Source organism: Tachyglossus aculeatus, assembly GCF_015852505.1.
Source record: "Tachyglossus aculeatus isolate mTacAcu1 chromosome 12 unlocalized genomic scaffold, mTacAcu1.pri SUPER_6_unloc_1, whole genome shotgun sequence".
Taxonomy (NCBI): domain Eukaryota; kingdom Metazoa; phylum Chordata; class Mammalia; order Monotremata; family Tachyglossidae; genus Tachyglossus; species Tachyglossus aculeatus.
Window position 1 is genome coordinate 20,352,697 of NW_024044828.1, and position 141,836 is coordinate 20,494,532.

The 141,836-nt window shown below is 50.5% G+C and overlaps 6 protein-coding genes and 1 non-coding gene across 8 annotated transcripts; 4 read left to right on the forward strand and 3 right to left on the reverse strand.

Moving 5' to 3' along the window:
• Nucleotides 1–4,175: 4,175 nt before the first annotated feature.
• Nucleotides 4,176–18,445, forward strand: RMDN3 (regulator of microtubule dynamics 3; the record flags this gene model as incomplete). The annotated part of the gene is given in 14 exon segments (XM_038741086.1): nt 4,176–4,235; nt 8,257–8,452; nt 9,476–9,522; nt 9,524–9,666; nt 9,769–9,909; nt 11,875–12,109; nt 12,387–12,489; nt 12,899–12,959; nt 14,358–14,433; nt 15,220–15,297; nt 16,318–16,416; nt 17,080–17,133; nt 17,749–17,829; nt 18,048–18,445. Coding segments are annotated over 14 exon segments (1,428 nt in total), but the record flags the coding sequence as incomplete, so codon positions are not given.
• A 354-nt stretch (nt 18,446–18,799) lies between these two features.
• On the reverse strand, nt 18,800–34,244 carry RAD51 (RAD51 recombinase). Its single transcript, XM_038741390.1, has 10 exons — nt 34,210–34,244; nt 29,635–29,756; nt 27,782–27,919; nt 24,304–24,421; nt 22,525–22,616; nt 20,825–20,919; nt 19,615–19,728; nt 19,390–19,519; nt 19,146–19,267; nt 18,800–19,017 (listed from the first exon to the last, which is right to left on the reverse strand). The coding sequence occupies exons 2-10, from the start codon at nt 29,719–29,721 to the stop codon at nt 18,894–18,896; spliced, it is 1,020 nt and encodes a 339-aa protein (XP_038597318.1). The 5' UTR covers nt 29,722–29,756; nt 34,210–34,244; the 3' UTR covers nt 18,800–18,893.
• Nucleotides 34,245–37,505: 3,261 nt separating this feature from the next.
• Nucleotides 37,506–83,950, reverse strand: KNL1 (kinetochore scaffold 1). Its single transcript, XM_038741158.1, has 26 exons — nt 83,894–83,950; nt 74,384–74,436; nt 73,753–73,786; nt 70,693–70,752; nt 70,040–70,101; nt 68,473–68,525; nt 68,050–68,089; nt 67,006–67,043; nt 63,442–63,494; nt 56,231–62,443; nt 51,997–52,132; nt 51,771–51,838; nt 51,363–51,461; nt 50,456–50,571; nt 48,650–48,740; nt 47,363–47,479; nt 45,948–46,035; nt 44,901–44,993; nt 44,168–44,207; nt 43,608–43,709; nt 42,719–42,819; nt 41,095–41,163; nt 40,364–40,473; nt 40,054–40,172; nt 39,611–39,733; nt 37,506–38,941 (listed from the first exon to the last, which is right to left on the reverse strand). Exons 2-26 carry the CDS (start codon nt 74,416–74,418, stop codon nt 38,803–38,805), a joined length of 8,199 nt encoding a protein of 2,732 aa, XP_038597086.1. The 5' UTR covers nt 74,419–74,436; nt 83,894–83,950; the 3' UTR covers nt 37,506–38,802.
• A 5,686-nt stretch (nt 83,951–89,636) lies between these two features.
• TRNAS-GCU lies at nt 89,637–89,718 on the forward strand. The gene has a single exon. It is a non-coding gene; the product is annotated as a tRNA-Ser (tRNA).
• A 6,904-nt stretch (nt 89,719–96,622) lies between these two features.
• On the reverse strand, nt 96,623–106,394 carry RPUSD2 (RNA pseudouridine synthase domain containing 2). The gene is made up of 3 exons (XM_038741087.1): nt 106,035–106,394; nt 100,037–100,333; nt 96,623–97,565 (listed from the first exon to the last, which is right to left on the reverse strand). The coding sequence occupies exons 1-3, from the start codon at nt 106,392–106,394 to the stop codon at nt 96,813–96,815; spliced, it is 1,410 nt and encodes a 469-aa protein (XP_038597015.1). The 3' UTR covers nt 96,623–96,812.
• A 4,672-nt stretch (nt 106,395–111,066) lies between these two features.
• CCDC32 (coiled-coil domain containing 32) lies at nt 111,067–117,407 on the forward strand. Of its 2 annotated transcripts, none has more exons than XM_038741366.1 (4): nt 111,067–111,092; nt 113,999–114,254; nt 114,945–115,101; nt 116,876–117,407. In XM_038741366.1, the coding sequence occupies exons 2-4, from the start codon at nt 114,011–114,013 to the stop codon at nt 117,012–117,014; spliced, it is 540 nt and encodes a 179-aa protein (XP_038597294.1). In that variant the 5' UTR covers nt 111,067–111,092; nt 113,999–114,010; the 3' UTR covers nt 117,015–117,407. The 2 variants fall into 2 exon arrangements, with proteins under 2 accessions (XP_038597294.1, XP_038597293.1); XM_038741365.1 differs by lacking the exon at nt 111,067–111,092 and adding an exon at nt 111,274–111,284.
• A 7,809-nt stretch (nt 117,408–125,216) lies between these two features.
• Nucleotides 125,217–140,963, forward strand: EIF4A3 (eukaryotic translation initiation factor 4A3). Its single transcript, XM_038741460.1, is given in 13 exon segments — nt 125,217–125,289; nt 125,292–125,480; nt 132,784–132,856; nt 134,682–134,748; nt 135,819–135,881; nt 137,043–137,175; nt 137,350–137,430; nt 138,561–138,702; nt 139,038–139,176; nt 139,543–139,658; nt 139,792–139,899; nt 140,216–140,343; nt 140,773–140,963. Coding segments are annotated over 13 exon segments (1,329 nt in total). The 3' UTR covers nt 140,790–140,963.
• The last annotated feature ends 873 nt before the right edge of the window (nt 140,964–141,836 follow it).

The window sequence follows — 141,836 nt, forward strand, 5'->3', positions numbered from 1 at the left end:
ACGTTGGCCCACGGGGGGCTCCCAGTCTTCATCCCCATTTTCCAGATTAGGTCACTGAGGCCCAGAGAAGTGAAGTGACTGGCCCAAAGTCACACGGCTGACAGTTGGCGGAGCCGGGATTTGAACAAAGCACAGTGCAAGGCACCGTTCTAATATATATATAGAATAGACATATATCTAGAATATATATCTATAGAATATATATAGAATATATAATATTCTATAAATATTTCTATGTATAAAATAGTAATTTTATACATAGAAATAACGTACAGTGCTCTGCACACAGTAAGCGCTCAATAAATACGATTGAATGAATGAATGAAAAGCGCTGGGGAGGATCCAATTAATCCCTCCCTCAGCCCACAGCCCCTAAGTACATATGGGTCATTTACTTTCATTCATTCATTTATTCAACCGTTTTTATTGAGCACTTACTGTGTGCAGAGCACTGTACATTATTTCTATGTATAAAATTTCTATTTTATAAATAGAAATATTTACAGAATATTATATATTCTATAGATATTCTATAGAATATTATATATGAAGTACATACAAATAAATATTTCTATAAAAATAGAAATATTATTTCTTCTAGACTGTGAGCCCACTGTTGGGTAGGGACCGTCTCTATATGTTGCCAACTTACATATTCTATAGATATATATTCTCTCCCCCTTTTAGACTGTGAGCCCACTGTTGGGTAGGGACTGTCTCTATATGTTGCCAAGTTGGACTTCCCAAGCGCTTAGTACAGTGCTCTGCACACAGTAAGCGCTCAATAAATACGATTGATTGATTGATTTGCACATAGTAGGCGCCTAAGAAATGCCATCATCATTATTATTATTATTATTAACGTTGCTTTGCGCATAGTAAGTGCTTAATAAATGCTATCATTATTACTATTATTACTATTAACAGTGCTTCGCACACAGTAAGCGCTTAATAAATGCCATTAGTATTATTATTCACAGCTTAGAACAGTGCTTTGCATACAGTAAGCGCTTAAGAAATGTCATTATTATTATTATTATTATTATTAAAAGTGCTTCGCACATGGTAATCACTTAACAAATGCCATCGTTATTATTCAGCGCTTAGAACAGTGCTGTGCACATAGTAAGCGCTTAATAAATGCCACCATTATTATTATTATTATAAACAATGCTTTGCACATAGTAAGTGCTTAATAAATGCCATCATTACTACTACTATTATTATCAACATATCTTGTACATATTTACTCTTGTACATATTTACTATTCTATTTATTATTTTATTTTGTTACTATGTGTTTTGTTGTCTGTCTCCCCCTTCTAGACTGTGAGCCCGTTGTTGGGGAGGGACCGTCTCTATATGTTGCCGACTTGGACTTCCCAAGCGCTTAGTACAGTGCTCTGCACACAGTAAGCGCTCAATAAATACGATGGAATGAATGAATGAATTACCGGTGCTTCGCACTGCTGCGTGTTAACAAATGCCATCGTTATTATTATTTTATTATTATTATTCAGTGCTTAGAACTGTGCTTTGCACATAGTAAGCACTTACCAAATGCCATCATCATTATTATTATTATTATTATTATTCAGCACTTAGAAAAGTGCTTTGCACATAGTAAGCCCTTACCAAATGCCATCATTATAATTATTATTCAGCACTTAGAACAGTGCTTTGCACATGGTAAACCCTCACCAAATGCCATTATTATTATTATTATATTATTTAGCGCTTAGAACAGTGCTTTGCACATAGTAAACCCTTACCAAATGTCCTCATTATTATTATTATTATTATTCAGTGCTTAGAACAGTGCTTTGCACATAGTAAACCCTTACCAAATGACATTATTATTATTATTATTATTCAGCACTTAGAACAGTGCTTTGCATGCTTTGCACATAGTAAGCCCTTACCAAATGCCATTATTATTTTTATTATTATTACTCAGCGCTTAGAACAGTGCTTTGCACATAGTAAGCCCTTACCAAATACCATTATTATTATTATTATTATTCAGCGCTTAGAACAGGGCTTTGCACATAGTAAGCCCTTACCAAATGACATCATTACCATTATTATTATTATTATTCAGCGCTTAGAACAGTGCTTTGCACATAGCAAGCACTTACCAAATGCCATTATTATTATTATTATATTATTATTCAGCGCTTAGAACAGTGCTTTGCACATAGTAAGCCCTTACCAAATGACATCATTACCACTATTATTATTCAGCGCTTAGAACAGTGCTTTGCACATACATAGCAAGCACTTACCAAATGCCATTATTATTATTATTATTATTATTCAGCGCTTAGAACAGTGCTTTGCACATAGCAATCGCTTGCCAAATGCCATCATTATTATTATTATTATTATTATTATTATCATTCGGCCCTTAGAACACTGCTTTGCACATAGTAAGCCCTTACCAAATGCCATCATTATTATTATTGTTATTATTGTTATTATTCAGCGCTTAGAACAGTGCTTTGCACATAGTAAGCCCTTACCAAATGCCATTATTATTATTATTCAGCGCTTAGAACAGTGCTTTGCATATAGTAAGCCCTTACCAAATGCCATTATTATTATTATTATTATTATTATTCAGCGCTTAGAACAGTGCTTTGCACATAGCAAGCCCTTACCAAATGCCATCATTATTATTAATGTTATTATTCAGCGCCTAGAACAGTGCTTTGCACATAGTAAGCCCTTACCAAATGACATCATTGCCATGCCCTTACCAAATCATCATCAATCATCATCAATCGTATTTACTGAGCGCTTACTATGTGCAGAGCACTGTACTAAGCGCTTGGGAAGTACAAACTGGCAACACATAGAGACAGTCCCTACCCAACAGTGGGCTCACAGTCTAAAAGGGGGAGACAGGGAACAAAACCAAACATACTAACAAAATAAAATAAATAGAATAGCTATGTACAAGTAATATAAATCATGATCATCATCATCAATCGTATTTATTGAGCGCTTACTATGTGCAGAGCACTGGACTAAGCGCTTGGGAAGTCCAAGTTGGCAACATCTAGAGACAGTCCCTACCCAACAGTGGGCTCACAGTCTAAAAGGGGGAGACAGAGAACAAAACCAAACATACTAACAAAATAAAATAAATAGAATAGCTATGTACAAGTAAAATAAATAAGAGTAATAAATCTGTACAAACATATATCCATATACACAGGTGCTGTGGGGAAGGGAAGGAGGTAAGATGTGGGGGATGGAGAGGGGAAAGAGGGGGAGAGGAAGGAAGGGGCTCAGTCAGTCTGTCAAATGACATCATTGCCATTATTAGTATTATTATTCAGCGCTTAGGACAGTGCTTTGCACATAGCAATCGCTTACCAAATGCCATCATCATTATTATTATTATTATTTTTATAAGGGAAAACCGAAAACACCTGCTTTGGGCCCGTCCTGCTCCTCCCCCTCAGCCCGGCCCCCTGACCCTGTGACCTCTGTGAAGGGGCGGGGCCTATTAGTGACGCCACCCTGGCCCCGCCCACTGACCGTGTGGCCTATGGGAGGGGAGGGCGCTCTGTATGACGTCGCCGTGTACCCGCCCACTGACCATGTGACCTCTGGGGGGCGTTCTGTGTGACGTCACTCTGGCCCCGCCCACTGACCATGCGCCCAAGTGGCGGGGCGGGGCCTATTAGTGACACCACCCTGGCCCCGCCCCCTGTCCGTGTGGCCTATGGGAGGGGAGGGCGCTCTGTATAACGTCACCGCGTACCCGCCCACTGACCATGTGACCTCTGGGAGGGTGCTCTGTGTGACGCCACTATGTCCCCGCCCACTGACCGTGCGATCAAGTGGAGGGGCGGGGCCTACTAGTGACACCACCCTGGCCCCGCCCACTGACCGTGTGACCTATGGGAGGGGAGGGCGCTCTGTATGACGTCGCCGTGTACCCGCCCACTGACCATGTGACCTCTGGGAGGGTGTTCTGCGTGACGTCACTATGTCCCCGCCCATTGATCATGCGACCAAGTGGGGGGGCGGGGCCTCTTCAGTGACGTCCCGCCCATTGCCCACGTGACCTCCATGAGAGGGGCGTGACCTCTATGTGACGTCACCCCGGGGCCGTGCCGGGATTGGCCGGTGACGTTTCCCGCCCCCCACGCGCGCGCCCGCCCCCTTGTCCCTGCCCCGAGGGCTGCCGGGAGGCGGAGGGCCTGCGCCTCGGCCTGCAGCAGGTGGGGACCGTCCCCGCTCATTCATTCATTCCTGCATTCATTCATTCATCCAGTCCTATTTATTGAGCGCCTTCTGGGTGCAGAGCACTGTACTGAGCGCTTGGGAAGGACAAGTTGGCAACAGGTAGAGACGGTCCCTCCCCACCGGGTCCCCCGAGGGCCCTTCGCCCGCCAAACCTCCCTCTGCCCGGACCCACGGAGAAGCGGAGAGAGCCCGGCCTGGGGACGGCACAGGTCGTGGGTTCAAATCCTAATCATAATAATGATGATGACGGCATTTGTTAAGCGCTTACTATATGCTAAGCACTGTTCTAAGCGCTGGGGAGGTTACGAGGTGATCAGGTTGTCGCAGTCTTCATCCCCATAATAATAATAATAATGGTATTTGTTAAACACTTGCTATGTGCCAAGCACTGTTCTAAGCGCTGGGGAGATAACGAGGTGATCAGGTTGTCGCAGTCTTCATCCCCATAATAATAATAATAATGATGGCATTTGTTAAACACTTGCTATGTGCCAAGCACTGTTCTAAGCGCTGGGGAGGTTTCGAGGTGATCAGGTTGTCGCAGTCTTCATCCCCATAATAATAATAATAATGGCATTTGTTAAACACTTGCTATGTGCCAAGCACTGTTCTAAGCGCTGGGGAGGTTTCGAGGAGATCAGGTTGTCTTCATCCCCATAATAATAATAATAATGGCATTTGCTAAACACTTGCTATGTGCCAAGCACTGTTCTAAGCGCTGGGGAGGTTTCGAGGAGATCAGGTTGTCTTCATCCCCATAATAATAATAATAATGGCATTTGCTAAACACTTGCTATGTGCCAAGCACTGTTCTAAGCGCTGGGGAGGTTTCGAGGAGATCAGGTTGTCTTCATCCCCATAATAATAATAATAATGGCATTTGCTAAACACTTGCTATGTGCCAAGCACTGTTCTAAGCGCTGGGGAGGTTTCGAGGAGATCAGGTTGTCTTCATCCCCATAATAATAATAATAATGGCATTTGCTAAACACTTGCTATGTGCCAAGCACTGTTCTAAGCGCTGGGGAGGTTTCGAGGAGATCAGGTTGTCTTCATCCCCATAATAATAATAATAATGGCATTTGCTAAACACTTGCTATGTGCCAAGCACTGTTCTAAGCGCTGGGGAGGTTACGAGGTGATCAGGTTGTCTTCATCCCCATAATAATAATAATAATGGCATTTGTTAAACACTTACTATGTGCCAAGCACTGTTCTAAGCGCTGGGGAGGTTTCGAGGAGATCAGGTTGTCTTCATCCCCATAATAATAATAATAATGGCATTTGCTAAACACTTGCTATGTGCCAAGCACTGTTCTAAGCGCTGGGGAGGTTACGAGGTGATCAGGTTGTCTTCATCCCCATAATAATAATAATAATGGCATTTGCTAAACACTTGCTATGTGCCAAGCACTGTTCTAAGCGCTGGGGAGGTTTCGAGGTGATCAGGTTGTCTTCGTCCCCATAATAATAATAATAATGGCATTTGTTAAACACTTGCTATGTGCCAAGCACTGTTCTAAGCGCTGGGGAGGTTACGAGGTGATCGGGTTGTCCCCCGGGGGGCTCACAGTCTTCGTCCCCATAATAATAATAATGGCATTTGTTGAGCGCTTACTATGTGCCAAGCACTGTTCCAAACGCTGGGGAGGTTACGAGGTGATCGGGTTGCCCCACGGGGGATCACAGTCTTCATCCTCATAATAATAATAATAGTGGCATTTATTAATAATAATAACGATGGCATTTGTTAAGCACTTTGTGCAGAGCACTGTTCTAAGTGCTGGGGGGCGGCTACAAGGTGATCAGGTTGTCCGGGGGGCGCTCACAGTCTTCATCCCCATTTTACAGATGAGGGAACTGAGGCCCAGAGAAGTGAAGTGACTTGCCCAAGGTCACACAGCAGACATGTGGTGGAGCCGGGATTCGAACCCATGACCTCTGACTCCAAAGCCCGGGCTCTTTCCATTGTGGCAAGCACTGTTCTAAGCGCGGGGGAGGTTACAAGGTGATCAGGTTGTCCCACGGGGGGGGTGCTCCCTGTCTTCATCCCCATAATAATAAAAATGGCATTTGTTAAACACTTACTATGTGCAAAGCACTGTTCTAAGCGCCGGGGAGGTTACGAGGTGATCGGGTTGTCCCCCGAGGGGTTCCCAGTCTTCATCCCCATTTGACAGATGAGGGAACTGAGGCCCAGAGAAGTGAAGTGACTTGCCCAGAGTCACCCAGCTGACAGTTGGTGGAGCCGGGATTTGAACTCGTGACCTCGGACTCCAAAGCCCGGGCTCTCTCCACTGAGCCACGCTGCTTCTCCGACACTCGTCAGCCGTGTGACTTTGGGCAAGTCACTTCTCTGGGCCTCAGCGACCTCGTCTGTAAAATGGGGGTGAAGACTGAGCCCCACGTGGGACAACCTGATCACCTATCTCCCCAGCGCTTAGGACAGGGCTTGGCACTTAGTAAGCGCTTAACAAATACCATTATTATTATTATTATTGTTATGGGGCGAGCAAGGGAAGAGATTCACGGCTCTGCTTGGAGCCCCGGGGCTTGGGCACGGGATGGGGAAAGGGTGTTGGCGCGGGTGACGTCGTCCCTGGGCAGCTGGGTCAGGGAGCAGGCCTCATTAAATTCAGTCGTACTTATTGAGCGCTTACTGTGTGCAGAGCACTGGACTAAGCGCTTGGCAAGTACAAGTTGGCAACAGGTACAAGTTGGCAACTTGGAAGGGTTGGGGTGGGGAACTGGGCGAAGGGAAGTGAAGTACCCCCCGGGGTGGCAACTACAGCTGGAATAATAATATAATAATAAATAATCGTTAAGCGCTTATTCCGTGCCAAGCGCTGTTCTGAACGCTGAATCAGTGCGGTCTACTAGGTAGAGCACGGGCTTGGGACCTCAGAAGGACCTGGGTTCTAATTTCGTCTCCGCCACGCATGTGCTGTGCGACCTTGAGCAAGTCACTTCACTGCTCTGCTTATTAAGCGCTGCTTCTCGAGAAGCAGCGTGGCTCAGTGGAAAGAGTACGGGCTTTGGAGTCAGAGGTCATGGGTTCAAATCCCACCAACTGTCAGCTGTGTGACTTTGGGCAAGTCACTTCACTTCTCTGGGCCTCAGTTACCTCATCTGTAAAATGGGGATGAAGACTGTCCCCTGTGGGACAACCTGATCACCTTGTATCCTCCCCAGTGCTCAGAACAGTGCTTTGCACACAGTAAGTGCTTAATAAATGCCATTATTATTATTATTATTCTCTTTGCCTCAGTTCCCTTATCTGTAAAATGGGGATGAAGACTGTGAGCCCCATGTGGGACACTCTGATTACCTTGTATCTTCCCCAGTGCTTAGAACGGTGCTTGGCACATAGTAAGCGCTTAACAAATACCATCATCATTATTTTTATTCTGTGTGCCTCAGTTCCCTCGGCTGTAAAATGGGCATTAAGGGCTTGAGTCTCGTGTGGGACAGGGACCGTGTCCGGCTTGGAAAACATTATCTTAGAGAAGCAGCGTGGCTCAGTGGAAAGAGCCCGGGCTTTGGAGTCAGAGGTCATGAGTTCAAATCCCAGCTCCGCCACTTGTCAGCTGGGTGACTGTTGGCAAGTCGCTTCACTTCTCTGGGCCTCAGTTCCCTCATCTGTAAAATGGGGTTGAAGACTGTGAGCCCCCCGTGGGACAACCTGCTCAACTTGTAACCTCCCCAGCGCTTAGAACAGTGCACATAGTAAGCGCTTAATAAATGCCATCATTATTATTATTATTATCTACCCCAGCGCTTAGTACGGTGGCTGACACCTAGTCAGTGCTTAAAGAATACCATAGACTGTGAGCCCGCTGTTGGGTAGGGACTGTCTGTATATGTTGCCAATTTGTACTTCCCAAGCGCTTAGTACAGTGCTCTGCGCATAGTGAGCGCTCAATAAATACGATTGATGATGATAAGAGAAACGGAGGCAAACCTCTGGCTCACCCATCCGCCCTCCTGTCTCCCCAGCACGTCCCCAAGTCCAGGATGGGGGTCCTGGTCGGTGCCCGCGGAGTGGTCGGGCTACTGCTTGGCACCGCCACGGGCCTGGGACTCCTCTGTGCCCTCTACATCCACCGGAGGCGACGGCCCCGGGCCCTCGTCGGGAGCCAGGGCTTGCCCAACTCCCTGGGCTACACCCGGACCTCAGAATCCCACCTGCACGGTACTGGCCGCCGGGTGCGGGGGGAAAGCGCATCCTCGGTTGAGGGGGAAGGAGGAGGGCGGTGCAGGGGGTCTGCCCGGCTCGCTCGGATGGAGAGAAATCTCCCACCGAGAGGTTATAGTGGGGAATCAATCAATCAATCGTATTTATTGAGCGCTTACTATGTGCAGAGCACTGTACTAAGCGCTTGGGAAGTACAAATTGGCATCACATAGAGACAGTCCCTACCCAACAGTGGGCTCACAGTCTAAAAGGGGGAGACAGAGAACAGAACCAAACATACCAACAAAATAAAATAAGTAGGATAGAAATGTACAAGCAAAATAAATAAATAAATAGAGTAATAAATATGTACAACCATATATACATATATACAGGTGCTGTGGGGAAGGGAAGGAGGTAAGACGGGGGGATGGAGAGGGGGACGAGGGGGAGAGGAAAGAAGGGGCTCAGTCTGGGAAGGCCTCCTGGAGGAGGTGAGCTCTCAGCAGGGCCTTGAAGGGAGGAAGAGAGCGAGCTTGGCGGATGGGCAGAGGGATTGGGGGCATTCCAGGCCCGGGGGAGGACGTGGGCCGGGGGCCGATGGCGGGACAGGCGAGAGCGAGGTACAGTGAGGAGATTAGTGGTGGAGGAGCGGAGGGTGCGGGCTGGGCAGTAGAAGGAGAGAAGGGCCCGGTTCTGGTGCCCTTCCTGCCCCGAACCGGGCAGGGCGAGGTGCCCACCGGGCCGGACGTGAGCCCCATCTCCCGATGGGGCGTCTGGCCGGCAGTGCCAGCCCAGAGTCGCGGCCCGCGAAAGCCTTTAGCGGTCCGAAGGGACCCACCGGTCCGGCCCCAGTGCCCTCCTCGCTGAGTCTCAGAGCCCGGGTAGGGGCCGGGCGGGTCTGGGCATCCCCACGTGCCAGCGTCCGGGGTGGCGGTCTCTCCAGAGGAGCGGTGGGCCCTTCGGCTCACGGCGGGGAGGCCCGGGGCCCGGGAGGTCGCCCAGGGGAGAGGCCGAACCGGGCCTCCCTTTGCCACGCAGCGGCGGCGGCGCGGCCCCCGGGGGAGGCGGGCGACGCGGTGGCGCTGGCCCGGCCCCCCCGGGGCGAGGCCGGACCTGCTGCTGGACCACCTGGACCTGGTGGTGAGCGGCCTGAGCGAGCTGCGGCGGGAGGTGGAGGAGCTGCGCGGCAGCCTGCCGAGCCTGGCCCAGGAGATCGTGGGCCAAGTCAGGTGGGTCTGCCCCGCTCCCCGAGGGGAGCCCGGGCCGAGGGGGGCCGGGGAGGGGCCCACGCTCCCTCTGAACACTCGGCCTCCTCCTCCTCTTCCTCCTAGGTCCCACCTGGAAGGCCAGAGAGGCACTCGACGGCGGCGCTTCCTCTACCACCGCGAGCGGAGCGACTCCACGGGCTCCAGCTCCATCTACTTCACTGCCAGCTCCGGCGGGGCCCTGACCGACGGCGAGAGCGAGGGCGGGTGAGCGCTTCCCCTCAATCAATCAATCAATCAATCAATCGTATTTATTGAGCGCTTACTATGTGCAGAGCGCTGTACTAAGCGCTTGGGAAGTACAAATTGGCATCACATAGAGACAGTCCCTACCCAACAGTGGGCTCACAGTCTAAAAGGGGGAGACAGAGAACAGAACCAAACATACCAACAAAATAAAATAAGTAGGATAGAAATGTACAAGTTAAATAAATAAATAGAGTAATAAATATGTACAACCATATATACATATATACAGGTGCTGTGGGGAAGGGAAGGAGGTAAGATGGGGGGATGGAGAGGGGGACGAGGGGGAGAGGAAGGAAGGGGCTGAGTGTGGGAAGGCCTCCTGGAGGAGGTGAGCTCTCAGTAGGGCCTTGAAGGGAGGAAGAGAGCTAGTTTGGTGGATGGGCAGAGGGATTGAGGGCATTCCGGGCCGGGGGAGGACGTGGGCCGGGGGTCGATGGCGGGACAGGCGAGAGCGAGGTACAGTGAGGAGATTAGCGGTGGAGGAGCGGAGGGTGCGGGCTGGGCTGGAGAAGGACAGAAGGGAGGTGAGGTAGGAGGGGGCGAGGGGATGGATGGACAGCCTTGAAGCCCAGGGTGAGGAGTTTCTGCCTGATGCGCAGATTGATCGGTAGCCGTTGGAGGTTTTTGAGGAGGGGAGTAATATGTCCAGAGCGTTTCTGGACAAAGATAATCCGGGCAGCAGCATGAAGTATGGATTGAAGTGGAGAGAGACACGAGGATGGGAGATCAGAGAGAAGGCTGGTGCAGCAGTCCAGACGGGATAGGATGAGAGCTTGAATGAGCAGGGGAGCGGTTTGGATGGAGTCCTCAGTTCTGGCGGGCAGTTGGGGTGAGCCTGCTCCAGAAAGGGCAGGGAACGGGGGCGGTGCCCACTGGGGGGGCCATCCAGTGCCATCCGAGAGGAGGGTGGCATCGTCTAGGGGCCACGGTACCAGCCAGGGCCATCCTCCCTGCCCACGTTGTAGTAGTAGTAATAGTATTTATTAAGCGCGTACTGGGTTCAGAGCCCCGTACTACGTGCCGGGAGAGGATGCACAGTTGAGAATTAGACCCAGTTCCTCGCAAGTCTAACGATAGTATTTCGTAGTATTTGTTAAGCACTTACTGTGTGTTAAACACTGTTCTAAGTGTTGGGATATCAATCAATCCTATTTATTGAGCGCTTACTGTGTGCACAGCACTGTACTAAGCGCTTGGGAAGTACAAGTTGGCAACATAGAGATAGATGCAAGGTAGATGCAAGTCAGTTACACTGGGCACATTCGCAGTAGAGAAGCAGCGTGGCTCAGTGGAGAGAGCCCGGGGTTTGGAGTCAGAGGTCATGGGTTCAAATCCCAGCTCTGCCCATTGTCAGCTGTGTGACTTTGGGCAATCATGTCACTTCTCTGGGCCTCAGTTACCTCATCTGGAAAATGGGGATGAAGACTGTGACCCCCCCCGTAGGACAACCTGATCACCTTGTAACCTCCCCGGCGCTTAGAACAGTGCTTTGCACATAGCGCTTAATAAATGCCATCATTATTATTATTATCCCTGTCCTGCTTGAGGCTCCCAGTCTAAGCTGGAGAGAGAACAGGAGAACTGAGGCATAGAGCAGTTAAGTGCCTTGCTCGGGGTCCCACAGCAAGCAGCTGGCAGAGGCAGGATTAGAACCCAGGCCCGGGCTCCATCCACTAGGCCTGTCGGGAATGGGGGGCACGTCTGACCGGGGATACCGGCCTGGGGAGGGAAGGAGGGCATTTCCGTCCGTGATTATTGCCCCGGTTGAATAACGGAGGGGTGTTCTGTTCAGGGTTACTCACTGGAGGGGCGGCCTCTCATCGAGATCCCTGCGGGGGCAAGGAGCCGGGCCGGAGGGGTGGGGGGTCTGGACCCGGCCCTCCCCGGCGCTCTGACCCGAACGCCCCGGCGCCTCCCACGCAGCTACACCACGGCCAACGCGGAGTCCGATTACGAGGGCGGCCAGACGGACGGAGACAGCGAGGACGGCGGCGAGGCGGCGGGCGAGGCCGGCGGCGAGGAGGCCGGGGACCAGCTGGAGCCGGCGGCGGGGGGCGAGGAGCTGGGCCCGCTCCTGCAGCGGGCGGATGACCTGCACCGGGGCGGCGAGCAGGACAAGAGGGACGCCTTCCAGCTGCTGCTCAACAACAAGCCCGTGGTAACTAATTCCATCCTACTTATTGAGCGTGCGCAGAGCAGTGTGTTAAGCGCTTGCGAAAGGACAGTACAACAATAAACAGACACATTCCGTGTCCGTATAACGAGGTGACGGCTCCACTCCGGGCCTTCTCGTCTCCCTCCCTTTGTCTTCTCCTTCCCCGGATGCCAACCTCGTTTTTGAGAGGCTCCCAAAGGGGCAGGAGGAGGGAGGGAGGACGGGGAAAGGCTAAAGGCGCGGTCCCGGCAACCCAGCCCCGTGTCCGTCCGATCCACAGTACGGCGACCGGCAGGACTTTCTGTGGCGCCTCGCCCGGGCCTACAGCGACATGTATGAGCTGACTGAAGAGGCGGATGAGAAGAAATCGTACGCGGTGGGCGGTGAGTCCCGGTGGGCAGGGGCCTGGTGAGGGTCAGGGGAGGAGGGGATGGGTGGATGAGTGGTATTTGGGGTAAGGAGCGGTCCCCGTCTTGGGCTTTCTGGTGCCCGGACATCGTGCTGGGGCAGCCTGCGTAGACAGCGGGAGGGTAGATGGGGATTGGGGGGAAAGGGGTGGGGTGGAAGGCCACACTGATCAAAAATAAAGACGCAGGAGCCTTTGGTCTCGGCCTGGCAGAGAGACTCGTGACTGGGGGAGGTTTGGCCGGCCGCTTGGCTCGCCAACGTGGTTGCCCAGCTTCTGGGGACTGGTGGGGAGGGGGTGGCCAGGACTGGCCGGAAGGCCCCCGTTACTGGTGTCTCTGGGGCCTCCTCCGGGGCATGGGCCGACTCCCAACTTTGACCTCGCAGGGAAGGAAGAGGCCGAGGCCGCCCTGCAGCTGGGGGACGAGAGCCCCGAGTGTCACCAGTGGTACGTGGCGGCCCGCCCGCCCACCCCCAGCGGGGCCGGGGTTGGAGTGAGGGTCCGCGGGGCGGAGGGTAGAATGACCTCCCTCCCTGTGCCGTGGCAGGAACGTCCAGGCCTCCGGGGCCGGTGAGGGTTGGGGGTGGGTAAGGGGCTTCACGGTCACCTCGGCCCCCTCTGGGTCTCCGGGTTGGGCTGTGGATGGCTGCTCCGAGGCCTCTTATTTTCCCCGCTTGCTCCTCTCTGCTCTGAATTGGATCCGCCCGATCCCGTCCCGCGGGACGGGGGGAGCGGAGATGGGGTCCCAGCCCGCGGGGAGCTCTAGGTGTTCAGGGGGTGCCGAGGAGTGAAACCCGAGAGTTGGGGTGGGCAGGGAGCCTAGCCGCACCCCTTTTATTCCTTATCGCTTTTATTACAGTACAGTAATTTTATTTAGTACAGTGCTCTGCACATAGTAAGCGCTCAATAAATACGATTGATGATTAATAATAATAATAATGAAGGCATTTATTAAGCGCTTACTATGCGCAAAGCACCGTTCTAAGCGCTGGGGAGGTTCCAAGGTGATCAGGTTGTCCCACGGGGGGGCTCACAGTTTGAATTCCCATTTTACGGATGAGGGAACTGAGGCCCAGAGAAGTGCAGTGACTTGCCCCAACTGGCAGAGCTGGGATTTGAACCCATGACCGCCCGGGCTCTTTCCACTGAGCCCTTCCTTTGTGCCCGGTACGGTCCTAAGCGCTGAGGCAGATACTTCGACCCCAGGCCCACGTCCTCCCCCGGGCCTGGAATTCCCTCCCTCTGCCCCTCCGCCAAGCTAGCTCTCTTCCTCCCTTCAAGGCCCTGCTGAGAGCTCACCTCCTCCAGGAGGCCTTCCCAGACTGAGCCCTTTCCTTCCTCTCCCCCTCGTCCCCCTCCCCATCCCCCTTTTCTTACCTCCTTCCCTTCCCCATAGCACCTGTATATATGTATATATGTTTGTACATATTTATTACTCTATTTATTTTACTTGTACATATCTATTCTATTTATTTTATTTTGTTAATATGTTTGGTTTTGTTCTCTGTCTCCCCCTTTTAGACTGTGAGCCCACTGTTGGGTAGGGACTGTCTCTATGTGTTGCCAATTTGTACTTCCCAAGCGCTTAGTCCAGTGCTCTGCACATAGTAAGCGCTCAATAAATACGATTGATTGATTGATTGATACAAGCTACTTAGGTTGGACGCAATCCCGGTCCCACATGGGGCACACAGAGTCTTAATCCCCGTTTTACAGACCAGGCCACCGAGGCAGAGATGTCCCACGGCGGATAAGTGGCGGAGCCAAGATTAGGAACGAGGTTCCTGCGGGCTCTCGGGCCTGGTCTGCGTCCACGGGCCCACGCTGCTTCTCTCGCCCTGGCAGGTACGCGGTTCTGGGCAGCCAGGTGGGTGAGCACGAGGGCATCCAGAAGCGCATCCAGAGCGGCTTTGTGTTCAAGGTGAGCGCGCCCGCCCACCATCCCCTTCCCCCCGGATCACCTGGGGGTGGGACTCCCTCCGCAAGAGGCCTTCCCTGACGGCGCCCTCCCTTTCCTCTTCTCCCGCTCCCTTCTGCGTCCCCCTGACTGGCCCCTGTATGACTTTGGCAATCAATCAATCGTATTTATTTTTATTTATTTATTTATTTATTTATTTATTTATAAAATCGGATTTTTCGACCGTGAGCCCACTGTTGGGTAGGGACTGTCTCTATATGTTGCCAGTTTGTACTTCCCAAGCGCTCAGTCCAGTGCTCTGCACACAGTAAGCGCTCAATAAATGCGATGGATGATGATGATGCTTTATTGAGCGCTCACTGTGTGCAGAGCACTGGACGGAGCGCTTGGGAAGTCCAAGCTGGCAACATGTAGAGGCAGTCCCTACCCAGCAGTGGGCTCACAGTCTAGTGGCAAGTGGGCAAGTCACTTCACTTCTCTGGGCCTCAGTGACCTCATCTGTAAAATGGGAATTAAAACCGTGAGCCCCCCCCCCCGTGGGACAACCTGATCACCTTGTAACCTCCCCAGCGCTTAGAACAGTGCTTTATTCCCCCTCCCAGCCCCACAGCACTTCCGTCCATATTGTTAATTTATTGAGTTCTGTTAATGTCTGCCTCCCCCTCTAGCCTGTAAGCTCGCTGGGGGCGGGGATCGGGTCCATTTATTGCTACATCATGCCCTCCCAAGTGCTCAGCACAGTGCTCCGCACACGGTAAGTGCTCAATAAATAGGTTTGGCTAACCGCAGGAACACGTGGACCGAGCCATCTCCCTGCAGCCGGACAACCCCAGGACCCACTTCCTCCTGGGCCGATGGTGTTACCAGGTGAGCGATCCCCCCGGGGCCAGGGCTGGGCGGGATGCTGTCGGCTGTCTTCCCCCGGAGCCCCATCCCACTCACGGCACCTTGATTTCCTCTCATCCCGCCGCCGACCCCTCAATCAATCAATTGTATTTATTGAGCGCTTACTGTGTGCTCCTCACCCACACCCGCATCCCACCTCGGGCCTGGAGCTTCTTCCCGGAGAAGAGAGGCAAAGAGCCCGGGCTTTGGAGTCAGAGATCGTGGGTTCGAATCCTGCCCCCGCCACTTGGCAGCTGTGTGACTTTGGGCAAGTCACTTCACTGGGCCTCATCTGGAAAATGGGGTTGAAGATGGCGAGCCCCCCGTGGGACAACCTGATCACCGTGTAACCTCCCCAGCGCTTAGAACAGTGCTTTGCACATAATAATGATGGTGGCATTTATTAAGCGCTTACTATGTGCAAAGCCCTGTTCTAAGCGCTGGGGAGGTTACAAGGCGATCAGGTTGTCCCACGGGGGGCTCACAGTCCTAATCCCCATTTTACAGATGAGGGAACTGATGCATAGAGAACTTAAGTGACTTGTCCAAAGTCACACAGCTGACAATTGGCGGAGCCGGGATTTGAACCCATGACCTCTGACTCCAAAGCCTGAGCCACGCTAAGCGCTTAATAAATGCCATCATTATTATTATTCCCCCTTCTTCTGTTTCCAACAGATGTTCACTCTCCCCACCTTCAGAGCTTTACTAAAAGCACACCTCCGAGAGGCCTTCCCCGTTTGAGCCCTTACTTCTCCTGTTCCCTCTCCCTTCTGCCGTCATCCCGACACTTGGATTTGCCCTTTATCCACCCCACCCTCACAACACTTAACCTTTCCACCTGTGATTTATCCGTATTCATTTCCCCCCTGTAGACGGTCAGCTCCTGGGGAGCGGGGAACGTACCCCCCAACCCCCGTTGCATTGCAGTCCCGCAGCCGCTTAGGACGGTGCTCTGCACACCGTAAGCGCTCAGTCAATCCCACTGATTGTGTGTGGCAGGTGGCCCACCTGACCTGGCTGGAAAGGAAGACCGTGTCAGCCCTGTACGACAGCCCCCCGAGCGCCTCCGTCCACGATGCCCTGCGGAGCTTCCTGAAGGTGCCGGACCGCGGGGAACAACTGGGAGACGAGGGGAGGGGGTGGGGGCCGGCCGGCCTCTCCGCTCCTCCCCAAGCGAGGCCTGGCGTGGAGGGTCCCCCGGGCCCCCTGGCACTGACAGCTGCGGTGGTGAGGCCAGAGGAGTCCCCAGCCCCCTTTCCCAGTGGCTCCGGGGACAATTCCCGGAAATCTCCCGTTGCCAGGTAGCCCAGGCAGGCAGCATGGATGCAACACGCCCGCCCCCGTCAGCAGATATTTGCGTCCCTCAGCTCCACAGCACTTGTGTACCGATCCATAATTTTTTTTATACTAATCATCATCAATCGTATTGAGTGCTTACTGTGTGCAGAGCACTGTACTAAGCGCTTGGGAAGTACAGGTTGGCAACGTATAGGGACAGTCCCTACCCAACAGTGGGCTCACAGTCTAAAATCTACAATCCCTGTAGATTGTAATCTCACCATAGGCAGGGAAACTGTCTGTTACATAGTACTCTCCCAAGCGCTTGGTATGGTGCTGTGCACACAGTTAGGGCACGATAAATGATCGGTTGATGGCCTCTTCCCAAGCCTACTTTGCCGTATGCCCCCTTTGCCCCCAGGGGATGGAGGTGGAGGCGGCTTGTCCCAAGCCCGGCTCATCCTGTTCCCTCTCCCTCTCCAGGTGGAAGAGTTGAAGCCGGGCTTTTCCAAAGCGGGACGGGTGTACATCTCCAAGGTAAAACAGCTCTACGCCTCTCCAGCCCCGAGGTGGGGGCCCACCGTCCTTCCCCCGGGAGGTCATCATCCTCATCAGTCGTATTTATTGAGCGCTTACTGTGTGCAGAGCACTGGACTAAGCGCTTGGGAAGTCCAAGTGGGCAACATCTAGAGACAGTCCCTACCCAACAGTGGGCTCACAGTCTAAAAGGGGGAGACAAAACCAAACATACTAACAAAATAAAATAGAATAGATATGGACAAGTAAAATAGAGTAACAAATATGTACAGAGTGACTTCGGGCAAGTCACTTAACTTCTCTAGGCCTCAGTTACCTCATCTGTAAAATGGGGATTAAGACCGTGAGCCCCTTGGGACAACCTGATCACCTTGTAACCTCCTCAGTGCTTAGAACAGTGCTTTGCACATAGTAAGCGCTTAATAAATGCCGTTATTTATTTTATTATTACTTATTAGTCACTGTCCGGTTCACAGCTGAACGGCGGCTGTGTGGCCCTGAAAGAGACGGCGGCCAGGCCGAGAATCAAGGGCTGAACTGGGGCGGGGGGTCGGTTTTCGAGTTGGCTCGGTGGGCTGTGACCACATCCCTGCTGCCCCTCTCACTCCTCCCCAGTGCTACAAGGAGCTGGGGAATAACACAATGGCCACTCAGTGGCTGAAACAGGCCCTGGAGCTGCCGGACGTCACCAAAGAGGTAGCCTGCCTTGTCGCGCCTTACCTGCTTCCGCGACGCGAGCCCCGCGCGCGGTCTGAATCCTCCTCAGAGAGCACGTTCCCACTGGGCCTCTCCCCTTGGGGCCTGGGGCCGCCGCTGTGGCCCCCGCCCCGGGGGACTGCAGCCCGCAGAGGGAGGGAGGGAGGGACGGGGGTGGGATGGGGGTCCCTTCCCACGCGGTCCCTTTCCCTCGGCAGGACTCGGCTTGCCACGAGGACCTGGAGGACCTGCAGGCCACGCTCATCTATTAAGCACATTCCCGGCAGGAACGAGGCGGCGGGCAGAGAGCCCGGGAACGACCCGCCGCCCCCATCCCCTTCCAGGCCGCCGGCCCGGCCAAGCCAGCTGATCCTCCCTGCCCCGGGGGGAGGTGAGTGGGGGCCGCGCTGCAGGGGAGGAGGAGGAGGAAGGACTTCCCCCATCTTGGGGTCTGAACCAACAACCGGTCCTTGCTCCTTTACCCCTTTCACCGGCGTGTCCCAGACAGTGTGAAGGCCCCTCTGGCTCCCGGGGGGAAGGGGGTGACCGGCGTGGAGGAGGCTGCCGTCCTCAGCCCCGGGGCGGAAACCTGGAATAAAGTAAGGTGAAGGACCAAGCAGCAGCGTGGCACTGTGTGTTTGTGTGTGTGTGTATATAAGCCCCTCCACGCAGGGCAGAGCACCATATGCCCGCCCCACCCATCGCCCGAAGCAGAGGCGGAGAGCCCTCCCTTGAGCCTCAGAACGGAGGCTGTTTATTTCTCGGCTCGCTGATGGCTACAGAATGCAGGCGGGGGGCCACAGGGCCGTGGGCGTGCGGGGGCGGACCCCAGCCCGCTCAACGCCCACCAGGAAGGAGCATCCGCCGCCCACCCCCGTCGCAAAGCGCAGCGGCACTCACGGACCTGAGCGCGTTGGGGAGGCTGGCCTCGGCCAGGTGGGGGTTCGAGTCGGGGCGCCGTGAGCCCGGTCCCCGGCCCTCAGTTGGGGGGAAAGGCCGGGCGGCCCCCTGGGAGCCGGCCTCAACCCCGGGCGGCAAAGTCCAGCCAGGCCCGGGGGCCGGCTTCAGTCTTTGGCGTCGCCCACACCGTCGGCGTTGATGGCGAACATGGCTTCCGCCTCGGGCAAGCAGGGCGAGTCGTAGATCTTGCAGATCCTGGTCTCTCCGCGCCCCTTCCTCAGGTACAGCCTGGCCGGGGACAGAGGTCGCCCGGCGGCCTCAGTTGCAGCCAAACCAAGGGGTCGCGGTGGCCGGAGCGTGGCCCCTCCACCCCCCCACCCCCGGGCCCTTCCCCGCCCGAGTCCCCAGCCCCTCACCTGGTCGTCGAGGCGTGAGCGATGATGTTTCCTCCAATGGGCTTTTTGGGATCGGCGGCAAACATGGCAGCCCCGTCCACCTGGGCCACCACCTGGTTGGTGATGACCACCGCCACGCCGAACTGGCAGGGAGAGGAACGCGGTCAAGGAAGTGTCCCTCGGGGCACCAGCTAGGGGCTTGGCGGCTCAGGACCGCCGGGGACGGGGGAGGCGAGGGTCCGTACCGCAGCACAGCGGTGCCCACCTCGTCTGCGAGCCGCAGCAGCATCCGCAGGAAGCGGGCCAGGTGCATCTGGCGGGCGGAGAGCTCCCCGCGGCCCGAGTAGTCGGTTCTGTAAAGGGCGGTGGCACTGTCCACGATGAGCAGGGCGTACCTAAGGGGCCAGCGCGCAGAGGCTGTGGGCATCACAGGGGAGCCCAGGCCTGGCACCCCCCGCCCCGGTCCCTGGACAGTGCTCCCCGCGGGTACCTGGACTCCACCATCATGGCAGAGGCCTGGTAGAGAAGCTGGGTCTGGTGGTCGGTGTTGAACCCTCGCGCGTACGCCACGTTGTCTAGGACGTCGCTGCCCGACAGGCCGTACCTGGGCGGAGGAAGAGGAAGACCTGGAGGCTGGGCCGCAGCTGCCTCCCGCTCTTTCTGGGGTCTGCTGCTTGTAACGCCCCTTCAGAGAGGCGGAGCCCGGGGTCCTCCCTGCCTCGTGCCCACTGGGGTGGCACCGTGGGGCGCCCGGGGAGCAAAAAGCCGCTCCTCAGGCCCTCCCTGGGAGCCAGAGTCTGAGGGAAGGGCGGCACTCAGAGGGCTTCCAGATGGACAAAAGTAGAGCCCGGCAGGAGGGAAGGGGGCAAGTGAATCAATCGGAGGGCAGCGTCTCTCTGACACGCCAGGGTCGTATCGAGATTCTCTTGTCCTGCACCTTCGAAGATGCCGTTTGGGAGAAACACACGACCACCAGTTTCGAGCCAGGCTTGGACTGGGATGGGGTGGTTGTAAACATTCCCCTCTCCTCCCTTCATTCTCCATCCCATCCCCCCCGCCTTACCTCCTTCCCTTCCCCACAGCACCTGTAGATATGTTTGTACGTATTTATTACTCTATTTATTTTACTTGTACCTATCTATTCTATTTTATTTTGTTACTATGTTTGGTTTTGTCCTCTGTCTCCCCCTTCTAGACTGTGAGCCCACTGTTGGGTAGGGACCGTCTCTATATGTTGCCAACTTGGACTTCCCAAGCACTTAGTCCAGTGCTCTGCACACAGTAAGCGCTCAATAAATACAATTGATTGACTGAATCACCGTCTTCACAACTGGAGATGGGCAACACCCGGGCCTGCTGCCCACCACCCAGGCCAACTGGCTCCCAGCTGCAGGCGGGGTGGCTGGAGGGGCACTCAGGCCCATCCCACGGGCGGGTGCGTGTTGACTGTTATTTTATTTTGTTAGTATGTTTGGTTTTGTTCTCTGTCTCCCCCTTTTAGACTGTGAGCCCGCTGTTGGGTAGGGACCGTCTCTATATGTTGCCAATTTGTACTTCCCAAGCACTTAGTACAGTGCTCTGCACATAGTAAGCGCTCAATAAATATGATTGATTGATTGATTGGAATGACAGGACAGGGCCAGTAGACACCCCTGGGGGAGGGAGGGAGGGAGGAAGGTACAGGCGCCCTGAGAACTCACCTCTCGGCCACCGCCAGCAGCCGCTCGGGCCGGAAGGTGCCCTCGGTGTCGATGTACATGGCCTTCCCCTCACCGCCGCCCCGGTCGATAGGGAGCTGCAGAGAGAGCGACAGAGCGTGTGGCGGACGGTGAGCGCGGGCCACGGCTGCCCCAACTTCCAGGGCTTCGGTGGCTGAGGGGCCAAAGGGACACAGCCGGACAGACCGTCTTCGCTCCCCAGCCCCGTCCACTAACACCCACCTACGACCACAATAATAATAATAATGATGGTATTTGTTAAGCGCTTACTATTTGCAAAGCATGCCCTGCAGGATAGAGCCCGGGCCTGGGAATCAGGAGGACCTGGGTTCTAATCCCGGCTCTGCCACTTGTCCGCTGGGGACCGTGGGCAAGTCGCTTCACTTCTCTGGGCCTCAGTTACCTCATCTGAGCCCACTGTTGGGTAGGGACTGTCTCTATATGTTGCCAACTTGTACTTCCCAAGTGCTTAGTACAGTGCTCTGCACACAGTAAGCGCTCAATAAATATGATTAATTGATTGGTTGTAAAATGGGGGTTGAGGCTGTGAGACAGGGACTGTGTCCAACCCGATTTGCTTGTATCCACCTCAGTGCTTAGTATAGTAAGCGCGTAACGAACACAATGATTATTATTAAAGCTCCCTCCCCCTTCCAGGCTCTGACGGGGCAGCCTGCTCCCTTAGGCAGTGACCAAGACCCCAGAACAACCCGTTTGCGAGCCCCCCAGTCCACCCGATCACCAGCCCCCCGAGTGGGAACTTCTCAGTCCCTCACATCCCAAGACCTTCCCGGGAATCCGAGGCCCTAGTGACCCCATTCATTCATTCATTCAATCATATTTATTGAGCGCTTACTGTGTGCAGAGCACTGTACTAAGCGCTTGGGAAGTCCTAGTTGGCAACATATAGAGACGGTCCCTACCCAACAGTGGGCTCACAGTCTAGAAGGGGGAGACAGAGAACAAAACAAAACGTATTAACAGAATAAATAGAATATGTACAAACGAGAGTAATAAATGTGTGCAAACATATATGCAGGTGCTGTGGTGAGGGGAAAGAGGTTAGAGAAGCAGCGTGGCTCAGTGGCAAACAGCATGGGCTTTGGAGTCAGAGGTCATGGGTTCAAATCCCAGCTCGGCCCATTGTCAGCTGGGTGACTTTGGGCAAGTCACTTCACTTCTCTGGGCCTCAGCGACCTCATCTGTAAAATGGGGATGAAGACTGTGAGGTCCCCGTGGGACAACCTGATCACCCTGTAACCTCCCCAGCGCTTAGAACAGTGCTTTGCACATAGTAAGCGCTTACTAAATGCCATCGTTATTATTATTATTATTAAGGCGGGGGGGATGAGGAGGGGATGCCATCCTGGCGAACCTCTCCCCATCCTTCGCCATGGGCTCCTCAGGGTCCCCTGGGCCCTCCAGCCCCAGTCGCCACACGCACCCCTTCGCGCTTGGAGAAGGACGCGTGGCGGGGTTGGGCCGGTCATAGGAACTTCTGGAATTATTAGGGCATCCTCGGCCCCCTCCCCGGCTTTCTCGAGGCCTTGGGGGAGAGGCGGCGGCCCCGGGGACGGGGAGGAGGCTGGGCTGAGCTGCAGATCTGGCTGGGCAGACCCATCTCAGCGCCTCGCCGTCCCCTTCCCAGCCCAGCTTCCGGGAGCAAGGCGACGGTGACTCACCTGGCAGGTCACGGCCAAGGTGTGGCAGATCTGGGTCTTTCCGGTCCGGAACTCCCCGAACATTTCCGTGATGGAGCCCGTCTCGATGCCCCCTGGGAAGGCGACAGGGAAAAACCGGGAGCCCCCTGAGGCCTGGAATTCGGTCTCCCAGACTGAGCCCCTTCCTTCCTCTCCCCCTCGTCCCATCTTACCTCCTTCCCTTCCCCACAGCACCTGTATATACGTTTGTACAGATTTATTACTCTATTTATTTTACTTGTACATATCTATTCTATTTATTTTATTTTGTTAGTATGTTTGGTTTTGTTCTCTGTCTCCCCCTTTTAGACTGTGAGCCCACTGCTGGGTAGGGACTGTCTCTATATGTTGCCAATTTGTACTTCCCAAGCGCTTAGTACAGTGCTCTGCACATAGTAAGCGCTCAATAAATACGATTGATGATGATGATGATGTTGTGTTGTGCTTTCCGAAGCGTTTAGTACAGTGTTTTGAACACAGTAAGCGCTCAATAAGTAGCGCTTATTGAGACTGTGGGCTTTTAGACTGTGAGCCCACTGTTGGGTAGGGACCGTCTCTATATGTTGCCAACTTGTACTTCCCAAGCGCTTAGTACAGTGCTCTGCACACAGTAAGCGCTCAATAAATACGACTGATGATGATGATGATGATGATGAAGTACCACCGATTGACTGATACTATCCCAGTCACCTAAGCGATTAGTAGAGAAGCAGCGTGGCTCAGTGGAAGGAGCCCGGGCTTTGGAGTCAGAGGTCAGGGGTTCAAATCCCGGCTCCGACAACTGTCAGCTGTGTGACTTTGGGCAAGTCACTTCACTTCTCTGGGCCTCATCTGTAAAATGGGGATTAAAACTGTGAGCCCCACGTGGGACAACCTGATCACCTTGTAACCTCCCCAGCGCTTAAAACAGTGCTTTGCACACAGCAAGGGTTTAATAAATGCCATCATTATTATTATTATTACAGTGTCAGCGCTTCAGCTAGTCTGTTCCAGGGTTGACTAAACACTTTGTGCCAAAATCAATTTATTTACAGTATTTATATTAATGTCTGTCTCCCCCTCTAGACTGCAAGCTCACTGTGGGCAGGAATGTGTCCGTTTATTGTTCTATTATGCTCTCCCAAGCGCTTGGCACAGTGCTCTGCACACAGTAGGCGCTCAATAAATCCGACTGACTGAACGAATGAAATGTACCATGCTCAGTGCTAGGGAAGCCGCAGCATAGTGGGATTGGACCCGGTCCCTGACCCTCAGGGGACAATGCAGCCTGACGATGGAGGGAGGGCAAGTGGGTTGGCCGCGTCTTACGGATGGGCCCGGGAGGGAGCCGTCAGGCCTGGGAATCAATCAATCAATCAATCGTATTTATTGAGCGCTTACTGTGTGCAGAGCACTGAACTAAGCGCTTGGGAAGTCCAAGTTGGCAACACATAGAGACAGTCCCTACCCAACAGTGGGCTCACGGTCTAAAAGGGGGATACAGAGAACAAGACCAAACATACTAACAAAATAAAATAAATAGATCTGTACAGGTAAAATAGAGTAATAAATATGTACAAACATATATACATCTATACAGGTGCTGTGGGGAAGGGAAGGAGGTAAGATGGGGGGATGGAGAGGGAGACGAGGGGGAGAGGAAGGAAGGGGCTCAGTCTGGGAAGGCCTCCTGGAGGAGGTGAGCTCTCAGTAGGGCCTTGAAGGGCAGGACTCCGGCTCTTGCTCGCGGCCCCTGCCGAGCGAGGGCAGGGGGGTGGCTACCTTGAAGCAGCTTGTCCAGCTCTTTGGAGCCCGTGGTGATCTGGATGATCTCCGACCGCCGCTGGTGGAATTCGGTGGCGGTGGTGAAGCCCATCGGGACGAGCTTAGCCGCCTCTGTCTAGGGAGAGACAGACAGAGCTACGGGCGGGGGCCCAAACTGCCACGGGGGACTGCCGGGGAGGGGCGACGGCTCCCAAGAAGTCGAGCTGAACCTCCCCGTCCCCGATCTATCCCAGGAGACATCCGTCAGGCCCACGGCCGGAATGCCGGCCCATCTCTCCAGGCCTCTGGGAGATGAAGGAGTCACCCAATCAATCAATCAATCAATCAATCGTATTTATTGAGCGCTTACTATGTGCAGAGCACTGTACTAAGCGCTTGGGAAGTACAAATTGGCAACACATAGAGACAGTCCCTACCCAACAGTGGGCTCACAGTCTAAAAGGGGGAGACAGAGAACAGAATCAAACATACCAACAAAGTGAAATAAATAGGATAGAAATGTACAAGTAAAATAAATAAATAGAGTAATAAATATGTACAACCATATATACATATATACAGGTGCTGTGGGGAAGGGAAGGAGGTAAGATGGGGGGATGGAGAGGGGGACGATGGGGAGAGGAAGGAAGGGGCTCAGTCTGGGAAGGCCTCCTGGAGGAGGTGAGCTCTCAGCAGGGCCTTGAAGGGAGGAAGAGAGCTAGCTTGGCGGAGGGGCAGAGGGACTGGGGGCATTCCAGGCCCCGGGGGATGACGTGGGCCGGGGGTCGACGGCGGGACAGGCGAGAACGAGGTACAGTGAGGAGATTAGCGGTAGAGGAGCATCCCAAGAAGCATCGCTCTGTTTTGAGGCGGAAGCCCTTCCCAATTGCTCTTTCCCGGCGGCCGTTCAGGTTTCCCAGCAGGATTCAGGCACACAAACCGAACGTCTGTTCGCCAAGGAACAAAATAAGGCCCGTTCTCTGACCCCACCGCCCCCAGGGAATATTGCGCTTTTCTTGACCGCCCCCCGGCCCCTTGATCTGGGCTCCCTTGGGCATCCGGACAAGCTGGGGGAGTTTCCGACTGCCTCGGTCTACTGGACCCGAGGGGTCCAAGAGAAGCAGCAAGGCCTAGTGGAAGGAGCATGGGCCTCGAGGTCAGAGGACCTGGGTTCTAATACTGTCTTGGCCCCTTTTTTTTTCTTTTTTCTAGACTGTGAGCCCACTGTTGGGTAGGAACTGTCTCTATATGTTGCCAACTTGTACGTCCCAAGCACTTAGTACAGTGCACTGCACACAGTAAGCGCTCAATAAATGATTGATTGATTATTTGTTAAGCGCTTACTGTGTGCCAAGCATTGTACTAAGCGCCAGGGTAGATGCCAAGCTCATCAGCTTAGACAAAGCCCGCGTCCCACTTGGGGCTCACAGTCTTCATCCCCGTTTTACAGATAAGGTAACTGAGGCCCAGAGAAGCGAAGTGACTTGCCCAAGGTCATACAGCAGATAAGCGGCGGAGCTGGAATTAGAACCCGGGTCCTTCCGTCTCCCAGGCCCAGGCTCTACCCGCTAGTACAGGGGGCTACCCCAGTGCTGCGCAAAATACGCGCTAATCCTACAACACTTCACTGAGTGAAGTGCGTGGCTCGGAGGAAAGAGCCCGGGCTTTGGAGTCAGAGGTCATGGGTTTAAATCCCGGCTCCGCCAACGGTCAGCTGTGTGACTTTGGGCAAGTCACTTCACTTCTCTGGGCCTGTTACCTCATCTGTAAAATGGGGATACATATTTATTACTCTATTTATTTATTTATTTATTTATTTTACTTGTACATTTCTATCCTATTTATTTTATTTTGTTGGTATGTTTGGTTCTGTTCTCTGTCTCCCCCTTTTAGACCGTGAGCCCACTGTTGGGTAGGGACTGTCTCTATGTGTTGCCAATTTGTACTTCCCAAGCGCTTAGTACAGTGCTCTGCACATAGTAAGCGCTCAATAAATACGATTGATTGATTGATTGATTGATTAAAACTGTGAGCCCCCCTTGGGGCAACCTGATTGCCTTGTTACCTCCCCAGCGCTTAGAACAGTGCTTTGCACATAGTAAGCGCTTAACAAATTTCATCATTATTATTTTCCTGTATATATGTTTGTACATATTTATTACTCTATTTATTTATTTATTTTACTTGTACATATCTATTCTATTTATTTTATTTTGTTAGTACGTTTGGTTTTGTTCTCTGTTTCCCCCTTTTAGACTGTGAGCCCACTGTTGGGTAGGGACTGTCTCTGTATGTTGCCAACTTGGACTTCCCAAGCGCTTAGTACAGTGCTCTGCACACAGTAAGCGCTCAATAAATACGATTGATGATGATGATGATGAGTATTATCTAGACAGTGAGTTCCTTGTGCCGGGAGAGACGAGATATCCTCGGTGCTAACGAAACAGACCAGCGGGGACGGGCCGTGGCGTCTTTTTCCCTAGAATTAAGACATTTCGGCAAACCAGGGTGGCACTTGACAGACTGAATAAAACGGGCATCGCAGGGAGTCACCCGCTTTTCCAAGGAGGCTCTAGATGGTAAGCTCGCTGTGGGCAGGGAACGTGTCCACCAACTCTGTTGGAGCATCCCCTCCCAAGCGTTTAGTGCACCGTTAGCGCTCAATAATCATCATTGCAGCCAGTGAGGAGTCAATTAATACCACTGATAATAATAATAATAATAATGGCATTTATTAAGCACTTACTACGTGCAAAGCACTGTTTTAAGCGCTGGGAGTGGGGGGATACAAGGTGATCAGGTTGTCCCGCATGGGGTTCACACTTATCACCCCCATTTTACAGATGAGGTAACTGAGGCTCCGAGAAGTTAAGAGACTTGCCCAAGGTCACACAGCAGACACGTGGTGAAGCCGGGATTCAAACCCATGACCTCTGACTCCAAAGCCCGGGCTCTTTCCACTGAGCCACGTTGCTTCTCTAAAGCACTGATGACGGCGATTCATTCATTCAATGATATTTACGGAGCGCTGTGTGCAAAGCACTGAACCGAGGGCTTGGGAGAGTATAGAGAAGCAGCGTGGCCCAGTGGAAAGAGCCCGGGCTTTGGAGTCGGAGGTCATGGGTTCGAATCCCGGCTCCACCAATTGTCAGCTGGGTGACTTTGGGCAAGTCACTTCTCTGGGCCTCAGTTACCTCATCTGTAAAACGGGGATGAAGACTGTGAGCCCCACGTGGGACAACCTGATCACCTTGTATCCCCCCCGGCGCTTAGAACAGTGCCTTGCACATAGTAAGCGCTTCATAAATGCCATTATTATTACTACATCGTAACAGCAAACAGACACATTTCCTGCCCTCAATGATATTACAGTCTGGAGGGGCAGACAATCTGATGTCGGTAGGGATGGAAAGGGCCGGACCAATCATCCCGTTTCAAACGGGCCGATCGGGCCGGCGGCACGCAAACAAAACCGCGAGCCAAGTCCGGCGCTTACCAGGATCTTATCGGCTTTGGCTTCACTGATGCCTTTGATGTTGATCAGCTCTTTCTTAGGGGCGTAGGCCACGGCCTCCACCGTGTGAAACCCGGCTTCCTCCAGCTTCTTCACGTCGTTGGCGCTGATGCCGCATTGCTACGGAGCCAGGGAAACCCTTCTCAGGGCCCGGGGCCGGGGTGCCACCCGCCCACACTCACGGGAAGAGCCCCCAGGCTGGGGGAGAGAGAGGGCATCAAGCCAAGGTGGGGGGAGTGGGAGCTACTCCCAGGAGAAGGGTGGAGGGCACCCCCTGAGTCAAATAATAATAATAATTATGATGGTATTTATTAAGCAGCATGGCTCAGTGGAAAGAGCGCTGGCTTTGGAGTCAGAGTCACGGGTTCAAATCCCGACTCCGCCAATTGTCAGCTGTGTGACTTTGGGCTAGTCAACTTCTCTGGCCCTCACTTCCCTCATCTGGAAAATGGGGATTAAGACTGTGAGCCCCCCTTGGGACAACCGGATCGCTTTGCACATAGTGCAAGAACAGTGCTTTGCACATAGTAAGCTCTTAATAAATGCCATCATCGTCATTATTATTACATATCTATCCTATTTATTTACATATCTATCCTATTTATTTTATTTTGTATGTTTGGTGTTGTTCTCTGTCTCCCCCTTTTAGACTGTGAGCCCACTGTTGGGTAGGGACTGTCTCTAGATGTTGCCAATTTGTACTTCCCAAGCGCTTAGTACAGTGCTCTGCACATAGTAAGCGCTCAATAAATACGATTGATGATGATGATGATGATGATGATGATTACATATCTATCCTATTTATTTACATATCTATCCTATTTATTTTATTTTGTTAGTATGTTTGGTGTTGTTCTCTGTCTCCCCCTTTTAGACTGTGAGCCCACTGTTGGGTAGGGACTGTCTCTATATGTTGCCAATTTGTACTTCCCAAGCGCTTAGTACAGTGCTCTGCACATAGTAAGCGCTCAATAAATACGATTGATGATGATGATGATGATGATTATTATTGTTAAGCGATTACTATGTACCTGGAACTGTTGTCGGCGTGGGGTAGATAACAAGCTAATCAGGGACCGGGGACTGTGTCCGACGTGGGGCTCACAGTCTTAATCCCCATTTTACAGATGAGGGAACTGAGGCCCAGTGAAGTGAAGTGACTTCCCCAAGGTCACACAGCAGACAAGTGGCAGCCGGGATTAGAACCCAGGTCCTTCTAACTCCCAGGCCGGGGCTCTAGCCACGAGGCCACGCTGCTTCCTGGGGTGATACACAGCAGCTAAGCTCATTGTGGACGGGACACGTATCTGTTATATTGTTGTACTGTCCTCTCCCAAGTACTTAGTACAGTGCTCTGCACACAGTAAGCGCTTGAGAAAGATAATAATAATAATAATGACGGCATTTATTAAGCGCTTACGGACCGACTGCCTTCATGAATAGGAGGCTGGCCAGAGCCCTAGTCTCCCGAGGGGAATCGAGTTCCATGCGTCTCCTGTTTCAGAAAAACCCTATAAACAAGTGACAAGCCGGGCCTCTTCAACAGTGCTTTGCACATAGTAAGCGCTTTACAAATGCCATTCATTATTATTATTACCGTGTGGATCACAGAACGGTTAACTTGAAGCTAGCGAGGTGGCGGGTCAGCCAGGGGCTGATCTCTGAGCCAGAGCTGTCGTCAGGGATCGTCCCCTTCGGGGACGGAGAGACGGCCTTCAAATTAACATTTGATGTCGTCCATCCCGGGGAGGGCAGCGATTTCCAGGGGCCCCGCGGGGTGGGACGTGAGGTAGAGGCCCTTGGAGTTGAGGGGGGCGGGGAGGGGGTTCGCCTACCTCCAGCCGGGTTATGGGCTGCGGGCCAAAGTTTTCCTCCGCCACTGAGGTGTCCGCGCTGGCCTCCATCTGCACCTGCATGGCCATCCTCCCCGCCCCGGTGCCACCTCCTTGACGAAAATCTGAGGAGAAATTAGACTTTTAGACTGTGAGCCCACTGTTGGGTAGGGACTGTCTCTATGTGAAGCCAATTTGTACTTCCCAAGCGCTTAGTACAGTGCTCTGCACATAGTAAGCGCTCAATAAATACGATTGATTGATTGATTGATTGAGAAATGGAGACAGAGCCGGCCTTGCTTATCTGGTGGGCGCTGGTTTTTGATTTAAACTTCCTGGCGTGGCCCTTTCCCCGGCTGGTCACCCCCACACCTGGTAGCCCCCCCATAGAGACGTCTCGGGGTCCCCCCTAAACCCCAGTCTGGTCAGGGCTGGGTGAGGGGAGGCCAGAGCGTCCGCGAGAGAAGCAAAACCGGTCTGTCCGTCAATTGTATTTATTAAGTGCTTATTGCGGGCAGAGCCCTGTACTGAGCGCTTGGGAGAGTAAAATATAACAGGGTTGGTAGACACAATCAGCTAACAGTCTAGAGCAGGAGGCATCATCATCAATCGTATTTATTGAGCGCTTACTATGTGCAGAGCACTGTACTAAGCGCTTGGGAAGTCCAAGTTGGCAACATCTAGAGACGGTCCCTACCCAACAGTGGGCTCACAATCTAAAAGGGGGAGACAGAGAACAAAACCAAACATACTAACAAAATAAAATAAATAGAATAGATATGTACAAATAAATTAGAGTAAAAAAAATATGTACAGTCATTAATATAAATGATCATCATCATCAATCGTATTTATTGAGCGCTTACTATGTGCAGAGCACTGTACTAAGCGCTTAATGGATACACACGTACCTAAGTGCCGTGGGGCTGAAAGAAGGGTGAATAAAGGGTGAATAAATATTTGGGTAAATACACAAATACAAGTGTAAGGGTGACACAGAAGGAAGTGGGAGAAGAGGAAATGTCGTCTTTTCCTTCTTCCTCCGATCTTTAAAGTATTTTGGGTCCACCACCCCTACTCGATTGCAATCTCCTTACAGCACGGATTGTCTATAATGTAATAATTGCGGTAAGTCAAGCGCTGTACCAAGCGTGGGGACAGGTACAAGAAAATCAGGTCAGACACAATTCCTGTCCCATGAGGGGCTCACGGCCTAAGGGGAAGAGAGAAACGGTATTGAATCACTGAAACCCCATACTGCAGATGAGGAAACAGAGGCACGGAGCAGTTAAGTGATCTTGCCCAAAGCCATATCCGTAATTTATTAATTGCTGTCTCGCCCACTTGACTGTAAGCTCATTGTGGGCAGGGAATGTGTCTGTTCATGGTTATAGTGTATTCCACGGTGTTTAGCAGAGTGTTCTGCACACTGTAAGTGCTCAATAAATATGACAGAATGACGGAGCCGAGATTGGAACCCAGCCCCTCTTTCAAACCCGGGCTCTTCCCACACCTTCCCTCAATTTTCCCAAGCACTTAGTACACTGCACACATTAGAGGTGCAGTGAACTGGACTGTCAGATTGACACCCCCCACCTGCCTGCTGTGTGAGCTTGGGCATGTCACTTCACTTCTCTGTGCCTCAATTCCTTCATCGGCAAAATGGGAATTCAATACCCGTTCTCCTTAGAACGTGCACCCGACGTGGGACCTGATAATCTTGTTCGCACCACAGTACAAAAGGACATTTTGCAAATAAATGGCAAGCACTTAATACCACAATTATTAGCATTATTATCATTTAGATAAGCTATACTGGGCTTAATGAAGATATAACTTGAATGACACAGACAAACCAAAGTGGCATCCTTACAGCTTTTTCCAAGCTCGTAGACTATGAATATTATGTAGATTATGAATATTATGTAGAATATGAATATCACGAATAGTCACTCCAACAGTGGCGGTGTGGCTTAGGGGAAAGTGCATCGCGGGTTGGGAGTCGGAGGATTCGAGTGCTAATGCACCTTGTCTGCTGCCTGACTTTGGGTAAGTCACTTCGCTTCTCTGTGTCTCAGTTTCCCCATCTGTAAAATGGGGATCGACATTTACTCTTCCTCTCTCATCTTCAAAATCATCCTCATCATCATCAATCGTATTTATTGAGCGCTTACTATGTGCAGAGCACTGTACTAAGCGCTTGGGAAGTACAAATTGGCAACACATAGAGACAGTCCCTACCCAACAGCGGGCTCACAGTCTAAAAGGGGGAGACAGAGAACAAAACCAAACATACCAACAAAATAAAATAAATAGGATAGATATGTACAAGTAAAATAAATAAATCTTACTGAAACTACATCTCCAAGAGACTTTCCAGACTAAGCCCCCATTTCCCCTATTCCCGCTCTCTACTGCTTCATCTTTATATTGAATTTGTACCCTTTATTCACAGCACTGCTGTACATATCCACAGTTTATTAAAATGCCTGTCTCCCCTCTAGATGATAAACTCTTGTACTTCCCAAGCGCTTAGTACAGTGCTCTGCACACAGTAAGCGCTCAAAAAATACGCTCAAAAAATACGATTGAATGAATGAATGAATGAATGAACGTCTAACAACTGTTATAGCGTCCTCTCCCAAGCGCTTAGGATAGTGCTCTGCACATGGTAAGCGCTCAATAAATACAACCGATTGATTGACCCGGGGTGGAGTAGACACCTCCACAGTAGTCACTTTAGGATGCCAACTCGGGCATCTTCTAGCAGGCAGTTACTTTCCAAAGGGGGTGGTTCCATGCAGGAATCTACACTCAGAAAGCATTCAATAAATACCTAGAAGCAGCAAGAAATAATAATAATAATGGCATTTATTAAGCGCTTACTATGTGCAGAGCACTGTTCTAAGCGCTGGGCAGGTTACAAGGTGATCAGGTTGTCCCACGGGGGGGCTCGCGGTCTTAATCCCCATTTTACAGAAATAGTGCACAGAACCCGGGCCCGGGATTCAGAAGGTCGTGGGTTCTAATCCCGGCTCCGCCACTTGTCTGCTGGGTGACGTTGGGCAAGTCACTTCACTTCTCTGGGCCTCGGTTACCTCAAAATGGAGATTAAGACGTCACTTCACTTCTCTGGTTCCCTCATCTGTAAAATGGGGATTAAGACTGTGGGCCCCGTGGGGGACAGGGACTATGTCCAATCTGATTTGTTTGTACCCACCCCAGCGTTTAGGGACCGGCACACAGTAAGCACTTTAATTCATTTATTTATTCATTCAATAGTATTTATTGAGCGCTTACTGTCTTAATACTTAATAAGTTTAACGCTGGAGAAGCAGCGTGGCTCAGTGGAAAGAGCACGAGCTTGGGAGTCGGAGGTCATGGGTTCTAATCCCCGCTCCGCCACTTGCCAGCTGTGTGACTTTGGGCAAGTCACTTAACTTCTCTGTGCCTCGGTTACCTCATCCGTGAAACGGGGATTAAAACTGTGAGCCCCCCGTGGGACAACCTGATTCATTCATTCATTCGATCGTATTTATTGAGCGCTTACTGTGTGCAGAGCACTGGACTAAGCGCTTGGGAAGTCCAAGTTGGCAACATATGGAGACGGTCCCTACCCAACAGCGGGCTCACAGTCTAGAAGGGGGAGACAGAGAACAAAACCACACACTGACAAAATAAAATAAACAGAATAGATATGTATAATCAATCAATCAATCGTACTTATTGAGCGCTTACTGTGTGCAGAGCACTGTACTAAGCGCTTGGGAAGTCCAAGTTGGCAACATATAGAGACGGTCCCTACCCAACAGTGGGCTCACAGTCTAAAAGGCGGAGACAGAGAACAAAACCACACACCGACAAAATAAAATAAATAGAATAGATATGTATAATCAATCAGTCAATCAATCGTACTTATTGAGCGCTTACTGTGTGCAGAGCACTGGACTAAGCGCTTGGGAAGGACAAGTTGGCAACATCTAGAGACGGTCCCTACCCAACAGTGGGCTCACAGTCTAGAAGGGGGAGACAGAGAACAAAACAAAACATATTAACAGAATAAAATAAATAGAATAAATATGTACAAGTGAAATAAATAAATAAATGGAGTAATAAATACGTACAAACATATATACACAGATACAGGTGCTGTGGGGAAGGGAAGGAGGTAAGATGGGGGGGATGGAGAGCGGGACGAGGGGGAGAGGAAGGAAGGGGCTCAGTCTGGGAAGGCCTCTTGGAGGAGGGGGCGGCCGCCTCGACGCCCCTCTGGGGACCAGTTAGGGTTGGTTGGGCCGGTGACCGTTGGCTCAGTGGAAAGAGCTCGGGCTTTGGAGCCCGAGGTCGTGGGTTCAAATCCCGGCCCTTCCAGCTGTCAGCTGTGTGACTTTGCTTAAGTCACTTGACTTCTCTGGGCCTCAGTGACCTCATATGGAAAATGAGGATAAAGACTGTGAGCCCCCTGTGGGACAACCTTGTAACCTCCCCAGCGCTCAGAACAGTGCTTTGCACCCAGTAAGCGCTTAATAAATGCCATTATTATCATTATTATTATTATCATCAGGCCCTGTCACTCACCTGATCGCTCGACGCCTGCCCTCGGCTCCGCCCGCGCACGCGCACTCCCGGCGCCCCGCCGCCGCTCCCCCCTTCGGAAATCCCGCCAAACGGCGCACGCCGGCGTCGGGGCACGTGATTGGCCCAGGCGGGCTGGAATCCCCGCCCACGAGACGGAGAGGTGGTTTGCGCCTGCGCGGGGGGCGAGAGCGGACTACAACTCCCGGCACGCACCGCGGCCCCCTCACGGAGAGGTGGTTTGCGCGTGCGCGGGGGCGAGAGGGGACTACAACTCCCGGCGCGCACCGCGGCCCTTTACGGAGTGGTTGTTTGCGCGTGCGCGGGGGCGAGATGGGACTACAACTCCCGGCGCGCACCGCGGCCCCACCCGGCCGGCCCCGCCCACCGGCTCCTGAGGGGCCGGTACAGCCGCCCCTCTGGGCCTCAGTTGCCTCATCTGTAAAATGGAGCTTAAATCAATCAATCATATTTATTGAGCGCTTACTATGTGCAGAGCACTGTACTAAGCGCTTGGGAAGTACAAATTGGCAACATATAGAGACAGTCCCTGTGAGCCCCACATGGGACAACCCGATTGTGGCTCAGTGGAAGGAGCCCGAGCTTGGGAGTCAGAGGTCGTGGGTTCTAATTCTGTCACTTGTCAGCTGGGTGACTTTGGGCAAGTCACTTCACTTCTCCAGGCCTCAGTTACCTCATCTGGAAAATGGGGATTACTACTAATAATAATAATATCTATTCATTCATTCAGTCGTATTTATTGAGCACATACTGTGTGCAAAGCACTGTACTAAGCACTTGGGAAGTACAAGTCGGCAACAATGGGCTCAGTCTAGAAGGGGGAGACAGAGAACAAAACATGTGGACAGGTGTCAAGTCAGGGAGAGCGCAGGGTTTGGGAGGGAAGATAAGGAGCTCAGTCTAGAAGTGCTTACTATGTGCAAAGCACTGTTCTAAGCGCTGGGGGGATACAAGGTGATCAGGTTGTCCCACGGGGGGCTTGCAGTCTTCATCCCCATTTTCCAGATGAGGGAACTGAGGCACAGAGAAGTGAAATGACTTGCCCAAAGTCACCCAGCTGACCCAGCTCCCCCTCTCCCCCTCATCCCCTTCTCCATCCCCGCATCTTACCTCCTTCCCTTCCCCACAGCACCTGTATATATGTTTGTACATATTTATTACTCTATTTATCTTGTACATATCTATTCTATTTATTTTATTTTGTTAGTGTGTTTGGTTTTGTTCTCTGTCTCCCCCTTCTAGACTGTGAGCCTGCTGTTGGGTAGGAACTGTCTCTATGTGTTGCCGACTTGGACTTCCCAAGCGCTTAGTACAGTGCTCTGCACACAGTAAGCGCTCAATAAATACGATTGATTGATTGACAAGTGGCGGAGCTGGGATTAGAACCCACGACCTCTGACTCCCAAGCCCGGGCTCTTTCCACTGAGCCACACTAGAATGTGAACCCCATGGGGGACAACCTGATTACCATGTATCTACCCCAGTGCTTAGAACAGTGCTTGGCACATAGTAAGCGCTTAACAAATGCCACCATTATTATTATTATTATTATTATTATTATTATTATTATTGTATCGACACGCTGAGGAGCGTGTTGCCAATTTGTACTTCCCAAGCGCTTAGAACAGCGCTCTGCACACAGTAAGCGCTCAATAAATTGAATGAATGAATGAATGAAATTCAGCTATTTCATCCTGACCCCTCTACACTGTAAGCTCTTTGAGGACAGGGAATGTGTCTACCAACTCCATTATAGTGTAGTCTCCCAAGCGTTTAGTACAATGCTCTGGACACGGTAAGTGCTCAATAAATGAAAGAAAGAAAGAAAGAAAGAAAGAAAGAAAGAAAGAAAGAAAGAAAGAAAGAAAGAAAGAAAGAAAGAAAGAAAGAAAGAAAGAAAAGAAAAGAGAGAAAGAAAGAGAGAGAAAGAGAGAAAGAAAGAAAGAAAGAAAGAAACAAAGGAAGAAAGAAAGAAAGAGAAAGAAAGAAAAAGAAAGAAAGAAAGAAAGAAAGAAAGAAAGAAAGAAAGAAAGAAAGAAAGAAAAAGAAAGAAATTCAGCTATTTCATCCTGACCCATCTACACTGTAAGCTCTTTGAGGACAGGGAACGTGTCTACCAACTCCATTGTAGTCTCCCAAATGTTTAGTACAATGGTCTGGACACAGTAAGCGCTCAATAAATGCGACTGATCGACGGATCGATTGCCCCCGGAACCCAACCTGGGCCATTAGGAGTCTCTTTTTGCAGTCCTTGGGCCAACGTCTCTTTGGACAAGAGATGGCTGAAACTCCAGAACGGAAAGCAAGCCCTTTGAGGACAGGGAACGTGTCTGCCAACTCCATTGTAGTGTAGTCTCCCAAGCGTTTAGTACAATGCTCTGGACACAGTAAGCGCTGAATGAATGAATGAATGAATGAATGAATGAAATTCAGCTATTTCATCCTGACCCGTCTACACTGTAAGCTCTTTGAGGACAGGGAATGTGTCTACCAACTCCATTGTAGTCTCCCAAGCGTTTAGTACAATGCCCTGGACACGGTAAGCGCTCAATAAATTGAATGAATGAATGAAATTCAGCTATTTCATCCTGACCCCTCTACACTGTAAGTTCTTTGAGGACAGGGAACGTGTCTACCAACTCCATTGTACTGTAGTCTCCCAAGCGTTTAGTACAATGCTCTGGGCACAGTAAGCGCTCAATAAATACGACTGATCGATGGATCGATTGCCCCCGGAACCCAACCTGGGCCATTAGGAGTCTCTTTTTGTAGTCCTTGGGCCAACGTCTCTTTCGACAAGAGACGGCTGAAACTCCAGAGCGGAAAGCCTTTCTAAAAGGACGTGTAGCTTTCACCGAGAACAGGAAGGAGTAGGCTGGACGCCGCTCTGGGGGTTCTAGCAGGTCGTGGGTTAAGACATCTCACCCTCAGGACTCCTCTACCGCATTCACCAGGGCTTTGCCTTTCCCTGCATTTCTTGACACCTGTTACTAGTCTATTTATTTTATTTTGTGAATATATTTTGTTTTGTTGCCTGTCTCCCCCTTCCAGACTGTGTGAACCTGTTGCTGGGTAGGGGCCGACTCTATACGTTGCCGATTTGTACTTCCCAAGCGCTTAGTCCAGCGCTCTGCACACAGTAAGCGCTCAATAAATACGACTGAATGAATGAACGGCAGGATCTCGCGAAGACCTGGGACGGTTTTTTTAGCTCGAGGGAATTTTACTCCCCGGCACGTTCCCAAAAAGGCACTGGGGGAGTGAGGGACGCCAGCTGCTAATAGTAAAAACGAACTTTATTAAATACGCTTTCCGTTCTCTCAGAGCACCGGAAGCCTGGCGGATAATTAACAGAAACGGCAAACTATACAAACATACAGAACTCGGGGGACGAGAGGGCCGACGGGCCACGTTCCCTGGCTGTTTGCCCCCAGGACCCGGGTTCAGGATTCCGGTACCACAGGCGGGAGGTTTGCTCTCTCTCCAGGGAGGGCGAGGATCCTGAGGTCGCCCTGCCACGGAGGGCTCCCTGAGACTTGGTGCCAGGGCCCGCGGAGGGGGTCCCCGGGGTTCGCGACGGCAACGGGACGCCCGTGCTGAAGAAGGAACTCGGGAGCTCGGCTTGATCGCTCGAAAATCGTTCCATCTTCGCGGATGCTCGGGAGGCGCCGAGAGCGGGGGCGTCAGGGTCACCCGCCCTCCCCTAGGCCAGCCTTAGAGAGACAACACACTCTGCCTGCGGAGGAGCCTGAATCGGATGCCGATGCTACCGGTGGGCCGCATTCCAGGGTGGAAAGTGGGAAAAGCCAACCGGGGGGCAGGGAAGTGCTGTTGGATGTGTTTGTGCGGGAGTGGAGGGTGGGGGGGGTGGTCAGAGTTCCCGCCCCTCGGGAAGCACTGGGGTTCGTTGAACCGGTCCCGGGACGGGAGATGGAGGTAGACTCACGGGAGGGTGGGGTGGGGGGCACACAAGGTGCCGGAAGGGACTCTGACATCTCCCCCGGGCCCAATTTTCCGTAGGAGGAAAAGGCGCCCGCCGCCGGCTGGCCACAGGCCACCTGCTCCGGCGCTTCGCCGCCTCCGAGGACGGATTTCAACTCGGCCCCACACTTGTGCGAGAAAGGGGGCTAGGCCTCCCAGGGGGTGCACGCTTAATCCCTGGGGGCCCGGACACGGCCAAAGGACTGTACGTCCGAAGGCGCGGTCGGTTCGGCGGCCCCGTGTTCGCTGGCCTGACCTGCCGGGCAGGGTTCCCGGGGCAGCTCGGGGAGACGTCCCTCAGCCGAAACGGGGCTGGTCAAGAAACAGGAACTAGAATAACAGACGATGCGCAAAACACCTGGCACCGGGGGGCCAACGGGGTTCCCCCCACTTCGCCGGTGGACTCGCCCTCCCCTCCCAATCCCCAAGAGCCGCTCTGGTTTGGAGCCGGGTTCTCCCAGCTGTCCAAGTTGTCGCCACGGAACAGAGCGGTGCCCCGCTGACCTGGCACCGCTAGCCGTGGCTCCAGCGGGCTAAAGTGGCCCGGACCGCCGGCGGAAAGCTGCTCTCGAGGAGGAAGGAGATCCGGGGACGTCACTGCGGTGCCTCTCCGGGACCTGGCGAGCCCCTGGGGGGTCCTTGGAGTAGATCCCGGTGGATGAGCTGGACGGCGGTCTTCAGGTAGTTGGAGCCCAGGGGCACTCTGGACAGGACGGCGGCCACGTCCTCTTGGCTGGGAAGGGCAAGGGGGACGGTGAGTTCCCCGGGGCCTACACTGCCACTGCAGACCGGGAATGTTTTCCTGGCTGGTCTCAAAGAGGCTCGTCTCTCGAGGACAAAGGAGCCCCGTGACAACTCAACGGAGCCACACTGACGGGCAGGTGATGGAAACGAAAGGCGGCCCGACACTCAGGGGAAAGCGTGCAACCTAGAGCCCAGGACCACTTCCTGACCGCTACTGAACTGCCTGGCTGTCCCGTCTCTCGCCACCTCAGAGAACCTCCTCCATTGGGGACGGGGTGGGAGGGTCTGTCTGAGCCCCCCACTTTCACGGTCCCCTGGCTGGGCCAGTGTCAGATCCCCCCCCCCCCCGCAAAACTCCAGGGGGCCAGAGGGAAGGGAGCCAAATAATAATAATAATAATGATGGTATTTGTTAAGTGCTTACTACGTGCAAAGCACTGCTCTAAGCGCTGGAGGGATACAAGGTGATCAGGTTGTCCCATGTGGGGCTCACAATCTTAATCTCCATTTGACAGATGAAGTAACTGAGGCACAGAGAAGTTAAGAGACTTGCCCAAGACCATTGGTGGAGCTGGGATTTGACTAAGCCCGGGCTCTTTCCGCCGAGCCACGCGGCTTCTCTGGCCAGGGCTCCCTCGGTTGCCCCTAACTTCACTCACCTGATCTTCCCAATGCGGTTCTGGAAGGTGAAGGGCAGCGGGGCCATGGGGTAGTTAGCCGACAGAGACATCGTCAGCTCAAACTTTGCAAAGGACGCGGTGCTGGAGAATAAGAGCTTCACCCTGTAGGGAAGGGAGCGGGAGCAGGAGTGAGGGAGGGTGAGCTAGGGGACGGGGAACCAGCCACTCCGGATAACTCCCAGGACCGGTGGACGCCCAGCTGTGACTCAATGGGGGAGCGGAGTGAGGATTTTTGTGGGGCTGAGTGGGCTGCCGGTTGCGACTGGGGAGAAGGACGGGTTATGATGATGATGATGATGATGATGAGGTGGAAAATGAACGGGTGAAGGAGAAGCAGGTGAAGAAGGAGCAGATGGAGGAGGAGGAGCAGGTGAATCAGAGGGAGGAGGAAGCTGGAAGCAGGCTCCCCGCATGTCACTCACTCATTTCCGTTCACGGCTATCTTGATGAGGTTGTACTTCGGGCCCCATCTACTCAGAAACTCAACCTCGTCTCCCAGGAGACGGCAGCGGCTCACTACCAGCGAGAAGTCGTGCAGCATCTGAAGGAGGACGAGAAAGGAGAAGGATGAATTCGTTTTTCCTCTCTCTCTCTCTCTGCAGAAAGAGGCTCCCAACCACCCGGCCGGTTCCTTCCACGGGACCCGGCTTCGGCAGCCCCGGGGCCGCATCCGAATCTGGCTCTGCTCGTCCGGAGGGGCTCCCGTTCCTCGTTCCAACGGGCGGAACTTACCTTGGGTATCTGGAGTTGGGTTGGGTAAGCCTCTTTCCAGGATCCCTGCTCTTCTATGAACTGGAAAATGAGCCTGTGAACAAGCAGGGTGGACGGAGGCACTCTGTCCACTGCAAAAACCAAAGGGAAGGAATCAATCAACCCATCGTTTTTATTGAGAGTACGACACAACAGAGTGGGTAGATTCGTACCCTGCCCGCAACAAGCTTACAGTCTAGAGGGAAGGATCATCGGCCAGAATTTCTCCAGATGCTTGCTTTCCACACTTGTGTGGAAAGAGCTTGGGGCCGGGAGTCAGAAGACTAGGGTTGTGATCCCGGCTCCGCCACTTACCGGCTGGATAACCTTAGGCAGGTCACTTAAATTCTCTCTACCTCAGTTTCCCCATCTGCATAACGGGGATTCGATATCTGTTCTCCCTCCAATCAGACAGTGAGATGGGGACTGTGTCCAACTTGATTCCCTTGAATCTACCCCAGTGCTTAATACAGTGTTTGGCACATAGTAAGCACTTCACAAATGCCAATATTATAATCATCGTGCTTGGAGAGCAAAACGCTCCACGGAGGAGAGAGCTTTTACGCTTTCTCTACGTTTTATGGTCCTTCTCTCTTGTGTCCACCCCACTCCCATATGTCCATCTTCAGGCCAGAAAGCCTACGATTTTCCAGGTAAAACTAAACCCCACCCGGATCGAAGCTTCAAGACTATTCCCGGGATAACTGCCTTACCGTCTAATTGAGATTCAAAGTTCACGTCAATGACTGACCTACAAGGCTTGTCATTAAAGACAGAATCACCTAGGAGAGGCCAGAAGGGAAAAAAAAAAGTTATTTTTTTACGGCAGCTTAGGCATGGGGTTAAACCATCTACCAGTCAACCTTCCACCTCGTTGCCCAAGTGAAGACGCAACTGTCTTACTCCTGGGCTTCACAGCATCTAACGAGCCCCGTCTTTCCTCCAAATCCCAAATCTCAAACCGGATTTGGACGGGGAGAAGGAATCTGACACTAATGTTTTGCTCCCCGGTTAAAGTGATGCCTCTCACGGGCTAAGTTCATTCACTCATTCAATCGTATTTATCGAGCGCTTACTGTGTGCACAGCACTGTACTAAGCACTTGGGAAGTACAAGTTGGCAACATATAGAGAAGTTGCAAGTACTTTTATGCCTGCCTTTCCTGTTTAGAGTGTAACATCCTTGTGAACAGGGAATACTTCACTTGTTTATTTTATACTTCCCAAGCACCAAGATCGGTGCACTGTACCAATAAATACTACCTCAAGTCTGTAAGCGCTTAGTACAGTGCTCTGCACACAGTAAGCGCTCAATAAATACGATTGATTGAATGAATGAATGTAACCTCCTTGTGGGTTGAGAACATGTCTACCACCTCTGTTATACTGAACTCTCCCAAGCACTGGATACAGGGCTCTCCACACAGTAAGTGCTCAGTAAATAATAGTAAGCGCTTAAAGTGCTTGGCACATAGTAAGCGCTTAACAAATACCACAATTATTATGTAGCAAAGTTGCCGGTCTAAGGAGCGCTGCCTACAAAGCTCCGCTCTAAGCAAGTTTTATTAAGCAATAGAGTAGGACGTGTCTTGCCCAAAGACCCGTTCCCAGTATGGGCGAGGAGCCCCTTAAAATTAGGGTTATCCCCCCTGAGAGGCAGTGTGGTAAAGTGGGAAGAGCCCGGGGCCTGGGAGCAAGAGGGAGTGGGCTCCAGTCCCAGCTCCGCCGCTTTGCCAGTTGTGTGACCCTGGGCAAATCGCTACACTTCTCCGTGGCTCATTTTCCTCATCTGTAAAATGGGGATTCAATGCCTAGTCATCATCAATTGTATTTATTGAGCGCTTACTGTGTGCAGAGCACTGTACTAAGCGCTAGCCTCCCTTCTACTTGGACTGTGAGCCCAATGTGGGGCAGGTCTTTTATCTGAACTGAATATCTTGCGTCTACCTTGGTGTTTAGTAATGATGTTATTTGTTCAGCGCTTACTCCGTTCATTCACATTTATTAAGCGCTTACTGTGGGCACAGCACCGTACTAAGCGCTTGGGAAAGTACAATACAATAGTGACAATCCCTGCCCATAACAGTGTCTACCCCAGCGCTTAGAACAGTGCTTTGCGCATAGTAAGCGCTCAAATACCATCATTATCATTATTATTATCTAGAGTGCTGAGCGTATAAGTGCTTAGTGAAACCACAATTGTTCTTTGGCATCTTCCTGGCTGCCCTCTCTCTCCTAATGACGGATTTGAGACCAAAGACCTGAGTGGTGCATCCGTTGTGTCTGTTTGCCAAGGCCCCGGGGCAGCCCTGACCTCAGGGGAGGGTCCCCTCCTCACCCATGGGCTCCCCAAAGGTGAAGGTGAGGTCCAGTGAGTCATAAAGGAAGGTGAACGTGGCCTGCTGACTGTTCCATTCCTTGATCTCCCACTCTGAGAAGCTAAAGAGACAGAGACAGAGTATGAGAATCCCCCTCAAAACCCCCAGGTTTTGGAATTCAATTTCCAACAGGTAGACCAGATCAGAAGCAAATGGGATGAGAGGGCCCAGGCTTAGTACAGTGCTCGGCACGCAGTAAGTCCTCCGTAAATACGATCGATCGATTAGATCACGATTGATCTCCCCCCACACAGTGCTCTCTCCAGTTCAGATCCAAGGATCGGGACTGTCACGGCTGGAATCTGGACAGAGAATCCCGGGGCGGGGGGCGGCGGGGCAAATCCTACACCACCGGGCCCCTGAGCCGGGGTGATGCCAAGTCCAAACGGTGACTTAGAAGGCTGTGGCTCGGCCCAGCTGCAGCGGGCCAAAGCGGCGCATGCTACACCAGGGCCGTGGAGAAGGCAAGGGTGACGGGCGATGAGGGCAAGCGGACTACCTTGTGCCCGAGAAAGTCACCGAGGAAGTGAAAGTGGCCGCCACCACTCCACCGTCCACACAGAGGTACCGGTCCTTCCGGCTGGAGGTTCTCAAGACCCGCTCCCTACGCCACCTCCAGCTGGGAGTGCCATCTCCTCTCCCGCGGGGGACACCCACGGAAGAACGGGGGCTCAAACGCGGCTCGCTAAGGTTCCCCCCCAAGTCCCCGCCCGCTCGCCCTCAAGACGATTCTCCCGTTGGGGCTCTGCAGGCTGTGCTGCCATTCCCCTCCCCTGAGGCACGGAATCAGGAGCTGACGGTCTTCGTCCTCCCGATGGTTGGAGGGGGGGGGGAACCCAGATTTCTCACGTGAGTTTGTTGATCCATTTTTCCGCTCTTCTTGTTTCTTCTTGCCAATGGCTCATCGTAGAAAGAGCCTGCTGTTTCTCCCTCTTCAGGTCTGCTACGCTCCTACAGACCAAAGCTCAGAGTCAGAGGCTTTACGGTAGGTCGGCCGGGCCTCTCGGCACAAACTCCCAAATCCGCCCGGGCGGGTGGGACTGAGAGGAGAAGAATCACAGACTGCCAAGTCCTCTCCCTTCAAGCTTTCTCTGGGGGAACCTCTCTCTCCCCGTTCCACAAACCTAGGGGACTTCATGCCTGCTGCTTGACGTTGGGCGGGTCACCTCACTTCTCTGGGCCTCAGTTCCCTCGACTGGAAAACGGGGGTTCGCTACCGGTTCTCCCGCCTCCTTAGACTGTGAACGTCCTGTGGGACGGGGACTGACTCCGACCTCATCTTGGATTCTTGCGGGAATCTTGGGCCAAGCCAGACTGTTGGCCAGCCCCGGCTGGAGTGGACTCCATCTCCTAGTCTCCCCAAGGCCTGGCCCCTTGGGACAAGACCCTTCCCCCTCTGCCAGCCCTACCTTAGCAGTTCCTCCTCCTGGGTCTGCAGGCTCTCCAGTTCTAAAAAGGAGAAAAATGGCAACTTAGCGCTTTAGAGAGGGAAAGAGGTGAAGAGCCGAACCTGGCTTCCAGCCACTCAATGAACAGAGTCCGATTTTCACCGTCAGGTTGGGTGCTGTTTGGACCCCGGGGGACACCCCAGCTGTGGAGGTGTGGATTTGCCCAGAACAGGCCCTTCCCCCAGCCCTCATCTCCCAAGCTCTCCCTTTCCTCACTCCACCGAACCTCCCCTCAGGCCCAACTCTCTAACTTAGCGGCGTGGGACTGAAAGTCAGAGGACCCGGTTTCTAGTCCCGGCTCTGCTGATGGCCCGCTGCGTGGCCCCGGACAAGCTCACTTACTGTCTCTGGGCCTCAGTTTCCTCACCTATAAAACAGGGATAAGACATCTGGTCCCCCTACCTCTTAGACTGTGTGGGACTGGGATGATGTTCGATCTTATTCATTCATTCAGTTGTATTTATTGAGCGCTTACTGTGTGCAGAGCACTGTACTAAGCCCTTGGGAAGCACAAGTTGGCAACATATAGAGACGGTCCCTACCCTACAACAAGCTCACAGCCTAGATCTTATCATCTTGTACCTACCCCAAACACTTGTAGCTACTTTGCTAAGGTACAGTGTTCGGCACATACGGTAAGCACTTAATAATAGTAACCAGTTATTATTATTATTATCAGCAGGCAGCCCGGTACCTTGTTTCACAGCTCTCATTCCGCATTTCCATTCCACGTCGCAGTCCGAATCAGGGCTGGCATCCTCCTCACACTGCTCCAGGATCTCCGTTTCTAACGGAGAACACCAGGCATTACGGAGAGTCCGTGCACGTCCCACGCGGGTCCCCGAGGGCCCGGGACCTTGGCAGTCAGGGGCGTGTCTACCACAGCTCCGGCATCAGGGGAGGAGAGAACGTGGAAAGCTTCCCTTCCTCCCTCCTTCATGTGGCCACGAGACAGCGGTTTGTGGATCCCGGGACTGTGGCTGAAAGACCCCGGGGTCATCGGCCTGGGGGGCTCACTCGCTCCTAGAAACACGGCCTGGGTTCACGGAGATGCCCTCAGGGCCCTGCTAGTGTGGCACCCCAACTGCAATCATCATCATCATCATCATCATCAATCGTATTTATTGAGCGCTTACTGTGTGCAAGCGCTTGGGAAGTACAAGTTGGCAACATCTAGAGACAGTCCCTACCCAACAGTGGGCACACAGTCTAAAAGGGGGAGACAGAGAACAAAACCAAACATACTAACAAAATAAAACAAATAGAATAGATATGTACAAGTAAAATAAATAGAGTAATAAATATGTACAAACATATATACATATATACAGGTGCTGTGGGGAAGGGAAGGAGGTAAGATGTGGGGGGGATGGAGAGGGGGACGAGGGGGAGAGGAAGGAAGGGGCTCAGTCTGGGAAGGCCTCCCGGAGGAGGTGAGCTCTCAGTAGGGCCTTGAAGGGAGGAAGAGAGCTAGCTTGGCGGATGGGCAGAGGGAGGGCATTCCAGGCCCAGGGGATGACGTGGGCCGGGGGTCGATGGCGGGACAGGTGAGAACGAGGTACGGTGAGGAGATTAAACTGCAATGGCCCCAATTCCTTAGAAGCTGGGAGATGGCTGGGAGACCCCCGCCCTCCCTATAAGCCCCACTAAAGTATGATTCCTGGAGTGAGTTTCTGAGACCCCCTCAGACAAATGGGAATCCTGGGAGGGATCCACCCCAGCCTCCCCCTAAAAACGTCACCTATCTGCAGCACCGCCAGGCTGGAATCCACTTCCTCCAGCACGCCATCCGTCCTCTCCACCATATTCTGGAGCTTCTCCCATTGGACCTAGGCATGCAGTGAGGGAAGGAGAAACTCAGCGAGGAAGTGAAAGGGGCAGCCCACCTCAGGCGGGAAGCCCCTCTCTGAACATTCGCAGAAAGGAACCGGCTCGCCCGGGATCCCGACGTGACCAGCGGGCTCTGAACCGGGGCACTCTCCGGAGTCCCAAGGCCTGACCTTGGGACTCTCCCCCGCCCTAGTGCGTGCGTCACCTCCTCCTTCGGAGCGAGAACCGGGGAGTCACCCGGGGGCGAGAATGCCGGCCAAGGCCCGGGGGCCAGGTTGGCGGCCGCATTCTGGCCCTCTCCCCCATGACTTGGGGATTCCAATCCTCGTTCCCGGGTCCTCCCCGAGACCGTCCCTTCTGCGGCCTGAGCACGAGGGCGAGAATTTGGCAAAAACGTCTAGATTCGGACTTGTCCGGGGCCCCTCCAGCTTTCTGAACCAGAACCGGAGGTGGGGAGACGTGGGAGCTGACACACGTGAGGTTGGCTTTTAGCACGTCCTCTACTCTGGAAAGTTGTTGACGACTGACTGTGTCTAACAATTCCGCTGTACTGTACTCTCCCAAGGGTTTAGTATGGTGCTTGGCGTGCAGTAAGCATCATCAACATCATCCTCAATCATATTTATTGAGCGCTTACTGTGTGCAGAGCACTGGACTAAGCGCTTGGGAAGTACAAATTGGCAACGTATAGAGACAGTCCCTACCCAACAGTGGGCTCACAGTCTAAAAGGGGGAGACAGAGAACAAAACCAAACATACTAACAAAATAAATAGAATAGATATGTACAAGTAAAATAAATATAGTAATAAATATGTACAAACATACATACATATATACAGGTGCTGTGGGGAAGGGAAGGAGGTAAGATGGGGGGATGGAGAGGGGGACGAGGGGGAGAGGAAGGAAGGGGCTCAGTCTTATTATTATTATATTGCTACTCCCTCCCCTTCCCCATGCGCCCAGCTCTGAAACTTGGATAGGGGAATGTGTATTCTTCCCAAGCATTTAGTACAGATCATCATTACTATTATTGTTATTATTCAATCAATCAATCAATCAATCGTATTTATTGAGCGCTTACTATGTGCAGAGCACTGTACTAAGCACTCCATAAGTACCACTCACTGACTGACGCCTGGTTGCCCCTGTACGGTCCCCTCAGGACGAGACCCCGGGCCCTCCTGCTGCTGCTCGGACGCATCCCGACAGACCTGGCACGGACTGGTTAGCGGACGGCTGGGCCCCGCCGGACCCTATTTCCAGCTTCCAGAACCCCGCGAGTCGCTCCCGGCTGACCCCGACCTTCCTCCCCGCCTCAGTGTTACCTGACAGGACTGCACCAGTTTACTGTACAGAGCCACTTTCCGTTGATGGGCCAAGAGTTTGCTCTTCTTGGTGAAACGCGACTTCATCTTGTTCAGGTCTTCTCCGAAGGTCTTCAGCTGCGGGAGACAGAACCAGAGACGGTTGCGGCCCCAAAGCCGGCCAGGGACCAAGGGAGACTCCCTGTGTGACCTTCGTTGTCTTCCCAATTTCCTAGCCCCCTCTCCCCCTTTCTGGGAACGTATTTCTGTCCGCATCCGAGCGAAAGATCAGCCGGGACTCCTCGCTTCCAGCTCCAAGTTGGGTGTAAATTTAGGACAAACACCCCATCTGATGGTCTACGATTCCTGCCACTCGGCCTTTTCTGAGGCTGACCGAGTGCTGCTGCTTTGCATTCATTCATTCGATCGGATTTACTGAGCGCTACTGTGTGCAAAGCACTGTGCTAAGCACTTGGGAGAGTACAATATAACAACTGACAAATTCCCTTCCCACAGGGTGCTCACAGTCTAGAGGGGGAGAGAGACCTTAATGTAAACAAATAAATGACAGATATGGACATACGTGCCATGGGGATGGAGGGGGGTGAATGAAAGAATCAATCAATCAATCAATCAATCGTATTTATTGAGCGCTTACTATGTGCAGAGCACTGTACTAAGCGCTTGGGAAGTACAAGTTGGCATCACATAGAGACAGTCCCTACCCAACAGTGGGCTCACAGTCTAAAAAGCAAGGCAGGGTGACATAAAAGGGAGTGGGAGAAGAGGGCTTAGTCGGGGGGGGGCTTTACTTGTACATTTCTATCCTACTTATTTTATTTTGTTGGTATGTTTGGTTCTGTTCTCTGTCTCCCCCTTTTAGACTGTGAGCCCACTGTTGGGCAGGGACTGTCTCTATGTGATGCCAATTTGTACTTCCCAAGCGCTTAGTACAGTGCTCTGCACATAGTAAGCGCTCAATAAATACGATTGATTGATTGATTGATTGATTGAAATGTGCCTTCTCCGACCAGGCGTAAGGAAAAAGTCTCCCCCCGACAACCATCGCAGAAATGTCTCCCATGAGTTCTGGAGGATAAGGGAGATCTTCATTAAGGAGAGCTTCTTTAGAAGACACGCGGCGGAGTCGGAACTCGGGGTCTCGAGGTCGGCAGGGTCCTCTCAAGGGAGGAGCCCCACTTCATTCGGGGAAAAGGAGCCGCCAATCCCCTCCGCTCTGTGGGTCCTGCAAACCCCCGTGGCCCCGGGGACCCCGAGAACTACCGGGGACCAAAGGCTCGGAGCTACCTCTTCGTCGGAGCAGCCTCGCATCACTTCCCACAGGCTCCTGTTTACGTCCACCAGGAGTTTATCTTGACCTTTGGCGCAGAGCTTCAACCTGAAACCCAGAGGAGGCGGGGGGGGGCCTTAGCTTATTTCAAGGGGAAATAACGTCTGCCTCGGTCTCAGACGGCCGAGCTTTGAGAACCACCACCCCCTACCAACTGAGGGGCCCCGTTTAGAGAAGCAGCACAGTGTAGTGGACAGAGCAAGGGCCTGGGAGTTAGAAGGTCATGGGTTCTAATCCCGGCTCCGCCAACCTGTCTGCTTTGTGACCCTGGGCAAGTCACTTCACTTCTCTGGGCCTCATTCATTCATTCATTCAATCATATTTATTGAGTGCTTACTGTGTGCAGAGCACTGTACTAAGCGCTTGGGAAGTCCAAGTACCTCAGTTACCTCATCTGCAAAATGGGGGACTGAGACTGTGAGCCCCACATGAGACAGGGCCTGTGTCCAACCCGATTTATTTATATCCACCTCAGCGCTTAGTACAGTACCTGGAACATAATAATAATAATGGCATTTTTTAAGTGCTTACTATATGCAAAGCACTGTTCTAAGCGCTGGGGAGGTTACAAGGTGATCAGGTTGGCCCACGGGGGGCTCACAGTCTTAATCCCCATTTTACAGATGAGGGAACTGAGGCACAGAGACGTAAAAAGTGACTTGCCCAAAGTGACGCAGCCGACAATTGGCGGAGCCGGGATTAGAACCCATGACCTCTGACTCCAAAGCCCGGGCTCCTTCCACTGAGCCACGCTGCTTAAGCGCTTAATACCACATTATTATTATTGTTATTATTACTAATCAATCATATTTATTGAGCGCTTTCATGGGAAGAGCACTGCACTAAGCACTTGGGAGAGTACAATATGATGATGATGATGGCATTTATTAAGCGCTTACTATGTGCAAAGCACTGTTCTAAGCGCTAGGGAGGTTACAAGGTGATCAGGTTGTCCCACAGGGGGCTCACAATCAATCCCCATTTTACAGATGAGGTAACTGAGGCGCAGAGAAGCTAAGCGACTTGCCCAAGGTCACACAGCTGACAACTGGCTCGGTGGAAAGAGCCCGGGCTTTGGAGTCAGACGCCGTGGGTTCGAATCCCGCCTCTGCCACAAGTCTGCTGTGTGACCTTGGGCAAGCCGCTTAACTTCTCTGAGCCTCAGTTACCTCACCTGTAAAAATGGGGATCAAGACTGTGAGCCCTACGTGGGACAACTTGATCCCACTGTATCCCCCCCAGCGCTTAGAACAGTGCTTTGCACACAGTAAGCGCTTAACAAATGCCATCATTATTATTATTATTATTGGCGGAGCCGGGATTTGAACCCATGAACACTGACTCCAAAGCCCGTGATCTTTCTACTGAGCCACGCTGCTTCTCTAGTATATACAATATAAACAGAGACATTCTGGTTAACTGTGTCAATCCCTGCAGACGACCCTTGGTCTGTTCTATAATCGTCCGGGGTTTTAGGGGAGCACCCACTCTAGTTTACCTCCTCAGTCCCGGAGTGCGCGACCACAATCAGGAAAGCACCCAGCCCTGGAGGAGCACTAGCGTGGCATAGTTTTACACCTATAACGGTAAGTTTCTGCCCTTTGTGAGGTAGCTATGCCAAGAAGACGTCTGCCTGACAAATACCATCGTCATCATTATTACTGCTTGTTTGGGCATTCGGCTTCAGGCCTGAACTCGGTGTCGGGGAGATGGACTGCAGAACCGCACCCACCCCCCGTCCCCAACAAGTCTAGCGGCCTTACTCCTCGATTGTCTGGCGGAGAGCCTGGCAGTCCTCTTCGTAAATCTGGATCTTGGGGCGGTAGACATACTGGCTCATAAACAGGTCTTCTGGAGAGGATGGGGCACTCAAGGCACACTGGAAGAGGAGAAGACCCGTTGAGGAACTCAATCCAGAGACCCGCAGGAGGACTCGCTTTAGGTCGGATCCACGATCCCGAGCTCAGGCCTGGCTTCGGATTTTCGATCTGAACCATCATCGCTTTATACTGAGCGCTTCCAAACGCTTGGCAGAGCGCAACAAAAGCAGGGCACTTGGAGAGATGGCCTACTGGGTTTTGCCAGCAGGCTGGCAGGCTTTAAAAGAAATCTGGAAGGGGGGATTACTGTCAGAGTCCCTATGGGGTGGTGGCTCTATTTTGGTGTGAGGTTCCTGGGGATGGCTCTGTGCCCGGCCAGGGTGAGTGGGGGCAACTTCATGCCGCCTCCCCTAGTGAATCACCGGCTGGAGCTGACTTGCGGCCTGAAGTTCTGAGTGACGCATCAAGACGGGGGAGAGGGTGGGGTGCGGAGAGGGGTTCATGACAGTCCCCCACACGTGGCAGCCACCTTCTCCCCAGGTGGGCACTGTGGGCCTCAGGGGCCCATTCCGCCCACAGACGACAGCCACATTCTCGGCTTTAACTGAAAGCAAAATCCGCCTACCCTGGCCCACCCGGAACTAAAGGCCACAAGAAAGAGCGAGGAGGATTTACTCAGGTCAAATATCCAAGACTTGCCAGCCTCGGGAAATAGACGCGAGCTTTTTAGCAGAGACTGCTCCTCCTCTGACTCCCCCGGCCATGGCCGGGGTGGGACTGGCTTCGGAGGGAATCGAAGGGCAGCGTTCGAAGGGTTACCATCGAAGGGTTACCAGGAGGGGCCGCTTACATTGCCTGGCAGCTTGCTCTGCCGGGGTTTCTGGATCAGGATGTGGACTTGGAGAAGGGTGAAGAACTCGCCCACGGTGATCCGGCCGTCCTTGAGTTTCTGGGGGAAGGGACAAGGGAGGGGAAGAAAGTTGGCACCCCTCTCCCAAGGCGACCCGCTTGAGCCCTCGCCGCTCTTGACCCGAGCTCTTCCTCCCGCGCGGGAGCGACTGCCTTCTGCGGCAGGGCACTGGCCCGCGCCAGGGAGCTGATGGAGCCCGACCGAGTCGGCAACCAAACCCAGGCTGGCCGCCGGCCAGTGCCGTGGCCGGGCAGCAGCTCGAGGCGAGTTTAGAGGGAGGACGGTGAAAACAGAAACGCCTCGGCTTGGCACTGAGAAGGCCCAACTTCCGGACCGCTCAGACCTTACCTCCTTCAGGTTTTCTTCGCACATACTGTCCCTGGGGAACTGAGACTCCATGTAACTGCTTCGCTGCACTAGAATCACACAGAGAGAAGGCTGCTTAGGACCCGGGGTTACTCTTTCTGGGCCTTTTTTTTTTTCCAAGAAGACTGGGACATGCCTTGGCTCCCTCCCCACGCTTCCCCGCCCGAGTCTTCCCGCCCCCAACGGGCCCAGGCCCCCCGCCTCTTACTGCTGAAATCCATGGATGACCCCTCCGCCTTGGTGGAGTCCAGGGAGCTGCTGCAGCTAGCGGGAGTCCTGCTCAAACTCTTCGCGAGGAGGCTGGGAGGACTCTTACCCTTGTGGTCTTCGGCCTGGTGGGACGGCTGAAAGGGTCAATCGGGGAAGCCGTCGGGAAAGAGAATTGACGCAGTGGGCTTGGGGTGGATCAATCAATCAATCAATGCTATTTCTTGAGCACCTACTGTGTGCAGAGCATCGTACTAAGTGCTTGGAGAATCCAGTACAGGTAAAATGGCCCAATCCCAGCCTTCAAGGAGTTTACAATCTAAAGACAGGATCCCTTGCAATGTTATGGTATTTATTAATCACTTATTCTGTACTAAGCATTGGGATAGACAGAAGGCAATGAGGTCGGACACAGTGCCTGTCCCACATGGGACTCAAGAGGGAAGGAGAGCACACCACTAATGTTCACAGCCTTACATTTCCCAAATCTGTAATTTTTTTAAATGTCTGTTTCCCGTCTCTAGACTGTAAGCTCGTTAAGGGCAGGGGACGTGTCCGCTAATCCTGTCATACTGTACCCTCCCGAGTGCTTAGTACCATGCTGTACACATTGTACGTGCTCAATAAATACCCACTGAGCGACTGACAGACTGTCAGCTTCTTGTGGACAGGGAACATGACTACCAACTCTGTTGTACTGTAGTCTCCCAAGAGCAGTAAACGCTTAATAAATACCACTGATTGATAGCCTTACACTGTGCCATTTCCCTCGTCTGTAATTGATTTTAGTGTCTGCCTTAATGTCCTCTAGACTGTTGACTTGTGGGCAGAGAGACTGTGAGCCCGTTGTTGGGTAGGGACCGTCTCTATACGTTGCCAACTTGTACTTCCCAAGCGCTTAGTACAGTGCTCTGCACACAGTAAGCGCTCGATGAATACGATTGAATGAATGTTTACCAAACTCTATTGTACTGTACCTTCCCAAGCGCTCTGTACAGCGTTCTGCACACAGTTAGCAGCGTGACTTAGTGGAAACAGCACGGGCCTGGGAATCAGAGGACATGGGTTCTAATCCCAGCTCCGCCACCTGTCTGCTGTGTGACCTTGGGCAAGTCACTTAACTTCTCTGGGCCTCACTTAACCCGTCTGTAAAATGGGGATGAAGACTGTGAGCCCCATGCGGGACAGCCTGATTACCTTGTATCTACCTCTGCGCTTAGAACAGTGCTTGTAAGTGCTTAACAAACATCGTCGCTATTAGTAAGCCCACCTTTTAGACTGTGAGCCCACTGCTGGGTAGGGACTGTCTCTATATGTTGCCAACTTGTACTTCCCAAGCGCTTAGTACAGTGCTCTGCACACAGTAAGCGCTCAATAAATACGATTGATGATGATGATAGGAAGGGACCCCCATTTTACAGAGGGGGAAACGGGGCCGCAGAAAGATTAAATGTCTTCCTCAAGGACACACCACAGGCCAGTGGCAGAGGTGGGGCTGGAACCTTGATCTCCCAGAATCCCCATCCCGTTCATTCAATCATTTAATCGTATTTATTGAGCGCTTACTGCATGCAGAGCACTGGACTAAGCGCTTGGGAAGTACATGTCGGCAACATCTAGAGACGGTCCCTACCCAACAACGGGCTCACAGTCTAGAAGGGGGAGACAGACAACAAAACAAAACATGTGGATGGGTGTCAAGGCATCAGAATAAATACAGATGAAGCTAGATGCACATCATTAACAAAATAAATAGAACAGTAAATATGTACAAGTGAAATGGAGTAATAAATCTGTACAAACATATATACAGGTGCTGTGGGGAGGGGAAGGAGGTAGGATGGGGGGGATGGAGAGGAGGAGAGGAACAGTCTCCCCCTTTTAGACTGGGAGCCCACTGTTGGGTAGGGACTGTCTCTATATGTTGCCAATCTGTACTTTCCAAGCGCTTAGTGCTCTGCACACAGTACGCGCTCAATAAATACGATTGATCATCACCATCATCATCATCATCAATCGTATTTATTGAGCGCTTACTATGTGCAGAGCACTGTACTAAGCGCTTGGGAAGGACAAATTGGCAACATATAGAGACAGTCCCTACCCAACAGTGGGCTCACAGTCTAAAAGGGGGAGACGGAGAACAAAACCAAACGTACTAACAAAATAAAATAAATAGAATAGATATGTACAAATAAAATAAATAAATAAATAGAGTAAAAAATATGTACAAACATATATACATATATATACACATATATAAACACATATATAGAGAAGCAGCGTGGCTCAATGGAAAAGAGCCCGGGCTTTGGAGTCAGAGGTCATGGGTTCAAATCCCGGCTCTGCCAATTGTCAGCTGTGTGACTTTGGGCAAGTCACTCAACTTCTCTGGGCCTCAGTTACCTCATCTGTAAAATGGGGATTAAGACTGTGAGCCCCCCGTGGGACAACCTGATCACCTTGTAACCTCCCCAGCACTTAGAACAGTGCTTTGCACATAGTAAGCGCTTAATAAATGCCATCATTATTATTATTATTATTATTATATATACAGGTGCTGTGGGGAAGGGAAGGGGATAAGATGGGGGGGATGGAGAGGGGGACGATTGATGATGATGATGAAAAAGGGGGCTCTTCCCCCTAGGTTTCACTGCCTCTCTACCATCTGGGCTTCCTCTGAGAGGCCTCTGAAGGGCAGGCGGGAGGCGGCGGTCGCAATCTTGCGGTTGACACTGGGTTCAAGGTTCATCTCACAGAGAGCGAAGGGAGAGGCTTTCCCGCCTTGCACTCTGTTTAGACACCCAACACCTCCTCTCTGTCGGAAGCCCGTCTGAGTCGAGAGTAATTGGAGCCCGCGCAATTTGGAGCCCTGCCTCTGTCCTTGAGATTTGGAACCGGTCTCTTTCCACCGAGGAAGCAGCAGCTTGGCCTAGTAGCCTGGGAGTAAGAAGGATCTACACTGTGAGCCCGCTGCTGGGTCGGGACCGTCTCTAGATGTTGCCGACCTGTCCTTCCCAAGCGCTTAGTCCAGTGCTCTGCACACGGTAAGCGCTCAATATATATATATGTTTGTACGTATTTATTACTCTATTTATTTATTTATTTATTTTATTTGTACCTATCTATTCTATTTATTTTATTTTGTTAGTATGTTTGGTTTTGTTCTCTGTCTCCCCCTTTCAGACTGTGAGCCCACTGTTGGGTGGGGACTGTCTCTAGATGTTGCCAATTTGGACTTCCCAAGCGCTTAGTACAGTGCTCTGCACATAGTAAGCGCTCAATAAATACGATTGATGATGATGATGATGATGTATGTATCTGTAATTTTATTAATTTGTATTGAGGTCTCGCTCCGCCTCTCTCATGATAATAATAATAATGATGGTATTTGTTAAGCGCTTCCTATGTGCCAAGCACTGTTCTAAGCACTGGGGTAGATACAAGGTAATCGGATTGTCCCACGTGGCTCACTGGAAAGAGCCCGGGCTTTGGAGTCAGAGGTCGGGGGCTCAAATCCCGGCTCCGCCACTTATCAGCTGCGTGACTTTGGGCAAGTCACTTAACTTCTCTGGGCCTCAGTTACCCCATCTGTAAAATGGGCATTAAGACTGTGAGCCCCCCGTGGGACAACCTGATCACCCTGTAACCTCCGCAGCGCTTAGAACAGTGCTTTGCATATAGTAAGCGCTTAATAAATGCCATTATTATTATTAGTAATCCCCATTTTACAGATGAGGTAACAGGCACAGAGAAGTTAAGTGACTTGCCCGAAGTTACACAGCTGGTAAGTGGCAGAGCCGCTCGCTGTGAGAAGGAAATGTCACTGTTTATTGTGGTATTGTACTTTCCCAAGCGCGTAGTACAGTGCTCTGCACTCAGTAAGCGCTTAATAAATAGGATTGAATGAATGCTGTGTGATCCTGAGCAAACCATTTCACTTCCCTGGGCCTCAGCTACTTCATCTGTAAAATGGGGATTAAGACTGTGAGCCCCATGTGGGACACGGGCTATTCCCAACCTTATTACCTTCTATCTCAGAACAGCGCCCGGCAACCTCTGGACCCGGGCCCCACGTGGAGCAGAAGCTGTGACTGACCTAATCCCGTAGCCTCTGTCCCAGCGCCTAGCACAGCGTCCGCACCCATAGACACTTGATAAATTCCATAATGAACTAATGAGACACCCCTGCCATCCCGCCCCGGGGAAAGATGAAACACGAGAGACGGCCTCACCTGCGCGGCCCCGCCGGAGCCGCTCCCCGTCTTCCGGATCTTCTTCTCCCGGTGCTTGTCCGCATCCTCCAGCTGCCTGGATCTTTTGTGGCTGCCGGAAGCCTCCTGGACGGCGCCGGGCCGGGCCGGGCTCTCTCTGCGGCCCGTCTCCTCCCAGGCGTCGAGGGAATCCATCTCTTCGGGTGCCCCGGGGAGGAACTCCTCGCTTATGTACCGGGCGGGGCTCAGCCTCAGCTGGGCGCCGAGGAACGCGAAATTCCCGGCTTGGCTGGTGGAGGGCTGGCTGTCCAAAATCCGCCGGTCAACGGGGACCGCTGACCTCTCCTCTGGACCCTCCATTCCTGTGACGCTGGAGTTTCTTTTGTTCGGCAGCCTGGGCAAGAAGACCCCTAAGGAGTGCCGCCCCACCTTACTTCTCTCCTTGAGAACAGGCCGCTCAGGCAGGTCGCCATCCTTGGGACAACTCTTCCTCTCTCCGCGGGGATCCCACTTCCCGCTCGTGCTGGGACGGTCCCGGCTTTTGGCGGCGGGCACGTACTCCTCTGCCCGGCGCGCCGCCGCGGACGACTGCTCTGGGACGTTTGATTCGGGGTCAGTTCGCGCTGGTGAAATAACTTCCGACTTCCTCTTCATGTTACGGAGCTGCACCTTGATGTTGGTGATCCCTGAGGTTGGGGAGGGCATTTTCGGATCGGGCAGTTGGGAAGCGCCGCTGGGGATCGGGTCCATCTGCGCAGGCGGGTCCGATTTAGTTTGAGGGTCTCCGCCGGCACTATCTCCTCCGGGCGCTGGCACGTTTTCTTTTCCCTTCCTCTCACCGAGGCCATCGGGCTCTTGTGCAGCATGGAACATTTGGGATTCGTTTTCACACGCAGCCACTGGATGCCCTCCTACAGGGCCCGGAGGCTTTGATGCCTCGGGACTGGAGACGTCATGTCCCTTCTCCTCTAATCCCGGTGGGAGTGGAGAGGTAAAGACATCATCTTCTGGGGTCTCCATCCCTTGGCTTTCTCCTGCCTCATCAGGGAAGTTTTCCAAACGACCCTCCGGCAGCTTAAATGACACTCTCTTTGATTTAGGCTTAACTACCTTTTCGAGATCCTGGCCTAACGCTAAAGTTTGGCATTTTTGAGGCGAATCATCCGGAGAGGGCTCGGTCTTCGGCCCAGCCAAGCTTTTGCGCCTATTTCCCTCTGAGGGACACTTGTCTCGGATCCTCGTCTTCTCCGAGGTCTCATAAACTGGGTCGGCGGTGCGGGAGCCGGTTGGCTCCAGGCTGTCGAGATTGTCGGAAAACACAGCTGCTTTTTCCGCGGGAGCGGTAAGCGCACCGCTTGCTTGCCGTCCGCCCGGGGGAACGTCGTGTCTCTTGGGGAGCCCGACAGCATCACTGCCATCCTCTGAGAGGAAGACGGTCCTGTCGCTAAGAGCAGATGCCATCTTTGGCTCAGCCAAGCCCGTTCTTCTATCCACCTCGGCCGCGGACTTGTCTGTCATCACGGACCTCTCCGGGATCTTGAAGTCAATGTTAACAGTGTGAGATCTGGTCAGTTCCAAGTCATCGAGATTGTCTGAAAGCACAACGGTCTTTTTTGCAGGGACAGGAGGCATCCCACTCTCTTGCCGTGTACCTGGCAGAAGTCTTCTGCCGCCCACCGCATCCGTACGTCTTCGGGTGATCTCCATATCACCCTCGCCATCTCCTGAGAAGAAGATGGTGTTGTCACCACAGGCAGACACCATCTTCGGTTCGACCGAGCCCCTTCTTCTACCGACTTCCGCTGCGGACTTGTCTGGAATCGCCGTCCTCTCCGGGATCTTGAAGTCGATGTTCACAGTGTGCGATCTGGTCAGTTCCAAGTCATCCAGCTCGTCTGCAAACACAACTGTCTTTTCTGCAGGGGCAGTAAGGATCCCACTTTCTTGCTGTGTTCCCAGGAGAACACTCTGGCCACTTTCTGTGTCTGTCTGTCTTTGGGTGATCTCCATATCATTCTCGCCATCGCCCGAGAAGAAGGTGGTCTTATCGTTACCGGTAGATGCCATCTTTGGTTCAGTCAAGGCTGTTCTTGCCACCTCTGAAGTGGACTTGTCTGGAATCATCGTCCTCTCCAGGATCTTGAAATCAATGTTAACAGTGTGTGATCTGGTCAGTTCCAAGTCATCGAGGTCATCTGCAAACGCAACCGTCTTTTCTGCAGGGACAGCAACGATCCCACTTTCTTGCTGTTCACCCGGCAGAGAGCTTTTGTCACCTACTGGGTCCGTATGTCTTTGGGTGATCTCCATATCACCCTCGCCATCTCCTGAGAAGAAGATGGTTTTGTCACTACCGGAAGACACCATCTTTGGTTCAGCCAAGCCTGTTCTTCTAACCACCTCCGACGTGGACTTGTCTGGAATCACTGGCTTCTCCAAGGTTTGGTAATCGATTTTAACGGTGTGGGATCTGGTCAGTTCCAGGTCATCGTGATGGTCCCCAAACACGACTGTTTTTTCTGCAGGGACAGTAAGCACCCCACTTTCTTGCTGCTCCCCAGTAAGAAGAGTTTTGCCTCCGCCCACGATCACATGCCCTTTGGTGATCTCCATATCACCTTCGTCATCTTCTGAAAATAAGACGGTCTTGTCACGACCGGTAGACAGCACCACTGGCTCAGCCGAGCCTGTTCTTCTAACCACCTCTGCCGTGGACTTGTCTGGAATCGCCGTCCTCTCCAGGACCTTGAAGTCAATGTTGACGGTGTGGGATCTGGTCAGTTCCAGGTCTTCGAGATTGTCCGAAAACACGACTGTTTTTTCTGCAGCGAGAGGAAGCGTCCCACTTTCTTGCCGTTGACCCAGGAGAAAGCTTTTGCCACCTACTGTGTCCGAATGTCTTTGGGTGATCTCCATGTCACCTTCGTCATCCTCCGAAAAGAAGACGGTCCTGTCACTGCCGGTAGACAGCACCACTGGCTCAGTCAATCCTGTTCTCCTAACCAGCTCTGACGTGGACTTTTCCGGAGTCGTCTTCTTTTCCAGGGTCTTGAAATCAATGTTGACGGTGTGGGATCTGGTCAGTTCCAGGTCTTCGAGACTGTCCGAAAACACGACTGTTTTTTCTGCAGCGAGAGGAAGCATCCCACTTTCTTGCCGTTCACCCAGGAGAAAGCTTTTGCCACCTACTGTGTCCGAATGTCTTTGGGTGATTTCCATGTCACCTTCGTCATCCTCCGAAAAGAAGACGGTCCTGTCACTGCCGGTAGACAGCACCACTGGCTCAGCCAATCCTGTTCTCCTAACCAGTTCTGACGTGGACTTTTCCGGAGTCTTCTTCTTTTCCAGGGTCTTGAAATCAATGTTGACGGTGTGGGATCTGGTCAGTTCCAGGTCTTCGAGATTGTCCGAAAACACGACTGTTTTTTCTGCAGCGAGAGGAAGCGCCCCACTTTCTTGCCGTTGACCCAGGAGAAAGCTTTTGCCACCTACTGTGTCCGAATGTCTTTGGGTGATCTCCATGTCACCTTCGTCATCCTCCGAAAAGAAGATGGTCCTGTCACTGCCGGTAGACAGCACCACTGGCTCAGCCAATCCTGTTCTCCTAACCAGTTCTGACGTGGACTTTTCCGGAGTCTTCTTCTTTTCCAGGGTCTTGAAATCAATGTTGACGGTGTGGGATCTGGTCAGTTCCACGTCTTCGAGATTGTCCGAAAACACGACTGTTTTTTCTGCAGCGAGAGGAAGCATCCCACTTTCTTGCCGTTGACCCAGGAGAAAGCTTTTGCCACCTACTGTGTCCGAATGTCTTTGGGTGATCTCCATGTCACCTTCGTCATCCTCCGAAAAGAAGACGGTCCTGTCACTGCCAGTAGACAGCACCACTGGCTCAGCCAATCCTGTTCTCCTAACCAGTTCTGACGTGGACTTTTCCGGAGTCTTCTTCTTTTCCAGGGTCTTGAAATCAATGTTGACGGTGTGGGATCTGGTCAGTTCCACGTCTTCGAGATTGTCCGAAAACACGACTGTTTTTTCTGCAGCGAGAGGAAGCATCCCACTTTCTTGCCGTTGACCCAGGAGAAAGCTTTTGCCACCTACTGTGTCCGAATGTCTTTGGGTGATCTCCATGTCACCTTCGTCATCCTCCGAAAAGAAGACGGTCCTGTCACTGCCGGTAGACAGCACCGCTGGCTCAGCCAATCCTGTTCTCCTAACCAGCTCTGACGTGGACTTTTCCGGAGTCTTCACCTTTTCCAGGGTCTTGAAATCAATGTTGACGGTGTGGGACCGTGTCAGTTCCAGGTCGTCGAGATCATCCGCAAATACGACTGTTTTATCGACAAGCCCCGGCGGGTTGGTTCTAACGGCTCTCTGATCTCCTAAGACATTTTTACCTTCCACTGTAGTTGTGTGACACCTAGTTAGCTCCATGTCACCCTCTGAAAACTCCTGGGTCTTCTCACTAGCAAGAGGCTTTGCGATCGAAGCTCCCTTGGACGGCATCTCCTCGGGCCAAGAACAATGCCCTGGGGCTGTGGAAATTGTCTTTTCGGAGTTTGCGGTTGGCTGTGCCTGACTGAAGTCCAGCCCAGAGCCATCCTGCTTTATTGGCCCGGCCTGACTTTGGGTGAAATCCTTATCCGATGAATCAGGAGTGAAGAAGGCTCTGTCGGGCAGCCCGCTCTGTGGTTTACAGATTATACTCGCGGGGACTGTGTCGTCACCCTTCGGCACTGCAGGGCCAGCTCCCAGGTCAGTGACGGTGGGATGGCTTGGGGGCCTGCCTAGACCTTGCTGTGCCTCTAAAAAGGCAAAGCCCCGAACAGAAGAGGTGGAGGAGGAGAGAGCTAGACTTTTTCTCAGCTGCTCGGGACCCCGGGAACTTCCCTTTAAAGCGGGTTTCAATGCGCGGCTGTTAATGTCGAGAGTGTGGCTTGTAGTCATTTCGACGTCACCGCGTCCTGTGGCATCGGGAGACATCGGTCGCCTGGAAGGAATGCCTGCCCCCGGACCTTCCAACGCCTCCTCTCTCTCAAGGGCCGCGGCATCCAGGGGTGCTTCAGTTTGAGATCCTGCCTTCTGCGAGGCGGCCTCTTCCTTGTCTTGGAGGCTAACGGCCACCGCGTGTCTTTTGGCTCCTTCCGTTTCTTCTGCCGCGTCCAAACCGGGAACCGCCACTCTGCCGCCTAAGGGGAAGGGCTTTTGGCTCGGCCCTGAGGACGCGGGGGCGGCCCGCTCTGTTTTCGGAGGCATCTCGGTATAACTCTGGCCAGGCCCCAGAGGATTTTTACTAACTGCCCCAGGCGAGAAACTCCCGGGATTTTCCGAGGCCTCCTCGGGGCTAGCGTCAAAAACGGCCCAAGCCCCCGGAAAGGCTGTGCCGGGCCAGGTGGGGGCCGGACCCTCGGCTGCCTGAGGCATCGTGTGATTGTCTATTACCACCGTGTGGCTTCTGGTGATATCCATTTCGTTGTCTGCCTTCACTGTTGGGTCTTCGGGACTGGGGTCCTGTGGAGGAATCCCGCAAACCCCAGGATTGCCGGTCAGACCCACTGTGACCTCGGAACCCCGATTCTCTCTGTCGGAGGGCTCGTGTCCAGAGGAGAGAATGGGTCCGGTCTGATTCACAGTCAAATCCATAAAGTCTTCGGGGCCACCAAGAGTTCCTCCCCGACATTCACCCGGCTTTAACAAGGCCTCACTGCCCGGGGGCCCGAAGGTCTGAATGACAGCTGAGTGGTGTTGGGTTATGTCCATTCCATCGTCTTGTTCTCCGAAGAGTCTGGTCCTGTAGCTACTGTCCTCTTGGCCCGGAGACACGTCGCTGCCCGGATCTCGAGAACGGAGAGAGGTAAGAGTGTTTTCTGTATCAGGCCCGTTGCCTGAGGCGCTAGTAGGTTGGCCCGGTCTCAATCTACTCAACAAGTCACTGAAATTGAACTTCTTTTCAGAAGAGAGGTTTGGTTCCATTTGGAACACGTATTCGTCGGCTGCTTCATTAGGGTTGGAGGAGAAACCGCACCTCTCGCTCCTCTCCGATCCTGCGGTGTTGTCCTTCAGGCTAGCCAGGAAGGATTTGGTGTCTATCTTCTTGGACTCTTCAGTCCTCTCTAAGAGGCCCTGGGAGATCATCACGGTGTGACTGGCCGTGAGGTCCATCTGGTTTTCATCTGCAAAGACCACGGTTCTGTCAGTCGCCGGCCGATCTCCGTAGGCGGGGTCCCCAGTCGGTCCCTGAAACAGAAGACAAGCTCCCAGAGATCAGCTCGGAAATCCTCCAGGAGTCATCTCCCACTTCATTTGTCTATTCGCCGGGTTAGGTTCTCCCAACCAGCCACTCGGTCCTTTCGGGCCACTGCTGCGCTTCCGGAGCCCTTCCGTACTCTGCAACTTACTCACCCTATTTAAGCAGTTTCTCCTCTACAAATCCCTTTTCCCATTCTCTTCTTCCAAAACTCTACAACTGTTTTGCACCAGTCTCCCCGGCTAGACTGTAAGCTCCCTGAGAGCAGGGATCCCGATTTGTTTATATCCACCCCAGCACTTAGTACAGTGCCTGGCACGTAGTAAGCGCTTAACAAATACCATAATTATTATTATTATTATTGTCCTCTCCCAAGCTCATGGTACAGTGCTTGGCACACAGAAGGCACTCAAGCAATATTATTAGTGATTAATCTCTGAGCGCAAGGAGAGCACTCAGTGCACAACCCAATTTAATAGAATGAAGAAAGTTAATTGCCCCAAGAATCTAAGTGAAGGATCAGAACCCAATCCAACACCATTTATACAATCAATCATATTTACTGAGCGCTTACTGTACAGAGCACTGTACTAAGCGCTTGAGAATGTACAGTACAACAGAGTTGGGCTTGAGAAAGCAAAATACAACAGAGTTGGTACACATTCCCTGCCCACAACAGGCTCACAATGCTCTGAGTAATGAAGAACTATCAGCTTAGATGGCAAACACTCAACCCAGCCCCCCGACAAGATCTGAGCGTTTCCAATCGGAGCTAAAAAGATCCAAAATGGTGGCTTTCTGGCTTATTAGCTCTGTGAGACGTGTGCCCTTCCATTCCCCGTTTCCTCCCTCAGAAAAATCCCTGCCCTCCCTTCGCCTCCCCCATCCGCGTGAAATGAAAAGTTGGCACTTCTGGATAAAGTTACTATTCAGCTGGAACAGACTGAAAGCATGGGAAAAAAAAAACCAAACTTGTATCCACTCCTACCTCAGTCTGCTGCAATGGCGCCTGGATCGGAGCGTTTAGCAGCGTGTCCATGCCTTTTGGAGAGAGATAGAGAGGTCGGTTACTGTCTTGGGCCGCTCTCCTTTCACTCCATGGAGTTAGCGCTGCTAACGGCAGTCACTCTCGGGCACTGGGAGGTCTGACTTTCCGGAGTCTCTTGGAAGCTTTGGTGAGAGGAAGGCTAAGGAATTATCTGCCTCCAACCTAGCGACTGGAGTCTGGGCAGGAAGGGTTGAGACAAGGGGGCCATGTGATTGGTGGATGGGAACTTAGTGCATCTGGCTTCTCCTTCCCCCCACTCTCCTTATTTTGTTGCGCGTTAGGGGAGGGGTTTCAGAAGGGCGGAGTAGCAGGGAGTGGCTGGAGGGGCACCTATTTTGATCCACAGACGGTTTTCTGCTCAATTCCTAAGACCTCTCAGTGGACTCCTCCGTCCCCTCCTTCCTAAGACCTCTCAGTGGACTCCTCCGTCCCCTCCTTCCTGTCCAGCATTCATTCATTCATTCAATCGTATTTATTGAGCGCTTACTGCCTCATTCGCACCTACTCAGCCTTCCTGTCGCGCCATCGACCCCGGACCTGGAATGCCCTCCCTTTGCCCATCCGCCAAGCTAGCTCTCTTCCTCCCTTCAAGGCCCTACTGAGAGCTCATCTCCTCCAGGAGGCCTTCCCAGACTGAGCCTTCCTTCCTCTCCCCCTCGCCCCCCTCTCCATCCCACGCATCTTACCTCCTTCCCTTCCCCACAGCACCTGTATGTATGTATATATGTTTGTACGTATTTATTACTCTATTTAATTATTTCTTTTACTTGTACCTATCTATTCTATTTATTTTATTTTGTTAGTATGTTTGGTTTTGTTCTCCGTCTCCCCCGTTTAGACTGTGAGCCCACTGTTGGGTAGGGACTGTCTCTATATGTTGCCAGCTTGTACTTCCCAAGCGCTTAGTACAGTGCTCTGCACACAGTAAGCGCTCAATAAATACGATTGATTGATTGATTACTGTGTGCAGAGCACTGGACTAAGCACTTGGGAAGTCCAAGTTGGCAACATATAGAGATGGTCCCTACCCAACAGCGGGCTCACAGTCTAGAAAGGGGAGAAAAAGAAGGTGATCAGGTTGTTCATTCATTCATTCATTCAATCGTATTTATTGAGCGCTTACTGTGTGCAGAGCACTGGACTAAGTGCTTGGGAAGTCCAAGTTGGCAACTTATAGAGACAGTCCCTACCCAACAGCGGGCTCACAGTCTAGAAAGGGGAGAAAAAGAAGGTGATCAGGTTGTTCATTCATTCATTCATTCAATCGTATTTATTGAGCGCTTACTGTGTGCAGAGCACTGGACTAAGTGCTTGGGAAGTCCAAGTTGGCAACTTATAGAGACAGTCCCTACCCAACAGCGGGCTCACAGTCTAGAAAGGGGAGAAAAAGAAGGTGATCAGGTTGTTCATTCATTCATTCATTCAATCGTATTTATTGAGCGCTTACTGTGTGCAGAGCACTGGACTAAGTGCTTGGGAAGTCCAAGTTGGCAACTTATAGAGACAGTCCCTACCCAACAGCGGGCTCACAGTCTAGAAGGGGGAGGAAAAAAAGGTGATCAGGTTGTTCATTCATTCATTCACTCAATCGTATTTATTGAGCGCTTACTGTGTGCAGAGCACTGGACTAAGCACTTGGGAAGTCCAAGTTGGCAACATATAGAGACAGTCCCTACCTAACAGCAGGCTCATAGTCTAGAAGGGGGAGAAAAAATGGTAATCAGGTTCATTCATTCATTCATTCGCATTTATTGAGCACTTACTGTGTGCAGAGCACTGGCCTAAACACTTGGGAAGTCCAAATTGGCAACATACAGAGACAGTTGTTCATTCATTCAATCGTATTTACTGAGCGCTTACTGTGTGCAGAGCACTGTACTAAGCACTTGGGAAGTCCAAGTTGGCAACATATAGAGACGGTCCCTACACAACAACGGGCTCACAGTCTTGAAGGGGGAGGAAAAAAAAGGTGATCAGTTTGTTCCATGGGGGGCTCACAGTTTTAATCCCCATTTTCCAGATGAGGCAACTGAGGCACAGAGAAGTGAAGTGACTTGTCCAAAGTCACACAGCTGACGGAGCCGGGATTTGAACCCATGACCTAGTGAGCCCACTCTTCTAGACTGTGAGCCCACTGTTGGGTAGGGACTGTCTCTATATGTTGCCAACTTGTACTTCCCAAGCGCTTAGTCCAGTGCTCTGCACACAGTAAGCGCTCAATAAATACGATTGATTGATTGATTACTTCCTCCCTCTCCCCCTCGTCCCCCTCTCCATCCCCCCCATCTTACCTCCTTCCCTTCCCCACAGCACCTGTATATATGCTTGTACGTATTTATTACTTTATTTATTTATTTATTTTACTTGTACATATCTATTCTATTTATTTTATTTTGTTAGTACGTTTGGTTTTGTTCTCTGTCTCCCCCCTTTTAGACTGTGAGCCCACTGTTGGGTAGGGACTGTCTCTATATGTTGCCAACTTGTACTTCCCAAGCGCTTAGTCCAGTGCTCTGCACACAGTAAGCACTCAATAAATACAATTGATTGATTGACTGATGACCTCTGACTCCAAAGCCCGGGCTCTCTTCACTGAGCCACGCTGTTTCTGGGGGCCCTTGGGGGTTAGTGAAGCTTGTTTTCAGAGGTCATTTTCGGCAGACATGAAGGGTAGCTGTTCTAGAAGAGCAAAGGTACAACGTACAGACACAGCCGCCTCGGGTCTCTGGCCCCACAGGGCACATTCCACTTATACTCTGAAGTCATCCCCGACTTTCCGACTGTTTCACAGAGTCATCTTGGGCGGAGACTCGGCTTGGGAACCCCATCTCTCTTTAAGCCACCCCAGTCAAGGTAAGCCAGACCGCTCACCTTAAACCTGAAGAGCCCCGGGTGAGGCGGAGGGAACCGTGGGGCTGTAGACCCCCGAGTTTCCCACCTGTTTCAATTCTAGTTTGGTGACTTTCAGAACCTGGTCCGGGAGCAGTTCGACCCTTTGGGGAAAATCCCCCTAGGAAAGACCCTCTTGGTTTCTTTCATCCCTCTCTGCCTTACCGGATTCCTGGTTCAACAGAATGGTTTGCTGCCTTACGACTGGGGCACGGGCTCAGAAGGCTACAGGCACGACAGAATTCCCAGCCGCCTCCACGGACTCTCCCCAGGAAAGGACTGGATGGTCCCCGGGGGGGGTTATTTCTGCATCGGCTCTACAGTGGCGGGTTTTGGATAGAGATGGACACCAACAGAACCACCTGCAGTTTACTAGACCGCGTGACCAGGTGGTTCTAAACCCACCTCTGCCACCAGCCTACTTTGTGACTTTAAGCAAATCCCTTACCCTCTCTGGGCCTCTTCTGTAAGACAGGGATGAGATCTCTTAGACTGTGAGCCCCATCTGGGAACCGGACCGTGTTTGATCTGATTACCTTGTATCTAACCCGGCGTTTAGCCTAGTGCTTTGGCACTATAAACACCATGATTACTCTGATCGATATTCGTACTCACCGCTGATCTCCCAGAGCATATCCTCCGGCCTCTCCTTCCTGGAAATAGATAAATAAATCGTGTTTCAACAGCTACATAAGGCATCAAAAGCCTCAAGAGCGAAGGTTGATTTGGAGTGCCCGACGGCTCAGACAGACACGGGATTTGGCCAAAATTAAAATCAGGAAAGGCTCAGGGCCCAGGACCAGTTGTACCAGTTGGCAGTGACACTCCCGTTCGATTATGGCTAAGCGTGGCCACAAATGCTACTCGGCCCTGTTGTGCTGTCTTGTGTTTCGACAGCCTGGGGAGACAGAGGGGTGGCGTGGAATAGCACAGGATTGGGGTTCTAGCCCCGGCTCCGCTGCCGGCCTGCTGTGTGACCTGGGGGATATCACTTAACCTCTCTGGGCCTCGGTTTCCTCGTCGGTAAATTGGCGATAAACCAGACTGGGTGAGTCCCGTTTGGGACAGTGACTATGTCCAATCTGATGGCCTCGCATCTACCTCTGCGCTTGACACATAGTAAGGGTTGAATCGATGCCGTGATGAAGAAACAGGACGTTTGTCAGAGCAACGGAGCGCCGTGGAAACAGAGCAAAAGATCCAACTCCTGGGTCTGGTGACGGATCTCTGGCTTCTGAGAATTTCGCACCCGGTGTGCCAACACAAATCGGGTCATCTGTGCTCCATCTATGGCAAAGGGCAGAGCTCCTTCATCTATCTATCAATCAGTCGTATTTATTGAGCGCTTACTGTACGCAGAGCACTGTACTGAGTGCCGGGGCGGGGGGGGGGGGGGGGGCACAACACAGCAATGTTGCAGACACCTTCCCTGCCCACAACGAGCTTACCGCCCAGAGAGGGAGACAGACAATATAAATCAATCAATTATGGATATAGAAATTTCACGGAAATTGAGAACTCTAATCTCAAACCTAAATCCAGGCAAGGCAACCTGAGGCCACTTTGCATTTGAAGGGACAATCCACCCGTCAGAAAAAGTAGGAAATGAAGGGACTGGTGCCAGAAGACCTCAGTTGCGGGAGTATTTCCCCCACTTACTGGCTGAGTGGAATGTTTTCTCCTTCTTCGGCTGTTTTCCCTAAAAACAAATCAGAAGACACAGAGTATTACGGGAGCGAGCGGGGGTTCAAAACAGACTTGTCAAAGGATAGTCCCAAGACGAATCAATCAGTGGTATTGACTGAGCGCTTACTATGTGCCGAGCACTGTACTATGCGCTTGGGAGAGGACACTACAACAGAATTACCAGACGGGTTCCCTGGCCATAATGAGCTTACAGTCTAGAGGATAGGGGTCCCGTCCAGCTCAAACACTGGGCTCTGACCTGTTAGAAAAAGGAAAACTAGTCCAGCCGCCCATCTACGACAGTCAGTATTCGAGACACTCACAGCTTCTCTTGGTCCACAGCGGACGCAAAGGAAATAGGCTCAGCGGGGACTCGGCGGAATGAAGGCTACGCACCTGAATCTTCTGGCTGGTCCTCGCTGTTTGAGTCGGGACTCCTCTGAAATACCCTGAAAAATACCAGGGGTTTCGAAAATCAGCCGCTCCCCAGATGAGGAGGGTTTGGCCGTGGAGATGCTGGAATTAGAGCTCACCTCCTCCAGGAGGCCTTCCCAGACTGAGCCCCCTCCTTCCTCTCCCCCTCCTCATCCGCCCCGCCTTACCTCCTTCCCCTCCCCACAGCACCTGTGTATATGTGTGTACATATTTATTACTCTATCTATTTATTTATTTTATTTGGACATATTTATTCTATTATTTTATTTTGTTAATATGTTTTGTTTAGTTCTCTGTCTCCCCCTTCTAGACTGTGAGCCCAGTGTTGGGTAGGGACCGTCTCTATATGTTGCCGACTTGGACTTCCCAAGTGCTTAGTACAGTGCTCTGCACACAGTAAGCGCTCAATAAATACGATTGAATGAATGAATGAATAACATCAGGACCTGCCAAACTCCAGCTGGCCAAGACCGTCCACCCGCTCCGCCCACCTGACCGATCGGCTTCCTTCACCGACACCTCCTTGGATTGCCAGCTCCACTCTGCCCAAGCACTTATTATTAATAATAATAATAATAATAATAATGGCATTTGTTAAGCACTTACTATGTGCAAAGCACTGTTCTAAGTGCTGGGGGGGATACAAGATGATCAAGTTGTCCCACATGGGGCTCACAGTCTTCATCCTCATTTTACAGATGAGGTAATGAGGCTCCGAGAAGTGACTTGCCCAAGGTCACACAGCAGACACGTGGCGGAGCCGGGATACGAACCCATGACCTCTGCCTCCAAAGCCCATGCTCTTTCCACTGAGCCATGCTGCTTTTTCCTACACCTCACCCTCGACATCCCTGCCTCTGACCCTAGCTCAACCTGTTCCCCCAGCCAGGGATCCTTTCCCTCCTCTAATCTCTCAGACCAAGCTCACATCTTGGAAACCTTTTAAAATAATAATAATAATAACAATAATAAAAAATCACACCTCCCCCAGGAAGCCTTCCCTAATTCACAACCATCTAGTTGCATCCCCACACCAGTCACCCTCAACATTTATGTATTCCTTGTCAGTGTATTTTTTTTATTGTATTTGTTAAATGCTTACTATATGCCAGGGACTGTATGAAGCGTTGGGAAAGATACAGTCTTCTAGACTGTGAGCCCGCTGTCGGGTAGGGACCGTCTCTATATGTTGCCGACTTGGACTTCCCAAGCGCTTAGCACGGTGCTCTGCACACAGTAAGCGCTCAATAAATACGAATGAATGAATACAAGTTAATCAGGTTGGATACAGTCCCTGTCCCACATAGGACTCACAGTCTTAATTCCCATTTTAAGGGTTAGTTAATTGAGGCACAGAGAGGTTCCTTTTGACGCCGAGGCCCATGCTGTATCCACTAGGCTACCCTGCTTCTCAGTACATATTTATAACCAGGTATTTACTTGTAAACTCAATTATTTACCCAACTATTTCACCTGACTTATTTGGATGCTGAAAAAATACCACTGATTAATTCCCACCGTTACTTACTTTATAGTTTCAGCAAAACTGACTCGTCGAGAGCTCTTCCGGCCTTTCACGGTACCGACATCCTAAGGGAAGAGAGCACACGGCCGACGATCGGGCGACCAGAGTCATTTCTGGCTTCACAGGCCCGAGGAAGGGGCTGATCCTCCACCCTCCCCCAAGTGAAACGGCACTCGGACCAACACTTTAGTCGGTGTGAGCCCCATCCGAATCCTTTCCTTTAATATCGAAGCTGAGGCAGCCTGAGTCAAGACTGCTTTTGAAATCACTTTAGCTGGTCTCCAGCACAGGGTCTGCATTGTAAAGGCATTTTGTGTCACTGGATGATGGATGACACGGTAGGAATGGAGAGAGAGAGAAATCTAGTGATATGAAAAGGTTCGTACCGACCAAAAGGGAACCAAAAGTCTTCAGCTGCACAAATCTGTGGTCATGAACCATATTTAATGAAAACAGTACTGTTAGTACTGATTGTTTACCGGTGCACGTGTAATGGCAAACAACAATTTGGGACACTCCCCCGCCCCCGTCTTCTTCCACCACATTACTTGCGTTTTGTCTTTCTTGTTCTAGTTTAGCCTTTCTCCTAATACGGCACGCTTCCAGAGCCAGTTATAACTGAAAACGGAAAAGGGACGCACTCCTAGGGGACCTACCTGAATGATTTCATTTCCACTTCCGAGGTCTCGCAGTGGGCTCCGGGGAAGTTTCAAGATCTAAGGGGAACAGTCATTATTTTTCAGAAAACGATCCTGGCGTGTCCGCTAGCCATCAGCTTTTTCAGGTCCAAACTGGAATCCAGAGGCAGAGTGGCAGGCAACCCCCCAAACCCGCCCCATCCCATGGAGATATCCCGTCCCTGCTGCTGCTGCCTTTGGAGGCTTTTCACCCTGTTGTTACTCCTTGGGGCTTCCTACACCTCAAATGCTCCGAGAGAAATTACATCCTGCAACCCATTGCCCAGTAGTCTGTCCCCGACGGGGACATGGACGGAAAATGGACAAGGTAAACCAAGGTAGGACTACTGACCATCTTGCTTTTGGGAGTCGGTGGGGAGGGAAAAGGAGCAGGACAGATTTTCTATGCGTTTAGAAATGATCCCAGAGGATTCACCGATTTTCAAGCTGCCAGCCACCCGGTCGGATCCACGCTTCCGAAACCCCTCTGCGGTTCCAAAGCCCTGACTACCTAGCTACCTTCCCCACTTTGAGAAGTTCGCTCCCCTCTTAAATTGGGCTAAAGGGGTTAGAACGTGCTCACGTAAAGAAATCCACCATCTCGGGTTCGGAAAGTTGAACTTCCCACCATCTTCTGTGAATTTTGAGTTTTCATACCTCTCAAACGCTAGACTGAAAAAACTAAACCGCATTAGGGTGCAGAGACTGGTCTTTTCTCCCCATGTCCCCCGGCCCTGGGGGCCACGTGTGAGTCACTCCGCTCCCGGGAGCAGAAGGGCACAGTGGCTCGGATTGGAGAGAGAGTTGTTCAGCCTCCCGATCGCCGGACTACCAAACGAAGTTACGGAGAAGCCCGGCAGGGCCACCTGGGGCCTCTCCGCTCTCGACGTGCCTTGTGCCGGTGGGGCTGGGAAGGGCCATCCAAACTGCAGCAGCCCAAGGCCTCTACAACATTGAATACGACGGCAAATCTCTGTGTGGGACCTGACCCCGGATGACTTGGGCGCTACGAGGTCCCTGTTGGACGCTTGGGTTCCATCATTTACGTTGTTTTTTGTTTCAATTTTTCTCATCTTTCATTATATGTCTCTGGCCAAACGCCACCCCACCTAATTCTTAGAACGTGAGGCCCCGGAAGCCAGGGGCTACAGGCTCAATATGTGCTTGTTTCCTGCTGCTTAGTCCAGTGCTCTGCATAAGGCGGGCACTTAATAAATACTATCAATCAATCAATGGTATTTATTAAGCGCTTACTCGGTCGACAGCACTGTTCTAAAGCCCTTGGGAGAGTACAATACAACAGAGTTGGCAGACACGTTCCCCACCCTCGGTGAGCTTACAGTCTAGAGGGGGAGACAGACATTGATATAAATACATAATTTATAATCTATCACTATAGAATCAGCGTGGCTCAGTGGAAAGAGCAGGGGCTTGGGAGCCAGAGGTCATGGGTTCTAATCCCGGCTCCGCCAATTAGCTGTGTGACCTTGGGCAAGTCATTTAACTTCTCTGGGCCTCAGTTCCCTCATCTGGAAAATGGGGATGAAGACTGTGAGCCCCACCTTGGGACAACCTGATCATCTTGTAACCTCTCCAGTGCTTGGAACAGTGCTTTGCACATAGTAAGCACTTAATAAATGCCATTATTATTATTAATCCCAGCTCCGCCACTTGTCAGCTGTGTGACTTTGGGCAAGTCACTTCACTTCTCTGGGCCTTTAAGAAGTTTAAGAACTTAAGAAGCCACTTTAAGAAGTTCGCTCCCTTCTTAAATTGGGCTAAAGGGTTTATAACGTGCTCATGTTAAGAAATCCACCACCTCAGGTCAAATGGGAATTAAGACTGTCAAATGGGGATTAAGACTGTGAGCCCCATGTGGGACAACCTGATCACCTTGTAGACCACCCAGCACTTAGAACAGTGCTTTGCACATAGTAAGCGCTTAACAAATGCCATCATTATTATTATTATTATTATTACTGCTGCTTCTATCACTACTACTACTGCTACTACTACTACTACTATTACTACTTTAAAAATTGAATTGAGGAGCAACAGGCTCTCCTGTCCAGCCCCACCCCATAAGGCACTCTGCCCATTCAAAAGCACACCCAGCTCAGGGGTAGAACTGATAAATCCTGGAAAATGGGTATTTACCGAAGGGGGTCTTGTCTCCCACCCCACGTCCCATTCCCAGCAGCTTCCCAACTGCACCCCATGCCACCTCCAGGCATCAGGGGAGGAAGGGGAGCTGGGCTTGGATTTGCAGCTCACCCTGCTCGCGGCTTTCATGTCTGGAAACAGGTCACCTTTCTCAGGATTTCAAGGGGACATTTTTCTTCTGCATCTCTGGCAGCGCCCGTCCCACGCTCAATTGTTGGGAATAATGGATCATGCGGAACGTCTGACTCTGAACCACCTCTGCCCTCCTATTCACACCCACCCACCTTGTACCTCGCTTTGACATCTTGAAAATAAAATTTCCCAGCCCTTTGTGGGAACGGCCACTTTTTTTTAAATGGTATTTGTAAAACGCTTACTATATACCAGGTATTGTACTTAGCGCTGGAGTAGATACAAGCTGATCAGGTTGGACACAGTCCATGTCCCCCAAGGGGCTCATGGTCTAATCCCCATTTTACAAATGAGGTAACGGAGGCACAGAGAACTGAAGTGATTTGCCTGAGGTCATACAGCAGACAAGTGGCAGAGGCGGCATTAGAACCCAGGTCCCAGGCCTGTGCTCTACTAGTTCCTGGGGTTTTCCTATGCAATCCTCCACCCTGCACAGACTGGAATGATTTCATTTCAACATGAAATGATTTTAGAGGCTGGCGGTAAAGCCAAACCGAATGGGGAACTTTCCCCCTGAATCCCTAGGTGGGAGGCAATAGATTTGGCTTCGAGGAAGCAGCTCAGAGACCAGTCCCCGCCAATCTCCAACATCATTCTTCCGACGACAGAGTCCCCCATTTGGGAGGATGGCTGCTGCCGGGAACTTCATCCTCGCTTTGGGAAACCGAACGGGGCTGTACTCACCGAGGAGCGTCGCTGTGTGGGAAGGGTGAGCTCCCTGGAAGGGGGAAAGACAGAGGAAGAGCACTTAGTTCCCGCTAGGCCCCGCAACGGAAACAGAGATGCCATTTTCCAACATTTTAGGATGACACTTTGCTGGGCTGACTGGGGCTTCCTGCTCTCAAATCCCGGGGGACTCTCCGGATGGGCCTGGCTTCCACAGCAGGAGACTGGGGTGACCCAAGCTAATTAACCGTTCTCTCAGCACCAGTTCTCCTCACACTAAAGGTAACTGGAGCCCAACCACAGTTCCGCAAAATAATGTCATAAAATCCACCAGAAGGGTAGTGTAACACAATCCGGCCGGGCTGAATAGATTCGACATTACATAGCCAAACCAACTGAAAAAGGGAGATTTATTTAGGTGAAAAAGTGTTTCAATTTTTTATTTGAAAATATCATCTCCCCCCAGGGTCCCCACGCCCCTAATTCCAGGCAGGTTGGCCCTTCTGAGATAACATAACAAAGCCAAAGAAGGCTGGGACTTAGATTTCACCTTCTTGCTTCGGGATCAAATGGAAAATTTAAGATTTCGGGAGCCAGCAGAGAGTTCGGGCTGGGTAAACTTTTCTTGGAAAACGTGGTGACAACTTACTTTTCCTCCATGGCTTCAGAGTAGATTTTATCCATCTTTGAAGAGAACTTTCACTGGAAGAAAGGCACAGGGTTAAGTCTGTGTGGAGGGAGGGAAGTTCTGACCCACAGCAAAGATTCCAGGTCATGGGACTGACTTTGACTTCTTTTTCATGGTATTTGTTAAGCACTTAGTGTGTGCCAAGCACTGTTCTGAGCACTGGGGTAGATACAAGTTAATCACGTTGGATACAGTCCCCGTCCCAAATAGGGCTTACAATCGTAATCCCCATTTTACAGATGAGGTAACTGAGGAACAGAGAAGTAAAGTGGCTTGCCCAAGGTCATACAGCAGACAAGTGGAAGCAAAAAGTGCTCTGGTGTGGCAATCTGGCTGGGGAGGGGCTGCCACCTCTGGAGAATCCCTACACCCTGGAGAAAGCCAGTAATGATTTGTCTAATTATGATGACTCACAGTTTTCTTCCTCCTTCCTAATTTGCAAGGAAGTCTGGTTAATAAATAATCGTAATATTAGCAATAATAATAACTTATTATAACTATTAATAATATTTATAATTATTATTAATAATAATTATAATTATAACCTATTATTAGCAATAATAATAATAACAACTGGTATTTAAGTACTTACTATGCGCCAAGCACTGTACTAACACATTGAGGTAGGTACAAGATACTCAGGTAGGACACAGTCTATATGCACCGCCACCAGTAAATTCTCAGAAAAGGCCACAATGACTAACTGATCCTTCCTTCTGGCTTCAACTCCCTTCCCTCCCCAGCACAATCCACCAGACCACAATTTTCCCCACCTTCAAAGTCTCTTGAAAGCCCCCTCTTCCAGGAGGCCATCCCCAATTACTGTTTTTCTTCCCAAAACCTATCCTCAGTGCTGCTTGCTACCTAAGCATTTATGTCCTCACAGCTACCTGTTGCATTTAATACGTACTGATAAATTCACTGTACTATTTCGGCACTTTTCTTCCTCCTATCTGTAAATCATTTCTGAAATCTTTACAAGGTTTTTTTATTTCTAATGGAATTTGTTAAGCGCTTACTACGTGTCAGGCATTGTACCAAGTGCTGAGATAGATACAAGATAATCACGGTGGACCCAATCCATGTCCCATATGGGGCTCACTGCCTTAACCCCCATTTTACAGATGAGGTAATGAGGCACAGAGAATTGAAGCGACTTGCCTAAGGTCACACAGCAGACAAGTAGCACGGCGGGATTAGAACTCACCTCTTGTCGGCTGTGTGACCTTGGGCATGTCCCTTCACTTCTCTGTGCCTCAGTTCCCTTATCCTTAAAACGGGGATTAAGACCGTGAGCCCTATGTGGGACAGGGAATGTGTCCAACCTGATTAATTTGTATCTATCCCAGCACTTAGTACAGTGTGTCTGGCACACAGTGCTTAACAAATAACATAACAAAAATCACACACACACACATATAAAAAAAAACCCACTAAACTCAAGTCCTAGCCCTTGTTCTATCCATTAGACTGCAATGCTTCCTGTATCTTGTATCTACCCCAGTGCTTAGTACAATGCTTGGCATATGAGTGCTTAACAGTGCTTGACACACAGTAAGCATTTAACAAAAAATATAATGGTAATGAAAATAATAATTATTGTTGTTATTGTGTGACTCTCCCCCATTATATCGTAAACTCCTAGGAGGCAGAGATTGTCTTTTACCTCTAGTGTACTCTCCTAGGAGTACCAAGACCTGCACAAGGTAGGTGCTCAATAAATACTACTGATTGATTAATTTATTGATCCTTCAGCCTGGAACTCCTTTCCCTCTCCAACACAATTCACTGGGTCACAGTTTTCCCCATCTTAAAAGCCTCCTGAAAGCCCCTTCAAAAAATGAACTGTCAGCCTCATCAAATCTTCTTGAGTGGCCCTGTGCTTTTAAAAAGGAGTCTGAATAGCTGAACTCTGAAATGGACTGCAGCTCTATGCAAGGCAGCAAAACAAAACTGAATTAGAGGTACCCGTGTACAAAGACAACTGATTAAATCTAAATGAATTATTCTTGAGAGCAACAGAGAAATTATAGGGTGTGCGCTGAACCAACATCTCCAACATAAAAATTATATTCCCGCCTCACTGCTACATGTATTTTCCATAAATACACCCACTTGAGGACAATAGAGCAAACAAGGCCCAAGCTTCAGAATAACAAAGAACCTAAATGAGTTATTAACGAGAATCTGTGGGTCATTATTTTGGAAAGACTTCTGCACCTCATTCCGGTAATCAATTTTGGAGAAGACAAAATAAACACACAAACACACATACACACACCCCTCAATATAAATAATAGATATAGGTATATGTACATATGTAGATAGATAGATATAAAGAAAGCAAATTAAATAAACATTTCTGCATCCAACTAGATAGATATAAAGAAAGCAAATTAAATAAACATTTCTGCATCCAACTAGATATAAAGAAAGCAAATTAAATAAACATTTCTGCATCCAACTAGATAGATATAAAGAAAGCAAATTAAATAAACATTTCTGCATCCAACTTGGACTCGGATTTTAATAGGTTAGAAAACAAAACCAGTCTTGCTTGAGTCAACCCTTTTCAAGTCATATTTTCCACTTAAAAGGGCATGTCATATAATAACAAATGAAGTCAAAGGTCTTTATTCATAAATACCTCTTCATTGGTGGTTAGGATATAGAGGAAACATTAAGGGTGTTCCCCTAAACATAAAGATGGATACTCAGGAGAGCAACCATCCATGGTTCCCCCACGCCCCAGTTGCCTAATGTTGGAGACGGAACATTGATTTGACCAATGACAACATTGCTTATGGTCTTATTTACAAAGAAAAAGAAAAATCACCAACCACAGGAGAAAGCTCTCCCATATTTAGTAGCTAATTTGGAGACTGCAATGTTCGTGTTAGGTTATTAGGAGGATATCTCGGCTTCAAACAGAAACTCCTCACCATCAGCTTTAAAGCCCTCAATCACCATGTCCCCTCCTACCTCAACCCAGTGTTCTTCTACTCCAACCCAGCTTTTTAAAAGCACATCTCCTCCAAGAGGCCCTCCATGATTAAGCCCTCATCTCTTCTCCTAGTTCACGCTTGCACTGGAATTTGTACCCTTCATTCATTCACCCCTCCCTCAGCCCCACAGCACTTATCTACGTGTCCATCATTTATTTATTTATATTAATGTCTGTCTCCCCTCTAGAATGTAAGCTCATTGTGAGCAGGGAACGTGTTTACCAACTGTTATATTGTACTCTCCCAAGTGCTTAGTACAGTCCTCTGCACACAGTAAGTGCTCAGTAAATATGATTGATTAGTAACACTTCAAAAATTGTGGAGGTCCTATTTACAGTTGCAAGTGTGGCTGAAATAATTCACATGTATGAGAGACAGACAGCCCTTCCTGCTTGACGATAATGTTACTGATGGGGAGATTTTGTTGGGGAGTGGGTTTAGCAGAAGAGAACCATATGTGACCTACACCCCACTCTGTGCACTTGTAAAAAAAAAAAAAAAATCACCCATCACAATGCTATTTCATTCATTCATTCAATCGTATTTATTAAGTGCTTACTGTGTGCAGGGCACTGTACTAAGCACTTGGGAAGTACAAGTTGGCAACATATAGAGACGGTCCCTACCCAACAATGGGCTCACAGTCTTCGGAGCTGCCTTTGGATACCAGGAAATTTTGTCCTTTCTCCTGGACTTGAACTCTCTAGCGGTGGGCAAGCTGACATGATTTCCTCTAGTCTGTCCACCTCTTCTTCTCTCCGTTTATTCCTCCTTGGAGCCTCCTCTACCTAGGCTAGCCTCAGTCGCAACCAAGGGAGCATCTAATCTCTGAACTGAGACTCCTTAGTCTAGAGCTGACCATTTTGATTAAAGTACAAACACAGAGTGGCTCTGCCACTTGTCTGCTATGTGACCTTGAGCAAGTCATTTAACTTGAAGTCATATCTCCTCCAAGAAGCCTTCCCACTCCCTTCTGCGTTGCCTTGACTTGCTCCCTTCATTTCTTCCCCCCAGCCCCGCAGCACTATTGAATATATCTGTAATTTATTTATTTATATTAATGTCTGTCTCCCCATCCAGATTGTGAAGCTTGTTGTGGGCAAAAAATGTGTTTCTGTTATACTGTACTTCCCAACTGCTTAGTACAGTGCTTTGCACACAGTAAGTGCTTAATATGATTGAATGAATTAACTTTTCTGTTTCTCAGTTACCTCATCTGTAAAATAGGGATTAAGACTGTGACCTAATGTGGAAAAGGGACTGTGTCCCACCTGATTACCTTACATCTACCCCTGCACTTGGTAAAATGCCTGACACATAGTTAGCACTTAAATACCATTAAAAAAAAACAAAAAAAAATACCCACACAAGCTTGAAGAAGCCCCTTCTACTGAATCTACAAACCACCAATCAATAGCATTTATTGAATATCTACTTTGTTTAGAGCCTGAATTATGTGCTTGAAAGAGTACAGTAGACATGATTCCTAGCTAGCTTGCCACCCAGCAGGGTCAGCAGCCACTAAAATAACATAAGAAAGAAGAAAAACTGGGTACAGGGATGATTTTAAGTGCCAACACTCCAAATACCTTGAGTCTCAAACCAGGTTTAGCATGCCTTTTCCTCTTCACATTGAGCTCATCCCCCTCCCAATCTCAGCCTATCTCACTTTAGGGCTAGAAGGCGCATCCTCAGGAGATTTAGCTCAATGCTCTGCACGCAGTAAGCGCTCGATAAATACCATGAATTGGATCAATCAATGCCTCTCCCTGGTCTTCCAGGCTGCCCTGACTTGCCTAGAGGTGCTCTGTTATGGGGAGCCCGTGACCCCTGGGGTCCTTTTAAAGAGTAGAAGCTTCTAGAGGACAGACAGGGCTTGTTAGCTCCTATTGGCATGGTGTGTGCCCGGGCAGGCAGGTAATAAAGCGTGGCTCAGTGGTAAGAGCAGAGGCTTTGGAGTCGGAAGTTGTGGGTTCAAATCCCGGCTCTGCCAGTTGTCAGCTGTGTGACTCTGGGCAAGTCACTTAACTTCTCTGTGCCTCAGTTACCTCATCTGTAAAATGGGGATTAAGACTGTGAGCCCCCCGTGGGACAACCTGATCACCTTGTATCTACCCCAGCACTTAGAACAGTGCTTTGCACATAGTAAGCACTTAATAAATGCCATCATTATTAATAAAGATAGGGCCCGGGCAGGGAGGATTTTGGCATCAGCGGCTGGATGGGTAGGTGGGCTGCCAAGGGGACACGGGCAAGGAGAGAGGCTGCTGGCGGGGATGGAGGGGCCTGTCCGGTTGTTGATCAGGAAATCGGGGGCTGGATTGGGGGTGAAGGGAACAGGAGGCCTGAGGGGGAGCAGGAGGCGAGGAAGAAAATGACGCAAGGAGGACATGGAGCAGGGGGCCGGGGGCTGAGGAAGAAAATGACCCATGGATGACATGAAGCAGGAGGCTGGGGGCTGAGGAAGAAAATGATCTGGGGATGATGGGGAGCAGGAGGCCTGGGGCTGAGGGGGAGAACGGGGAGGAGGGGTCCGAGGGCCTGACGGGGGAGAAAGACCCGGGGATGACGAAGAGGGGGAAGCCAGGGGCTGAGGGAGGAAAATGAGCCGGGGAGGATGGGGAGTAGGGGGCCTGAGGAGGAGCAGGAGGCCGGGGGCTGAGGAAGAAAATGACGTGGGGGTGACAAGTGGCAGGAGGCCGCCTGAGGGAGGAAAACAACTTGGGGATGACGGAGAGTAGGGGGAGGAGGGCCTGACAGGGGGCAACGACCCGGGGGCTGAGGGAGGAAGGAAAATGAGCCGGGGAGGACAGGGAGTAGGGGGCCTGAGGGGCAGCAGGAGGCCGGGAGCTGAGGGAGGAAAACCGGCCTGGGGATGACGGTGAGCAGGAGGCCGGGGACTGAGGAAGAAAACGACCCGGGGATGACAGAGAGGGGGAAGCCGGGGGGCTGAGGGAGGAAAATGAGCCGGGGATGACCGGGAGCAGGAGGCCGAGGAAGAAAATGAAGTGGGGGGGGACGAGGAGCGGGAGGCCGGGGGCTGAGGGGGGAAAACGACCCGGGGATTCATTCATTCATTCAATCGTATTTATTGAGCGCTTACTGTGTGCAGAGCACTGTACTAAGCGCTTGGGAAGTACAAGTTGGCAACATCTAGAGACGGTCCCTACCCAACAGTGGGCTCACAGTCTAGAAAGGGGAGACAGAGAACAAAACATATTAACAAAATAAAATAAATAGAATAAATATGTACAAATAAAATAGAGTAATAATGACGGGGAGCAAAAGGCCGGGATTCTGAGGGGGAGAAAGACCCGGGGAGGACGGGGAGCCGGAGGCCGGGGGCTGAGGGAGGAAAACGTTAAGCGCTTAGTACAGTGCTCTGTACACAGCAAGTGCTCAATAAATACAATTGAATGAACGACCTGGGGACGACGGGGGGGGGGGGGGGGCAGGAGGCCGGGGGCTGAGGGAGAAAAATGAGCCGGGGACGACGAAGAGGGGGAAGCCGGGGGCTGAGGAAGGAAAACGTTAAGCGCTTAGTACGGTGCTCTGCACACTGTAAGCGCTCAATAAATACGATTGAATGAATGACCTGGGGACGACGGGGAGCAGGAGGCCGGGGGCTGAGGGAGAAAAATGAGCCGGGGACGACAAAGAGGGGAAAGCCGGGGGCTGAGAGAGGAAAACGTTAAGCGCTTAGTACAGCGCTCTGCACACAGTAAACGCTCAATAAATACGATTGAATGAGTGACCTGGGGATGACGGGGAGCTGGAGGGCGGGGGCTGAGGGAGAAAAATGAACCGGGGACGATGAAGAGGGGGAAGCCGGGGGCTGAGGGAGGAAAACGTTAAGCGCTTAGTACAGGGCTCAGCACACAGTAAGCGCTTAATAAGTACGACTGACTGAATGAATGACGTGGGGACGACGGGGGGCAGGAGGCTGGGGGCCGAGGGAGAAAAATGAGCCGGGGACGACGAAGAGGTGGAAGCCGGGGGCTGAGGGAGGAAAACGTTAGGCGCTTAGTACAGTGCTCTGCACACAGTAAGCGCTCAATAAATAGGACTGAATGAATGAATGACGTGGGGACGACGGGGGGCAGGAGGCCGGGGGCCGAGGGAGAAAAATGGTCCGGGGACGACGAAGAGGGGGAAGCCGGGGGCTGAGGGAGGAAAACGTTAGGCGCTTAGTCCAGTGCTCTGCACGCAGTAAGCGCTCAATAAATACGACTGAATGAATGAATTAATGACGTGGGGCAGAAGGCCGGGGGCTGAGGGAGAAAAATGAGCCGGGGACGACGGAGAGGGGGAAGCCGGGGGCTGAGGGAGGAAAACGTTAAGCGCTTAGTACAGTGCTCTGCACACAGTAAGCGCTCAATAAATACGACTGACTGAATGAATGACTTGGGGACGACGGGGGGCAGGAGGCCGGGGGCTGAGGGAGAAAAATGAGCCGGGGACGACGAAGAGGGGGAAGCCGGGGGCTGAGGGAGGAAAACGTTAGGCGCTTAGTACAGTGCTCTGCACGCAGTAAGCGCTCAATAAATAGGACTGAAAGAATGAATGACGTGGGGACGACGGGGGGCAGGAGGCCGGGGGCCGAGGGAGAAAAATGGTCCGGGGACGACGAAGAGGTGGAAGCCGGGGGCTGAGGGAGGAAAACGTTAGGCGCTTAGTACAGTGCTCTGCACACAGTAAGCGCTCAATAAATAGGACTGAATGAATGAATGACGTGGGGACGACGGGGGGCAGGAGGCCGGGGGCCGAGGGAGAAAAATGGTCCGGGGACGACGAAGAGGGGGAAGCCGGGGGCTGAGGGAGGAAAACGTTAGGCGCTTAGTCCAGTGCTCTGCACGCAGTAAGCGCTCAATAAATACGACTGACTGAATGAATGACTTGGGGACGACGGGGGGCAGGAGGCCGGGGGCTGAGGGAGAAAAATGAGCCGGGGACGACGAAGAGGGGGAAGCCGGGGGCTGAGGGAGGAAAACGTTAGGCGCTTAGTACAGGGCTCTGCACACAGTAAGCGCTCAATAAACAGGACTGAATGAATGAATGACGTTGGGGACGACGGGGGGCAGGAGGCCGGGGGGCCGAGGGAGAAAAATGGTCCGGGGACGACGAAGAGGGGGAAGCCGGGGGCTGAGGGAGGAAAACGTTAGGCGCTTAGTACAGTGCTCTGCACGCAGTAAGCGCTCAATAAATAGGACTGAAAGAATGAATGACGTGGGGACGACGGGGGGCAGGAGGCCGGGGGCCGAGGGAGAAAAATGGTCCGGGGACGACGAAGAGGGGGAAGCCGGGGGCTGAGGGAGGAAAACGTTAGGCGCTTAGTACAGTGCTCTGCACGCAGTAGCGCTCAATAAATACGATTGAATGAATGACCTGGGGACGACGGGGGACAGGAGGCCGGGGGCTGAGGGAGAAAAATGAGTCGGGGACGCCGAAGAGGGGGAAGCCGGGGGCTGAGGGAGGAAAACGTTAGGCGCTTAGTACAGGGCTCTGCACACAGTAAGCGCTCAATAAATACGACTGACTGAATGAATGCCGTGGGGCAGAAGGCCGGGGGCTGAGGGAGAAAAATGATGCGGGGACGACGAAGAGGGGGAAGCCGGGGGCTGAGGGAGGAAAACGTTAGGCGCTTAGTACAGTGCTAAATACGACTGAATGAATGACCTGGGGATGACGGGGAGCAGGAGGCCGGGGGCTGAGGGAGAAAAATGAGCCGGGGACGACGAAGAGGGGGAAGCCGGGGGCCGAGGGAGGAAAACGTTAGGCGCTTAGTACAGTGCCCTGCAAACAGTAAGCGCTCAATAAATACGACTGAATGAATGAATGACGGGGGGACGACGGGGGGCAGGAGGCCGGGGGCTGAGGGAGAAAAACGTTAGGCGCTTTGTACAGTGCTCTGCACGCAGTAAGCGCTCAATAAATACGACTGACTGAATGAGTGACGTGGGACGACGGGGGGCAGGAGGCCGGGGGCTGAGGGAGAAAAACGGTCCGGGGACGACGAAGAGGGGGAAGCCGGGGGCTGAGGGAGGAAAACGTTAGGCGCTTAGTACGGTGCTCTGCACGCAGTAAGCGCTCAATAAATACGACTGAATGAATGAGTGACGTGGGGACGACGGGGGGTAGGAGGCCGGGGGCTGAGGGAGGAAAACGTTAAGCGCTTAGTACAGTGCTCTGCACACAGTAAGCGCTCAATAAATACGACTGAATGAGTGAATGACGTAGGGCAGAAGGCCGGGGGCTGAGGGAGAAAAATGAGCCGGGGACGACGAAGAGGGGGAAGCCGGGGGCTGAGGGAGGAAAACGTTAGGCGTCTAGTACAGTGCTCTGCAAACAGTAAGCGCTCAATAAATACGACTGACTGACTAAATGACGTGGGGATGACGGGGGGCTGAGGGGCCCGAGGAGTGGGGTGTGCGGGGGTATAATGGAGGGTGACGAAGTGTGGTGGCACCTCAGGCTCGGGCCGCAAACCGCCTCTTCCCGGTCCGGTCCGGTTCGGTTCGGTCCGACGGCCCACGGCGGGGGAGCGGGGCCGCCTCGTCCGTCCGTCCGTCGGTGCCCGGGCCCCCCCCGCCCCGCCCCGCCGTTCTGGTCCGGACCGGTCCGAGCCGGTCCGAGCCGGTCCGGGCCGGTGAGGGAGAGGCGGCTCCACAGGCCCGCCTCAGGCCTGGGCCTCTCACCTCAGTGGCGCAGTTCAAATCTAACCGCCCGCCTGCCGCGCATGCGCACACCCTTCTCCCTCCCCCCCGCCCCCATCCGCCCCAGACGCCTCCGGGGCCCCGCGGCCCAAGTGCGTGCGTGCGTGCGTGCGTGCGTGCGTGCGTTCATTCATTCATTCATTCATTCATTCATTCATTCATCATCATCATCATCATCATCATCATCATCATCATCATCAATCGTATTTATTGAGCGCTTACTGTGTGCAGAGCACTGGACTAAGCGCTTAATTCATTCATTCATCCATCCATCAATTCATTCATTCAATCGTATTCATTTATTCATTCATTCATTCACTCATTCAGGCGTATTTATTCAGCGCTTGCTGTGTGCAGAGCACTGTACTAAGCGCTTGGGAGCGCTTACTGTGTGCAGAGCACTGTATTAAGCGCTTGGGAAGTACAAGTTGGCAACGTATAGAGACGGTCCCTACCCAACAGCGGGCTCATCCATCCATCCATCCATTAATTCATTCATTCAATCGTATTTATTGAGCGCTTACTGTGTGCAGAGCACTGTATTAAGCGCTTGGGAAGTACAAGTTGGCAACGTATAGAGGCGGTCCCTACCCAACAGCGGGCTCATCCATCCATCCATCCAGTAATTCATTCATTCAATCGTATTTATTGAGCGCTTTCTGTGTGCAGAGCACTGTATTAAGCGCTTGGGAAGTACAAGTTGGCAACGTATAGAGACGGTCCCTCCCCAACTGCGGGCCCATCCATCCATCCATCCATCCATCCATCCATCCATTCATCCATCCATCCATCCATCCATCCATCCATTCATTCGTATTTACTGAGCGCTTACTGTGTGCAGAGACGGTCCATACCCAACAGTGGGCTCATCCATCCATCCATCCATTCATTCATTCACCCATCCATCCATCCATTCATTCATCCATTCATTCAATCGTATTTATTGAGTGCTTACTGTGTGCAGAGACGGTCCCTACCCAACAGCGGGCTCATCCATCCAACCATCCATCCATCCATTCATTCATTCATTCATTCACCCAGCTATCCATCCATCCATTCATCCATCCATCTATCCATCCATTCATTCATCCATTCATCCATTCATTCATTCATTCATCCATTCATTCAGTCAGTCGTATTTATTGAGCGCTTACTGTGTGCAGAGACAGTCCATACCCAACAGCGGGCTCATCCATCCACCCATCCCTTCATCCATCCAACCATTCATTCATTCACCCACCCATCCATCCATCCATCCATTCATTCATTCATCCACCCATCCATCCATCCATTCATTCATTCATTCATTCACCCACCCATCCATCGATCCATTCATTCATCCATTCATCCATCCATCCATTCATTCATTCATTCAATCGTATTTATTGAGCGCTTACTGTGTGCAGAGACGATCCCTACCCAACAGTGGGCTCATCCATCCACCCATCCATCCATCCATCCATCCATTCATTCATTCACCCATCTATCCATCCATCCATTCATTCATTCATCCATTCATTCGTTCATTCAATCGTATTTAATCAATCATTCGTATTTATTGAGTGCTTACTGTGTGCAGAGCACTGGACTAAGCGCTTGGGATGTACAAGTTGGCAACATATAGAGACGGTCCCTACCCAACAGTGGGCTCACAGTCTAGAAGGGGGAGACAGAGAACAAAACAAAATATATTAACAGAATAAAATAAATAGAATAAATATGTACGAGTGAAATCAATAAATAGAGTAATAAACACGTACATACGTATATACAGGTGCTGTGGGGAAGGGAAGGAGGTAAGGCGGGGGGGATGGAGAGGGGGAGGAGGGGGAGTTAAGTGGCTTGCCCAAGGTCACACAGCCCCCCTCTCTTTTTACTGTCATTCAGTCGTATTTATTGAGCGCTTGCTGTGTGCAGAGCATTGGACTAAGCGCTTGGGAAGTACAATCAACAACATATAGAAACGGTCCCTCTCCTCCTCCCCATCGCCTGCCCTCCCTCCCTCTACCTCACTCCCTTCCCCTCCCCACAGCACTTGTGTCTATTTGCACATATTTATTACTCTATTTTATTTGTACATATTTATTACTCTGTTAATTTTATCAATGATGTGTACATAGCTATAATTCTATTTATTCCGATGGTATTGACACCTGTCTATTTGTTCTGTTTTGCTGTCTGTCTCCCCCCTTCTAGACTGCGAGCCCGTTGTTGGGTAGGGACCGTCTCTATAGGTCGCCGACTTGTACTTCCCAAGCGCTTAGTACAGTGCTCTGTACATAGTAACCGCTCAATAAATACGATTGAATGAATTACTCTGTTTTTATTAATGATGTGTATGTAGCTATAATTCTATTTATTCTTATGGTATTGACACCTGTCTACTGGTTCTGGTTTGCGGTCTGTCTCCCCCTTCTAGACTGTGAGCCCGTTGTTGGGTAGGGACCGTTGCCGAATTGTACTAAGCGCTTAGTACAGCTCAATAAATACGATTGAATATGTCCTGCCGTCGTCCCCCGGTCCACGTCCTCCCCCGGGCCTGGAATGCCCCCAATCCCTCTGCCCATCCGCCAAGCTAGCTCTCTTCCTCCCTTCAAGGCCCTACTGAGAGCTCACCTCCTCCAGGAGGCCTTCCCAGACTGAGCCCCTTCCTTCCTCTCCCCCTCGTCCCCCTCTCCATCCCCCCATCTTACCTCCTTCCCCTCCCCACAGCACCTGTATATATGTTTGTACGTATTCATTACTCTACTTATTTATTTATTTGTACGTATTTATTCTATTTATTTTATTTTGTTAATATGTTTTGCTTTTGTTGTCTGTCCCCCCCTTCTAGACTGTGAGCCCGCTGTTGGGTAGGGACCGTCTCTATGTGTTGCCGACTTGTACTTCCCAAGCGCTTAGTACAGTGCTCTGCACACAGTAAGCGCTCAATAAATACGAATGAATGAATGAATGGATGGATGAATGGATGGATGGATGAGCCCACTATTGGGTAGGGACTATTGGGTCCCCACTACCCACTCTACCCACTATTGGGTGGGTAGATATGTACAAGTAAAATAAATAAATAAATAAATAAAATAAATAGAGTAATAAATACGTACAAACATATATACATATATACAGGTGCTGTGGGGAAGGGAAGGAGGTAAGATAAATACGAATGAATGAATGAATGAACTTCTCTGTGTCTCAGTTACCTCATCTGTAAAATGGGGATGAAGACTGTGAGCCCCACGCGGGACAACCTGATCACCTTGTAGCCCCCCGCCCCCCCCCCCCAGCCCTTAGTACAGTGCTTCACACGTAGTAAGCGCTTAACAAATACCATCATTATTATTCAGTCTGGGAAGGCCTCCTGGAGGAGGTAAGCTCTCAGTAGGGCTTTGAAGATTCTAATAATAATAATAATGATGGCATTTGTTAAGCGCTTACTATGTGCAAAGCACTGTTCTAAGCGCTGACTGTGAGCCCGTTGTTGGGTAAGGACCGTCTCTATCTGTTGCCCCATGACTGTGAGCCCCATGTGGGACAACCTGATCACCTTGTATCCCCCCCCGTACTTAGAACAGTGCTTTGCACATAGTAAGCGCTTAACAAATGCCATTATTGTTATTATTATTATTATTGCCGACATGTCCTTCCCAAGCGCTTAGGCCAGGGCTCTGAACCCAGTAAGCGCTCAATAAATACGATTGAATGAATGAATGAATATTGAATATATACACGTCTTCAATAAATCGTATTTATTGAGCACTTACTGGGTGCAGAGCACTGGACTAAGCGCTTGGGAAGGACAAGTTGGCAACATATAGAGACAGTCCCTACCCAACAGTGGGCTCACAGTCTAAAAGGGGGAACCAGAGAACAAAACCAAACATACTAACAAAATAAAATAAATAGAATAGATATGTACAAGTAAAATACATAGAGTAATAAATATGTACCAACATATATACAGGTGCTGTGGGGAAGGGAAGGAGGTAAGATGGGGGATGGAGAGGGGGGAGAGGAAGGAAGGGGCTCAGTCTGGGAAGGCCTCCTGGAGGAGGTAAGCTCTCAGTAGGGCTTTGAAGATTCTAATAATAATAATAATGATGGCATTTGTTAAGCGCTTACTATGTGCAAAGCACTGTTCTCACGTGACTGTGAGCCCCATGTGGGGCAACCTGATCACCTTGTATCCCCCCCAGTTCTTAGAACAGTGCTTTGCACATAGTAAGCGCTTAACAAGTGCCATTATTATTACTACTGCCGACTTGTCCTTCCCAAGCGCTTAGGCCAGGGCTCTGCACCCAGTAAGCGCTCAATAAATACGATTGAATGAATAAATGAATACTGAATATATACACGTCTTTAATCAATCAATCAATCGCATTTATTGAGCGCTTACTAGGTGCAGAGCACTGTACTAAGCGTTTGGGAAGGACAAGTTGGCAACATCTAGAGACAGTCCCTACCGAACAGTGGGCTCACAGTCTAAAAGGGGGAGCCAGAGAACAAAACCAAACATGCTAACAAAATAAAATAAATAGAATAGATATGTACAAGTAAAATAAATAAATCGAGTAATAAATATGTACAAACATATATACATATATGCAGGTGCTGTGGGGAAGGGAAGGAGGGAAGATGAGGGGGATGGAGAGGGGGACATTTTTTAATTTTTTTTATTTAAAAAAATAAACGTCCCCGGGCATCCACCGCCCCCAGTCCCTTCGTTTTCTCCCTCTTTTCTCCTCCCGTGAGCTTTGAGGGACAATCAGTTCGGTGTGGCGGCCCTCTCCATCCCCCCCCCATCTTACCTCCTTCCCTTCCCCACAGCACCTGTATATATGTATATATGTTTGTACATATTTATTACTCTATTTATTTATTTTACTTGTACATATCTATTCTATTTATTTTATTTTGTTCGTATGTTTGGTTTTGTTTATTACTCTATTTATTTATTTTACTTGTACATGTCTATTCTCTTTATTTTATTTTGTTAGTATGGTTTTGTTCTCTGTCTCCCCCTTTTAGACTGTGAGCCCACTGTTGGGTAGGGACCGTCTCTATATGTTGCCAATTTGTACTTCCCAAGCGCTTAGTCCAGTGCTCAGCACACAGTAAGCGCTCAATAAATACGATTGATAATGATGATGGTGATACGAGGTGGGCCAACCGCAGTTTTCCGTACAGTATGGCGGCGCCCATGACGTTACGTCCGGTTGGACTTCTTATAGCCTGTAGGAAACGGAAGGCTTGTGTGACGAGGCCGTACGAGGTGGGTCAACTGCAGCTTTCCGTACAATATGGCGGCGCCCAGGACGTTACGTCGCGTTACGTCCGGTTAGACTTCTTATAGCCTGTAGGAAACGGAAGGCTTGTGTGACGAGGCCGTACGAGGCGGGCCAACTGCAGTTTTCCGTACAATATGGCGGCGCCCGGGACGTTACGTCGCGTTACGTCCGGTTAGGTTCTTATAGCCCGTAGGAAACGGAAGGTTTGTGTGACGAGGTGGCCGAGTGGTTAAGGCGATGGACTGCTAATCCATTGTGCTCTGCACGCGTGGGTTCGAATCCCATCCTCGTCGTCTGTGTTTTTTTTTCTTTTAGCCTCCCGCTTTGGAATTCATTCATTCAATCGCATTTATTGAGCGCTTACTGTGCGCAGAGCACTGCATGATCATCATCAATCGTATTTATTGAGCGCTTACTATGTGCAGAGCACTGGACTAAGCGCTTGGGAAGTACAAATTGGCAACATCTAGAAATAGTCCCTACCCAACAGTGGGCTCACAGTCTAGAAGGGGGAGACGGAGAACAAAACCAAACATACTAACAAAATAAAATAAATAGAATAGATATGTACAAGTAAAATAAATAAATAACTAAATAGAGTAATAAATCTGTACAAACATATATACAGGTGCTGTGGGGAAGGGAAGGAGGTAAGATGGGGGGATGGAGAGGGGGACGAGGGGGAGAGGAATCAATCAATCAATCAATCAATCGTATTTATTGAGCGCTTACCATGTGCAGAGCACTGTACTAAGCGCTTGGGAAGTACAAATTGGCAACACATAGAGACAGTCCCTACCCAACAGTGGGCTCACAGTCTAAAAGGGGGAGACAGAGAACAGAACCAAACATACCAACAAAATAAAATAAATAGGATAGAAATGTACAAGTAAAATAAATAAATAAATAAATAGAGTAATAAATATGTACAACCATATATACATATATACAGGTGCTGTGGGGAAGGGAAGGAGGTAAGATGGGGGGATGGAGAGGGGGACGAGGGGGAGAGGAAGGAAGGGGCTCAGTCTGGGAGCACTAAGCGCTTGGGCAGTACAAGTCGGTAACATATAGAGCCGGTCCCTGCAAGAATCTATATTTAGTTCTGGTGAACGGGGACGGGATTAAAGATTAGTTAGTAATAATAATAATAATAATGGGATTTATTAAGCGCTTACTATGTGCAAAGCACTGTTCTAAGCGCTGGGGAGGTTACAAGGTGATCAGGTTGTCCCACGGGGGGCTCACAGCCTTAATCCCCATTTTACAGATGGGGGAACTGAGGCCCAGAGAAGTGAAGTGACTTGCCCAAAGTCACCCAGCTGACAATTGGCAGAGTATGATTTGAACCCGTGACCCCTGACTCCAAAGCCCGGGCTCTTAGCGTAGTTGAAGCCTCTTGAGTTTATCCTTGCCTGCTGTGTGACTTTGGGCAAGCCACTTCACGTCTCTGGGCCTCAGTTCCCTCATCTGGAAAATGGGGCTGAAGACTGGGAGCCCCAAGTGGGACAACCTGATTACCCTGTATTCCCCCCCAGCGCTTAGAACAGTGCTCGGCACGCTTAACAAATCCTATCATGACTACTAGTCAGAGAAGTAGCATGGCTCAGTGGAAGGAGCCTGGGCTTTGGAGTCAGAGGTCATGGGTTCAAATGCTACTCCACCAACTGTCAGCTGTGTGACTTTGGGCAAGTTAACTTCTCTGTGCCTCAGTTCCCTCATCTGTAAAATGGGGATGAAGACCGTGAGCCCCATGTGGGACAACCTGATCACCTTGTAACCCCCCAGCGCTTAGAACAGTGCTATGCACATAGTAAGCGCTTAATAAATGCCATTATTATTATTATCCCAGCAGGGGCCTTAGGGACAGGGAGAAAAATCCTGAAGGACAGGCCTGTGGGGAAGAATTCACGAAACTGAGGTAATTGGTCTGACTTTGACTTCTCTCTCCAGAAAGTACCTTGCTGTCCCATTTTTATCCCTGTCATTTCCATTTTTTTTCAAAGTTAGGTCTGCTAAACGTTCCTGTTGTTACATTGTACTCTCCCAAGTGCTTAGTTCAGTGCTCTGCACACAGTAAGCGTTCAGTAAATACGATCGAGTGAATCCGCCACAGCAATCACTTTGGGAAAGTCTATTTCTCCTCCTTGAGCTAAGGAAGTTTCAAGGGGTGAGAGGGGGAAGTGATTTCGGAAAATTGTCTTCTGCTTCCAAGTGGTGGAATCAGAATCCTAGAGATGAATTTGATAGCCAGACTCTGTATTAGTCACTTGAACAGAGCTAAAGCGATTTTTTAAATTATTATTATCAAGTTCCATCTAGTAGTTTCCGATTTTGGCGACTCCACGGATATACTTTCTCCAGAACGTCCTGTCCTCTGCCATAATCCACAACCTAACGGTTCTTCCGTTATCGTCGCTGTGGTCTCTATCCATCTAGCAGTTTCCACGTTTTCCCTGGATTTTTCCTAGCATTAGTGTACTTCCCAAGTGCTCAGTACAGTGCTCTGCACACAGTAAGCGCTCAATGAATACGATTGATTGATTGATTGATTGATTGGGCCTCAGTTCCATCTGTAAAATGGGGATGAAGACTGTGAGCCCCGCGGAGGGCAACCTGATCACCTTGTAACCCCCCAGCGCTTAGAACAGTGCTTCATTCCTGTATATATGTTTGTACATATTTATTACTCTATTTATTTTACTTGTACATATCTATTCTATTTATTTTATTTTGTTAGTATGTTTGGCTTTGTTCTCTGTCTCCCCCTTTTAGACTGTGAGCCCACTGTTGGGTAGGGACCGTCTCTAGATGTTGCCAACTTGGACTTCCCAAGCGCTTTGTACAGTGCTCCGCACACAGTAAGCGCTCAATAAATACGATTGATTGATTGATTGATAGTGGCTTCTCCAGGGAATTAGTCCTCCTGATGATGTGTCCAAAATATGCTCATCTAAATCGAGTCATTTGGCCTCCCAAAGGCCACTTTGGTTTAATTTGCTCCCAAATCCATTTATGGGGCCCTTTAAATTAATCAGGGTTAAAATTTGCTATGAAACGTGGAGGGAGAGTGAGCTCATTTTGGACACGAGAACATGGCTACCAAGGGAAGCAGCATGGCTCAGTGGAAAGAACCCGGGCTTTGGAGTCAGAGGTCATGGGTTCAAATGCCGACTCCACCAATTGTCAGCTGTGTGACTTTGGACAAGACACTTAACCTCTCTGTGCCTGTTACCTCATCTGTAAAATGGGGTTTAAGACTGTGAGCCCCCCGTGGGACAACCTGATCACCTTGTAACCTCCCCAGCGCTTAGAACTAGTGCTTTGCACGTTGTAAGCGCTTAATAAATGCCATAAAAAAACCTCTTGTTCGATTGTACTCTCCGAAACACTTAGTACAGTGCTCTGCACACAGTAAGCACTCAATACGGATGATTGACTGATTGTGGGAGAGGTTGAAAGGGATGGAGGAAAAGTTGGGAGGGTATAGTGGGGAAGGGAGGAAAGAGAGAGGTGGGAGGGAGAATTTGCAGGTAAGGGAGGAAACGGAGGGAGAATTTTCTGGGGAAATTTCAAGGGTGAAGTATAAAAAAAATTCCCTTATTGCCAACACATTTTTTAAATCAAATCAATGTTATTTATTGAGAAGCAGCGTGGCTCAGTGGAAAGAGCCCAGGCTTTGGAGTCAGAGGTTATGGGTTCAAATTCCGGCTCCGCCAACTGTCAGCTGGGTGACTTTGGTTAAGTCACTTAACTTCTCTGCGCCTCAGTTCCCTCATCTGCAAAATGGGGATTAAGACTGTGAGCCCCCCGTGGGACAACCTGATCACCTTGTAACCTCCCCAGCGCTTAGAACAGTGCTTTGCACATAGTAAGCGCTTAATAAATGCTATCATTATTATTACTATTATTTGGAGTCTGAGGTTATGGGTTCAAATTCCGGCTCTGCCAATTGTCAGCTGTGTGACTTTGGGCAAGTCACTTCTCCATGCCTCAGTTACCTCATCTGTAAAATAGGGATTAAGACTGTGGCCCCCCACGGGACAACCTGATCACCTTGTAACCTCCCCAGCGCTTAGAACAGTGCTTTGCACAAAGTAAGCACTTAATAAATGCCATTATTATTATTATTAATTGAGCGCTTACTATGTGCAGGGTACTGTACTAAGCCCTTGGGAGAGTACAACGGAGTTAGCAGACATGTTCTTCTGCCCATAACAAGCTTACAGCCTAGAGGGAGAGAGACAGTAATATAAATATGAAATAGGAAGGATAAGTATAAAATAGCTGTAATGTATGTCATTATTTGTCTCCCATCTATCTGTTCTTCCTCCGCTTAAGACTGTGAACCCCATGTGGGACAAGGATCGGGTCTGATCTGCTTATCTTGTACCTATGCCAAAAGTAGACAGTAAGTAGGCAAATAGTAAGTGAAAACATATGCAATTATTATTATTAATACTAAAATGGGAATAAAATTCCTGCTCTTCCTTAGCCTGTGAGCCCCTAAGGGGCAGGACTGTGTCCGATCCCATCGGATTATAGACCTTTTAGACTGTGAGCCCACTGTTGGGTAGGGACTGTCTCTATATGTTGCCAACTTGGACTTCCCAAGCGCTTAGTACAGTGCTCTGCACACAGTAAGCGCTCAATAAATACGATTGCTTGATTATCTGGTATCTATCCCGGCGCTAAGAAGTATTTGGGACTTAAATTAAATACCAGGGGTAACCTTGGGAGTGAGAGGTCAGGCACTCTAGTAGACAGCGAGAAGCTCCTGTCCCTGACCTGTCTCTCAGGTTACTAACTCTGATGGAGAATTGGCAGAATTAATAGTATTTATTAGATATTTTTAGTGGTATTTATAATATAATGTATTTATATTAATGCCTGTGTCCCTTTCTCGACTATAAACTCATTGTGGGCAAGGAATGTGTCTGCTTATTGTTGTGTTGTATTCTTCCAAGCACTTAGGACATTACTCTGCACCCAATAAGCGCTCAATAAGCACTCATACTAATAATAACTGTGGTACTTAATAATAATAATAATTATTATTGTTACTTAGAGTACTTGTTACTCTTCTAAGTGCTTTGGTAGATACAAATGGGGATTGAGCTACTAGGACTAAGAGACCCCTCAAGGCCACCCCTCCTTGATGATTTTTCCACCACGCCACCCTTCCTCTCCAACTTAACCTGTCCTTCTGCCCCAAACTGCCCCAATCCGGAGCATCCTGGTTACAGCCTGGCTCAGTGGAAAGAGCCCGGGCTTTGGAGTCAGGGGTCATGGGTTCGAATCCCCACTCTGCCAATTGTCAGCTGTGTGACTTTGGGCAAGTCACTTCTCTGTACCTCAGTTCCCTCATCTGTAAAATGGGGATTAAGACTCTGAGCCCCCCATGGGACAACCTGATCTAACTGTAACCTCCCCAGTGCTTAGAACAGTACTTTGCACATAGTAAGCACTTAATAAATGCCATCATTATTATTATATTATTATTATTATTATTCCAGGCCCGTCCGCCCCCGGGCCTGGAATGCCCCCAATCCCTCTGCCCATCCGCCAAGCTAGCTCTCTTCCTCCCTTCAAGGCCCTGCTGAGAGCTCACCTCCTCCAGGAGGCCTTCCCACACTCAGCCCCTTCCTTCCTCTCCCCCTCGTCCCCCTTTCCATCCCCCCCATCTTACCTCCTTCCCTTCAGCACAGCACCTGTATATATGTATATATGTTTGTACAGATTTATTACTCTATTTATTGTACTTGTACATAGCTATTCTATTTATTTTATTTTGTTAGTATGTTTGGTTTTGTTCTCTGTCTCCCCCTTTTAGACTGTGAGCCCACTGTTGGGTAGGGACTGTCTCTAGATGTTGCCAATTTGTACTTCCCAAGCGCTTAGTACAGTGCTCTGCACGTAGTAAGCGTTCAATAAATACGATTGATGATGATGATGATGATGATGATTATTGCAGCTCCCACCCCCTCTCCCCTGGGACCACTCCGGCCAAGGGTTTCCCTCTTTTTTTAAGTGGTGTTTGTTAAGCACTTACTGTGTGCCAGGCGCTGGGAGTAGAAACAAGCTAATCAGGTCGGACAGTCCCTGTCCCACGCAGGGCTGTCTCGATCCCCATTTTTGTCCAAGATCACGCAGTAGGTGAGTGGCCGAGCTGGGATCGGAAGCCAGGTCCTCGGAGTCCCAGGGCCGTGCTCTACCCGTTAGGCAAAACTGCCTCTCGCTTTACGATCACGTCCGAAGACCCCTTCTGCCTGTGGCCCACCGCTTTACCGGGCAATGTCCCCTCTCCGTCCCCCTGCCCGAACCCAGTCGATTACTGTCACCCTCCACCCACCCGCACCTCTTTCCTTCAGGCCTTTCCTTCCTGCAGGTAGGTCGGTTGGCTGCTGGGTTCTCAGGAAGCAGAACAGACTGGAGTAAAAGCCTCTAGGTCTCCTGTATATATCTACATATTTATTACTCTATTTATTTTACTTGCACATATCTATCATATTTTATTTTGCTAATATGTTTGGTTTTGTTGTCTCCCCCTTCTAGACTGTGAGCCCACTGTTGGGTAGGGACCGTCTCTATATGTTGCCAACATGTACTTCCCAAGCGCTTAGTCCAGTGCTCAGCACACGGTAAGCGCTCAATAAATACGACTGGTCATACTAACTGTGGTATTTGTTAAGCAGTTAAGATGCGCCAAGCACCGTTCCAAACGCTACAGCAGATACAAATTGGGATTGAGACTGGGACCCCCACGGGAGACAGGGACTGTGTCCACCCTGATTGGCTTGTATCCACCCCAGCACTTTGTACAGTGTCCGGCACAAAGTAAATGCTTAATCCCATCATCGTTATTGTTATTAATATGACTACTACTGCTACTAGGGCTCAGGATCAGGCCAACCCCGGTGTCCGGTGAACATCATCCGGCGGACAGAAGGGCCGGCGGAAACTGAAGGGTCCGAGTGAGGAAAGAACAGTGGATGGAGAAGGGAAATCCTGGCGGGGCATCCAAGAGAGAATCAGCATGGCGAAGTGGAAAGATCCCATCGGGCCTGGGTTCTAATCCCAGCTCTGCCTCCTGCCTGCTTTGGGATTCATACATTCAGTTGTCGTACTTATTGAGCGCCTAACTGTGTGCAGAGTTGGACGAGTCACTCGAAGCTCCAGTGTCTCAGTTTCCTCACCTACAAAATGGGTTCTTCCTCCTCCTTAGACCGCGAGTCCCCTGTGGGACGGGGACCGGGTCCGATCCGATTACCTTGCGTCTCCTACGGTGCTCGGTGCTTAACAAATCCCATCATTAATAATCAGACACGAGGGCAGGGGGTGGCCGGCACAGAGGTGTATTTGCAAGCTGGGGGTGGAGGGGAAGGAGTCAGGGGGCGTCGGGCCCCAGCTCCTCTCCCCCGTCCCCCGCCGGGCCAGCGGGGGGTGAGGGGTCACGGGGCGACGCCGAACCGGACCGCGGCGGCCCCGAGTCCTCCTGCCAGTCATCCTGGGCCCAGGCCGGCAGCGGGGAGGAGTACTCGAAGCCCGGCCCCTTGTAGCAACTGGCATGCAGGTACATCACCAGCTCCTGGGGCGAGGGGTCGGGCCGTGCCAGCCGGCACTCCTCGCACAAGGGGTCCACGTCCCCCCGCTCCGCGTCCGGGCCGGGGGGCGGTGGCCGGTGACCTTCCCGCTCGGCCGAGGGCGCCGCGGGACCCAGATCGTCGTCGTCGTCGCCGTCGCCGTCGTCGCCCGGGCCCAGCCCCGTCAGGCTCTGCCGGGCCCGGTGCTCCGCCAGCAGGTCCCGCAGCAGCTCCTCGTCCGTCTTGGCCACGCGCCCGCCCCGGCCGCGGGCGGGCCCCCAGGCCGCCGCGTTGTAGATGGGGTCGTTGAGGATGGGGTGCCCCAAGTACTGGAGGTGGACGCGGATCTGGTGGGTGCGGCCCGTCAAGGGCCGGCAGAGCACCACGCTGGACCGCCCGTTGCAGCTGAGCCTCCGGAAGACGGTGCGGCACGGCTTGCCCCGAGGGTCGACCCGGCAGACGCCCACCTTGTAGGACACCACCAGGATGGGCTCCTGGCACGTCAGCTCTCCCTCGGGGAATTCACCCTCCACCCGGCACACGTATTCCTTCTCCAGCTGCAAAATCGGGGGGTGGGGGGGTGCAAAAATCGGAGGCTCGGCCCAGTCACCCTCACTGCCCCAAGCCCACTCCCTGCCTGACCACTCCGGCCCCGGCCTCTCTCCCTCCTAAACTTGGAGGGGACATAGTCTACCTGTCTCGTCTAGCTCACCACTGACCCCTCGTCCACATTCTGCCCCTGGCTAGAATGCCCTTCCTCCTCATATCTGAGAAACACTGACTCTCCCCAGATTCAAAACCCAATTGAAAGGACATCTCCTCCAAGAAGCCCTCCCTGACTAAGCCCTCCTTTGCTTTTCTCCCACTCCCTTCTGCGTTGCCCCGACTCGTTCCCTTTATTCATCCCCCCTCCCAGCCCCACAGGACTTATCTGAACACATCGGAGATTTACTGATTTATATTCACTCATTCATTCAATCGTATTTATTGAGCGCTCACTGTGCGCAGAGCACTGGACTAAGCGCTTGGGAAGTCCAAGTTGGCAACATATAGAGACGGTCCCTACCCAACAGCGGGCTCACAATCTAGAAGGGGGTGACAGACAACAAAACAAAACATATCAACAAAATAAAACAGAATATATACAAATAAAATAAATAAATAGAACAAATAAATAGCCCATGTCTGTGTCCCCCGGCATTTGTTAAGCACTTATTATGTGCCCGGCACTGTACTAGGCACTGAGGTGGACAGAAGCAAATCGGGTTAGACAGTCCCTGTTCCCCAGGGGGCTCACAGTCTTCATCCCCATTTGACAGGTAACAGAACGGAGGCCCAGAGAGTAATAATAATAATAATAATAATAATAATAATAATAATAATAATAATAATAATAATGGCATTTATTAAGCACTGTTCTAAGCGCTGGGGAAGTTACAAGGTGATCAGGTTGTCCCAAGGCGGGCTCACAGTCTTAATCCCCATTTTACAGATGAGGGAACTGAGGCCCAGAGAAGTCAAGTGACTTGCCCAAAGTCACCCAGCTGATAATTGGCGGAGCCGGGATTTGGACCCATGACCTCTGACTCCGAAGCCCAGGCTCTTTCCACTGAGCCACGCTGCTTCTTGCTCAAGGCCACAGAGCAGACAAGTGGCAGAGCCGGGATTAGAACCCATAACCTTCTAACTCCCAGGTTTGGGCTCTTCCCACAACGCCACGCTGGTTAGTGAGTGCTTACTGTGTACAGAGCACTGTACTAAGCGCTTGGGAGAATACAATACAACAACAAACAGACATACTCCCTGCCCTCAATGACTTTGGCACTGAGATAGCCCCAGGACCTGCCATGGCGGGGGGCGGGGGGTGGGGGTCCCATATCCTGCTCCCCTCAATTCTCCTCAAAAAATCTCCAGTGGCTACCAATCAACCTACGCATCAGACAGAAGCTCTTCACCCTGGGCTTCAAGGCTGTCCATCCATCCCCTCACCCCCTCCTCCCTCACCTCCCTTCTGTCCCTCTCCATCGCAGCCCGCACCCTCCACTCCTCTGCCGCTAATCTTCTCACCGTTAGGCCTCGTTCTCGCCTGTCCCGCTGTCGACCCCCGGCCCATGTCCTCCCCCTGGCCCGGAATGCCCTCAATCCCTCTGCCCATCCGCCAAGCTCGCTCTCTTCCTCCCTTCAAGGCCCTACTGAGAGCTCACCTCCTCCAGGAGGCCTTCCCACACTCAGCCCCCTCCTTCCCCTCTCCATCCCCCCGGCATTACCTCCTTCCTCTCCCCACAGCACCTGTATATATATATATATATATATATATATTTGTACATATTTATTACTCTCTTTTACTTGTACATATTTATTCTATTTATTTTATTTACTTAATATGTTTTGTTTCATTGCCTGTCTCCCCCTTCTAGACTGTGAGCCCGCTGCTGGGTAGGGACCGTCTCTAGATGTTGCCAACTTGGACTTCCCAAGTGCTTACAGTGGAAAGAGCGCGGGCTTGAGAGTCAGAGGTCATGGGTTCGAATCCCGCCTCCCCCATATGTCTGCTGTGTGACCTTGGGCAAGTCACTTCACTTCTCTGTGCCTCAGTTCCCTCCTCTGTAAAATGGGGATTAAGACTGTGAGCCCCACATGCGACAACCTCTTCTCCTTGTGTTCCCCCCAGCGCTTAGAACAGTGCTTTGCACATAGTAAGCGCTTAACAAATACCAACATTATTATTATTATTAGCCCAGTGCTCGGCACACAGTAAGCGCTCAATAAATACAATTGAATGAATGAATCAGGATGGCTGACTGGTTAAGGGACTGTCTCTATATCAATCGCATTTATTGAGCGCTTACTGTGTGCACAGCACTTGACTAAGCGCTATATGTTGCCAACTTGTACTTCCCAAGCGCTTAGTCCAGTGCTCGGCACACAGTGAGCGCTCAATAAATACAATTGAATGAATGAATGAATGAATTCATACATGCCCCCGGTCCCTGAGTGTCAGAGCGGGGTGGGGGTGGGGGGTCCTCACCTGCCGCTCGCGCACTTGTTCGTGGATGCGCTCGGAGACGGCGGCCGTCTTGGCAAACATGAGCACCCCGGAGGTGAGCCGGTCAAGGCGGTGCAGCGGGTGCAGCTCCGTCAGCTGGTGCTCCTGGCCCAGGATGAAGATGACCGTGTTGTGGCGGAAGCGGCCGCAGGGGTGGACCGGCATGGACGACGGCTTGTCCACCACCACCACCTCCTCGTCCTCGGCCAGCACGCGGATGGGCTCGGCCGTCACGGGGGGCTCGTGCCGGTGCACCCTGTTCTGCAGGAAGTCGTTGTCCTGCCGGGGAGAGACGGGCGGGTCGGTGGGGAATCCCGACACCCCCACCCCGATCAATCAATCAATCAATCAATCAGCGGTATTTCTTCTGGAGGGATTTTAATGCCATTTGAGAAGCAGCGTGGCTCAGTGGAAAGAGCACGGGCTTTGGAGTCAGTATCATGGGTTCCAATCTCGGCTCCGCCAATTGTCAAGCTGTGTGACTTTGGGCAAGTCACCTAACTTCTCTGCGCCTCAGTTCCCTCATCTGTAAAATGGGGATTGACTGTGAGCCCCCTGTGGGACAACCTGATCACCTCGTAACCTCCCCAGCGCTTAGAACAGTGCTTTGCACATAGTAAGCGCTTAATAAATGCCATTATTATTATTATTTACTAAGTCCTTACTATGGGACCGGCACTAGTGTAGCTCAGTGAAAAAAGCCCGGGCTTTGGAGTTAGCGGTCATGGGTTCAAATCCCGGCTCCGCCAATTGTCAAGTTGTGTGACTTTGGGCAAGTCACTTAATCAATCAGTCAATCGTATTTACTGAGCGCTTACTGGGTGCAGAGCACTGTAGTAAGCGCTTGGGAAGTACAAGTTGGCAACATATAGAGACGGTCCCTACCCAACGGTGGGCTCACAGTCTAGAAGGGGGAGACAGAGAACAAAACAAAACACACTAACAAAATAAAATAAATAGAATAGATGTGTACAAGTAAAATAAATAGAGTAATAAATGTGTACAAACATATATACAGGTGCTGTGGGGAGGGGAAGGAGGTAAGATGGGGCGGATGGAGAGGGGGACGAGGGGGAGAGGAAGGAAGGGGCTCAATCTGGGAAGGCCTCCTGGAGGAGGTGAGTTCTCAGTAGGGCCTTGAAGGGAGGAAGAGAGCGAGCTTGGTGGATGGGCAGAGGGATTGGGGGCATTCCGGGCCAGGGGGAGGATGTGGGCCGGGGGTCGATGGCGGGACGGGCGAGAATGAGGCCTAACGGTGAGGAGATTAGGGGCAGAGGAGCGGAGGGTGCGGGCTGGGCTGGAGAAGGACAGAAGGGAGGTGAGGTAGGAGGGGCCAAGGGGATGGACAGCCTTGAAGCCCAGGGTGAGGAGTTTCTGCCTGATGCGCAGATTGATCGGTAGCCACTGGAGAGTTTTGAGGAGGGGCGTGACATGCCCAGAGCGTTTCTGGACAAAGATGATCCGGGCAGCAGCATGAAGTATGGATCGAAGTGGGGAGAGACATGAGGATGGGAGATCAGAGAGAAGGCTGGTGCAGTAGTCCAGACGGGATAGGATGAGAGCTTGAACGAGCAGGGTAGCGGTTGGGATGGAGAGGAAAGGGCGGATCTTGGCAATGTTGCGGAGCTGAGACCGGCAGGTTTTGGTGACGGCTTGGATGTGAGGGGTGAATGGGAGGTTGAATGCACAAACATATATACACACACACACATATACATACACACACAGGTGCTGTGGGGAGGGGAAGGAAATAAGGCGTGGGGGGTGCTCAATAAATACGATTGAATGTACAAACATACATACACACACACAGGTGCTGTGGGACGGGGAAGGAAATAAGGCGTGGGGGGGGGGGGCGCTCAATAAACACGACTGAATGTACAAACAGTAGAGAAGCAGCATGGCTCAACGGAAAGAGCCCGGGCTTTGGAGTCAGAGGTCATGGGTTCAAATCCCAGCTCCGCCAATGGTCAGCTGTGTGACTCTGGGCAAGTCACTTCACTTCTCTGGGCCTCAGTTGCCTCATCTGTAAAATGGGGATGAAGACTGGGAGCCCCGTGGGCCAACGTGATCACCTTGCAACCACCCCAGCGCTTAGAACAGCGCTTCGCACATAGTAAGCGCTTAATAAATGCCGTTATTATTATTATACACACACACAGGTGCTGTGGGGAGGGGAAGGAAATAAGGCGTGGGGGTACCAATCAATCACATTTATTGAGCGCTTACTATGTGCAGGGTCCAGCGCTCTGCACATAGTAAGCGCTCAATAAATACGATTGATGATGTGCAGAGCACTGGACTAAGCGCTTGGGAAGGGTAAATTATTATTATCATTATTAATCGTATTTATTGAGCGCTTACTGTGTGCAGAGCACTGTACTAAGCGCTTGGGAAGGGCAAACTGGCAACATCTAGAGACGGTCCCTACCCAACAGTGGGCTCCCAGCCTAAAAGTATTTTAGTATTACGATTGATGATGTGCAGAGCACTGGGCTAAGCGCTTGGGAAGGGCAAATTATTATTATTATTATTATTATTAATCGTATTTATTGAGCGCTTACTGTGCACAGAGCACTGTACTAAGCGCTTGGGAGGTCCAAGTTGGCAACATGTGGAGACGGTCCCTACCCAACAGCGGGCTCACACTCTAGAAGGGGGAGACAGACAACAAAACAGAACATATTAACAAAACAAAATAAATAGAATAAATATGTACAAGTAAAATAGAGTAATAAATATGTACAACCATATATACATATGTACAGGTGCTGTGGGGAGGGGATGTTGTGATGATGTGTGAGCCCACTGTTGGGTAGGGACTGTCTCTATATGTTGCCAATTTGTACTTCCCAAGCCCTTAGTACAGTGCTTTGCACATAGTAAGCGCTTAATAAATACAATTGATGATGATGATGATAAAAGGGGGAGACAGAGAACAAAACGAAATAAACAGAATAGATAGGTACAGGTAAAATAAATCGAGTAATAAATCTGTACAAACATATGTACATGTTCTCTGCCTCCCCCTTTTAGACTGTGAGCCCACTGTTGGGTGGGGACTGTCTCTGTGTGATGCCAATTTGTACTTCCCAAGCCCTTAGTCCAGTGCTCTGCACATAGTAAGCGCTTAATAAATACAATTGATGATGATGATGATGATGATAAAAGGGGGAGACAGAGAACAAAACGAAATAAACAGAATAGATAGGTACAGGTAAAATAAATCGAGTAATAAATCTGTACAAACATATGTACATGTTCTCTGCCTCCCCTTTTAGACTGTGAGCCCACTGTTGGGTGGGGACTGTCTCTGTGTGATGCCAATTTGGACTTCCCAAGCCCTTAGTCCAGTGCTCTGCACATAGTAAGCGCTTAATAAATACAATTGATGATGATGATGATAAAAGGGGGAGACAGAGAACAAAACGAAATAAACAGAATAGATAGGTACAGGTAAAATAAATCGAGTAATAAATCTGTACAAACATATGTACACGTTCTCTGCCTCCCCCTTTTAGACTGTGAGCCCACTGTTGGGTGGGGACTGTCTCTGTGTGATGCCAATTTGGACTTCCCAAGCCCTTAGTCCAGTGCTCTGCACATAGTAAGCGCTTAATAAATACAATTGATGATGATGATGATGATAAAAGGGGGAGACAGAGAACAAAACGAAATAAACAGAATAGATAGGTACAGGTAGAATAAATCGAGTAATAAATCTGTACAAACATATGTACATGTTCTCTGCCTCCCCCTTTTAGACTGTGAGCCCACTGTTGGGTGGGGACTGTCTCTGTGTGATGCCAATTTGGACTTCCCAAGCCCTTAGTCCAGTGCTCTGCACATAGTAAGCGCTTAATAAATACAATTGATGATGATGATGATGATGATAAAAGGGGGAGACAGAGAACAAAACGAAATAAACAGAATAGATAGGTACAGGTAGAATAAATCGAGTAATAAATCTGTACAAACATATGTACATGTTCTCTGCCTCCCCCTTTTAGACTGTGAGCCCACTGTTGGGTGGGGACTGTCTCTGTGTGATGCCAATTTGGACTTCCCAAGCCCTTAGTCCAGTGCTCTGCACATAGTAAGCGCTTAATAAATACAATTGATGATGATGATGATAAAAGGGGGAGACAGAGAACAAAACGAAATAAACAGAATAGATAGGTACAGGTAGAATAAATCGAGTAATAAATCTGTACAAACATATGTACATGTTCTCTGCCTCCCCCTTTTAGACTGTGAGCCCACTGTTGGGTGGGGACTGTCTCTGTGTGATGCCAATTTGTACTTCCCAAGCCCTTAGTACAGTGCTCTGCACATAGTAAGCGCTTAATAAATACAATTGATGATGATGATGATAAAAGGGGGAGACAGAGAACAAAACGAAATAAACAGAATAGATAGGTACAGGTAAAATAAATCGAGTAATAAATCTGTACAAACATATGTACATGTTCTCTGCCTCCCCCTTTTAGACTGTGAGCCCACTGTTGGGTGGGGACTGTCTCTGTGTGATGCCAATTTGTACTTCCCAAGCGCTTAGTCCAGTGCTCTGCACATAGTAAGCGCTCAATAAATACGATTGATGATGATGATGATGATGATAAAAGGGGGAGACAGAGAACAAAACGAAATAAACAGAATAGATAGGTACAGGTAGAATAAATCGAGTAATAAATCTGTACAAACATATGTACATGTTCTCTGCCTCCCCCCTTTTAGACTGTGAGCCCACTGTTGGGTGGGGACTGTCTCTGTGTGATGCCAATTTGTACTTCCCAAGCGCTTAGTCCAGTGCTCTGCACATAGTAAGCGCTTAATAAATACAATTGATGATGATGATGATGATGATAAAAGGGGGAGACAGAGAACAAAACGAAATAAACAGAATAGATAGGTACAGGTAAAATAAATCGAGTAATAAATCTGTACAAACATATGTACATGTTCTCTGCCTCCGAGTAATAAATCTGTACAAACATATGTACATGTTCTCTGCCTCCCCCTTTTAGACTGTGAGCCCACTGTTGGGTGGGGACTGTCTCTGTGTGATGCCAATTTGGACTTCCCAAGCGCTTAGTCCAGTGCTCTGCACATAGTAAGCGCTTAATAAATACAATTGATGATGATGATGATAAAAGGGGGAGACAGAGAACAAAACGAAATAAACAGAATAGATAGGTACAGGTAGAATAAATCGAGTAATAAATCTGTACAAACATATGTACACGTTCTCTGCCTCCCCCTTTTAGACTGTGAGCCCACTGTTGGGTGGGGACTGTCTCTGTGTGATGCCAATTTGGACTTCCCAAGCCCTTAGTACAGTGCTCTGCACATAGTAAGCGCTTAATAAATACAATTGATGATGATGATGATAAAAGGGGGAGACAGAGAACAAAACGAAATAAACAGAATAGATAGGTACAGGTAGAATAAATCGAGTAATAAATCTGTACAAACATATGTACATGTTCTCTGCCTCCCCCTTTTAGACTGTGAGCCCACTGTTGGGTGGGGACTGTCTCTGTGTGATGCCAATTTGGACTTCCCAAGCGCTTAGTCCAGTGCTCTGCACATAGTAAGCGCTTAATAAATACAATTGATGATGATGATGATAAAAGGGGGAGACAGAGAACAAAACGAAATAAACAGAATAGATAGGTACAGGTAAAATAAATCGAGTAATAAATCTGTACAAACATATGTACACGTTCTCTGCCTCCCCCTTTTAGACTGTGAGCCCACTGTTGGGTGGGGACTGTCTCTGTGTGATGCCAATTTGGACTTCCCAAGCGCTTAGTCCAGTGCTCTGCACCTAGGAAGCGCTCAATCAATACGATTGATTGATTGATTGACGGACATATACCAGCGCTTAGAACATAGTCAGCGCTTCCCAAGTAGCCTTATTACGATTGTTATTATTATCATCATCGCTCCTGTTGTGGCCGCCGCCGTTCCGTCCCACCTTGAGGGTGACTTGGAGGTCGGTGACGGCCTCCCCGTTGAGGCGCAGGCGGCCGGCGCGGGCGGCGGCCCGGTAGTAGCGGGCGCCGTGGGCGCGGAACTCGGTGCGGAAGACGTGCAGCAGGCTGCGGCCCACCCAGCGGCCCTTGCAGTACGTCTGGAAGTCGAAGAAGTAGGGCCGCACCTTGCGCAGCCCGCCCTCCACGTAGCAGCTGGTCTCGGCCAGGTGCTGGGGGCCGAAGCTGACGCCCCCGGCCTTCCGCCTCTTCGGGGCGGGCGCGGGGGCGGGCCGCTGCCCCTCGCCCCCCGGGCCCCGCCGCTTCCGTCGACGCCCCCCGCTCGCCTCAGCCACGGCCGCCATGAGGCCTCGCGCCCGCCGGAAGAGAAGCCCCGCGCGCCACACGCGCCGGACGGGGACGTCGCGCGGGCTTCAGCCAATGAGCGGCGCCGCCGGGCGCTGACGTCACGCGAGAGGCACCGCCCACCGATGATGAGCGGCGGCGCCGGCCAATGAGCGGCGCCGCCGGACAGTGACGTCGCGCGAGCGGCTCCCGCCCGCCAATGAGCGCCCTCCCGCCAATGCGGAGCGGCGCCGTCGGACAATGACGTCACGCGAGCGGCGCCGCCCAATCAATCAATCAATCAATCAATCGTATTTATTGAGCGCTTACTATGTGCAGAGCACTGTACTAAGCGCTTGGGAAGTACAAATTGGCATCACATAGAGACAGTCCCTACCCGATAGTGGGCTCACAGTCTAAAAGGGGGAGACAGAGAACAGAACCAAACATACCAACAAAATAAAATAAGTAGGATAGAAATGTACAAGTAAAATAAATAAATAAATAAATAAACAGAGTAATAAATATGTGCAACCATATATACATATATACAGGTGCTGTGGGGAGGGGAAGGCGGTAAGGCCCACCGATGATGAGCGGCGGCGCCGCCGGGCGGTGACGTCACGCGAGAGGCACCGCCCACCAAATGATGAGCGGCGGCGCCGCCGGACGGTGACGTCGCGCGAGCGGCTCCCGCCCGCCGATGAGCGCCCTCCCGCCAATGAGGAGCGGCGCCGTCGGACAATGACGTCACGCGAGCGGCGCCGCCCACCGATGATGAGCGGCGGCGCCGCCGGTCGGTGACGTCACGCGAATGCCCCGCCCGCCGATGAGGCCCTGCTGAAAGCTCACCTCCTCGTCATCATCAATCGTAGTTATTGAGCGCTGACTGTGTGCAGAGCACTGGACTAAGCGCTTGGGAAGGACAAGTTGGCAACATCTAGAGACAGGCCCTGCCCAACAGTGGGCTCACAGTCTAAAAGGGGGGAGACAGAGAACGAAACCAAACATACTAACAAAATAAAATAAATAGAATAAATAGAACATCAAATGCTTTATTTATTACTCTGTTTATTTATTTATTTATTTATTTATTTTACTTGTACATTTCTATCCTACTTATTTTATTTTGTTGGTATGTTTGGTTCTGTTCTCTGTCTCCCCCTTTTAGACTGTGAGCCCACTGTTGGGTAGGGACTGTCTCTATGTGATGCCAATTTGTACTTCCCAAGCGCTTAGTACAGTGCTCTGCACATAGTAAGCGCTCAGTAAATACGATTGATTGATTGATTGATTGATTTAAGGATTACAAGAAAAGTTACTCCTCCAGGTGGCCTTCCCAAACTGAGCCCCTTCCTTCCTCTCGTCCCCCTCTCCGTCCCCCCCATCTTACCTCCTTCCCTTCCCCTCAGCACCTGTAGATATGTTTGTACGTATTTATTACTCTATTTATTTATTTATTTTACTTGTACATATCTATTCTATTTATTTTATTTTGTTAGTATGTTTGGTTTTGTTCTCTGTCTCCCCCTTTTAGACTGTGAGCCCACTGTTGGGTAGGGACTGTCTCTATGTGTTGCCAATTTGTACTTCCCAAGCGCTTAGGACAGTGCTCTGCACATAGTAAGCGCTCAATAAATACGATTGATGATGATGATGATTGATGATAGTGGGGCAGCCACAGGGCGATGGTAATAATAACTGTGGTATTTTTTAAGCACTTATTGGGCACCAGGCACTATACTAAGCACTGGGGTGGACACCAGTTAATCAGGTTGGGCACAGAAGGAGGATGAATGTATATAAATATATATATATATGTATATATGTTTGTACATATTTATTACTCTATTTTAGTTGTACATATCTATTCTATTTATTTTATTTTGTTAGTATGTTTGGTTTTGTTCTCTGTCTCCCCCTTTTAGACTGTGAGCCCACTGTTGGGTAGGGACTGTCTCTATATGTTGCCAATTTGTACTTCCCAAGCGCTTAGTACAGTGCTCTGCACACAGTAAGCGCTCAATAAATACGATTAATGATGATGATGAATGCAGGAGCAAGTAAGCGTGGCACAGAAAGGAGTGGAAGAGGAGAGGATGGCTTAGTCAGGGAAGGCTTCCTGGAGGAAATGATGATGGTATTTGTTAAGCGCTTACTATGTGCCAAGCACTGTTCTAAGCGCTGGGGAGGATACAAGGTGATCAGGTTGTCCCACGTGGGGCTCACAGTCTTCATCCCCATTTTACAGATGAGGTGACTGAGGCACACAGAAGTGAAGTGACTTGTTCAAAATCTTTGATGCTAAAGCCCACTGTTGGGTAGGGACCGTCTCTATATGTTGCCAACTTGGACCTCCCAAGCGCTCAGTACAGTGCTCTGCACACAGTAAGCGCTCAATAAATACGATTGAATGAATGAATTCATTCATTCATTGAATGAATGAATTCAATCGTATTTACTGAGCGCTTACTGTGTGCAGAGCACTGTACTAAGCGCTTGTTACGCTTGATGATATCTACTTGTTTTGAGGTCTGTCTCCCCACTTCTAGACTGTGAGTCCGCTGTTGGGTAGGGATCGTCTCTAGATGTTGCCAAATTGTGCTTTCCAAGCGCTTAGTCCAGTGCTCTGCACACAGTAACCGCTCAATAAATACTACGGAATGAAGGCAGTGGCGGAGAACCCACAAGCTGTTGTCTGTTTCCCCCTTCTAGACTGTAAACCCAATGTAAACCCAAGAGAAGCAGACTGGGCTCAGTGGAAAGAGCCCGGGCTTAGGAGTCAGAGGTCATGGGTTCAAATCCCAGCTCAGCCATTTGTCAGCTGTGTGACTTTGGGCAAGTCGCTTCACTTCTCTGGGCCTCAGTCACCTCATCTGTAAAATGGGGATGAAGACTGTGAAACCCCCGTGGGACAGCCTGATCACCTTGTGACCTCCCCAGCGCTTGAACAGTGCTTTGCACATAGTAAGTGCTTAATAAATGCCATCATTATTATTATTATTATTCTCTGGGCCTCGGTTACCTCATCTGTAAAATGGGGATGAAGACTGTGAGCCCCCCGTGGGACAACCTGATCACCTTGTATCCTCCCCAGCGCTTAGAACACTGCTTGGCACATAGTAAGCGCTTAACAAATGCCATCATTATTATTATTATGTTGGGTAGGGACTGTCTCTGTTGCCGAATTGTGCTTTCCAAGCGCTTAGTCCAGTGCTCTGCACACAGTAATAATAATGATGGCATTTGTTAAGTGCTTACTATGTGCAAAGCACTGTTCTAAGCACAGTAAGCGCTCAGAACAGTGCTTTGCACATTGTAAGTGCTTAATAAATGCCATTATTATTATTAATAAATATGACTGAATGAGAGCCCGCTGTTGGGTAGGGATCGTCTCTATATGTTGCCAACTTTTTTTTCCCAAGGGCTTAATACAGTGCTCTGCACACAGTAAGCACTCAATAAATACAGCAGCGTGGCTCAGTGTGGAAAGAGCGTGGGCTTTGGAGTCAGAGGTCACGGGTTCAAATCCCAGCTCCGCCAATTGTCAGCTGTGTGACTTTGGGCAAGTCACTTAACTTTTCTGGGCCTCAGTTCCCTCTTCTGTAAAATGGGGATTAAGACTGTGAGCCCCCATGGGACAACAGGATCACTTTGTAACCTCCCCAAGCGCTTAGAACAGTGCCTTGCACATAGTAAGTGCTTAATAAATGCCATTATAATTATTGTTATTATTATTAAATACAAATGAATGAATGACTGAATGAATGAACCTCTGCCTCCCAAGCCCGGGCTATTTCCACAACGCCACGCTGCCTTCGGTAAGGTTTTGAAGTGGGGAGGAGTGTATGTTTGTACATATTTATTACATAATATTATGTAATTGTACATTTATGTAATTATGTAATTACATATGTATGTATGTATTATGTATGTATTATGTATGTACAATTATGTAATTGTACATAATATTACATGTGTATTACTCTATTTATTACTCTATTTATTTATTTTATTTGCACATATCTATTCTATTTATTTTATTTTGCTAGTATGTTTGGTTTCGTTCTCCGTCTCCCCCTTTTAGACTGTGAGCCCACTGTTGGGTAGGGACTGTCTCTAGATGTTGCCAATTTGTACTTCCCAAGCGCTTAGTACAGTGCTGTGCACATAGTAAGCGCTCAATAAATACGATTGATGATGATGAGGGGCAATTACCTGATATAAGGAGGAAAGGAATGGGCAGGAATTGAATCTGTTATTTTGTGGTCTCCTCTCCTTCCAAGCGATTAGCGCTTAGAACAGTGCTTTGCACATAGTAAGCGCTTAATAAATGCCATTATTATTATATTATTAGTAGTAGTAAAGCGCGCTACTCATCATAGGCGCCCAATAAATACGCTTGATTGACTGAGCGGCCGCGCGCATGCGCGCTCGGGGGTTCATCGGAGGATGGATGGCCCCGCCCCTGTCACGTGTCTCTCACCTCAGCCCATCGATCCCCCCCGCCGCCCTTTATGGTACGTTCCGGCTCCCGGCGGGAGTGACGTCGCAGCCAGCCAATCAGCGTCCATAACGTCGCGCGGCGCGGCTGATGATTGGCGGGCTCCTGGGGGTGACGACATTGTCCCGCCCCCCAACCGCTGAGTGACAGGCAGGAGGAGGAAGAAGGAGAGAAAGACTTCGATCGAAGGTGGAGGAGGAGGCGGGTTGGGCAGGTAACGACAACAATAATAATAATAATAACAATAATAATAATAATAATGGTATTTGTTAAGCGCTTACTATGTGCCAAGCACTGAGATAGATAGATACAAGGTCAAGTTGTCCCCCGTGGGCCTCACAGTCTTCATCCCCATTTTACAGATAAGGGAACTGAGGCACAGAGAATAATAATAATAATAATGATGGTATTTATTAAGCGCTCACTATGTGCTAAGCACTGAGGTAGATCATCATCAATCGTATTTATTGAGCGCTTACTGTGTGCAGAGCACTGTACTAAGCGCTTGGGAAGTACAAGTTGGCAACATATAGAGACAGTCCCTACCCAACAGTGGGCTCACAGTCTAAAAGGGAACTGAGGCACAGAGAATAATAATAATGATGGTATTTGTTAAGCGCTCACTATGGGCCAAGCACTGAGATAGCTAGATACAAGGTCAAGTTGTCCCCCGTGGGCCTCACAGTCTTCATCCCCATTTTACAGATCATCATCATCAATCGTATTTATTGAGCGCTTACTATGTGCAGAGCACTGTACTAGGCGCTTATAATTTTAGTATTTGTTAAGCACTTACTATGTGCCAAGCACTGTTCTAAGCGCTGGGGGAGATACAAGGTAATCAGGCTGTCCCATCAGGTTGTCCCACATGGGGCTCACAGTTTTCATCTCCATTTTACAGATGAGGGAACTGAGGCCCAGAGAAGTGAAGTGACTTGCCCAAGGTCACCCAGCTGACAAGCGGCGTGAGGCGAGATTAGAACCCGTGACCTCTGACTCCCAAGTTCGCGCTCTTTCCACCGAGCCACACTGCTGCTCAGATAAGGGAATTGAGGCACAGAGAAGAATAATAATAATGATGGTATTTATTAAGCGCTCACTATGTGCCAAGCACTGAGGTAGATCATCATCAATCGTATTTATTGAGCGCTTACTGTGTGCAGAGCACTGTACTAAGCGCTTGGGAAGTACAAGTTGGCAACATATAGAGACGGTCCCTACCCAACAGTGGGCTCACAGTCTAAAAGAGTGGGCGCACAGTCTAAAAGGGAACTGAGGCACAGAGAATAATAATAACGATGGTATTTATTAAGCGCTCACTATGGGCCAAGCACTGAGATAGATAGATTCAAGGTCAAGTTGTCCCACGTGGGGCTCACAGTCTTCATCCCCATTTTACAGATAAGGGAACGGAGGCACAGAGAGTAATAATAATAATGATGGCATTTGTTAAGCGCGTACCATGTGCCAAGCACTGAGGTAGTTACAAGGTCATCAAGTTGTCCCACGTGGGGCTCACAGTCTTCATCCCCATTTTACAGATAAGGGAACTGAGGCACAGAGAGTAATAATAATAATGATGGTATTTATTAAGCGCTCACTATGTGCCAGGCACTGAGGTAGATACAAGGTCATCAAGTTGTCCCACGTGGGGCCCACAGTCTTCATCCCCATTTTACAGAGAAGGGAACTGAGGCACAGAGAGTAATAATAATAATGATGGTATTTATTAAGCGCTCACTATGTGCCAGGCACTGAGGTAGATACAAGGTCATCAAGTTGTCCCACGTGGGGCTCACAGTCTTCATCCCCATTTTACAGATAAGGGAACTGAGGGACTGTCTCTATATGTTGCCAATTTGTACTTCCCAAGCGCTTAGTCCAGTGCTCTGCACACAGTAAGCGCTCAATAAATACGATTGATGATGATGATGATGAACTGAGGCACAGAGAAAAATAATAATAATAATGATGGTATTTGTTAAGCGCCTACCATGTGCCAAGCACTGAGGTAGATACAAGGTCATCAAGTTGTCCCATGTGGGCCTCACACTCTTCATCCCCAATTTACAAATGAGGGAACTGAGGCACAGAGAAAAATAATAATAATGGTATTTGTTAAGCGCTTACCATGTGCCAAACACTGAGGTAGATACAAGGTCAAGTTGTCCCACGTGAGGCTCACAGTCTTCATCCCCATTTTACAGATGAGGGAACTGAGGCACAGAGAAAAATAATAATAATAGTAATGATGGTATTTAAGCGCTTACCATGTGCCAAGCACTGAGGTAGATACAAGGTCATCAAGTTGTCCCACGTGGGCCTCACACTCTTCATCCCCATTTTACAGATAGGGGAACTGAAGCACAGAGAAAAATAATAATAATAATGATGGTATTTGTTAAGCACTTACCATGTGCCAAGCACTGAGGTAGATACAAGGTCATCAAGTTGTCCCCCGTGAGCCTCACAGTCTTCATCCCCATTTTACAGATAAGGGAACTGAGGCACAGAGAAAAATAATAATAATAATGATGGTATTTGTTAAGTGCTTACCATGTGCCAAGCACTGAGGTAGATACAAGGTCATCAAGTTGTCCCATGTGAGGCTCACAGTCTTCATCCCCATTTTACAGATGAGGGAACTGAGGCACAGAGAAAAATAATAATAATAATAGTAATGATGGTATTTAAGCGCTTACCATGTGCCAAGCACTGAGGTAGATACAAGGTCATCACGTTGTCCCACGTGGGGCACACAGTCTTCATCCCCATTTTACAGATAAGGGAACGGAGGCACAGAGAGTAATAATAATAATGATGGTATTTGTTAAGCGCTTACTATGTGCCAAGCACTGAGGTAGATACAAGGTCATCAAGTTGTCCCACGTGGGGCTCACAGTCTTCATCCCCATTTTACAGATGAGGGACTGTACTAAGCACTTGGGAGAGTTCAGTATAATAAAAGACACATTCCCTGCCCACAACGAGCATACAGTCTAGAGGGGGAGACAGACATTAATATATATATAAATAAATAATCGGTACAATTTCCCCAGCCCGAATGTTGGGGAACAGACTCTCCATGTTGCACCTCCAATACCCGTTTCGGCCTTTCAGCTTGGGTCCCCCATGAAGATGTTTGAGACCCCCGACGGGGCCGCCGCCCGCTCGGGCCGGGACCTCTGGGCCGAAATCTGCTCCCGTCTGCCCGACCCCGACCAGGAGGACGTGGCCGGTGACGCCTTCTCGGACTCCTTCGCAGACTCCTGTCCCCAGGGGGGTGACCGGGGGCAAGGGGCTGACTTCTCCTCGAATCCGGCTCTGAAGCCCTGGGCCCCCCTGCAGGACTCGGACATCTATTTAGCCTCTTTGGGTGAGAGTGGGCCGCGGGGGGGTCGGATGGCCGGCACTTAACAGATGCCACGATGATTATTATTAGCAGTAGCAGTCGTCATCATCTCGGTTATGTAATAATAATAATAAATGATTATGGTATTTAAGTTTTTACTGTGCCAGGCTCTGTACTAAGCACCGGGGGACATTGGACGCAGTCCCTGTCCCACATGGGGCTCACACTGTCACTCCCCATTTTATAAATGAGGTAACTGAGGCACAGAAAAGTGAAATGACTTGCCCGGGGACACACAACAGACGTGACGGAGTCGGGATTAGAACCCAGGGCCTTCTGAGTCCCAGGCCCGGGTTGCATCCACCAGGCCATGCCGATCTGATGGGAGAAGCAGCGTGGCTCAGTGGAAAGAGCCCGGGCTTTGGAGTCAGAGGTCATGGGTTCGAATCCCGACTCCGCCACTTGTCAGCTGGGTGACTTTGGGCAAGTCACTTCACTCCTCACGGCCTCAGTTACCTCATCTGTAAAATGGGGATTAAGACTGTGAGCCCGACGCGGGACAACCTGATCACCTTGTATCCCTCCCAGCGCTTAGAACAGTGCTTTGCACATAGTAAGCGCTTAACAAATACCATCATTATTATTATTATTATTATTATCTCTCGCTGTTCCCAGCCTCTTCAGCGCCAAACTTTTTTCTCCCTTTGCTCCTAGAGAGGAGACTGAGGCGCGTCAAGGGCCTGAGCCAGGAAGTGACCTCCAAGGAGATGTTGCAGACCCTGGCCCGGGCCAAGGAGGAATATTGGGACCGGTTCCTGCAGGAGAAGCTGGAGTCGGAGGTGTTCGTGGATGGGCTGGTTGCCGACGAGAGGTAACCCCGAGGCTTGCTCCGCTCCCCGTCCCGCTAAGCCTTAAGGGTGCGGGCCGACCCATGACTGAGGCGCTGAGGAGCTGAAGCTTGGGGAGGGCAGGTGGGGGAGTTTGGGGGTCTACCGGCAGTGTGGTCTAGTGGAAAGCATCATCATCAATCGTATTTATTGAGCATTTACTATGTGCAGAGCACTGGACTAAGCGCTTGGGAAGTACAGATTGGCAACATCTAGAGACAGTCCCTACCCAACAGCGGGCTCACAGTCTAAAAGGGGGAGACAGAGAACAAAAGCAAACATACCAACAAAATAAAATAAATAGAATAGAAAGCGCAGGTCCGGGGGTCAGGAGGCTCGGGTTCCAGCCCCAGCCCCATCCCCAGCCCGTTCTGTGACCTTGGGCAAGTCGCTTACCCTATCTGGCCCTTAGTTTCTTGTAAATAATAAATAAATGATGGCGTTTGTTAAGCGCTTACTATGTGCAAAGCACTGTTCTAAGCGCTGGGGGGGGATACGGTGTGATCAAGCTGTCCCACGTGGGGCTCACAGTCTTAATCCCCATTTTTACAGGTGAGGTAACTGAGGCTCAGAGAAGTTAAGTGACTTGCCCAATGTCACACAGCAGACTTGTGGTGGAGCCGGGATTCGAACCCATGGCCTCTGACTCCAAAGCCCGGGCTCTTTCCACTGAGCCACGCTGCTTCTCTGAAAGGAAGTTTGCAGGGGTGGGGTTCGAACCTACAAGGAAACACACACAGTAGATTTTTCAGTACAGCGCCTTAACCAGTCAGCCATCCCTGAAAATGGGGATATGGTCCCACTTTTCCTCCCCGCCTCTTTTTGTCAATGGTATTTATTAAGCATTTACTATGTGTCAAACACTGTTCTAAGCTCTGTAGTAGACATAAGACAATAAGGTTGGACACAGTCCTGCCGTGGGGCTCACAGTCTAAATAGGAGGAAGAACTGTAAGCTTGTCGTGGGCAGGGAATGTCACTGTTTATGGTCGTATTGTATTTTCCAAAGCGCTTAACACAGCGTACGGTAAGTGCTCAGTAAATTCGATTGACTGAATAGAGCAGGAGGCAGACATGACTAGAAATCAGTGAACGACAGATATGGACGTAAGTGGTTTGGGGCTGGGATGGGGGACGAATAAAGAAAGCAACTCAGGGCTTCGCAGAAGGGAGTGGGAGAAGAGGAAAGTCGGGCTTAATCAGGGAAGGCCTCTTGGAGGAGATCAATCAATCAATCAATCGTATTTATTGAGCGCTTACTGTGTGCAGAGCACTGTACGAAGCGCTTGGGAAGTGCAAGTTGGCAACATCTAGAGACAGTCCCTACCCAACAGTGGGCTCGCAGTTCTTCCTCCTATTTTAAATCCCGGCTCTGCCAATTGTCAGCTGTGTGACTTTGGGCGAGTCACTTAACTTCTCTGTGCCTCAGTTACCTCATCTGTAAAATGGGGATGAAGACTGTGAGCCCCGTGAGGGACAACCTGATCAGCTTGTATCCTTCCCAGTGCTTAGAACAGTGCTTTGCACATAGTAAGCGCTTAATAAATGCCATTATTATTATTATTATTTAGACTGTGAGCCCCACACAGGACTGGTCTTGCCCCATGCGGGTCCTGAGGGATCACTGAGGCCCAGAAAGTCAGCCCTCTCTGGGTCCCCGGGCGGGTGGCACCGGGCGACCCACTCAGCCCTGCTCCCTGCTCTTAGTCCAGTGCTCCGCACCCAGTCCGCGCTCAATAAATACAATCGACTCTCGCAGCACTCTGGAGCACTTCAGGCGGTGGCTCCAGCCAGACAAGGTGGCCGTCAGCACCGAGGAGGTCCAGTGCCTCATCCCCCCCGACCCCCCGGCCGAGAAGGCGGAAGCCGGGCACGCGCCGTCGCCCGCGGAACAGTGACGCCCACCCGGGGCCCAGCGGCCGACTCGGAGCCGGGAAGCTGAGGCGGCAGCGGCGAAGGAACGGCCCGCAAAGGAAAGAGGAATCCGAGGAGCGAGCGGCCGCCGGCCCGGACTGACCCTCCGCCGCTGCCCTCGCGGCTGCTCCTCCCTCGTGCCCTCCGGGGCCACGGGGCCTCTGGTGGGCCTGGAAAAGGGGGTCGTGAACGAAGGCGGCGGGCCGCCGGTGCTCCGCGGGCCAGAACGCTTCCCGGGTGCGGGGGCTCGGACCCTCCCGCGGCAGCTGGCCGCCCCAGCCGCTCCATCCTGGGCCCTCTGGGCTCTCGCCTGTCCCGCCATCGACCCCCGGCCCACGTCATCCCCCGGGCCTGGAATGCCCTCCCTCTGCCCATCCGCCAAGCTAGCTCTCTTCCTCCCTTCAAGGCCCTGCTGAGAGCTCACCTCCTCCAGGAGGCCTTCCCAGATTGAGCCCCTTCTTTCCTCTCCCCCTCGTCCCCCTCTCCATCCCCCCGCCTTACCGCCTTCCCCTCCCCACAGCACCTGTATATATGTATATATGGTTGTACATATTTATTACTCTGTTTATTTATTTATTTATTTATTTTACTTGTACATTTCTATCCTACTTATTTTATTTTGTTGGTATGTTTGGTTCTGTTCTCTGTCTCCCCCTTTTAGACTGTGAGCCCACTATCGGGTAGGGACTGTCTCTATGTGATGCCAATTTGTACTTCCCAAGCGCTTAGTACAGTGCTCTGCACATAGTAAGCGCTCAATAAATACGATTGATTGATTGATTGATTGATTCTCCCCTCCCACGGCCGGTTGGCTTGGGAGCCCTGGACACCGGCCAGCGTCCGGACAGTTGGTTTCCCGGAGGGTGAGGGGCTGGGAGAGTGCGAAGAAGTGGGTGTGGGAATGTCTTTGGGCACTTAGTCTTTCCCAGGGAAAGGCCGGGTTCTCGATGAGATATCCGGGTTGGGGTCGCTGCCCCACCCCCCACCCCAAAACCGCTCTCCTGGAGGACTCTTGGCTCCGTTTCAGGGCTAATCAATCAATCAATCAATCAATCGATCGTATTTACTGAGCGCTTACTAGGTGCAGAGCACTGGACTAAGCGCTTGGGAAGTACAAACTGGCAACACACAGAGACAGCCCCTACCCAACAGTGGGCTCACAGTCTGAAAGGGGGAGACGGAGAACAGAACCAAACATACCAACAAAATAAAATAAGTAGGAGAGAAATGTACAAGTACAATAAATAAATAAATAAATAAATAAATAGAGTAATAAATATGTACAACCATATATACATATATACAGGTAACCAAACATACCAACAAAATCAAATAAATAGGAGAGAAATGTACAAGCAAAATAAATAAATAGAGTAATAAATATGTGCAACCATATATACAGGTGCTGTGGGGAAGGGAAGGAGGTAAGACGGGGGGATGGAGAGGGGGGCGAGGGGGAGAGGAAGGAAGGGGCTCAGTCTGGGAAGGCCTCCTGGAGGAGGTGAGCTCTCAGCAGGGCCTTGAAGGGAGGAAGAGAGCGAGCTTGCTCAACTGTTTTTGGGGGGCCCGCTGTCTCGGCTGCCAGGCAAGGACCCCACAAAGAAGGGGCTGAGGCGGGGGAGCTCTTTCCCAGAGGGGCAGGCAGCACTACCCTAGAGCCCTAGCAACATCCCTTCACCCCTAGCAAAATCAATCAATCAATCAATCAATCAATCGTATTTATTGAGCGCTTACTATGTGTAGAGCACTGTACTAAGCGCTTGGGAAGTACAAATTGGCATCACATAGAGACAGTCCCTACCCAACAGTGGGCTCACAGTCTAAAAGGGGGAGACAGAGAACAGAACCAAACATACCAACAAAATAAAATAAATAGGAGAGAAATGTACAAGTAAAATAAATAAATAAATAAATAAACAGAGTAATAAATATGTACAACCATATATACATATATACAGGTGGGCCTTGGCTAGGAGGTGCGAGGCTGAGGTACTTAACAAGACATTGGTCCTAAACCAATAATAATAATAATAATGGCATTTATTAAGCGCTTACTATGTGCAAAGCACTGTTCTAAGCGCTGGGGTAATAATAATAATGGCATTTATTAAGCACTTACCATGTGCAAAGCACTGTTCCAAGCGCTGGGGTAACAATAATAATAATGGCATTTATTCAGCGCTTACTATGTGCAAAGCACTGTTCTAAGCGCTGGGGTAACAATAATAATAATAATGGCATCTATTAAGCGCTTACTATGTGCAAAGCAGTGTTCTAAGCGCTGGGGTAATAATAATAATAGTAATGGCATCTATTAAGCGCTTACTATGTGCAAAGCACTGTTCTAAGCGCTGGGGTAATAATAATAATAGTAATGGCATCTATTAAGCGCTTACTATGTGCAAAGCACTGTTCTAAGCACTGGGGTAATAATAATAATAATGGCACTTATTAAGCGCTTACTATGTGCAAAGCACTGTTCTAAGCGCTGGGGTAATAATAATAATAATAATAATAATGGCATTTATTAAGCACTTACCATGTGCAAAGCACTGTTCCAAGCGCTGGGGTGACAATAATAATAATGGCATTTATTCAGCGCTTACTATGTGCAAAGCACTGTTCTAAGCGCTGGGGTAACAATAATAATAATAATGGCATCTATTAAGTGCTTACTATGTGCAAAGCAGTGTTCTAAGCGCTGGGGTAACAATAATAATAATAATGGCATCTATTAAGCGCTTACTATGTGCAAAGCAGTGTTCTAAGCGCTGGGGTAATAATAGTAATAATGGCATCTATTAAGCGCTTACTATGTGCAAAGCACTGTTCTAAGCGCTGGGGTAACAATAATAATAATAATGGCATCTATTAAGCGCTTACTATGTGCAAAGCAGTGTTCTAAGCGCTGGGGTAATAATAATAGTAATAATGGCATCTATTAAGCGCTTACTATGTGCAAAGCACTGTTCTAAGCACTGGGGTAATAATAATAATAATGGCATCTATTAAGCGCTTACTATGTGCAAAGCACTATTCTAAGCGCTGGGGTAATAATAATAATGGCATTTATTAAGCACTTACCATGTGCAAAGCACTGTTCCAAGCGCTGGGGTAATAATAATAATAATGTCATTTATTAAGCACTTACTATGTGCAAAGCACTGTTCTAAGCGCTGGGGTAACGGCCTAGTGGATAGAGCACAGGCTTGGGAGTGAAAAGGGCCTGGGTTCTCACCCGTGTGTCTCCCGTGTGACCTCAAGTCACTTCCCCGTACCTCATCCGCAAAATGGGGATTGAGACCACGCGCCCCACAGGAGACACGGACTGTGTCCATCTTGATTACCCCAGCGTTTAGTACAGGGTCTGGCAAAGAGTAAGCACTTAAATACCATAAAAAAAAAACCAAACTCTGGGCCAGCAAGGCTCAGGTCCGTCCGGCCCGGCAGGCCCGGAGAGGAGAATGTATGACGGCTCCCAACTAAGGGAGGAGAGCGAGGCCTTGAGTCCTTGCCGGTCCAGTCCGGGGGAGAGGCCAGTGCAGCTGTTCACTGGGCCCGGCTCCGCCGCTTACTTGTCTGCTGCGTGACCGTGGGCGAGTCACTTCACCTCTCTAGGCCTCAGTTTCCTCATCTGTAAAAAGAGGTTTGAAACCGTGAGCCCCATGTGGAACAGGGGCTGTGTCCAACCATCCACCCCGGTGCTTAGTACAATGCCCGGCACATAGTAAGTGCTTAACAAATACCACATTTATGATCCAGTGCTTAAAGCAGTGCTTGGCACATAGTAAGCACGTAACAAATACCATCATTATTATTTTCTGTACCGCAGTTCCCTCATCTGCAAAATGGGGATTAAGACTGTGAGCCCCACATGGGACAACCTGATCACCTCCTATCAATCAATCAATGTATTTATTGAGCACTTACTGTGTGCAGAGCACTGTGCTAAGTGCTCCTATCTACTCCAGCGCTTAGACCAGTGCTTGGCGCATAGTAAGCGCCTAACAAATACGGTCATTATTATTACTTATTCTTCTCTCCTCTCGCACTGGGCCTCTCCCATCCTGCCGGAGCCCCTTTCCCCCATCCCTCCCTTGGTCCCTCCATCCGTCCGTCCTGTCCGGTCCCTGTTCGTACGTCCCTCTCAGGCCGCAGAGGTCCAACGCTGTCGGCGGGGACAGCTGCCCGGAGACTGGGCAGCGGTGGACGCCTGGGTCACCTTGGATCCTGGTCGTGTGCCGTCCATGGGGGCTGGTCCCGGCCAGGCTCCTGGGGGGGCGGAGGTGGGGTGCAGGGGGCAGGTAAGTAGGTTGGGGGGATGGGGTTGGGTGTCCAAAGCTGCAGCGATTGTTCCCCCCCATTTCCTGGCTGGGGAAACTGAGGCAGGGGAGCGTACAGGACTGGTTGGGGCTGACCAACGGGCCTCAGAGTATCACAAGGGGGGCTGCGGGGAGGTGGAGGGTGGGAGATGCCAACCCCTCACCTCCAGACTTCAGTCCCAGGGGCACGGGCCCAGGACCCTGCCTCTGTTGGGGGGCAATTGGGGGCAGCGGGGAGGGGGGAGCAGAGAGGAGGAGCAGGCTAGGCAGGGGGTGAGGGTCTGAGCAGGGGGCAGAGGAGAAGGGGGAGAGGAGGGCGTCCAAGGGGTCCTGATTGGGGGCTGCGGCAGCTCTAATTCAGGGAGGGGGTCCCCAGGACTCCTTTCATTCATTCACTCAATTGCATTTATTGAGCACTTACTATGTGCAGAGCACTGTACTAAGCGCTTGGGAAGTACAGTTCAGCAACAAAGAGAGCCAACCCGCGGACTCCTTTCATTCACTCAATTGCATTTGTTGAGCACTTACTATGTGCACAGCACTGTACTAAGCGCTTGGGAAGTACAATTCAGCAACAAAGAGAGCCAACCCGCGGACTCCTTTCATTCACTCAAGTGCATTTGTTGAGCACTTACTATGTGCAGAGCACTGTACTAAGCGCTTGGGAAGTACAACTCAGCAGCAAAGAGACCCAACCCGCGCTCAAAGCGGGGAGACAGACATCAAAACAAGTAAACAGGCATCACTAGCATCATTATAGACTAGAGCTCGCCCAAAGACCCGACCCGGATGGGAGGTGGGGGCTGCCCCTTCCTCACCCCATGTCCCCTTCCCCTCCCCGCCCCCCAGGCCGCTGCCCCCCGTGGGGAGGGAGGGGTCTTCCTTTGCATCCCCCCAGATACATATCTATTCTATTTATTTTATTTTGTTAGTATGTTTGGTTTTGTTCTCTGTCTCCCCCTTTTAGACTGTGAGCCCACTGTTGGGTAGGGACTGTCTCTAGATGTTGCCAATTTGTACTTTCCAAGCGCTTAGTCCAGTGCTCTGCACATAGTAAGCGCTCAATAAATACGATTGATGATGATGATGATTAGGCAGCGAGTGGCAGGCCCACGGCAGTGCCATGGCAACTTCGAGGGGCGGCGGGCGTCCAGTACGGTCCCTAGAGACTTACTTGTGCGTGGAGGGGTGGTCCTGGACCAGCAGACCCCCTATGTGGAGCGGGGTCGGCGGAGGGGCAGGCCATGGGGAGATGACACTTGGTCTCAAGACCTGTGCTGGCTGAAGAGCCACACTTTTAGACTGTGAGCCCACTGTTGGGTAGGGACTGTCTCTATGTGATGCCAATTTGTACTTCCCAAGCGCTTAGTACAGTGCTCTGCACATAGTAAGCGCTCAATAAATACGATTGATTGATTGATTGAAGAGCCTCCCCCTCTACCCTCCGTGGCTGCTGCAGTGATGGACCCCTCCCCACCCTCCCACCCATCTCCCCTTCCTCAGAAAGAGAGAGCCCACCCCCCTCCCTCTTTCCCCTCAGAGCTACGAGGGGAAGCAGTGGGTAGAGAGATTCAGGGGAGACAAAAGAGATATTGTTCCCTTCTCCTCCCAGATGGTTCTCCCAGACCCCGGTCATCATCAATCGTATTTATTGAGCGCTTACTGTGTGCAGAGCACTGTACTAAGCGCTTGGGAAGTCCAAGTTGGCAACATATAGAGACAGTCCCTACCCAACAGTGGGCTCACACTCTAAAAGCTCACAGTCTCTGTCCCTTTGTCTCCTTGTCTCTGTCCGCCTCTTTGTCTGTCCCTTTGTCTCTGCCTCTCTGTCTTTGTCTCTCCGTCTCTGCCTCTCTGTCTCTCCGTCTCTCCGTCTTTGTCTCTGTCCCCTTGTCTCCTTGTCTCCCTCTGCCCATCCGCCAAGCTCGCTCTCTTCCTCCCTTCAAGGCCCTGCTGAGAGCTCACGTCCTCCAGGAGGCCTTCCCAGACTGAGCCCCTTCCCTCCTCTCCCCCTCGTCCCCCTCTCCATCCCCCCATCTTACCTCCTTCCCTTCCCCACAGCACCTGTATATATGTATATATGGTTGTACATATTTATTACTCTATTTATTTATTTATTTATTTATTTATTTTACTTGTACATTTCTATCCTATTTATTTTATTTTGTTGGTATGTTTGGTTCTGTTCTCTGTCTCCCCCTTTTAGACTGTGAGCCCACTGTTGGGTAGGGACTGTCTCTATGTGTTGCCAATTTGTACTTCCCAAGCGCTTAGTACAGTGCTCTGCACATAGTAAGCGCTCAATAAATACGATTGATTGATTGATTGATTAAAAGAGTCATCACTGATCTCCCCGGTCATCACTGACAGGGGAGAGACAATGTCTCTCAGGGTCCCACGGAGAGGAGACAGTGTCTCCCCGGGTCCCACCCAAAGGAAAGAGATAATAATAATAATAATAATGGTATTTGTTAAGCACTTACTGTGTGTCAAGCACTGTTCTCCCAGGGTCCCATCCAAGGGGAGAGATAAGGTCTCCTGAGGCTCCACTGAGAGGAAAGGAAAAAAATCTCCTGGGACCCCACAGAAAGGAGAGAAATGTTTCCTGAGGCCCCACCGATGAGAGACAGAGAGAGAGAGACAAAATCTCCTGGGGCACAGAGACAATGTCTCCCAGGGCCCCACGGAAAGGAGAGAGACAATGTCTCCAGGGACCCCACGGAGAGGAGACACTGTGAGCCCACTGTTGGGTAGGGACTGTCTCTAGATGTTGCCAACTTGTACTTCCCAAGCGCTTAGTCCAGTGCTCTGCACCCAGTATGCGCTCAATAAATACGATTGATTGATTGATTGATTGAGACAGACAATGTCTCCTGAGACCCCAGCGAGAGGAGGGAGAGACAGACAAAGTCTCCTGGGGCAGAGACACAATGTCTCCTGGGGCCCCACGGAGAGGAGAGAGACATCTCCAGGGATCCTGCCGAGAGGAGAAAGGCGGTGTCTCCCGGGGAACCAACTTGGGAGAGCGGAGACAAGAGTCCAAAGGCTTAGGACTGTATATATGTATGTACATATTTATTACTCTATTTATTTGTTTATTTATTTATTTTACCTGTACATATCGATTCTATTTATTTTATTTTGTTGTATGTTTGGTTTTGTTCTCTGTCTCCCCCTTTTAGACTGTGAGCCCACTGTTGGGTAGGGACTGTCTATATCATCATCAATCGTATTTATTGAGCGCTTACTGTGTGCAGAGCACTGTACTAAGCGCTTGGGAAGTACAAATTGGCAACATATAGAGACAGTCCCTACCCAACAGTGGGCTCACAGTCTAAAAGGGGGAGACATCCCCCTCTCCATCCCTCCCATCTTACCTCCTTCCCTTCCCCACAGCACCTGTATAGATGTATAGATGTTTGTACATATTTATTACTCTATTTATGTATTTATTTTACTTGTACATATCTATTCTATTTATTTTATTTTGTTAGGATGTTTGTTTTTTTTTCTCTGTCTCCCCCTTTTAGACTGTGAGCCCAGTGTTGGGTAGGGACTGTCTCCAGATGTTGCCAATTTGTACTTCCCAAGCGCTTAGTACAGTGCTCTGCACACAGTAAGCGCTCAATAAATATGATTGATTGATTGATTTTTCACGTAGTAAGCGCTTAACAAACGCCATCTTAAGTACGATTGAATGAATGATTGAATGAATGAAGGAAGAACGGATGTAGCCCCGCCCCTAGCCTTTAGCTCCGCCCCCAACCGCCTCTCCCCCCCGTCACGTGACGAGGGCGGGCCGGCCCCGCCGCGCGCGCGCATGCGCACGTTTCCTGCGGCGCCTGCGCACCTTTCCTGCGGCGCATGCGCCCTTCCGTCGGTCCCTGCCGGAGCGGCCGCGCCGAGGCCCGCCTCGTCTCCAGCCGCCTCGCCTCCCGCCGACTCCGATCCCGGGCCCCATGGCCGCCCCGGGGGCGATGGCCGCGTCGGGATCGGCGCGGAAGCGGCTGCTGAAGGAGGAGGACATGACCAAAGTGGAGTTCGAGACCAGCGAGGAGGTGGACGTGACGCCCACCTTCGACACCATGGGGCTGCGGGAGGACCTGCTGCGCGGCATTTACGCTTACGGTCGGCCGGGCGCGGGGGCTGCTGGGAGTGGGCGCATGCGCGCGCCGCCCTGAGGGGACTCGGAGCGCGCGCGCGCCAGCCCTGAGGGAACCTTAGAGCGCGCGCCTTGAGGGATCCTTATTAAGTAATTAATCAATCAATCAATCAATTGAGAAGCAGCGTGGCTCAGCGGAAAGAGCCCGGGCTTTGGAGTCGGAGGTCATGGGTTCAAATCCCGGCTCCGCCACTGGTCAGCTGTGGGGCCTTGGGCAAGCCACTTCCCTGTGCCTCAGTTCCCTCATCTGTAAAATGGGGTTAAGACTGTGAGCCCCCCGTGGGACAGCCTGATCACCTTGTATCCCCCAGCGCTTAGGACGGTGCTTTGCACAGAGTAAGCGCTTAATAAATGCCATTATTAATCAATCAATCGTATTTATTGAGCGCTTACTGTGCGCAGAGCACTGGACTAAGCGCTTGGGAAGTACAAGGTGGCAACATCTAGAGACAGTCCCTACCCAACAGTGGGCTCACAGTCTAAAAGGGGGAGACAGAGAACAAAACCAAACATACTAACAAAATAAAATAAATAGAATAGATATGTACAGGTAAAATTAATTAATTAATAGTAATAATGATAGCATTTATTAAGCGCTTCCTAGGTGCGAAGCCCTGTTCTGAGCGCAGGGGAGGTTACAAGGTGATCAGCTTGTTCCACAGTCTTAACCCCCCATTTTACAGATGAGGCTCAGAGAAGTCAAATGGCTTGCCCAAGGCCACACAGCCGACAATTAATAATCAATCGTATTTATTGAGCGCTTACTGTGTGCAGAGCACTGGACTAAGCGCTTGGGAAATACAAGTTGGCAACATCTAGAGACAGTCCCTACCCAACAGTGGGCTCACAGTCTAGAAGGGGGAGACAGAGAACGAACCCAAACGTACTAACAAAATAAAATAAATAGAATAGATATGTACAGGTAAAATAAATAAATAAATAAATTAGTAATAATAATGATAGCATTTATTAAGCGCTTCCTAGGTGCGAAGCAGTGTTCTAAGCGCTGGAGAGGTTACAAGGTGATCAGCTTGTTCCACAGTCTTAACCCCCCATTTTACAGATGAGGCTCAGAGAAGTCAAGTGGCTTGCCCAGAGCCACACAGCCGACAATTAATAATCAATCAATCAATCGTATTTATTGAGCAGTTACCGTGTGCAGAGCACTGTACTAAGCGCTTGGGAAGTACAAGTTGGCAACATATAGATACGGTCCCTACCCAACAGTGGGCTCACAGAGGGAACATTGAAGTGCGCACCTTGCGGGATCCTTATTAAGTTAATAATGATAGCATTTACTAAGCGCTTCCTAGCTGCGAAGCCCTGTTCTAAGCGCAGGGGAGGTTACAGGGTGATCAGCTTGTTCCACAGTCTTCATCCCCATTTTACAGATGAGGGAACTGAGGCTCAGAGAAGTCAAGTGGCTTGCCCAAAGCCACACAGCTGACAATAGTAGTTTTGGTGTTTGTTAAACACTTACTATGTGCCAAGCACTGTTCTAAGCGCCTGGGGAGATACAAGGTGATCAGGTTGACCCCCGTGGGGCTCACAGTCTCCATCCCCATTTTCCAGATGAGGTCACTGAGGCCCAGAGAAGTCAAGTGACTTGCCCAAAGTCACACAGCCGACAATTAATAATAGTTTTGGTGTTTGTTAAACGCTTACTATGTGCCAACCACTGTTCTGAGCGCCGGGGGAGATACAAGCTAATCAGGTTTGCCCCCCGTGGGGCTCACAGTCTCCATCCCCATTTTCCAGATGAGGTCACCGAGGCCCAGAGAAGTCAAGTGACTTGCCCAAAGCCACACTGCTGATAAATAGTAATGATAATGATGGTATTTGTTAAGTGCTTACTATGTGCAAAGCACTGTTCTCAGCGCTGGGGAGGTGACAAGATGATCAGGTTGTCCCACGTGGGGCTCACAGTCTTAATCCCCATTTTACAGATGAGGGAACTGAGGCGCAGTAATGTGATTTGCCCAGAGTCACACAGCAGACAATTGGCGGAGCCGGGATTTGAACCCACGACCTCAGACTCCAAAACCCAAGCCTTTTCCACTGAGCCATGCTACTTCTCTATGGCTGAGTCAGGATTAGAACCCACGACCTCTGACTCCCAAGCCCGCGCTCTTTCCACTGAGCCACACTGCTTCCCCTTTAAAATAATAATGGTGGTAGTTGTTAAGCGCTTACTATGTGCCAAGCACCGTTCTAAGCACTGGGGTGATACAGGATGATCAGGTTGTCCCACATGGGGCTCACAGTCTTCATCCCCATTTTCCAGATGAGGTCACTGAGGCCCAGAGAAGTGTAGTGACTCGCCCAAAGTCACACAGCAGATAAATGGCGGAGTCAGGATTAGAACCCACGACTTCTGACTCCCAAGCCCACGCTCTTTCCACTGAGCCACGCTGCTTCTCTTTTAAAATAATAAGGATGGTAGTTGTTAAGCGCTTACTATGTGCCAAGCCCTGTTCTAAGCGCTGGGGAGGTTACAAGGTGATCAGGTTGTCCCCTGTGGGGCTCACAGTCTTCACCCCCATTTTCCAGATGAGAGAACTGAGGCACCGAGAATAATAATAACAATGATGGCATTTGTTAAGCGCTTACTATGTGCCAAGCACTGTTCTAAGCACTGGGGGGATACAGGGTGATCAAGTTGTCCCCTGTGGGGCTCACAGTCTTCACCCCCCTTTTACAGATGAGGTAACTGAGGCTCAGAGAAGTTAAGTGCTTTGCACATAGTAAGCGCTTAACAAATGCCATCATTATTCTTATTATTACTGACTTGCCCAAGGTCACACAGCGGACCTGTGTGGCCGCTGTATGGCCGAGAGGGGATTAGAACCCACGACCTCTGACTCCCAAGCCCGGGCTCTTTCCACTGAGCCATGCTGCTTCTCTAATCAATCAATCAATCAATCAATCAGTTGTATTTATTGAGCGCTAACTGTGTGCAGAGCACTGTACTAAGCGCTTGGGAAGTACAAGTTGGCAACATAACTGAGTGAAGCGACTTGCCCAAAGTCACACAGCTGACAAGCGGCGGAGCCGGGATTAGAACCCACGATCTCTGGCTCCTAAAAAAATCAATCAATCAATCGTATTTATTGAGCGCTTACTGTGTGCAGAGCACTGTACTAAGCGCTTGGGAAGTACAAGTTGGCAACATACAGAGACGGTCCCTACCCAACAGCGGGCTCACAGTCTAGAAGGGGGAGACAGACAACAAAACAAAACATATTAACAAGATAAAATAAATAGACTAAATATGTACAAATAAAGTAGAGTAATACTAAAGCCGTGCTTTTCCCATGAAGCCACGCTGCTGCTCATTATAATTATAATTATTATATTAATAATAATAATGGTATTTGTTGAGTGCTTACTGTGTGCCGGGCACTGCACTGTACTAAGCGCTGGGGTGGATACAAGCAAATCGGGTTGGACACAGTCCTTGTCCCACACGGGGCTCACGGTTTTAATCCCCGTTTTACAGACGAGGGAACTGAGGCCCAGAGAAGCAAAGTGACTTGCCCTAGGTCATTATTACGGTGTTTAAGCGTTTACTATGTACCAGACACTGTACTATCACTCTATTTATTTATTTATTTTACTTGTACATAGCTATTCTATTTATTTTATTTTGTTAGTATGTTTGGTTTTGTTCTCTGTCTCCCCCTTTCAGACTGTGAGCCCACTGTTGGGTAGGGACTGTCTCTAGATGTTGCCAATTTGTACTTCCCAAGCGCTTAGTACAGTGCTCTGCACATAGTAAGCGCTCAATAAATACGATTGATGATGATGATGATGGAGGGGGATACAAGCAAATCGGGTTGGACACATTCCCTGTCCCACATGGGGCTCACGGTTTTAATCGCCGTTGTTCAGATGAGGGAACTGAGGGACAGAGAAGTGAAGTGACGTGCCCAAGGTCACCCAGCAGGCAAGTGGCGGAGTCGGGATTCGAACCCAGGTCCTAAGGACCGCCAGGCCCGGGCTGTAACCATTAGGCCACGCCGCTTGAGGACAGTTGGGGCACTTGTCCCGACTCCACCAATTGTCAGCTGTGTGACTTGGGCAAGTCTCTTCACTTCTCTGTGCCTCAGTTACCTCATCTGTAAAATGGGGATAAAGGCTGTGAGCCCCATGTGGGACAACCTGATCACCTTGTATCCTCCCCAGTGCTTAGAACAGTGCTTTGCACATAGTAAGCGCTTAATAAATGCCATTATTATTATTATTATTCCTGCAGGGAGCGGGAGGGAGGGTTGGAGTCCGACTCCACACTTTATCCCGCTGGTTATCACTAATCCCTCTCCCTCAAGACTGTAAACTCTTTGTGGGCAGGGAATGTGTCTGCTTTTTGTTCTGTTGGACTCTCCCAAGCACTTAGTACAGTGCTCTGCACCCAGTAAGCGCCCAATAAATACCACTGAAGGAATGAATGAATACCATTGAGGGCCTCCCCACCGCCCATCTCAGCCAGCAATCAATCAATCAATCAATCAGTCATATTTATTGAGCGCTTACTGTGTGCAGAGCACTGTACTAAGCGCTTGGGAAGTACAAGTTGGCAACATATAGAGACGGTCCCTACCCAACAGTGGGCTCACGGTCTAAAAGAGTACATTTCCCTCTGTGAGGTGGCTGATCATAAATCACTTAATTAGTAGTGGGACAAGCAGTGTGGCCTTCTAATCTGGATCCCCCAAGAGCCTGCCCTGTAACCCTGGGCAAGTCACATAACTTCTCTATGATCAATCAATCAATCAATTGTATTTATTGAGCGCTTACTATGTGCAGAGCACTGTACTAAGCGCTTGGGAAGTACAAATTGGCAACACATAGAGACAGTCCCTACCCAACAGTGGGCTCACAGTCTGAAAGTGTGATCCAGTGTCCTCTGTAAAATCAATCGTATTTATTGAGCGATTACTGAATGAAGAGCACTGTACTGAGCGCTTGGGAGAGTACAGTAGAACAGTAAACAGACACATTCTGTTTATGGGAGTTCATTACTTGTTTTTCCTCCCTTTAGGCTAAATCCCCACGTGGAACGGGGACCGTGTCTGTTCCGTTTGTACCGTCTCCAAACCAGCCTCTGGGACATTATTATTGTGGCATTTGTGAAAATCTTACCATGTGCCAAGCACTCGACTAAGCGCTGGGGTAAATAGAAATTAATCAAGATGGGTGGTTTACCAAATACCACAGTTATTATTACCGCTCTGACTGATTTGGTCATGTATCTGCCCCGGGGCTTAGAACAGTGCTCAGTGCATATTAAGCACATAAACTGCATAATAATAAAAACAACTAATAATAATAATAATAATAATGATAGCATTTGTTAAGCGCTTAGTATGTGCAGAGCACTGTTCTAAGTGCTGGGGGGGGGGGATACAAGGTGATCAAGTTGTCCCACTTGGGGCTCACAGTCTTAATCCCCATTTTACAGACGAGGGAACTGAGGCTCAGAGAAGTTAAGTGACTCGCCCAAGGTCACACAGCAGACATGTGGTGGAGCAGGATTCGAACCCATGACCTCTGACTCCAAAGCCCGGGCTCTTTCCACTGAGCCACGCTGCTTCTCTGATGATTGCAGAGCTGTATATTAAGTGCTGGGGAAAGCAAATCAGGAACAAGACACACATTCTGTGCCCATGTTCATTCATTCAGCCATATTTATTGTGCGCTTGTACTCTAAAGAGGGAGATGGGTGGAAAAAAATAATTTTCAAGAAAAAGCAGGGGGGATTTATTTTTTTATTTTACTTGTATCTATTCTATGTATTTTATTTTGTTAGTATGTTTGGTTTTGTTCTCTGTCTCCCCCTTCTAGACTGTGAGCCCACTGTTGGGTAGGGACTGTCTCTATATGTTGCCAGTTTGTACTTCCCAAGCGCTTAGTACAGTGCTCTGCACACAGCGCTCAATAAATACGATTGATTGATTGATTGTTATAGGAGATTAAGTACTTAAATAGTAGGGAGTGAATATGTACCCAAGTTTTAATTCAGTGTGTAGCTGCAGCCCCCTGCTCTAGTGGGCCCTGGGCGGGGGTCTGCAGGACAGGGAATGCCATCCACACTTAACTTCTCTGTGCCTCAGTTACCTCATCCGTAAAATGGGGATTAAGACCATGAGCCCCATGTGGGACATGGACTGTTTCCAACCTGATGATCTAATAATAATAATAATAATAATCATGGCATTTATTATCTTGTATATACCCCTGCATTTAGTACAGTGCCTGACACACAGTAAGTGCTTAACAGATGCCATTATTATTATTATTAGACCACACAGCTTTTGGGGAAAAAAGTTCAGTAGCCTGGGACTCAGAAACAAGTAGTATTCAAGCAATCCATTGTTTTAGTTCCGAGAGATCTGTTTCTCACCTTATCGCTGAAATGGTAAAGTCCCTGGGTCTTCAAATGCTGTTGAGTCGTAAGAAAAAATGATGTTATTTTACTAAGCAGTTGGGGTAGATACGAGATAGCAGTCTAAGAGGGAGGGAGAGCAGGTAACTTAACCGAATTTTCCAGAGGAGGAAACTGAGACTCAGGGAGGTTCAGTGCCCAAGGCCACCCACCAGACTAATGCAGGACTAAGACTAGAGCTCAGGTCTCCTAATTCTGTGCTTCCATGACCTTTCCACTTAAACCATGCTGTCCCCTTGCCATGTTGTAGCTCAATCTTCATGTTAAAGAGCATTTAAGTGCTTATAAAGTGCTAAAGCACTGCGCTAGGCGCTAAAGACGTGCTAATGGTTGTCACTGTAAGAAGTTGAGTGGCAGCTTTGTGCTTGGAGGCATCTTTGACAACAGAGAGGCTGGGGTGGGATATGTATATATGTTTGTACATATTTATTACTCTATTTTACTTGTACATATCTATTCTATTTTGTAGTATGTTTGGTTTTGTCTCCCCCTTTTAGACTGTGAGCCCACTGTTGGGTAGGGACTGTCTCTATATGTTGCCAATTTGTACTTCCCAAGCGCTTAGTACAGTGCTCTGCACACAGTAAGCGCTCAATAAATACGATTGATGATGATGGAGGGCCAGCGGTGGGGGTGGCGGGGCTAGCAGTGGGGGCCGTGTTTTCTGGAGATCTGGGAGCCCATCGCCCTCAAATACCTGTTTAAAGTTGAAACGGCCCAGGCAAGAATCAGTCACGTTGCCCCTGTCTTAGATTCTCAGGGTTGTTGCCCTGAAGGAAAGCATCTTGTGATTCGGGAAACTTACCTCGAGCCCTCCTTTGCAGGTTTCGAGAAACCTTCGGCCATCCAGCAGCGAGCCATCAAACAGATAATTAAAGGAAGAGACGTCATTGCCCAGTAAGTACCGGGGGAGTGATTGAAAAACGCGTTTTAACAAAGATATGGGTGCCTGGGGATTTGGGGGGTCCTCAGGCCTAGCTCTCGGGTTCAGTCCAATCTGGGCATCGCTGCCACAACATGATCAACAGTTCTCGGAGGACGTGATTTAGCTGGGTGGGTCCGAGAAAGCGAGCCGAGGGTGGGCCTGATTCCTTTGAAAAGGGTGGTTTTGGTTCGCTTAGGGTGGATGTGCCCATTCCCTCTTTACTTTTGTGCCCTCAACTTCCTCCTTCCAAAGGCACTCCAGGTTTTGGTTTAACCCTGAAGTCAGCTCCCTGGGCTTCCAAACGAGGTGTTTTCCAAGCCGTTCTCATGCTCTTCCCGTCTTTCGGTCTGAGCTCTCTCTCCTGTCCACCTCTGCGGTTTATCCCCCTCTCACTTTCCTCCTGAGGCTGCTGTTTCCCCCTCTCAGCCATTCCATCTCCCCCACCTCACCTGTCCCTCCCTTGTCTCTGTTTAAGCTCCCCCACCTTTTCTTTTTAGAGAAGCAGCTTTTCTTAGTGGAAAGAGATCGGGTCTGGGTGTCAGAAGGACCTGGGTTCTAATCCCGGCTCTCTGCCAGTTGTCTGCTGTGGGCCAGTCATTTCACGTCTTTGTGCCTCAGTTACCTCATCTGTACAGTGGGGCTTAAGACTGAACCCCATATAGAACAGGGACTAAGCATTGAACAAGTACCACCATTATTAATATTATTGTTACTGACTCCCTCCTGACCCCTCTTCCTGACCTCCCTTTCCCTGCTCTGGTTCCTTTCTTCCACTCACCTCCCTTCCCACCATCATACAGTGCTTTGGGCATAGTAAGTGCTCAGTAAATACAATTGAATTAATCAGCTGCCTCCACCTGGGCCCCCCCTACTCTTCATCCCCCTCTTCGTGTCTCAACACCTTTTCCGCTCTAGGCTCTTCCCTCTTCTCTCCCCAGCTGCCCCTTTTTTGAGCTTTTTTTTCTCCCCCTTTTAGACTGTGAGCCCACTGTTGGGTAGGGACTGTCTCTATATGTTGCCAACTTGTACTTCCCAAGCGCTTAGTATCAATCAATCAATCAATCGTATTTATTGAGCGCTTACTATGTGCGGAGCACTGTACTAAGCGCTTGGGAAGTACAAATTGGCAACACATAGAGACAGTCCCTACCCAATAGTGGGCTCACAGTCTAAAAGGGGGAGACAGAGAACAGAACCAAACATACCAACAAAATAAAATAAATAGGATAGAAATGTACAAGTAAAATAAATAAATAAATAGAGTAATAAATATGTACAACCATATATACATATATACAGGTGCTGTGGGGAAGGGAAGGAGGTAAGATGGGGAGATGGAGAGGGGGACGAGGGGGAGAGGAATGAAGGGGCTCAGTCTGGGAAGGCCTCCTGGAGGAGGTGAGCTCTCAGCAGGGCCTTGGCTCTCAGCAGGGCCTTGAGCTCTCAGCAGGGCCTTGAGCTCTCAGCAGGGCCTTAGTACAGTGCTCTGCGCACAGTAAGCGCTCAATAAATACGATTGATTGATTGATTGAGCTCTCCTCTCAGCCGCCGCGTACCCTTCCTTCCAGTGCCAGCATCTCAGCCCAGCCGTAGCACCAGGATGAGGTCCAGGGGCCTTGGGGATGGGGGGGCATCAGTCATTCCCTAGGAACTTTGTTCTTCAGACTCTTGAAACCCCAAAAGCCAACAGGGAACAGGCAGCTTTCGGCATTTCGGGTCCTCGGATCCGTAAATGCGGGATGTCGTACCGGGTGGGGAGCTTGCAGGGGTTGCTTAGGGGTGTTCTTCCTTTTGCAGATCTCAGTCTGGTACCGGTAAGACGGCCACCTTCAGCATTTCCGTTCTCCAGTGCTTGGATATCCAGGTAAAAATGAACCGGGCCAAAACGCACTTCAGACCTGCTTCTGGAGCCGGACGAGGCTGCTTGCTCCGGTTTCTCCAACAGTAGCACTCGTCGATCTCTAAGCCCGGAGTCAAAACCCTCCTAGTTTTAAAGTCAGAGAAGCCTGTCGGTCCGATCTTACGTAGACGCTGCCTTTTGCTGGCAGTCGGGAGGTTGGTCATTGGATGAGGTTGGAGAAACAGCGCGGCTCGGTGGAAAGAGCCCGGGCTTTGGAGTCAGAGGTCATGGGTTCGAATCCCGACTCGGCCACATGTCTGCTGTGTGGCCTTGGGCAAGTTTGGTTTTGGTTCTGTTGGTTTTGGTCTCTGTCTCCCCCTTTTAGACTGTGAGCCCACTGTTGGGTAGGGACTGTCTCTATATGTTGCCAATTTGTACTTCCCAAGCGCTTAGTACAGTGCTCTGCACATTGTAAGCGCTCAATAAATACGATTGATGATGATGAAGTCACTTCACCTCTCTGAGCCTCAGTGACCTCATCTGTGAAATGGGGATTAAGACTGTGAGCCCCACGTGGGACAACCTGATCACCTTGTATCCCCCCAGCGCTCAGAACAGTGGTCTGCTCATAGTAAACACTTAACAAATGCCATTATTATTATTATTATTATTAACACTGAGAAAGGGACAGTCTGAATTTTGTTGTTCCCTCCCAATCAGTGGTATTATTTATTGAGCACTTAACTTTGTTTGGAGCACCCTTCGGAGAGTACAGTACAAAAGAGTTGGTAGACACGTTCCCTGCCCACAACGAGCTTTCGGTCTAGAAGGGGAGGCAGACATTAATATAATTCTGCACGTACCTATAAACTTATTTATATTAATGTCTGTCTCCCCCTCTAGACTGTAAGCTTGTCATGGGCAGGGACTATCTCTGTTGTATTTTTATATTGTGCTCTCCCAAGTGCGTAGTACAGTGCTCTGCACACAGCAAGCGCTCAGTAAATATGATTGACTGATTAATTAGTGAATAAGTGGCAGGCCTGGACATAAGTACCAAGTGTGATGTGTCTTATCCATCCCTGTGTCACCAGGTGCGGGAAACGCAGGCGCTGATCTTGGCTCCCACCAGGGAGTTGGCCGTCCAGATTCAGAAGGTGAATACCGGGGTGGATGTGGGAGGAGGGTTAGTGCAGGATTCTTGAGATGGAAGAGCATTTGGGTTTCCCACGCTTACCTCTCAATCCTGATGCTTAATCCCTCTGATGCTCGGTGTTTTTCCTAGAGCCCGCGGTGGGTAGGTGAGGGAAGAGACCGCCGATTGGTCCCGTTGCCCATTAATGGCCCCGATGAGAAACAGAGTGGCTTAGTGGATAGAGCACGGGCTTGGAAAAAGCTGGGTTCTAATCCCAGCTCTGCCACTTGGCCAGTCACTTCTCCGGGCCTCAGTTACCTCATCTGTAAAATGGGGATTGAGACTGGGACAGGGACTTGTGTCCAGCCCCATTTTCTTGTATCCACGCAGCACACAGTACAGTACCTGGCACATAGTAAGCACATAACAAATACCACAGTTATATCCCGGCTCTGCCAGTTGTCAGCTGGGTGACTTTGGGCAAGTCACTTAACTTCTCTGTGCCTCAGTTCCCTCATCTGTAAAATGGGGATTGAGACTGTGAGCCCCCCCCCCCCCCCGGGGGACAACCTGATCACCCTGTAACCTCCCCAGCACCTAGAACAGTGCTTTGCACATAGTAAAAGCTTAATAAATGCCATTTTTATTATTATATTATCATCATTAATAATAACTAGGCCTTCGATTAGCGCCGATACCAAATGAAGATGCACCTGGTTCGGAAGGTTTTGAAAGAATGATCTGTTTCGGGATATTTACTTATGAGAAGCCAGCGTGGCTCAATGGAAAGAGCCCGGGCTTTGGAGTCAGAGGTCGTGGGTTCAAATCCTGGCTTCGCTGTGTGGGCACGTCACATAACTTCTCTGTGCTTCAGTGACCTCATCTGTAAAATGGGGATTAAGACTGAGTCCCCTGTGGGACAACCTGATCGCCTTGTATCCTCCCCAGCACTTAGTGCTTGGCACATAGTAAGCGCTGAACAAATGCCATCATTATTTGGCCCACTTGAGTGAAGTCGGATGAAAATGAAGATGGGGCTGGTTTACTCTGTGGGTCCCGCTGAGGGGCTTGAGGGTCCGGCCTCCTCCGGAAGCAGAAGAGCAGCAGTCTGGAACAGTCCGTGAGCCGAAAGGGCGGGGTGTGGCGGAGCCACCACGACGTGATGGGGTCTCTTTCGGCCCAGGGTCTCCTCGCCCTCGGCGACTACATGAACGTCCAGTGCCACGCCTGCATCGGTGGAACGAACGTCGGCGAGGACATCCGGAAACTGGACTACGGGCAGCACGTGGTGGCCGGCACACCCGGCCGCGTGTTCGGTGAGCGCTTCCGAAGGCCGCCCCATCCCCGGGAGATCCTTCCCTCCTCCTCTCCCTCTTCCCCGTCCCGAGACAAATCGTCCCCCCGTTCTACCTGGGGTTAAGAGCAGCGCTCTTGGCAGAGCCGGGGGGACCCGGGCTGCCTCTCGTTGTGACGCGAAACCAATTTTCCAGACATGATCCGCCGCCGAAGCCTGAGGACGCGGGCCATCAAGATGCTGGTTCTGGACGAGGCAGATGAGATGCTCAACAAAGGTAGCGGGCTGGGCGATCCGAGCGCATCTGGGGAGCTGGCGGGCTAGCCGCTGTTCCGTCTACACCGCTCGCAGACACGGACAACTTGGGGCTCTCTGGCCAGGCGAAAAATTCTCACTCGGGCCGTTTAGGAAATGGGAGCGGGCAACTTGCGTTTGGGTCAGTCGGTCATGTTTATTGAGCACTTGCCATGTGCAGGGCACTGAATTAAAGGCTTCAGCGAGGAAGCTACAACAATAAACAGATACATTCCCTGCCCACAATCAGCTTACCGTTTAGAGGAGGGTCGAAACCTCTTTATGCTGGCAGTAGCGTTAGTGCTATTTACTGAGCGTCCAAGTATCCGATTATGGTGCACTGCATCGAGGAAGCGCTGCTGTTATTACCATCTCTTGTGTGAACCGTAGGTCACCTCACATGACAAGGAATGTGTGCCTGGTATTTGGAAGATTTAGAGCGGTAACTAAAGGTACCATGGCAAGAGATGAATTTAACCTAGTCCTGCCGTGCTGTTAAAATTAAAACAAGAAGAAATAGAACTGGGGTCAAAATAGAATACGGGAAAGTGACTTGACACCTGTCCACGTGTTTTATTTTGTTGTCTGTCTCCCCCCCCGCAGACTGTGAGCCCGTTGTTGGGTAGGGACCGTCTCTATATGTTGCCAACTTGGACTTCCCAAGTGCTTACTACAGTGCTCTGCACACAGTAAGTGCTCAATAAATACAGGTGAATGAATGAATGGTGCCAGATTCTGGACTCAGTATCTGGGAAAATGCAAGAGAACCATGAAACACATTCCCTGTCCCCAATCAATCAATCTTATTTATTGAGCGCTTAGTGTGCAGAACACTGTACTAAGCACTTGGGAAGTCCAAGTTGGCAACATATAGAGACAGTCCCTACCCAACAGTGGGCTCACAGTGTAAAAGGGGGAGACAGAGAACAAAACCAAACATACTAACAAAATAAAATAAATAGAATAGATATGTACAGGTAAAATAAATAGAGTAATAAATATGTACAAACATATATACATATATACAGGTGCTGTGGGGAAGGGAAGGAGGTAAGATGGGGGGATGGAGAGGGGGGTGCTTCCACTCGTAACGTGGCTTACCTTGGCTTCCAGGTTTCAAAGAACAGATTTACGACGTATACCGGTATCTGCCGCCGGCCACACAGGTGGTGCTGATCAGCGCCACGCTGCCCCACGAGATCCTGGAAATGACCAACAAGTTCATGACCGACCCCATCCGCATCCTGGTGAAACGGTGAGAGCGTCCCGCCCCATCCGGGCTTCCCAGATTCCCAGGCCCAGTGCCCACCCCCTCCCACAGCAGGCACTCGGGCACCCAAGAGGACTCAGAGTTTCCCATCGGAAGGGGAGGCCTTACGGTGGGCATCTCGGGTGGGACTTCCAGCTGCTGACCCGTCGCTGGAGTGGCCGGGCCCGACGGGGCATTTGGGCTTGGCTGCCCATCGGGAGGTCGCCGGGCAGGTGGGGTCACACTAAAAGTGACCCTAATCCCTCCCCATAGGGTGGAGGGAGAGCTACTGGGAAACTTGCAGTGGTCAACGAGGGGGATCCCTTGTGCTTCCTTTCCAGCGATGAGTTGACCCTGGAAGGAATCAAACAGTTCTTTGTTGCCGTGGAGAGGGAGGAGTGGAAGTTCGACACCCTGTGTGACCTCTACGACACTCTGACCATCACCCAAGCTGTTATCTTTTGCAACACCAAGCGGAAGGTAGGGGTCGTGTAACGCACCGGCCGGCAGCCAGCGTCGCAAAGCCACTTCCTGGCGGTCTTTTGACCCCTAGCCCCCCACAATTTCTGTCCCTGCCAACATCTATAACACTCGTTTTGTCGTAAAGGGCTAGCTGTGGGTGTGGGCCGTTGTGAAGGACGGTCTCATGCCCGGAAAGAATAGGTCCAGCATCTCCCCGACCATGGACATTTGGGGACGGCTCCGGGGCCGCTGACCTGCTGCGAGGGGTCGAAACAGACTCTGCAGGTCTCCGCGAGGCACGGAGATCGGGCATGGCTCCTCCGTGGGCACCCCTGCCCGGTGCCCACGAGGCTAACCTTGGCTCCGCCATTGGGCTGCTTCCAGGTGGACTGGCTGACAGAGAAGATGAGAGAAGCCAATTTCACGGTGGCGTCCATGCACGGAGACATGCCCCAGAAGGAGCGCGAGTCCATCATGAAGGAGTTCCGATCGGGTGCCAGGTAAGTCGCCCCGTCCCTGCCCCCGTCGATTCCCTTCCTGGACCCGCAGCCCCCGCCGCCCCACTAGCTCATTCCAGCTCGCCGCGTGATGCCTTAGCCAGAGGGCTGAGTCCAACACAAGGTCTCCTTGCAGCCGGGTCCTCATTTCCACGGACGTCTGGGCGAGAGGGCTGGACGTTCCTCAGGTCTCCCTCATCATTAATTACGACTTGCCCAACAACAGAGAACTGTACATCCACAGGTACGGGGAGGGGCTGAGGGAGGGGTGAGATGGGGGTGGGTGGAAGAAAGGAAGCCCCCCGCCCCGGCCACGACACCATCCTCATCAATCGTATTGATTGAGCGCTTACTGTGTGCAGAGCACTGGACTAAGCGCTGGGGAAGTACAAATTGGCAACATATAGAGACAGTCCCTACCCAACAGTGGGCTCACAGTCTAAAAGGGGGAGACAAAACCAAACATACCAACAAAATAAAATAAATAGAATAGATATGTACAAGCAAAATAAATAAATAGACACCATCCGCGCCCGGGTTGACCTGTTGGCTCCTCTAAGGATCGGCCGCTCGGGCCGCTACGGGAGGAAAGGCGTGGCCATCAACTTCGTGAAGAACGACGACATCCGGATCCTGCGTGACATTGAGCAGTACTACTCCACACAGATTGACGAGATGCCCATGAACGGTCAGTGCGGGGGGCGGGGGGATCTCAATCAATCAATCAATCAGTCGTATTTATTGAGCGCTTACTATGTGCAGAGCACTGTACTAAGCACTTGGGAAGTACAAATTGGCAACACATAGAGACAGTCCTTACCCGACAGTGGGCTCACAGTCTAAAAGGGGGAGACAGAGAACAAAACCAAACGTACCAACAAAATAAAATAAATAGGATAGAAATGTACAAGTAAAATAAATAAATAAATAGAGTAATAAATATGTACAACCATATATACATATATACAGGTGCTGTGGGGAAGGGAAGGAGGTAAGATGGGGGGATGGAGAGGGGGACGAGGGGGAGGGGGACGGGCCGGGTGGGGACGACGAAACCGTCGCGGCCCCTGCCGAGCTCACCGGCCCTAAAACCACCTCCCTCCCGTTTCCCATCTAGTTGCCGACCTCATCTGAAGAGCCACCCCAGAAGACGGACCTGGAGCAGGGGACGTTTGTCTTGCTTCGCACCCCTGGACGACGGTCCGAAGACCTCCGCTTCCCCCTTTTCCCCCCCATCCCAACCAATCTGCCTGTAAATACGCATTCCAGTTTACACTTTTCAATTAAATTGGGAACTTTTCTTTGGGACTCTGGCTTTTCCTTCTTGGGCTGTCCGGCTGTGAAGAGGCGTCACCTGAAGAGGCGTCACCTGGGCCTTGGAAAATATCGATAATAATAATTATGGGACTTGTTAAGCTCTTACTAGCGCTGGGGGAAATACAAGGTAATCAGGTCGGACACGGTCCCTGTCCCACTTGGGGTTCACGATCTTAATCTCAATTTTACAGATAACTGAGGCCCAGTGAAGTGACTTGCCTAAGGCCACTCAGCAGTCAAGTGGTAGAGATGGGATTAGAACCCATGACCTACTGATTCATTCATTCAATCATATTTATTGAGCACTTACTGTGTGCAGAGCACTGTACTAAGCGCTTGGGAAGTGCAAGTTGGCAACATCTAGAGACGGTCCCTACCCAACAGTGGGCTCACAGTCTAGAAGGGGGAAGACAGAGAACAAAACAAAACATAATAACAAAATAAAATAAATAGAGTAATAAATACATACAAACATATATACAGGAGCTGTGGGGAGGGGAAGGAGGTCTGATTTCCAGCCCGTGTTCTATCCACTGCACCATGCTGCCTCCCCAAGGGGCACGCTGATGGACGCTACCAAGGCCCAGAAGCCGGGCCCGAGGCTTTAATAATAATAATAATAATAATAAAGGCATTTATTAAGCGCTTACTATGTGCAAAGCCCTGTTCTAAGCGCTGGGGAGGTTACAAGGTGATCAGGTTGTCCCACATGGGGCTCACAGTCTTAATCCCCATTTTACGGATTATGTAACGGAGGCCCAGAGAAGTTAAGCAAAGCACTGTTCTAAGCGCTGGGGAGCTTACGAGGTGATCAGGTTGTCCCACATGGGGCTCACAGTCTTAATCCCCATTTTACGGATTAGG

What these genes read in the sequence shown, in the direction of transcription:
- RPUSD2 (XM_038741087.1), bottom strand. Translation starts at nt 106,394, where the DNA reads ATGGCGGCCGTGGCTGAGGCGAGCGGGGGGCGTCGACGGAAGCGGCGG. An exon ending in ACCTCCAAGTCACCCTCAAG is followed by an intron (nt 100,334 to 106,034) that starts GTGGGACGGAAC and finishes TCTCCCCGGCAG; the next exon opens with GACAACGACTTCCTGCAGAA. An exon ending in AACAAGTGCGCGAGCGGCAG is followed by an intron (nt 97,566 to 100,036) that starts GTGAGGACCCCC and finishes CCGATTTTGCAG; the next exon opens with CTGGAGAAGGAATACGTGTG.
- CCDC32 (XM_038741365.1), top strand. An exon ending in CATCTATTTAGCCTCTTTGG is followed by an intron (nt 114,255 to 114,944) that starts GTGAGAGTGGGC and finishes CTTTGCTCCTAG; the next exon opens with AGAGGAGACTGAGGCGCGTC. An exon ending in GGGCTGGTTGCCGACGAGAG is followed by an intron (nt 115,102 to 116,875) that starts GTAACCCCGAGG and finishes CGACTCTCGCAG; the next exon opens with CACTCTGGAGCACTTCAGGC.
- KNL1 (XM_038741158.1), bottom strand. Translation starts at nt 74,418, where the DNA reads ATGGATAAAATCTACTCTGAAGCCATGGAGGAAAA. An exon ending in AGAGCAAGCTGCCAGGCAAT is followed by an intron (nt 50,572 to 51,362) that starts GTAAGCGGCCCC and finishes CTCCTCTTCCAG; the next exon opens with TGTGCCTTGAGTGCCCCATC. An exon ending in GAGGCTGCTCCGACGAAGAG is followed by an intron (nt 47,480 to 48,649) that starts GTAGCTCCGAGC and finishes TGTCTCCCGCAG; the next exon opens with CTGAAGACCTTCGGAGAAGA.
- RAD51 (XM_038741390.1), bottom strand. Translation starts at nt 29,721, where the DNA reads ATGGCCATGCAGGTGCAGATGGAGGCCAGCGCGGACACCTCAGTGGCG. An exon ending in CTGCTGGCGGTGGCCGAGAG is followed by an intron (nt 19,729 to 20,824) that starts GTGAGTTCTCAG and finishes TCCTCCGCCCAG; the next exon opens with GTACGGCCTGTCGGGCAGCG. An exon ending in GCCATGATGGTGGAGTCCAG is followed by an intron (nt 19,520 to 19,614) that starts GTACCCGCGGGG and finishes CTGGCCCCTTAG; the next exon opens with GTACGCCCTGCTCATCGTGG.